Source organism: Motacilla alba, chromosome 2 (genome assembly GCF_015832195.1).
Source record: "Motacilla alba alba isolate MOTALB_02 chromosome 2, Motacilla_alba_V1.0_pri, whole genome shotgun sequence".
Classification (NCBI taxonomy): Eukaryota; Metazoa; Chordata; class Aves; order Passeriformes; family Motacillidae; genus Motacilla; species Motacilla alba.
Genome location: NC_052017.1, coordinates 120,371,657 through 120,515,835, shown reverse-complemented (window position 1 = coordinate 120,515,835; position 144,179 = coordinate 120,371,657). Strand labels below are relative to the sequence as shown.

The 144,179-nt window shown below is 39.0% G+C and overlaps 2 protein-coding genes and 2 long non-coding RNA genes across 7 annotated transcripts in view; 2 read left to right on the top strand and 2 right to left on the bottom strand.

The window, feature by feature from the left end:
- The window catches only part of GDAP1 (ganglioside induced differentiation associated protein 1), an 11,659-nt gene extending 1,136 nt beyond the window's left edge, over nt 1-10,523 (bottom strand). The window contains exons 1-6 of the mRNA XM_038129496.1: nt 10,182-10,523; nt 9,715-9,907; nt 8,339-8,512; nt 5,895-5,989; nt 5,321-5,435; nt 1-1,212 (exon numbers count right to left, since the gene is read on the bottom strand). The exon at nt 1-1,212 is cut by the window's left edge and continues 1,136 nt beyond it. Of these exons, the coding sequence (XP_037985424.1) occupies nt 830-1,212; nt 5,321-5,435; nt 5,895-5,989; nt 8,339-8,512; nt 9,715-9,907; nt 10,182-10,232 (1,011 nt within the window). The 5' untranslated portion in view covers nt 10,233-10,523 and the 3' untranslated portion in view covers nt 1-829. The remainder of the gene's footprint in view (nt 1,213-5,320; nt 5,436-5,894; nt 5,990-8,338; nt 8,513-9,714; nt 9,908-10,181) is intronic.
- Nucleotides 10,524-16,830: 6,307 nt separating this feature from the next.
- LOC119698041 lies at nt 16,831-19,318 on the bottom strand. The gene is made up of 3 exons (XR_005256042.1): nt 19,201-19,318; nt 17,960-18,020; nt 16,831-17,833 (listed from the first exon to the last, which is right to left on the bottom strand). It is a non-coding gene; the product is annotated as an uncharacterized LOC119698041 (long non-coding RNA).
- Nucleotides 19,319-28,819: 9,501 nt separating this feature from the next.
- Nucleotides 28,820-111,441, top strand: JPH1 (junctophilin 1). 4 transcript variants are annotated; one of them, XM_038123904.1, is made up of 6 exons: nt 28,820-29,376; nt 35,662-36,418; nt 83,644-83,762; nt 100,526-101,187; nt 108,607-108,702; nt 110,553-111,441. In XM_038123904.1, exons 1-5 carry the CDS (start codon nt 28,998-29,000, stop codon nt 108,685-108,687), a joined length of 1,998 nt encoding a protein of 665 aa, XP_037979832.1. In that variant the 5' UTR covers nt 28,820-28,997; the 3' UTR covers nt 108,688-108,702; nt 110,553-111,441. The 4 variants fall into 4 exon arrangements, with proteins under 4 accessions (XP_037979832.1, XP_037979823.1, XP_037979805.1 ...); XM_038123895.1 differs by having other exon boundaries at nt 109,257-111,441; XM_038123877.1 differs by having other exon boundaries at nt 108,868-111,441.
- A 4,754-nt stretch (nt 111,442-116,195) lies between these two features.
- Nucleotides 116,196-121,794, top strand: LOC119695434. The gene is made up of 3 exons (XR_005255207.1): nt 116,196-120,224; nt 121,283-121,384; nt 121,666-121,794. It is a non-coding gene; the product is annotated as an uncharacterized LOC119695434 (long non-coding RNA).
- The last annotated feature ends 22,385 nt before the right edge of the window (nt 121,795-144,179 follow it).

The following is a 144,179-nucleotide window of genomic DNA, read 5'->3' as shown; positions in this document are numbered from 1 at the left end:
CACAGTACACAGGACACTCATATGGAGGCAACTGTACAAAGCCACCCCAAAGAAAGCAGCAAATGTGCACCTTTGATTTGGTTCTGCCAGAGTTTGAGGCTGAGCAAGAAAGGCTTTCAAAAGACAAGTGTCAGGTGTTTTGCTTCCATTTGTATTTCAGCAAAATTGTAGTATCTGCTGTCCAGTGATGCCTCTGGAGAATTTCACTTGCGTGGTACAGAAATCACTGATGTTCTTACCTGTTTCAGGTCTTTTCCTGTACTGCTGCATGAACATACACTGACAGAAGTGGCTTTACAAGATTAATTTTTAACACATTCCTAAAGGTCCAACTGCAAATCAACAGACAATAATCAGTACAGAGAAACTTGCTCCTGTTCACAACAGGCACAATGTTCCAATTATATCTCACTCTGAGCATTTAAAGTAAGAGCTATTTTCAGTATTTTGACAATGCTGGTTTCTGCACAATAATGCATTTCATCTGCAGTGAAAAGCTGTCACATTGCTGCATATCTATTAAAATAAAAGCATTTTAATTAGGTCAGCTACTGGGTAAAGGAGACAATAACCACTTTAACGAAGCACTGTCACAGTTATAGGCCCTTGGCTGAAAAGTACATCTCTTCTTTCCTTTGTCATCCCCCCAACAAATATTTTTGAAAAATATCTCAGTATTGCCAACCCAATTAAACAGCAGCAGGAGATGATTACTCTGTGGCAATGTTCTAATTCACAGACATAATCGTTCTTCTACATTTATATTTTATTGAAGATATTTTCCTGGGGGCAGAGATGCCCTCCACTCACCACCAGGGACAGACAAGGTCTAAAAATAATTTTGCCTGGTTCTAATCGATAGCACCATGTTGGCAAATCTCTTCCGAAGACAGAGGAAAGCAAGATAACCCACCCCTGCCAGCATGCTGACCAGCAGGGTGGTGCCAAGAACCCTGGGAGCCCTTTTCTTGGCCACACGGAATGCTGTTGGCAGGACAGCCGAGATTAATATATTGTTGACGTGTCCCAAAACTTTGTAAAATGCTTTTCTCTTCACGACACGCTCATAATAAGCTTCCAAGTTAGGCCGCTTTCCATTTCCCCAGTTTCTTCTTGCTAATCCCAGAAACTTCAGGCGATGTAATGTGACAGCAAGTGACACATCTGCCAGACTGAAGAAATCACCACAGAGCCAAGGCTGATTTCCATCTTCTAAGCAGAGATAAAACATAAAGCATTAGGAACTAATGGAATATAAGCACATTTAGTTTAGTGCTACTTCAAAGTACCATCTAATAAAGAGCAACAACACGTCAGCTAAAACATAAATCAATAAACATTTTACTAATCCCTGTCCACTCTTTGCACAATCTTGTAAATTCTTAGGCTCAGAATCCTGACCTACATTTGTTAAGGAAAAAAAGATCCACATTCCAGGTTCATAAATTAAAACCCACAGTAAACACTTATTTTCCTCAAGTAGATTTCTCAAATCTGGATTAAATTAAACAGGATTGGAAAGCAGGAAGGCAGTTTAGCTTTTACTGAAAAGCTACCACTTGTCTGAAGAATTTATCATCTTGCCTGTGTCACTCAGCTCTACGGCATTCACTCAAGAACTAACTCCAGCTAACTTGTTGGAGGCTTTCAAGCCAAAAAGAAATTGATCAGATGACTGACTTGCACCAAACATATCAGCCCATTGAGATGACAGAATTTGTCAACCTGTCTCTCTTTTGTGTCTCTTAGACCCCAAATTATGGGGGGTTTACACTGAGATGTTGCAGAAATGACAAATATTCACACTGCTCACCACTAGCCAGGAGCACAGATGGAGACCCCAGATACCCTCTCCAGTCAAAGGAAAGAGGTGGATCTTCCTGGGATGGCTCAGAGCAGGCTCTGCCAGGCAGTGTCACACTTCATTGTCAGTGATCTGAACTACCACCACCTGAAAGGACTGACATGTACTGACTATACCAAGAGCTTTTGAAACCCAGGATATGAAACTTGATAGCCAGCACAGCTATCATAGCTGCCAGCATAAGCACTCTGCTCTAGCCTAGATCTCGAACAGGGAGGACTGTGCTGTTCCTGTCTCATTTGTAACTTTTGCAGTTCGTCCCACACAGCAGGCATGGAAAAATGCTGGCACTAACACTCAACAGCACCTCCCTGGAAACAGAGAAATTTTGCAATCTCCTTTCTAACACATTTTCCACCAGGGAAAAGCAACAGCTTGGCACAAAGCTGGTACCAGTCCATTTTGACTGGTTACACGGGTCTGGAAGAAAGGCCTCTGTAGAGAAGGAGTGTATCGTAGGTTGCTGAAAGGATACCTGGGAATACATCTAGTGCATTAAATAAGATGATGGAAAAGACCAAAGAATCTATCCTGTGTGAAAGAATGATGCCTACAGTGGCAGCAGTAGCAGTTGAGGTATTCAAGCAATTGCAAGAGAAGCAGGAGCTCTGAGTTTTACCAGGACCTGGTGAAGTACAGATCACAAACTTCCAAAGTAGGAATACCTCAGACAAAATTCCAAGAGGCAATAGTCCCATGTTTCACAAATTCCTGCAATCCCAGAATTTGATCCCAGCTTTCATAAGCTCATCAATACTGCATCAGTTGACTCCTTGGAAAGGCTACTTAGCAGAGAAAGGAAAGGGGTTGCTGGAAATGGTGGCAGACATCGTTTGCTGAAAAAAATCCTTCCATCCTTTATGAGTTAAAATATTTTCTGTGACTCTTTCACTGTTGAGTCAGTAGAAAATTTAATCTGGATTTTCAACTGCTGGTTCAAACTTACAGTTGTGATAGTAACCAGTAATTATTACAACAGCTATTTATAGAGCTAAATGCAAAAAGTTATTGATTTGAGCAGATGCAGTTGATATTGACTGATGCTTCATGCAGTTTCCAGTGAAGTCAGGGGAAGGACTCCTATTAGCACCACTGGGAGCTGAACCACACTGTGAATAAGCAGAAGGCTAATCCCATTTAAACAGAATTTAGGATGCTGACATGTTTACGTGCCTGTGGGTATAGATCGGGGGAAGGTCAGCATTGCAGATGTCCTTGTAGGAGCATGTTACAGACCTGCTAGCTACCACGAAGAGGCAGATGATGCACTCTACAGGAGGCTGGCAGAAGTCTCTCAATTTCCAGCCCTTGTACTTGTGGGGGACTTCAGCCTGCCAGATGCCTGCTGAAAATATAACACAACACAGTGGAGAGGAGCAGTCCAGGAGATTCCTGGAGTGTGTGGAAGAAAACTTTCTCTCAACTGGAGAAGAACTCATGGGTGATGTGGTGGTCAGTGGCCATCTTGGGCACAAGAGTTGGAGTTTTCAGTTCTGGGTGAAGTAAGGAAAGGCACCAGCAGAACTGTCACCTTGGATCTCTGCCAGGCAGATTTTGGACTGCTTAGGAGTTTGATTGACAGAGTACCTTGGGAGTCAGTCCTGAAAGGCAAAGTAGTACAGGAAGGACAGGCAAGATTTAAGGAGGAATTCTTAAAGGTACTGCAACAGGTTGTTCCCGTATGCTGTCAGGGACAAAGACCAGCCTGGTTAAAGAGGGAACTTAGGCTGGAACTCATGGTAAAGAGGACTGTGTCTCACCTCTGGAAGGAGAGGGGTAACTACAAGGATGTCATGAGGTTATGCAGGAGAAAATCAGAAAGAAAGCCAAACAAACTTAATTTGGCACTGCAGTTAAAGACAACAAAAACATTTTCAGTAAATACATTGGCAGCAAAAGGAGGGCTAAGGAGTCTCATCCCTTTGCTGGATGAAAGGGAAATAGTGGGGAATAAGGAAAAGGCTGAAGTACTTAATGCCTTCTTTACCAAAGTCTTTAACATCAAAACCCGTGGTCCTCAGGCTATCCAGCTCCCAGAGCTGGAATGTGATGATGGGGAGCTGAGTGAAGCCCCTACAACCCAGGAGAAAATGGTTAGTGACCTGTCATGCCAGTTAGACACTCAGAAGTCTATGGGTCAAGATGAGATGTGCCCAAGAGTAAGAAGGGATCTGCCAAAAACTTGCCAATTATTTCAACCATTTACCAGCAATCCTGGTTAACCACAGAAGCCTCTGTTGCCTGGAAATTAGCAAATGTAATACCCATCTACAAGAAGGATCAGACGGAGGACCCAGGAAACTACCGACCTGTCATCCTCATCTTGGTACTGGGAAATATCATAGAGCAGATTGTCCTGAATGTCACTACATGGTATGTGCAGGACAACCAGGGGAACAGGCCCAGCCTCATGAGTTTACAAAGACAGGCCTTGTTTGGCCAACCTGACCTCCTTCCATGACCAGTGACAAGCTTACTGCATGAGGGAAAGGCTGTGCATATTATCTAGATACCTGTAAAGATTTTGACCTGTCTCCCAGAGCATTCTGCTGGATAAACTGGCTTGGGTGGATACACTCCTCATTGATTGAAAAACTGGCTGCATGTCCAGGCCCAGGGAGTGGTGGTGAATGGAGTTACATCCAGTTGGTGGCTGGTCAATAGTGGGGGGGTCCCCAGGGCTCAGTATTTGGACCAGTCCTTTCTAACAGGATGAGAGGAAATGGCCCTAAGGGTAGCCAGACAAGGTTCAGATTAGATATTAGAAATGTTTTTCACTGAAAGAGTGGTCAGGCATTGGAATATGTTGCCCAGGGCAGCAGACAGCAGGATATGGGTAGGTGTGGTTATGATGGTGGTGGGTTGACATTCAGACTATATCACCTTGAAAGTCTCTTTCAACATTGATGATTCTGTGATTCTGTGAAAAATTTGACTTTCATTTGGGTGGAAGCAGGTAAACAGGAATGCTTTCCAAGAGGGTGAGAGAAGAGGGTTGCCTAATGATTAGAGAAACTATTCAGATTGCTTATTCCACATATACCATAAATACCAGCAGTGTATCTGTACAAGATTATAATAAACCTGTGTTAGACACTAAGGTTGTGATCATTATTGTGAATTGAAGACTACACCTATAACATCAACATTTTGTAGTGGGGTTTTTTTTCTGATTTTGTTGATAAAAATACTAAAAAACTGTGCAACTAATTATACTCTTTTTCCTGAAAATGTGATCAAGCACTCTCATGAAACAGTGATAACTCACTGACTGAAACAGTAAAGTAAGCTAGTATTTAAAACAGTATTGATCCCTTCTGTGATGTAGAGATCAATATATACTAAAAGTATCAAATCTGATACATTAAAAATTGTTTTATAATGGTGCTGTCAACAAGTTTACTCAGTATCCTCAAACAGAAATATTAAAAGGATTTAGCAAGAAAAATTTCTTACCTGGTGTTTCCTCATTTCGCCGCTGCAATTCAGTCTCAACCTGATCCAAAACTTTTTCCAGTTCATCCAGTATTTTCTTTAGGTATTTTATATTATCATGATCCAGCAGTTTAGACTAAATAGACATACAGGTTAGTGTTTTAATCATCATGCAGAGTTTATACTTTTATCATAGAAGCTTATACTTAGGTCCTACAGTGTTTATTCATAAATGTGATTATTTTCTCCACATAGTCAGATGGATATTACATGGATACCGGTGACAATTCAAAAAACAGAAGAAAACTTTAGAGATGCCAGATATTAAGGTTTGTCTATGCCTGCAGGGTGCTCAACAGCCCAACACCAGCACTGATGTGTACTTACCTTTGAAGTCAGTGGGACCAGTCCAGTACTTCAGCACACACTTGAAGTGTGTAGCTGATCTGAGGACAGACTGTTTCATGCCTTGAAGGGTTAAACCACTGCATGACATTACTGGTAATGACAAGTGAAACAAATGTTTATATTGTGACCAAAAAATCTAACACTAACAAGCTCATAATAAAGGGGCCCATACAAAGGGGTTTCCTACCTTAAGGCGCTTCTGTTTTGCTATATAGGCATCTTGAAGGTCTGGATTTTCTTCTGCAAGTTTCTTCAATTCTGATTCTGTGTTACTTATTTGGCCTAATTTTAAAATATTTTTTAAAAAAAGATAAAAAAACACAAAGGCAGACAAAAAAAAGGAATGACAAATATTAGATATCCAAACATACTCATGATGCAATCCACAGGAACTGATCAATCGCCTGTGTCCAAATATCATACCAAGGAAATTGGAAGAGCTGCCTGAATACAGCATCTGCACTAAGTTAGGATTTAAATACATAGTGTTTTGGAAAACTTGAATGCTTTTTAAATTGATCCACCACACCTTCAGCTCATCAGTTTGCAATGTGACAGTGCTGGTAGGCCCACACTGAGATTTCTTGTCACTGTAGGCCATAGGCATAATTTCACAGCAAAAGCCTAAATGCCACTGAATATGGAGCCAAGGTGTTTTCATTTAGCTAAAATCTGAGGCTAGACTCTGTGATCCTTTTGGAAATGTTCTTTAAGAACTGCGTGCATGTCCTAGAAGAACATTCATTACATGATTTATAGAAGGAATGATGTAAAAAGTTTAAGTTAATTTTACTGATTTCTACTATATGTGTATAGCCTTTTCCTTAAAATGGGGCTTTGCTCGAAAATGCTACACTTAAAAATCTAAAATACCAAAATACAGTGATTTATAAATCTTCTAAAAATAAGTATTTCTAATCACAAACCAAGAACAAGAGAATAATTATAGAGCATGAATCACCTCTCACTTGTACTTGATAATAAAGTTTAGTTACAATTAAGTCTGATAAATTAAACTGATAAAAATTCTTTCTAGAGAATAACAAACTCACTTTTTATATATTCATTTCAACATGACTGTGAAAGCCATCCTTAAATATAGTGTATGAAGAAATTGAAGGATGTACTCATGCAACTAAAATTTTACATATGCAATTAATTACATACTTGGATTTGGTATGCATAAACATAATACACAACTGGCTCATGCCTTATTATATCTAGCAGTCTGAAATAAAAATGTGTTTCAAGCTGAAAATGAAACCATCTCCAACCAGGAGAAGTTTGAACATGCAAAGGAATTGTTAAGAAACATTCACAGGCTTTTCAAAAAAATGCTTCAAATCAAAAAATGTAGGCTATGCTATAAGCATGAAAAGATAAGAAAACATCCCAATTTAGATGAGCAATAATGTTAGCTCTGCCAGTATGAACATGTGCAAACTGAGAATAATTTATATCAACTAGAAGTTAGAGCGGAAGAATACATACAGCAAGAAAAGCAGAGAACAATGTTGTAAAGTGAACTGTAATAAAAGCACTGATTATTACCATGTGAAAACAGAAAAACTACCCATAATGCCTATGAGTAAAGCACAATTGTTCAATAAACAGTTACAATCCATGTGTGGGAAAAAAAAAAAATCAAAACCACCAAACCAGACAATGCACTGATTAAGAGAATAATTTGTGTTCTTGGACAAGGGGGAGTGACTTTAAACTGAAGGAAGTAGATTTAGATTAGATATGAAGAAGAAATTCTTTCCTGTGAGGGTGGTGAGGTACTGGAACAGATTGCCCAGAGAAGCTGTGGACCCTGTATCCCTGGAAGTGTCCAAGGCCAGGTTGGATGGGGCTTGGAACAGCCTGATCTAGTGGAAGATGTTGGAACTGGATGATCTTTAAGGTTCCTTCCAACCTAGGCCATTCTATGATTCTATGATTTCATGATCCTATGATTCTATGTTACTTCAGTAACAACAACCATGCAACAATATGGAAAATTACCTGCCTGCCTTCACTTCTGACAACATAATAGCATGTTACCAGAAATTTTAAGGAAGATAAGACATTTTGCTGGAAATATGATTTCTCAAGCTAACACACTATCACTGTTTATGATATCATGGACTTACTAATAGTATAGATGTATTACATTTTAAAGACTCTGCAGTATTTGACTTTGTTCTACAGAACATTCTAAAACATCATAAAAAAAAACCCCCAACACTATATAAACCACTGACATTGACAAAAAAGAATCAGAGATCTCAGAATGCAACAGTAAATAGGGAATCATCATCCAGCCGTGTTGTCAGGAGTTGATACTTGTCCTAGAACTACTTAGTTATTTTGTAATACATTGAAGGAAACATAAAGGCATCAATTAAAATGTAGCCTTGGTACAAAAAAATTATCTCCACAGACGCCTCAAAAATAACATTTTCTCTTTCCCATTTCCAAATCCCAACAATACACAATGAATAAAAAGTATATGGACAAATCCTCAAGGCCTGCAACTAAAATTCGTAAACTGTGCTCAGTATTTTATGTTTAAGGTGGACTTAAGAAAGAAGATGAATGTAATGCAGCAACCTACTAAGAGACATTCAGAGCTATACCAGTACATACTACGGATTCTGCTGGTAGCATAGGCTGGAATCATGGAGTCCACTGTTAACTCGGGGTGCAGGATGCAGCCATGCGTGTAGGCATCCATAGGCAAGGAGTCTAAAAGCTCCCTGTAGTGTTGCACCCTTGGATAATACATGCTCCCCTCTTCTGGCATTAATCTTGGTACTTCCTCTGCAAAACAAAGTTAAAAATAAAGTTGAGAAAAGAAGAATCATCTAATTGACCAAAGTTCATTCAGTCATGTCCAGCTGGGACAGGTGACACAGCCACACATAAGAAAGCTTCACTTGCTCCCCAGCATAACTCAATGATGTGATTGCAGTTCAGAGAAATGTATATTTGTAGCTCATTTTAAAATGTTTTATAATTCCAATTCCTATGCAGCAACCCACATGAACATGTATTTAAGAGGCTTTCAAATCAGAAAACCACTCTCAGCTCTGTTACATACATCTAGGAATGAGTGACTATGACATACAACCCTATAATGCTCTCACAGCTGGCAACAGCTGCGATTCCAGGAAATTGTTACGGCTGAAACGTTACTGCTCTTGCAATGGTGTAAAAATTACAGTACAGGAATCCCACACAAAGCGTGGCTGAACTATTCCTGCACATCAATGAGTTTTACCCTATCCTTGATCTACCTGGGCCCCAACTCCTTTTTTGACTAAAAGTCAGCACAAATTATGTTCAGTCAACAATGAAGTTTTCTTCATGCCTAAGAAATCGCAGTGCTAAATCCCTGAAATACAAAATGCGGCCATCTTCACACCTATACAAAATACTGCTCTGCATTTCCTTCAAAAATTGGGGCAGGTTTTTTAACAGTAGAAACTGTTACACAAAGAACTTCAATACCCTGCACATGATCCCAAGGTTTCCCTTCCTGCTCTTTTACCTCTTCATTCCATTTTGGCTCCAAAAAAAATTTGCTCATTCTACTTCCATTGTTCTACCAAAGATTATTCTGAAACTAACCATGTTTCTTCTTATCTCACAGAGAATCTGGACCTGCTCCACAAAGGCAGTCATGCCGCTCTGTTCAGTATGTTACTTTTCATGGCAGTGTCACACCAGGGTTAGGGCAGCGTGGTGCTGCTGCCATTCCTGGCCTCTCCATACTTCCTGAAGGGCTAAGAAGCACAGTGGCAGGTTTTACTCATGAAGGTGCTGGAAAGCCTTCAGCTCATTTTACAGGAACATGTTTTCAACCCAAACTGCTAGCTGTTAAGAGAGCTTGTTTACTTGTGAGACTATAAACATATTCTGCCCTGAACGAAGAGTCCTGCAGTGACACAGAGCTGCCCCAGCATTGCTGCAGCCTACAGGGTGAGGGGAAGAACCACGTACTGAAATGCCTGTGGGATTACCATCTACAAACGTCGCTTCGAGGTAATCAATAATCTGCGTTGCCTCACAAATGATGTTTTCCCCATGGATCAGAACGGGTACTTCTCCAGAGGAGCTCAACCGCATGAACCACGGCTCGTTGTGCTCGCTCAGCGGCAGGTTCACATCGCGCTCCTCGCACTTCAGAGCCTTCTCGGCTATTGCCAATCGCACCTGGAACGGCACCGCCGGGGTCACCCGGCCAGCATCCCCGCCCGGCCAGCATCCCCGCCCGGCCGCTCTCCCGGCCCCGCCTCGGCGCACCCACGGCCGCCCCCTCCATCCTCCATCCCCCATCCCTCCATCCCTCCATCCTCCATCCCCCATCCCTCCATCCTCCCCCGCCATCCCTCCATCCTCCCGCCCCGATGGCGCCGCGGGCGCGCAGGGACTGTGGGCACAGCGGGAGGCGGCGATCCAGGGCCCCGCTCTCCCGCCCACCCCTCACCTTCTGCGAGGAGAAGGACTGCGTCCAGTGGTACAGCACCAGCGGCGCCATGCCCGGCTCGGCTCGGCTCGGGCCGGCCGGGCCCGGCTCGGCCCACGGCGCCGGGCGGGGCAGGAGGCAGCGCGGAGCGGCGGCCGTGCCCGCCCTGCGCAGACCCGCTCTTGGAAATTCCCCGAAGGGGATGCCCGGGGGATGCGGGGGACAGCCCTCACTGCTCGGAGGACAGCCCTTCCGAAGGGGAAACCGCCTGCAAAGCCGTCTGCAGCATCCCCTAAGGAAGTGCAGGAAGATGGATGCGCAAGTAGGGAAGGTCACATGGCAGGATTTAGCTTTTTATATTTATTTAGGTTTTGTTTGGGATTTTTTTTTGTTTGTTTGTTTTTTAACCAGTGCTTCCAGTATGAATTTCAGCATTTCAACATCGCCAACACACGCCTGGGAAAAAAAAAAAAAATTACCATAAGTCATCCTGAATTGGACGCTGCGGGCAAAATAAGTCTATTGCAAAATGAGTCACAGCAAGAAGGAACAAAGCTTTTGAATAACTTCTTTTGCCTCCAGATGTGTTCTTTCAATCTCAAGAGAGAAAGTTTCTTAATTATTTTTTTTTCTAGACAAAATTAGAAAATCTAACAGTTTTGCAGGGCTTTTTTCATTTTCCCTGTGTGAAGCAAGGTCCTTTCTGAAAAGCATTTGATAACGAACAATGGCTTACATCATCAGGAAATGCCTCCTCTGTATCTTACACTGGTGATAGTTTAGAAATGCAATTGCTGAGAGTTAGACACTATCAGCAACAGCAGGCAGATTTTAGCAAAGTAAAAAAAGCACAGTGAGATTACAGAGTGCAGAGTATTGCTCCCTTCATTCTGACTGCTCAATTCCCAGTAAAGGCTTACTTCAGGTAAGCCTGATAACTCAGTCCCACATGCCATTTCTAGATGATGAACCTCATGATCAGTATCTTAGAGACCTGAACCTAGTATGTTGAGAGCTGTATCCCAATAACAAGAACATTAAGGGAAATCTTTACTAATGTTAAGCAAGGTAATGGACAAATCTTATAAATAAAAAAGAAAGAAAAAAAAAAAAAAAAGCCAGCTTCCAGCCCTGTACTGATCATGGGAGCAGGCACAAGGGCAGGCCCATGCCCTCCTCAGAGACCACTCCCTACTACCTGCTCACAAGCCAAAATAATCTCTTCAGAAGGTCATGGATGGTGAGAGGCTTCTCACAAATCCCAGCTGATAGCAATCAGTGTTACTGATGGTAAATCCCACATTTGGGAGAATTTAATTTAATTGTTATTCTTCAAAAAGTTGGGGAATGTGCTTAGAACTGACCACAAGAATGCAGCTGATGGCCTTATTGCTGGATTTACTTCACTTTAAGATACATGTCTAAGGTAAGAGTGCTGGAACATCCTCTCATGCACAAGGGCTTTAACCTGTGACTCACCAATACATGGATATTCTCACAGATCCCTGCCTAGGCTACTTTTTCTCACAGCTAGATTTTACAGTAACTCAAGGGAAAGAACTGGGAACTGTTTTTTGGGTTTTTTTTTTTAATTTACATGAACTAAGCACTCTTTCAGGCGTCTGCTTTGCTTTTTTTTTCCTTCATTTTGCCTTTAAATAAAAACTTTCTGTTGTCATTTCGTCAATTACCATATAGACCACTACCCTGCTTCTCTTGGTACAGCAAATTAATTTAATATCACACATGGACTACGTGTTTGAGTTATATTTTGTTACCTGGTTTAAATGTCTAGAAAGGCAAGGAAATGTATCTATCTTATAACACAATGAAGAAAGGACCGAACAGCTGCAATCATATGCAGGTGATCCTTTTTCCTAACCTAGTCATCCATATTGCTATGAAATACAGGAAAGATACTGACCAACTGGAGCGGGTCCAGAGGACCAGATGATTATGGGGATGGAGCACCTCTCCTATGAGGAAACGCTAGGAGGATTAGGATTGTTCACCTTGGAAAAAAGAAGGCTTACAGGTTGCCAAATTGTAGCCTTCAGTACCTGAAGGGAGCCTACAGGAAAGACTAAGAGGGAATTTTTACAAGAGTGACAGGACAAGGGGGAATGGTTCAAATAGAAAGAGTGTAGGTTTAGATTAGGTATTAGGATGAGACTCTTTACTGTGAGGGTGGTGAGGCACTGGAACGGGTTGCCCAGAGAAGCTGTGAACTCTCCATCCCCAGAAATGTTCAAGGCCAGATTGGAAGTGGCTCTGAAAAACGTGGTCTAGTGGAAGGTGCCCCTGCCCATGGCAGGGGTGTTGGAAGTGGATGATCTTTAAGGTCCCTTCCACCCTAATCCATTCTATGATTCCATGATAAATACTACCCCGATGTCCATGTTTATAGTCCTAGTTCCGCTGAAGGAGGGGGTGCCTGCGGCTGGGATCCCTCCAGCCCGACAGGGCTGTTCCCACGCCTGACCACACGAGGCCTCCCTTTTCCAAAATACGCACAGGACCTTCCTTCTTCCAGAGATGAAGAAAAAGGGACGAATGATTCCTTTCTCTTCAGAACCAGCACCTATCCATCCACCTATGTTTGCCTCTCTACCTTCTCATACCCACAGAAAAGCAAGCAAAAGGGCCAGATCATGAAAAAGCTCAGCACAACCTGGAACATCTTGTTCCACAAGCATTTACACAAGGCTTTGCACAACTAAAATAAAAGTCTCCTTAAGGCATATTTAATTTGTGCCATAAATACACAAGCAGAAAAAATGCAAATCTGACTGGTATCTTGGCAGCTTGTGGCTTCAAGCAGACCCCTAGCTCTGTGTTATCAATCATTTTTCCTACCACACTGATGTTCTTGCCCTGTTTCTCTGCATGGCCTCTCTTGGGCCTTTTTTAGCATCCTATATATGTTTACAAAAATATATGTATTTATGCACACCCCTCCACAAGTTTTTTTAATGCACATATTTTTACATCATGGAAAGAAAATAACATTTACAGCTAATGCTAAAAATAAAAAAAACCATTTTGATAAACAGTTATATAAAATGGGTGAAAGATCTGGAAATCAGAATTCTGGTAATCAGTTTACTTCTTTACTTCCTCTTTCGCTCCATGTCATTAACAAGAAAACACATAGGTCAGATGTGTCATTAAAGTAATTGATGCAAGTTTAAAAAACAATTTTTTTTTTCTTACCAGATCAATTCATTGTGCATATTGAAACCCAAATGTATTAGACTACAGGGAGGAAAAAAAATCTGTTTTTTTTTTTTTTTCCTCTATGCAGCCAGAGCCATTATAGCTGAAAATTAGCTGGATTCTGTTTATGAATCATTAACAGATGCACTGGTTCAGCTCCAAGTGCAGAACCAGCCTAATTGACAGTGCTGCAGGAGTTAATACTCGTTGGGAAAGTAAGGCAGGTTCTGTTCTGGGCCTTCTGTCATCAATGGTTATTGACTAAGTTCCACTGGCAGATGCTGCTTTGCTGGTGATGATATGAGTCAAAACAACAGAACACTGAACTCAGGTACACAGCTGAGACTTAATGCTGACACAAGAATGCACAAGAACATTCTTTAACTTGACTGAAAAATTAGATATGCAACTACATAGAAAGAGTGAGAGCAGCATTATGCCTTGATAGTCACAGCTGAGACTATCTGTGCCCTAATTTAACTGCATATAAAACCATGGAGTGATGGCAATTGTAGATAGCTGATTCATGTTCTCAGGAAATATAACTTATCAGTTACCATTCTACATTCGAAAAAATAAACTTATAATAGAATTTATTTAGTCACTTTCAGAGTTACTTAACATATAATACTAGGGTTTTTTAGGGAATTTCACCACAAAATTCTGCCAAATTTTCCCTAAATACTACAGTATTCCTGTTCCATGCAGGAGTTTCATATATAAATGCTTCAGAAATACTGTTTAATAATTAATTTTTATATAACTTTTTTTTAGAATTTTATTTAGCATTTATAGTAAGCCTATTTCAAAATAGTTACTAGTAATTTTGATGTAACAAAAATATTAATTGTTCTAATTATATGTAAATCTCAAGAGTTTTGATGATTGGAATGAATTTTCCTGAAATATTAGGCTTTTAACGCACACACAGAAAGAGTTTTAATATATTTTCATAAGGTGAAAAAAATGCAGTTTCTTAGCCATAAATATAGGTATTAACATTAAAGCTGTATCGAGTCTATCCCTCCTCAAAGTTTTATGTAAACAGCATCTTTACTATAAAATCTACCATATCAGCCAAATTCAAACAATTTAAAACCTTTTTATACTTGCCCATGTTTGTTGTCTCCGTGCACATGTGTAATATGCTAGCTCACAAACCTGGATCATTACCAAGCTTTTAGGAACCATTCTGTGTCATCACTTCACATGTTTCTTCTTCCCTCACACTAATTTAGACGAGTAACCCACAAAACAGTGAAAACTTTGTATCCCCGTGCATACCATCCAGGTGTTGATTTTTATTCTGGTTTTAATCTAACAGTGATGACATTTTGTTTGCACAGCACTGTCTGGCAGACTGGCTTTTGGTTGCCCATTAAAATTCACATATTACCACAACACAAACAATGAATGTAAGAAATACTCCAGCTTCCAGCTATTATTATTGCCTGTGGCCAAAACCAGAGTGCACAACTTTGACCTTGTAAAATAGATTGGACAGATGCCAAAGCAAAGTCCACCAAAGTTGGAGTGGTGATTTTTACTGGCTTCAGTAGATCCTGTACCAGCTCTTAGACCAGTTCAAATTCTATTACAATCACACTGTAAAATATAAATATCCAGTAACTAGATGACACCAAAACACAGAAAGCCTTAAGGAGTTAAATACAATTTTGTTAAATATCATTTGAAGTCTCGTGGTACTTTCTAATTTTTTGACTGGAAAACATTTTTTAAAATCTTTCCTGAAAAATTATAGAAATCAGATTCTTTCCATGCCTGAAAGAAACCCAAACTTTAATAATTTTCAAAAATTTCTAAAAAAACTTGTTACACTTTCTATTGGAAATGTGAACACTTTGATAAATTAATTAGTAAGTAAGTTTAAACATTTAATATTTTCCCAGCAAACTGCTCAGAAAAATAGCTTTAAGATGCTTTAAAGCATAATCATGTACTTCCACACCTTGTGATTGACAAGTAAAAAAATTAGGCCACTAAGGAAGATCCACTTCTTTTAACAACATTAATTACAGTGACAACATAGAAATATAGCTCTTATTTAAATAAGGAAATTCTTGTTTCTTCAGCCTTAGTTCTTGCTGTTTGCTCACTACATTTGTGCAAGCTGGACTAAAACTTAAACAGTAACATGCAAAATATTTCAATTGGACTCCTTGAAATCTCACTTCATGTCAGACATCTGTGTTTGACAGAAGAAAAAAAAGGTGTTTTGAAAAGCTTAGATCATCATCTGTCCCAAAGGACCCTGCACCAGCACAGCAGCAAGGATGGAGTTTAGGTAGAGTATTTTCTTTTGCTAAGACTTTTTTCCCCCTCAATCTAAATCACATAATTTATGCATCACTATTGCATTGTGTTTTCAAATTACAGTACAGCAGAAACAACAAGGAAATCATAGTGGTCAATTATGATACATCAATTTACTGTACATTTACTGAATTTTGAAAACTAATTAATTCTTATTGCTTGAAATAAAAGAACAGCAGACTATAAAACAGCTGATTAAAATCACTATCAAATAGCATGAAAACATAACATTCACCTAACCTCTCTCAATAAGCAAGACCCTCATTTGTGAAAGTAAAAATAGGACAAGATACAGTTTTGGGCAGCAAAAGATCTGGGCATTGAATCACTGTCTATGTTCTCTTGGCACTGACTGAAACATGCTGGCGTGATTTTTTCTCAACTGCATAACGTCACTCACAAATAGAGAACAAATACCAGAGCTACTGCTCTGAAATCACACTTCCCCTGTCACATTTAAAGAAATCCCAATGAGATTTTCTTAAGAAAAACAGAGGTAGGATATTAGTGCCAGCTGAAAGCAGGAATACTTGCAATTTAGCATTTATTGAGTTATCTGGAAAGAGAGAAAAAAAAAAAAAAGCTCTATACAGAGAGAGGGATGAATTTAAATCCCATGTGTGTAACTGATACAAATGAAAGTATGAAGTTGTCCCTGTGCCCTGTGCGAGCTCAGGGGAGAAGTGAGGGCAGCAGGCGATGGTATGTGTCTGAAATAACAAACCCTCTGCACTAACACCCGAGCTAATGCACCGGTGCGGGGGCAAAGCCAGAGGAGAGAAGCTGCAGAAGCTGAAACGAGCTTTTCAAATTTTACAGAGACGTGCAAACTGGTGGGGGGTGGAGGAAGACATGGTGCCTTGGCTTAATTCCTGTAGTGTCCCGTCAAGTGCATGGGGCAGAACACAAAGGCAGAAGTTGACAGGGATGTTACAGTCCTCAGAGCAAAATACAAATATTATAAAAGCACAGCAGCTATATTAACTTGAGTCAATATGAACAGAGCTTTGGGACAAGGCAGTAAGAATATTCTTTTGGCCCAGTGGGATAATCTATCTTTTCAAGATGAAGAAATTGACAGGGTTTAATTCTTGCCCTTGAATAATTAAAATTTCGCCTCCAACGTGCTAAATAGGCCACTGCCATAGACCTCCAGGGCTATCTAACTTCATTTCAATATATTGCACAAAGTGAGAAATTACTGAAACTGGAAAAAAATTTTTAATCTCAGCTTCTCTCTGATTTCACTTTAAAATACATTTTAATTCCAGTTTTGACACTCTATGTGACCCAAGACAGTTGAACAAAGAGCTATTTTTCAGTTCACCTTTCCTCCTCTACAAAAGCTTCATGCTTTAGCAGTTCTAAGTCACTGGGAAACAAGCTAACACGAAACGGGAGTTTTAACAAGTACAGGGTTCATATCTTGGACAGCGTTTTCATACTGTGATTAAATTTGTATTCCCCCTAAACTGCGTTTTGTTTGAACTCCATGCCTTGTGATCCCGTTTCCTCCCATTTTCTTGATGTCAGCTACTTCAATGCTGGCAGAAGATCCCTCTGAACTGCAGCTGCATTTGTAAATGTTTCATCAAAGGCCTGAAGGTCTGGTAAGCAGCAGACCCGGTGGGTGCTACGAATGTGATCTGGGTCTATCTCGGGGAGGAACAGCATGACCGTATTTACTGCCGATGCTATTCTGGGGGCTGGATGACGTGCTTCTCCCCTCTGCCTGAGCAACACTTGCCTGTTCGTCTTTCAACACTCACTCCCAGCATGACAGGATGAAATAAAACAAAATTTACTGGTAGCAAGCGTACTTGCATATTGAAGACTTCCATTCTAACAACCTCATGCACACACACACACACACACACATAGTCTTATTGAAATAATCATGTTAAAGATTTTGTACTCTAGGTCGATATGACTTTAGGTTCCATTTTAAAAAATATAACCATAAGAAGATAAAGAAAAGTATTACCTCATAAAATAATTCAAATTATTATGGGGGCACAAGCTTATTTGTCCCCATAAATGAACTCTTAACTCAGGATGTGGCAACACAGTAGCTCCAGCTCTGCACCCTTCCAAATGTGGACAGCAGCTGTGTCTCCCAAAAACTGTGAAAGTAGGGGGGAAAATACTGTATTTGTTAAAGGAATTGTGCACGTAGCAATTGTGCAATTGTTAAAGCAATTGTGCACCTCTTCCAAAATCAGGCAAATAGCTTACAAACTGAAACTCACTCAATAGCCAGCAGAATGAGCCAGGCACTTCCAGTCATTGATTAAACCCAGCCTATCTGTGCTAGATTTTGTGAGAGAAAGGAGGAAAAATTTTAAAAACCCAAACAAGTGAAAAACACAACAAAATTTCTGGTTAAAATAACATGCACATTTTTCCCACTTAAAGGGTTATCATTTTGCCAATATTATTTTTTTTTAATCTAGAAAGATGCCATTGACACCAAATAGCACAGAAAAGATCACATTTTATTTTTCTTTTTTTTTTTTTTTCTATTAAACCTACACAAATAATTTTCAGCAATAGATCTGGAGAATCACAAAGTTGCATGATGCCAGATTCATTCCCTTTCTGGTTACTGAAATTTAAGGTAAGAACATCCTGACATCGTAAATTCTCAAAATTGGCTGATATTTTTAAAATACTTCATTTGGCTCAATTTTGCAAATATGCAACCAGCTGGTAAAAATAAAATCTGATTTAAAGTTTCGTTAGACAGAAACTGCAGTCTCAAACTTACATAAAAACAAAACTATATCCCTTTACAAGTGAAGACAAAACTGCAATCCCCAGCTTCTAACTTTAGCATGTTGTATCACAGAAATAGTCCTCCAGCTCTAGTAAATTTTTGTTTTCAGGACGGAACTTCTTAAAAGTAAAAATAGCAGATAACTGTGGGTGAATTAACATAATTTTTGCAATATTATCACATGAAATAAGGGAATTTCAAAATCAATTTTACCTCTCAAATCGGCTGAAAAAAACTTTGTACCTAACATAGCCAAATACTTTGTACCTAACATAACGAAATACCATGCAGGTTAATGACAAATGTTTAAACTAACAACCTAAACCAGAAACTAAGGTGATCTCCACAATGGTGATTTTAGGAATACCTACAAATGAACAAATTGGTGATGAATACATGCCTAACTAAACACAAATTATTATTCTGTAAGTCAATTACATTTATTATGCATTCAGACATAAGAGAACATCATATAACTGTTTTTCAAATACACTGTATTATTAGGAAGACATACATTCCATGATTAGAGCAGACTCTGTCACAGATATTTTTATATTCTATATTTTATATTCTGCAGAAATCTTAGACTAAATTCCACCATTACATACTTAATGCAAAGCATAGGTGATTTACAAAAACTCAAATAATGGATAATTTTCATAAAGGACCTTTTGTACAAGATCATAGACTTCTACATAAAAGGATTTTACTTACTATGACAACTGCAGTTTCTAAAGCATGATACTTTGATAAAAATCAAAGTACATACAAAAGTGCATACAAAAAAATCAAAGTACATACAAAGATACAAAACCTGGATTAGACTCCACCTAGAGAAAAAAAGAAGAAAATATTACCTTTAAACAGAACTTAAAGCTTAAAATTCTCCAAAACATACAATTTGTTTTCAGGAAAAAAATACTGCAAACACTAATTTATCCAATGTCTATCTTGTACCTGCCAGAAACACACAGCACAGATATATATAACTTATTCACATTCAGAGCTGCAAACACAAATTCATGTGAATTCACCCAGAGCATAAAAACTGTTCTGCACCTGCACAACACAGAGGCACTGAAAATTCTGCATTGTTGGTTGTGTCTTCCATAATGCAGAATCTAATCTTTAAGTGAAATTTCACTGGACAAATAGAAAACCATTTTGCAGCAATGTGGTATTACAGTAAGTGCACTTGCTAAGAAAGCCAGTTTCCAAGATGCAGGGGGGCTGATAGTGTAATTCACACAGGGAAAGGGTTTCTTCATCATATTAAAAACATTATGACATTATGTTACAAACACTGAAATGGCCAACAGAAGAGAAGCAAATGAAGAGTAAACGAAATCTCATACCAGCTGGGAGGTTTAATTCATTGGTTAGGCTGATTATGATGCACTAACCCTTGCTATATTCTTTTATATAAACTTAAATATCAAAATTAAGGTATTTGACTTGCATGTTAGCTGTGGTGAGAAAAATTTTCTTCCCTGGGACAAATACTCCTGAAGAAGCAGAAGAAATTTATCAATAGGGTGCACTTCTCAACTCATGCATATCAAGCATCTGTTTGTCTTTTACAGTTTTATCAAAAATCAGTTAGAATAAGCCGCATTATCCTCACCAAAGTTTAAGCAGATTGAGGGAGTGGCTTTCTATTAATGGTCTTTGCAGCACAGCCTGCTTAGCCCTATGGTAATGTCCTCTAAAGCTCAATTCCTCTGTTGCAGACTTTGTTAATGGAAACATATCTCAAAAATGACTATACTGTGCCCAAAATATCCACATTGCATGCAGTATCAAACAGAAAATCCCTCAGCTTTTGCACCTCTGGTAGCATTTGTCTTGTTTTCTCCAACATAAATTGAAAAAAAAAAACCAAAAAACCAAAAACAAAAGCAAAACAACAACCAACAAACCCAAAACACTGTCACATTTAGAATGACAGTGATTTTTAATTAATTTCACAAATGGATTCACTCAGAAGAACCAATTATCTGAGGTATATGAAGCACCAACACGGATTCATTGGTGAAATACAACAGTTGTTTGTTTTGATCCAGTACAGCAAAACAGGAGTGTGACATCAGCCAAAACCTTCAAAAGGTCTTTTAAAATTAGAAATATCATATCTAATTGCTATTTTAACATTAATTTATCACCATTCAATTAAAAAAATTTATAAGAAAAAAAGCAAAGAAATTCACAAGACATCCCATGTTAAGACAAAATTATGAGTGCAGACAGCTATATGGCCTCATCCCCATGTCTGATAAAATCTGCCTGATAAAATTAAGGCAGATCATAAGGAACTGCAAGCTCCAGGGAGTAGCTGAAGAACTGTCCTCCCTATGGAAGCTGGGATGGGTACCTTCTTTGAGGTGCACTCACCATTACAAAGGTCTCCTGGTGTGACCTGCAGAGCTCTGGTCTCCTTCACTAAAGTCACATGGGACAGAAACACTGCAGAGCTGTCTGTATGGTGAAGGAATTCTCTTTACCAGAGCTCTGTGAAGGTCTGTAATAACTGGTGATGAAAATGCTAACTAATAACGGAGGATTTTCAATTAATAAGTGGCTTAAAACATGGCAAAAAGCCCAGATTTCTGGGAAGATATAAGTGATATATAACTCTCAATAGAGGTATTCAGGGTGAGCATGAAGGCCACTGAACTTTTTTTCCTATAGTATTAAAGCAGCATGTATGACAATTATTTAATTCACTAGCTAATTTACAGGAAAATTACCGGAGAAATTAAGATCTCAAAAGAACCCCTACAACTCCTACAACTCTCCTACAACTTAAAAATAGCAAAGCCACAAACTACACATCCAGGCAAAAGAGAGCTGCTTTTCACATCATTAACAAATAAATGTTAAACAGCCCCAATTCTTACTTGATGTGAAAGTTAATACAAATCCTCCAAACAATCAAAAAGCTTCAATCAGGTTTTGGTCCTCCTCAGGCACCTTGAAAATCTGTAGGACATGGCAATGCAGGACTCAAGAGCTTTGAGTGGTGCTGCTAGATCATCAAAACACAGAACAGCGTGAACATGGGGGTCTTCAACAACCAAGGGACCTGTTGGGAAGGCCCTGCAGGATCATTACAGTACAGAATCATAGAATGGCTTGGGTTGGAAGGGTCCTAAAAAGGCCACCCAGTTCCAATGGCCCTGCCATAGGCAGGGACACCTTCCACTAGACGAGGTTGCTCAACGCCACTTCCAACCTGCCCTTGAACATTTCTCAGGATGGGGAGTCCACAGCTCCTCTGGGCAACCTGTTCCAGTGCCTCACCAACCTTACAGCAAAGAATTTCTTCCTATATCTAACTTAAAACCACTTTCTTTCAGTTTGAAGCCATTCCCCCTTGTCCTGTCACTACATACTCTTTTAGATAGTCTCCATGTTTCTTGCAGCCTTCCCTCAGGTACTGGAAGGCCGCTGAACATGGAAAAGTTTTGTTATTGAGCAGATAAGTGACAACATCAAATCTGAAATATCTCTTCTTTTTTAATCAACAGCAGGGAAATGAACTGGAAGTGCAAGACTGAGGGCAACTTGGGTGAAAGATTATGGGGAAAATGTTATTTGTAATTCCTAGAAAAAGAGAATGGAATTACAAACAAACAAGGTGAACAGTAAAGCTGCCAGCTTTTCTGCATGCTTTCAATTGCATTAGGGCAATTGTTTGCATAGATGTTCTGCAAACAGAGCAAAGGATTCAGCTTTAAGAGCAAAATAAAAATAAATCTTTTTGCTGGATTATTTTTAAGCTGGATTGGTTTCCTGATCCAAATCACAGCTCACTGAAGAAACAGTTGTGCTGGCAGCACAGAGGGTTGGGGGCATGAGAATATCTCAAGCCAATGTCTGCCAAGACTGGCCTGTAAAAAAGACAAACTTAAGATTTGCTCTCTACTAGGTTTTATTATATAGTCCAAAGAGAGAAATCTGTAAATATAATATGAATATAATTTGAAAATAGTGTGAAGGGCATAAACAGAAACTACCTTGATGAAAAGGGAAAATAAGATGAGTATCACGAGATAAACTTGACTAAATTGAGAGCTCTTCGAGGATCCTGAAACACTAGAAGGAAGTATACACAAGTAAAAAGTAGGTCAGATTACTAGGGGATGAATTTTAGGGAAGAGTTCAAGTATGTAGGGGCAAAATCAGAAAGACCAAATTACAGAATGAGTCTCAGTTAGATACAGAAAAGGAAATTGAGACAGCCCTAGAGGAGGAGGAGGACGGCATAGGGAAGGGCTGCACCGCTGCTCAGTGGGAAGAAAAAGCTTTCAGCCACACCAGTGAGATAAACTAAAGTGCTAAAAGCTTTTCTGTTTTAGCCTTCACTAAAAAAGATATTATGTATTTTGACTTCAGCAAAGCTGCTGCTGTTTGCTAAACATGATCTAAGTAAAGCTGTAAGAGATTACAACTGTTTATAGTTATTAAGTAATGGTTATCAATTATTAAGTCCCAAGCCTGAAGGATGTATGAAATGCTAAATTTGTACCAAATGCTTTAATATTCAATACCTTCATGAATAACTGTGATCTTGGAAGAGTTCAGTTATTGCACATGCAAATGTGCAAACTGTTAAAAACCTGTGAGGAACTGCAATGTGGAATTAAAACTGAAAATTAACTTAACTTGGGAACAAAATCTCAAAGGGGAAAAAAAGAGTGTGCTGGTGAAAGCCCGCTAAGTGAAACTCAACTTCACTAATAGAAAGTGGGAAGCAACTAGTTAAACAGCATTCTACGGGAAAGGATTAGGAGAACAGTAAATCACAAACTGAAGATGCATTTTTACACATCATCTTGTGGTATGGAGGAGAACAGGATCACCATACTGCTGATCCCTGGCACCAGTGTAAAAAAGAATAATGTCTTTTGGGAATCACACAGAATTATGCTATTTCAATATGACACAATATTAGCCAAATAGTGTGGTTGGTACTTGAAATCAGACTTCAGCAACTAAGAACATAACATAACAAAACATAACAAAACATAACATAATTAGATAAAGTCCAGACAACAGCAACTGTGACATGAGGTCTACAAGAAAATAATACATCACAGAGCCTCCTTAGGCTAAAGAAGAATACACAAACAGGACTAGACAAGCCATCTTCAGAACTGGGAATTTGCTCCAAAGGAGAAATCCATAAACCTTTCTCATCTTCCTCAAGGAAGCTGCACAATTCCTATCACCATTTAGGAAAAATTTGCTTGGGATAAATCTGATTTTCCAGGTATCTTCCTGTAATAACAACCTATATAATCTGAATGCTAATTTAGGGTAATCACTGATATGACACTTTTCCTTATATCAAGTTTTATAAAATAAAACACTTTTGGAGTTAGATTTTTTGTTGTTGTTGGTTTTTTTGTTTGTTTGTTTTTTTGTAAATGAATTCAGGTCTAGTGATCCACTCATTTTTGTTCTATAGATATATATAAAAAAAGACCCCAAACCAACCAACAACACGACTCCAAATGTTGACAAGACCTAGGAACAATATATCATATTTTCCCATTAAAATAAAATATTGAAAGATTTTTATACTTAAAAAAAAAATTTCAACACATTGTACCTTATTTTCATAGAGAGTTCCGTTACTGTTAAAATCGCTTCAGAGACAAAGGTGTTCAACCAATAAATACTGCATTTCCTTAAAAGATAAACAGCATATTTATTTCAAATCTAATTCAGTTGCTTGGAACAATGCTGAAAATAGAAGTCTGGGTACAGAACATACTCATCCTGTTTTCAATTTAGAAGAGGATCTGTATTTTTGTTTTTTATAAGCTTTATCAGCACTTTTGCAGTGAAAATAATAACTGTATTCACTGAGTAAGCACAATATCTCTGGAATTAAATATACTGTCTTACTGGCTAGGTCCCACCTTCAACTGAGAGGTAGAACTGACACTGATACACCTAGGAGAGCAGATTCATAACACAGCGTTGCTCAAACATTATAGAAGATTTTTTGAAAAAAAAATTCTCTAGAATTACTGCTTCAGTATTTACACTAACTTACAAGGATTTACAGTATATAAGGAAAAAGTGTTATGTTCCTGTTCTAGAAGTCAGACAAAATTATTTGTGTTCAAGTTATACAGAACTATGTACAAAAACTTTAATATAGACTCCAAACACAAAACTTGTCAAAAAAGTTGTGGCTGTTCCTATGGAGCCAGAAAAGACCTATTTGACTTTGAAATTTCTACACTGTGAGTTTTGTACTACCTTTACTTCTGTATTTCTGTCTCCCACACAGCATTTTGGTGTGTGAACTCCTCCAATACAACGTGTGAGGCGTGGAGCTCATCAGTGAAATATCCTGCCTCCGTTCTGCAAAACACTTGAGAACAGACTTCAGAGCTTTGCTTTATTTGAGCACAGATATCTTGCAGATGTTTAATTTAAAGCTCATGTGTAGTCCCACTGAAGTAAATGGGATTACTAAAGTACTTAAAGTAATTCCCTGCTGAATCAGGCTTTTAAGAGTAAGAATAAATGTGCCTAATTTTTATTCATGCATCAGATATCTATAGACTAATAGTTTAAACTCAGCAGTTTTGTATCCAGTTAATATTAAGTGTCTGGAGTTAGTGTGTCTTCACCTGCTGCACCTACCATCCCTACAGCAAGGACCTTTTTAAATATAACCCTGCAGCACAGTTTTTGCATACATACTATGTCATCAGGCACTCGTGTTTTGCATATATATAGTGTCATCAGACCGAGTGCTGTGATGACTTTTTTGCAAATAAGAAATAAACTGCACCTGGCCCTTGTAATTTTTGAGTGTTACAGGCATGTAAGATTTCAGAAAAGAACTCTTGTAATGTAGATCAAAAAAAGGAGCGGACAAAAGAGAAACTCATTCATATACCTGTAACTGCTTACTTCCTTCATCTATGGAATTGTAGAATAATTTTTAATTTAATTCTGGGAAGAAGGAAAGGAAACAAAATCTTCAGATCTAAGGTATTTAACATATACATGCTAAAGATTGAATATGAGTTTTACTCACACTGTGGCCAGAAGCAAATATGATGTGGCTTGAACTGAAGTTGAGGCTTGTCAATGCAAAATCTGTCAGCAAAAAAAGAAATCCCAACCAAAAAACCAAATAATAAATCTACAACCTCATCAGCAATGTGAACCTGTGGCTTCTTACATCATCAGACCTGGCTAAGTGATGCTGGGAGTTCTCTGCAAAGCACTTCTATTCTCACATCTATTAAAATTTATCCCTTGCTGAAAGTATAATAAGAGAAGGCTGGCAGTGATAAATTCATCTTGTCATCAAGCATCAAATTCATTTAAACGGATCACCTCATTTAAATAAGTACACCTGGAAATATCAACCACATGCAAAATTACCACAGATTTCAGCATCATTTGCAGGTCACTAAAGAAAGGACCCACTGACACACATGTGATAACAAAAGAAAAATAATATGATTCCTCCCTGAAATATTCACTGTTCATCTCTGACCCACCTGATCTTGTTGGTTCAGCTAATCTAGTATTAAAACCTGGAAAATCTAAATCAAGTGGGTTAAACAAAAGACTAATAGGCAGACGCCTATTTAATTTTTGCAACGGTACAACATCTTCTACTGTACACATGTAAGAACTTAAGGCAGCCCCAATTAGCTACGGGTTTGGGATACCCTAAGAGACAGAACATGAAAAGCTTTAGGGATAAACAATTCATCACTAAGTAACAGTACAGTAACACATCAGGGGTGCAATTACCCAAGTCTTTACAACAGCAAATCCAGTTATTCACCAATACCGAGCCAAAAGTGACACCCAGCTTGGCAGAGGACTTGCACAACTGTGACTATCATCTAGGCCACCGGGAAAAGGGACACAGCTGGTTCTTCAAAGAGACAGCTCAGATCCACGGAGCACCCAGGCCAATGTCCCATTCCCTCACCAGACCCACCTCTTCCACTGCTGAAGTGCAGCAGCACTGTCTGGATATGCTAATCCATTTTCACGCCCTACCTCTGCTCCACTCTGTGCTGCACAGGGCACAGATTTGTTGTCCAAGGCAATTCTGGCTTTACACCTCATTTCTGCCCACTGCAGCCAGAAACACCGTGAAAAGCAACAGTAGCCCCATAACAGACATACCCAGTGCTCAGCAGCTCCAGTTCAATCATGACAACTTCAAAAAAGTCTGCTCATATAATAACACGCATTTATGAACAGGCAACATCAATGCCTAGAAAATTTTACACCAGTATCACCTATTATGCATGCTGACTTCCAACAGGGGGTTCTCCAAACCATATAAAGTGTTTCAATCTTCCGTAATTCTGTTCAAACATTACAGGGCTTTACCTTCTGTCGGAAGAAAAAAAACAGGAAATAAATTAATAGAATGAAAATAGTAAACTCCTCAAAGGACATGTGTTGTCATCACTATTGTTTCGAATCATTTTCTTGAGGAAGAAATGCAAGACATGTAGGGCATAAAACCCAGTAAGCTCAAGCAATACTCAGAGAATACTGCACTGTATCTTCTTCGGCAATCCCACCCACCGCAACATTTTCAGACTTCCCCTCCATTCTCAATAACAGCTTTCCAAAAATACCGTATTGCAGTGAAGGTCTCAGTCCTTAACTCCAGCACACTTCTTAGCCTTGTCCAATGATACACAAAAGACTGCATGCCTGTGTTACAGAAACAACATTTTTGTCTGGTTTTCTACAGTCCAAAACTACAGAAAAAAATGCCCTCAAAGGGGCATTGAAAGCTTCTCCATCTTCTTGTGAAAAGGCACAAGTCTTTGACTGTGTCTTTTTCTCTATGTATGTGTCCAAATGTGTGCACTGTCTTGCACCTCCACATGTTCAAGCAGAACTAGAAATCCTCTTACAGCACAGAAAGAAGGCTTTGAAGCTCACACTTCTTATTATGACAGAAGAAAACAGTATCAGTTAATGATGCCCAACTCTCCCCTAGAAAGAGCACAAATACTTTGGCACTAAACTGTGTAAACGTGGCATAAAAATGTACACAGAAGAGAGTGTTGTGAACCACAAAGTTTAAAAATTTATTCAAGTATGTTTAGTATGTGCAATACTTTAACTTCATTTAGGTTTAAGCCAAAACTGCTTACATTTGGGCTGAATTTTGTAGATTTCTGAAGCTTAACTGCTTCAATTTCTAATGTCTTGAATTCAAATCTTCCACTTGCAATTATATTTCTGCTTTTATTCATCACTACTAACATAACCATTGTTATTTCTCTGCTTTTCCAAATAATCTGTGTCCAGATAGTACCATGACCCATGATTAACAAATATGATTCATGCTTCTAACAAAATCCCCATTGAAGAGGAACTTTTTCTTTCATATTTCAGTCCTGGTCTGTAACTGTGAAAGAACAAAAAGCTAGGACACCGTGACAGCAACTTTCAATCCCTTCCCTGCTACTCTCTCTGCAGTCTCTATGCTTATGTGTTTCCCCTGTCATTTGCCCTTACAATTTTTTATCTGATTATCAAATATCTGGCAAAGAAGTACTTGGCAGGATTTAGAGCTCTTCAGTCGCCTGATGACCGGGGAGCTGATGGCATAATGAGAGGCACCTAATGAAGTTCCCAGCCGTGCTATCCCTGAAAAGCCTCGATACCACTCACGTTCTTTTTGCCCCATATTTCTGCACCCGTGGAACTTGGTAGGGTCCACACATGATTTGGAAAAGGGACAAAACACAACTCGGTTGTGCTCTTGATGCACAATTTCGGCTTAAACCTAGTCTTCAAGCTCAGGGCAAGTAAGAAATAGAAAAAACCACAACCAAAACAAAGAATCACAAGTAGAACTCGGAAGTCCTCTCTTTCTGCCCACTTGTTGCAGGTGCTAGCAGGTGTAGCAGCAACCTGCTCGGGAACCCGAGGGGCGGGCAGCGCCGAGGCGGGGCAGGGCAGGGCACGGAACCACCTCCGTCCCCCGGGCAGCGCGGGGGCTCCGGCCCGGCCTGCGCGCTCCCGGCTCGCCCCGCCCCGGGCCGCGCGCGCCCCCGACCAGCGGGGGGCACCTTTTCCCGGGAGCAGAAGGCACGAGGAGACCTCCCCGGGAGCACCGCGGACGAAGGCGGCTGCTCCCGGGGGACGAGCCCGCCCAGGCGCGGCGGCCGCGGGCGCGGCCCCAGCCCGCCCCAGGGGCGCGCACCTGCCCCGCGGCAGCGGCGCGGCCACACCGGGGGCGGACCCGGGCGGGAGCGGAGGGGCGGGCGGGGAGGAGCGGGGGGCGGGCGCCGCTCGCCGCCGCGGGGCTGCGGCTGGGCTGGGCGCGGGCGGCCGGCCGGCGGAGCGCTCGCAGTCGCGGGGAACGCCGGGGCTGTCGGTCGGGCGGCGGGCGGGAAGGGAAGGCAAGGCAAGGCAGGCGGAGCGGGGAAGGGAGCGGAAGGCGGGCGGGAGGCGGCGGCGGCGCCGCGCTCGCCCCGCTGCCCTGGATGACGGGCGGCCGGTTCGACTTCGACGATGGCGGCACCTACTGCGGCGGCTGGGAGGACGGGAAAGCCCACGGGCACGGCATTTGCACCGGGCCCAAGGGGCAGGGCGAGTATGCCGGCTCCTGGTCCCACGGCTTCGAGGTGGCGGGCGGCTACACCTGGCCCAGCGGCAACACCTACCTGGGCTACTGGGCGCAGGGCAAGCGCCACGGGCTGGGCGTGGAGACGAAGGGCAGGTGGATGTACCGCGGCGAGTGGTCTCACGGTTTCAAGGGGCGCTACGGGGTGCGGCAGAGCCTCAGCACGCCGGCTCGCTACGAGGGCACCTGGAGCAACGGGCTGCAGGACGGATACGGCGTGGAAACCTACGGGGACGGAGGTGGGCGCCGGCGGGGGGCGCCCCGCGCGCGGCGGCGCCGGGGGGCGGGCGGGAATGGGGGTGGGGGGGGGCGCGCGCCTGCGTGGGCGCGCCGCGGGAAGGGCCCCTCCTTCCAGCCCCGCGCTCCCATCGCCGCCCTCGCTCCGGGGTCGCTTCTCCTGCCGCTGCCCGCGGCCGTGCCGCTTTCCCGGCGCCCTTCGCTCGGCGCCCCCGAGGCCCCGCTGGCGGCCGCGGAGCGCCACAGGTGCCTGGCGCCCGCCCCGCCCCGCCCCACTCTGTGAGGAGCAGCCTGGCCCCGGCTGCGCTCCGAGCGCGCTGAGCTGTCCGCGCTCAGCGCTTTCTCCCGGCCAGCTGGTAGAAATCCGCATTACGGCCGCCTGCAGACGGCTTTCCTTTCTCCCCGCCGAGGCGGCTCACGGGCTCCCTGCCCGAGGTGGCGATGGCCGGGTGGCCGCGCCTGGCTCGGGGAGCGGGCGCACCGCGTTCGTGCGGGAAGGGCAGGAACTTGCTATAACAGAGCCCTTGTGTCGCGCTGATGTGCGGGCTTTGTGCGCTCGATGCCCTCGGCTTGTAAACAGGCGGCTGGAGCTAATGGAGTGGGGAGGCAGCTTGCGTAAAATCAATGAAACTTGGGTCCAACCCTCATGTAATAACTCGTGTTTTTACCAAAATACGGAATAGTTCCAAGCATCCTGCTCAAAGCAGGAGGTGGGCAGTGCAGTTGCACAGACCTGCCTCTCACACCCTTCCCCGCGACAAAGCCAGTGTCCCAGGGCTGAGCCGCGGTGGGCATGCGGAGCGGCCGCGGCGATCCGCCCTCTGCTGAAGTCGGGAGCGGTGAAGTCAGGGTTCAGTGAGGTTAACGAGGGCTGGAGCTTACTTCAGTGCTCACTTAGAGTTCTTGTACCTCTGTCACTTCATGCACGATAAATAAGCTTGATACTCCTTAATTCAGCCTTCGCTGGTGTAATGTCATTGGCCTCGGTGGAAGTGCCACCTGCAACTTCTGTGGAGTTGCTCTTCAGCTAGGAACAAGGGAGCGGGTTTGGTCTATTGTAATAGGAGGAAAAACGGGTCTCAGTTTTGGGATTAGAGAGTTACTGGGATTTTTTTACAGAAATGCTGCTTGCTTCAGCGTTCAGAAACGTGTTCAGTTAACAGGCAAGTAATAAAATTTACCGAAATCAGAGGTACTGTTCACGTGATGTGACTAAAGGACTAACCTATGTATCAGCTCTCAACTGATGCTTTTGCTGGTTTCTTAAAGGAATTTTGTCACATCATGTCTGGTCAAACTTTCAGGAGAATGGGTATTTTTGTATTAAACTGAAAATTAGATATTTGCAGTTGGGCTCCTAGTTTTTCTTTTCCAAAATAGAAAATGTAGCAAGTTGGTAAGGTTCAGTTCTTGCAGACAAGGAAATACGCAGTGGGTTTTGTACCTTTCTATCCCCTTTTTTAGAGATATTTGTAGCTGTCCAGAAATTGTTTCCTGCTGTGGAAAGTTCTGATAGTCAAAGGCTGCTATGTTTGTGGATTAATTAAAAAAAAAAAGTCTACACCACCAAAATCAAAGTATGGAAGAGATCAGAATTTCAGTATCAATTTTGTCACACAATGCAGTTTTCAATTTTTATTATATTTGTTTTGGCTAATTTCAAGCAGAGGCTTTTTTTCTTCCCTTCCCTTCTGGAAAAGTAAATTTCCATTCCAGTAAATCTTCTAGAAATTATTTTCTCAAAGTTTTTATCCTTTTTTCTTTAGGCTTCTTGTGACTTTTAAAAAAAGCTTAATATAGTACTGGTTATTTGAGATAAATTCTCTCAATATTTAGATTTGGAACAACATATGAAGAATCCAGTTCACACTGTTAGCTGAAATCTGTTGTCATGACTCCAGTCTTTTGCATGTTGCAGCTCATACGAACAGAGCATGTGAAGTCCCATTGATTTTAATGAAAGTACTCATGAATGAAGCAGAGCAGTACGTCATGGATGTTTGCAGATGTGCTTTTGTTTTCGTGCTCTGGGAACAATAGATGTATTTGCACACCAGAACAACATCTGAAGTGGGTTTATAAGGAAACCAGATTTACACATGTATCTTTAAGATAATTTAAAACAGTTGCAGGAAAGCTGTCTCTTCATGAATACCAGAGAATACCAGTGTAGAGAAGTAACTCATTAGACTATGCCAACTGCCACTTTCTTTTCAAACTCACTATAATCCCTACAAAGGCTCTTTGCTGCTAGCTTTTTGTTTGGCTTTTTTAGCATATTCCCAGTATGTTGCTTTAAAGTGTATTGGTGATATTATGAGATATCATTGAAGGAGGGAAAAGGAAAATAAGCATTGACAGTGTTCCTCAGTTTTTGCACCCAACACTTTTCATGACACGAGTAATATAGTCATGCTGTGTTTAGATGCCTAAAATTGTCACTCAGTAAAATCTCAGAGGAAAACACTGAATTATAAACCATGATACTTCATTCATTGCATGTGGTTACATTGGGCTTTCAAGTGGCCCATCTATCTGTTCCCTGCAGCAGTCTGGATTTTTTTGCCTCCTTTAAACTCCCTAGGTTTTGTTAATCTGTGTGAAGATGCCAAACCTACGAGAGGAGTGACTGTGGCCTTAGTTGAAACTTCAGTATGTCTAAATTGGTTATTTATGGTCACTCCAACAACAGCAAAAACCAATTGCATGTTGTCATTACACAAAGGGAGATCAGGGAAAAAGCACCCTGAAGCAAAGGTCGCATATGTTCATTGATTTCTGAGAGGTCTTCTTTCTAGATCTACACTTATTTAACATTTGAGTGAGAAAAGCATGCAAAACTCTTAAAGTAACAACAACGTTTTTAAACCAAAGAGTATCTAAGTAAAGGATAAGAGCAAGTAGAGTAGTTAAACTCTCAGGTTTTTTTCTCAGTGTAGTTTTAAATTTTAGCTGCAAGTAGGCAATGACATTTACAGGTGTAAGATGCACCAAGGGTGTTTTAGAAGGAATGGGATGCTGTAACTAAGGAAACAGATTATGAATTATATCTTAGAACAACTTGCCAACAAAAAGAAAAGTAAAAAAAATCCACTTTCTAATAGCTCTCAGGCTTAAAATATGAACACTTTTTCAAGAGAACCAATTAAACACCAGGTGGATGGTCAGCAGTTGTGGCCGAATGTCTCTTCAGTTACAAAGGATAGCAAGCCTAGCTTTTGAAAAATTAGTGCTAAACAATGTTACAATTTTACGGTCAAATACAGTTTTAAATTATATTGGTAATTACATTGTTAATAAAAATTTTAATAATTGACCTTTAGAGGAACTGCTTTGAATAGTCAACTATCATGTAAGGTGAAACGGAATGTGGTGTGTTTCTTGGTATATCATTCCTGTTTATCTAGAGAGATAGGTAAATACTGCATATGTTTCCATCTTCATATATGGGAAAAGCTTTTTCATCATGTCTTATATTATGCATTGTTTTATTTAGTTATATTGCAGTATTGACATGTCTTGCTTGTTTAAAGATTTCAAAAATTTATTGAATAAGGTGATTATAAGGATAATAAGATGATTTATTGAATAAGTTAAAGTCTGATATAGTCAGTCAAATTACTGTACAAGGTTCTTGTATCTACATTCTGGACACTGCTCTCCATATTTTATTAAAATATTTTTCCTTTAAAATGTGAGTTGAAAACCCAAGGAAAATGAGTTGGCTTTTTAGCATTAGTATCAGAAGCATTTCCATTGACAGATCTGTAATGATAGAAATTATAAGAGTTACTTGCATAAGAGTTACACTGCATAAAATTCAGCCTAAATATATCATCCTTTTTAAGGATGAAATGAGTACGAATCTTCCATTTTTTTTTACTATTTTCTCTTTAGAAGAAGCTGGCATGGATTTTACTTCCCCAATAGAAAGGAAAATTGGACTAGTGGATAGCAGCACATTAATTGTTCTTATTTTAATGCCCTTAAGGGCAGCAGCAAACACTTCCCTTCTTTCTTGAGTAGTGAAAAATACAAGTCCTAAATTAATTAAGTATTTTTGAGCTTTCCATTAAACACATGTTTATTAATTAAAATATTAGTAAGAAAAAGAGGCTGACCTTTTATTCTTCTTTAAAATTCTGTACTGTAATAGTTGATTGTGCTTGAAGTCTGTTGTTGTAAGCAGCATGGAGAGCCATAATTATGAGATGCTGCTCTAATTTAATATTGTAGTATAATCAAAATTAGACTTGGATTTATTATTTCAAAATTAAATTAACTAGTGCAGAACAATAAAGAGGTTATAATATGTAGCAATAAGTGTATGTAGCCAGATTCTTAGTTCCAGCATATCATTACAGATCCCAGAAATAATTAGGGACAAAATGAAGTAATTTTTGCTCATAAAATATTAATGTATTTCCAGGAAATTTCTATTTAATAAAACAAACAAAAAAAAATAGATTGTAGCTGTATATTTGCAGTATTTACAGAACATGTCATACCAGTGCTTTGTGCTCATGTTTCTATTTGTTCTTCCCCATATGCTGAGTTTTTTAAAATAATCATGTTCCTAGATTCAGCACCCTTACAACCAGTGCAGTAGTAGGTATCCAGGATACAGAGAATGAGAAAGAAACTAAGAAAGTTATTTGTTTGTGTCAGCAGCCATCTGTTAAAAACCTTCCACTTGGTAGAATTTTCTACCAACACGAAACAGTTACGTTTTGGGACCTATCTAGTATTACATAATAGTGAAAACAGACTTAACAAATTTAATTGTGTGTTAACACTGAAATACAAGTTAGCAGAAGAGGTAAAGAGTAAGGCAGTACTTGATACATGGTGGACACGTACACAACTAAACTAGTATGTGTATATGGAAGAGATTGAATCTCGAAGCAAATGAATCTTGAATCTACATCTTTAACTGCAGGTACTTCACAAATACTTTCACAAAAATTTTATCAGTCACTGAATTTGACATTTGATATTTAGTTCTCTGAATAGTTAATTTGTGCTCCAATTGAAGTAGATCAAGATTTTTAAAAAAATAAAGATTGCTTATTCCTCTGTAAAAATATTCAAAGTAGTTTTTTAAAATAAAACCCCCAAAACCCAGCACTAAATGGGTGAGCAACTTCATTTTGAGGAGCTTAAATAGTTTAATGGGAATTAGAGTGAAATTTCATCACAAAATAAGTTATCTTCTACTTGCTAGTTAACGGTATCCGTGCAGCCTTCCTTTGGAGCCTCTGGTAGAAATGGCCTTCAGAGAGCAGGCACTGCAACTGTCAAAATGAAAATGCCTTTCCAGAATACAAGAAGAAAGATTGCTGTAGTAATCCGATAAAAGTGGGGTTTGGCTCCAGTGCAACTTTGCATGGCCATCCATGACTTTTCATATCGTGTACCATCTTCCCTCCTTATATTGCTGTTCAAAACTTTTTACAAGAGTAGTTATGATTAAATGTTTGCTAGAATGTTGTGCAGTATTGTGTTACTGTCTTGCCATTCTTACATACTGCAAAACAAATGAAAGGCCAAAAAAGGCTGAAGAATTCATGCTTTTGATCCCTCTGTCAGAACATAATGCAGAATGCAGTGCATATTTATGTGCTGGGGATACCAGAAAGTGTTGGTATGAAGAGTTCATAAAGAGAAAGGGGTCCTGAGGTTTTGTTCTTTCATTCAAATCTGCACAAAAATGTTAAAATATTTAATTTTACAATGGAGGTTTATGGCAGTGGATCCAAAAGCCCATCTGCAGACAATCTGTCAAATAGCTCCTGACAAGGAGAGGTCTGTAGTCACCTTAAACTCACAATAACAGAATGGTTACTTCTCCTGCTTGCTCTTTCTGTGGGCAGCTGGGCACAAGAGCTGTAAGTGTCCTGCTCTCTCCCTTCTCAGCTGACTACATATAATGTGTCTCTGTTTCTGCTGGCCACTTTCCTATCAGTCCACCTTAAAAAAATGTTGAGGGAGTCCTGCTTTAGAAATTTCTCTCATTTTTTTTCCCTGAACAAATCCATTTTAAAAAAATGATTATGATTATAGTTACTGTGTCTTAGTTGCCAAATAAATCAGCTGTGAAATGAAGGATTTGCTTCAAAATAATTTATGAGAAAAACAAGTAACAAAAGTAGTTTATCTGTCTATGTCATGTGCATTTCTTCTTACCAAAATCAGAGCTGACAATATAGTGTTGCCTGTAGCATATTGGATGGAGAGGGCTAGGTCTTCTACAGCTTCCTAAATTTAACTTCTTATTACTTTAAAAGGTACCTACCAGGGGCAGTGGACAGGAGGGATGAGACATGGATATGGTGTACGTCAGAGTGTACCCTATGGCATGGCCACTGTGATCCGTTCACCTCTCCGAACATCTCTGGCGTCACTTCGAAGTGAGCAGAGCAATGGCACTGTTCTGCATGATGTCACTTCAGACAGTCCGGCTGGAACAAGAGGAGGATTTGTGCTCAATTTTCACAGTGATCCAGAAGCCATGGGCATTAAGAAAAAAGGAGGCTTATTCAGAAGAGGATCCCTTCTTGGTAGTATAAAACTTAGAAAATCGGAATCTAGGTCATCAATATCTAGCAAACGGAGCTCTGTAAGGAGCGATGCTGCTATGAGCAGGATTAGTTCTAGTGACGCCAACTCTACAATTAGTTTTGGAGATGGTGACTGTGATTATAGCCCTCTGGAAGACCATGTTGATGCTACCACTACAGAAGCCTATATGGGTGAATGGAAGAATGACAAGCGCAGCGGTTTTGGTATCAGTGAGCGATCAAATGGTATGAAATACGAAGGAGAGTGGCTGAATAACAGGAGGCATGGATATGGATGTACCATGTTTCCAGATGGCACCAAAGAAGAGGGAAAGTACAAAAATAACATTTTGGTCCGTGGAATAAGAAAGCAGCTTATACCAATACGAAACACAAAAACTAGAGAAAAGGTGGATAGAGCAATAGAGGGTGCACAGCGAGCAGCTGCCATGGCAAGAACCAAAGTGGAAATTGCAACCTCAAGGTAAGTTATCAAAGGGAAGGTTGTAAGCCTTTGTGATAGTGAGCACTTGCTCACATCTCAGTTTCATGTGTGTAGCTCTGTTGGCTTTAGTGGCATTAAGCATATGAAACTTAAAACTTCAACTAGTTTGAGTAAAGAGTTCATGTTTTTTCCATAGTACACTGTAAAAGTAAATTTCCATTCTTGATATATTTCTGCTTTCTCTCAAGAGCTGCTGCATTGTGCCTTTAAACCTGTTTGGAAAATAAAGCTGGTGAGGAATGTAGTGAATTTGGGGGATATGAGGTAAAGTTTTAATATTTTTCCACAACCATGCTCGCTTATTGTATTGCGGATTTTTTTGGTGGCATCTGAAACTCAACTGAAGTTGCCCATTTGACAATAGGCATCTTCAGATGCATCTCTTTTTCTGTGAAACTGTGGGAGGAACAGCATTAAGAATAATGGTCGAGGATGTTGTGCTTAGAGGCTGTTGATTTGGTTGCCAGGGCAATATCTGCCAAAAGAGTTCTTTATGAGGACTCTTCCATTTTGGAGCATGCTTCTCCTCAACTCATCTGATCATACGACTCCTACCTGAAATAGTGGTGGTCGGCTTCTCCCTGTGCCTCTGCCAAATGTTTGAGATGGTAGAAGTGTAGGGGTTTTGGTAGTGGAGGAAAGTGTCATTTTCACTTTCAACTGCTAACCAGCACCCAAGCAAAGTTTCTTGAAATGGAATTGTTACAAATTAAATCAGTACAGATGATTTTAGTTGGTTTTATTGTTAAGTTTAAGAGCTCTTTAAAAAGCTATTTCATTTTTATTGCCTTCCAATAAGTTTCTGTGGTAGTTTCTCTATTGATGGCTTTAGTTTGTTTCCTCAGGCAGGCTTTTCTTGAAATATGCTTTGAATAAAAAAAGGAGCCCATAATGTGCATGAAAGAAAATCTTCATACTATTTTAGAAAGAGGATGTCACATTACTCTTTGAGCTGAACAACTGATTCCTAATTTAGTGTGGTCACTAGTGCGTCCCCAGTGACTGCCCTTTTCCTGACAGTCATAAGAAATACAGAAAGTACAAAAAAACTGCATAAGTGGGAGAGCTTGAATATATAAAATGCTCATAGCAAGAAGTAGTTGAGACACTAAGATAAAGAAAGTAGCATACCATGAAAGGACTTTTCTGAGAACTGGTCATGTAAGTAACTAACGGGTAGCATATATTTGGTTACTTCTATAAATATATGTAAGGCATTATATGACAGCATCCCGTATTAGTAAAGCAGATCAGTAATACCTAACTTTAAGAAAGTACTGGGTCCCATTCATACTCTGTCAGTACATAATAAGCCCTAGTTTTTAAAAAAATACTAGGTGAGATGTATGGAAAGGGGGAGTCACCCCTTTGAGTCTCTATAAAGCTATTAAAAAGCTGTCATCTGAGACCATTACATTCCGAGGCACAGTGTATGCACTTCCTCTTCAAGAAGTGTCTCTGAAGTGTTTTGTTTGCTTTTCCTTCCCTTTGATTTTTAGGTGGAGGACAGAGTTCAAATTGCTTCTTTTGGAACAATTCATCAAAACAATGTTGATTTCTTGAAAATACATTTTTGAAAGTGCAGCAGAAGTTGTAGTGCAGCTGTGACCAGGGGTAATCTCTCCCTTTGGTTTCTCAGCTAAAAGTCTCTCTGAAACACTCCCATGACTACCAAGATAGACAGCAAGATCGCAGATTCAGGTGTTCTGTCTTTTTAGTAGCCACTGCACCAACTGTACTGGCACTGATTCAAAGGCAAAAAGACCTGACACCAAGCTAGGCGACATCAGTCATGAAGATAATAGTAACTTCACTTCTGAGGGCATGTTGGACTCCCCTAATAAGAATGGCAAGACCTTTCCTATCTTGCAAATTTTCAGAGTTGTTTTGACTATCTACCAGTAGGAGCAAGGCCATGGACACTGGTGAACTAAAGAACTGTCTAACCAAACTGTCTTTACCAATTTGTTACCAAACTGATATAATAATAATGTCATAATTCTTTGGACCGTAGCATTCTTGGAATGTCTTCCTAGATGAATATGAGGATGGTGGTCTTGTCTGTTTCTCGACAATTACTACTGCGCAAAAAAAGTCTAGGAGAAGTGCCTCCTATAATTTCTCTAATGTGTAATAAATATAAAGGTGGGTCTGCCCATATGGCATCACCTCACTGCACAGTGGCCTTCTGTGTTTTCAGAATGGGCAGATGTCACCAGCACTGTGTACTTGCTGTAGATTTCCATTCCATTAGTTGAAGAGCTCACTAGATCTTTTCTCACCCCAAAACCCATCCATCAAACCAAAGAGCTAGAAATCCTTACTCTCATCCAGATACCTTCCTTTTCAGTGCAGCTTGGAGTTGTATGCAATTCTTGCTGCATTGTTTATTCCCAAAATGTTTGTTCAGCCAAATGAAAACAGACTATACTCCTCTTCATAGCTCCCTGCTGGTCATGACAGGCTTGGCTGGTAGTTTGACCTGTGACAGATGTCCACACAGTCTTCAATGAGACCAACCACTGTTTTGCTTTATATTCCCAATGTCTTTTCATGTCTAAAAGTCATCTTTAGTAATCTGTGTAATCTTCCTTTGTCTAAAGTGGCAGTTTTGTACACACAGAAAAATATAGACGTTGGGATAAGTAGTGCTTCCCTGAACCTGAATTTACATTGGCTCTCCTGACTGAGCTTTTGGGTTTTCGAGGTATTTGTACTGAGGTGTTTTGAAAACTACAGCAGCATTTCTCAGAAGATAGCAGATTGCAACATTGTGTGATGAATAAAAAGCTGGTGTATCAGGGAAATAATTACTAGCTTCTACTACACAGATGTGTATTCAAAACAGATTAGAAATTAGCAATCAATAAAAATTCTTCTAAAATTACAGTGCAGGTTAATAGATTAGATTGTGTATTTGTTTTACCAGCTGTATTTAAGGAAAAATGTTTTGGCATAAGTATAAAAAACCCAGAATTTGAGAAACTTAAAAAATATGCTCATTATGTTCCCTTTTCAAAACTTTTAAGATGCCTTTTTAAAAATATCATTATTATGGGGAGTAATTAATTCAAATTCATCTTTAATGCATTGTGCTAAAAGCAGTCAGGTTTATATCCCTTATTTGGGGTCCTCCTGTCTAAGAGGAGAAGCTGCTTTCCAGAAATGTTTTGATTCTTCTCTATACATGTAAAGTTCTTTAAATGCTGGGAGATGTACGTTTGGAAGAGCCTTTTGGAAGATATTACAAAGCCCCATGTGTTGACTCAACAAGAGTCAAGTTGAAACTCATTTTGAGGATATCATGTAATTCTCACTGTAGGGATTTTGAACTTCTTTTTCATCACTGTCATGTGTCTCGTTCAAAGGAGATATCCCTCTGCAGTTCAATACACACTGGAATTACATTAGAGCAATTCTTTCATAGTAGGAAAATTACTGAAGTTCTAATTATACTGTATTATTAACTTTGCTGTCATTAATACCTATGTGCAGTATACAACAGTACTGTTTCTGGAATTCATTTTCAGAGTTTGAACATAAACTTACCTTATAATACTCAGTGTCACTGGGTGTTTTTAAAATACATCAGTCCTGTAAGTAAACATGAAGTGGTGGAAGCAGAAGGAATGATGTTTGTTTACTAACAACCCTTCATGTTCCATATTCTTTCAGAAAAGTCAACTTTATGCATTATGAATTTAGAATTCAGAGCCAGGCTTTTTTCTTTCTTCTTTTTTTTTTCCTTTAAAATATTTTCTAGGTAATTTTCCCCTTAAAAGGTCTTTTCCTTTAGGTGTCAACTCTCTGAGGAAAAATAAACTTTTCAAGGACACAGAGGGACATGATAAAAATACAGTAAGGGTAAGAAATATGAACCAGGAGATCGTGTATGAAGGAAGAGGGAGAAAGAAATTAAAAGGGAAAAATATTTTCTTGTTGATACTTTCTTTACATTTCATTGATCTTTCGGGTCATAAAACAAACAGATTCAAGAATTTAAACTTCTTGCTTATTCTTCTTTTCACAGACAGAAAATACTTTTATTACTTTAAAGTTTTCAGTGAGTTTTAAACGATGTGTATGTATTGTCATAATAATGCCATGAAAACTTGTGACCACCTTAAAAACAATATTGTAATGGGCTCTCATTACAGGAGCACCTGCGATTTGGTGAAGCATAATGGTTCCTTTGTGTTAGGCACTGCACAAACAAATTATGCTGTCAGGAGACCTTGCAGTCTGGGAAAATGGCAGTGCCCAACAGATGAAAAGAAGCTGGCAAAAGACTGGATTGGAGAACAAGATAACAGTAAAATCAATATCTTGCTACTAATAATATGGAGCAGTTCCTCCTTGTTAATTAGCTGTCTGTGCTCAGACAGCAGTGACTAGCAAGCCTCTAGTCACTCTAGTGCTCCTTATAAGTGGAGCACTGAAGGGGGATTAACTGGCATCTTCTGCAGTGATTTCTTTTTCAGAGCAGCTTTTTTAGACAGCTCACTTTTATTTTTAACATGTTTGTGTCCAAGTCCACAGATGCTAGAGCTAAATTTCAGCTTTTATTTTTTTTAATAGAAACTGCTGAAACTCTGGTCATGATCCTGTCTCACAAGCAGACTGCTTTGTTCTGCATGGCTCCGAAGGAGTCTTGAGTTATTAGAAGTGGATGCAGGAGGAAGGTGCAGCAGGATTGACTTGGTAGTGGAGACCCAGAATAACTATTTTGTTTGGGAGTGAACACACCTTCATAACATGGACTTTCTTAGATCCCTTGCAGTCATTGTGGCCTGGAGCCAGTAGCTGACTTGTGTAATGTCCAGTGCTGAGGATGAGTCTGAGAACTCCAGTTTACCCTGAGTCCTGGCCTGGTTCTGCCCCAGCCTGGGCTTGGGCACTTAGCATTGACTTCAAGTTGCTGGGCAGCACCTCTGGCTCAGCTGTCCGCCCCAGAGCACCCATGTCCACAATACAGCAGTTACTTAAGGACCCACTGCTTATATTTTTCATAACCTTGATTCAGAGTAAGCTTCAGTATGCTGTGCTGCATGGTGGGGTCATATGGAGCATGTGGCAGTCTCAGGAAGCAGTACTAGGTGGTTTATTAGGCAGCTCCTTTGTTGTGTTCATTGCCTTGTGTGACCAGTGTACTCAGCTTGACCTGAACAAACTCTGATTTCTAGGGAGAGCTGAAATTACGCGCATGTGATAGTACAGTTTGTGTCCACACTGGAAGGCAGCTGCCCATCATTCGACACAACATTGAAATATTTGTGCCACACACAGCTCTCCATGATGGATTTAGCTGACTCTACCACTCTCACTTTACTCAAGAAACTAAACTGGACGCTTGCAAGCCTGGTGCCTCACACGCCTTGGAGATGCTTTACTTATTATAGCTGAAATATGAACATTGTGTTTAGGAATAGGATCCAGCAAATACCAGAGGTATTTATATAAGACTGCTTGCTTCAGTAAAAAAGCTCCCTGAGGTTAATTTTAATCATTTTGTTACATAGTTCATTTGAAGATAACAAATGAAATGCTGTGGTCAAACTTAAAATAGGTCTTGATCTACTATAGATAGTAATTTTAAAGTTAATTCTGCATTCTTTATAGAAAACCATATGTTCTTTGAATCCTGTGGGAGTTACACCACTAACTTCATTGGGGCACATATTCCCACATTCCCTCAGATTTCACAAATGTTGGTAAAAGAATATAATCTTGGACTGTTCCTCAGTTATTTGCTGGGGAGTGAATAATACAGCTGTTTGAAGTACACAAATCCTATAAACATCACCACACAGATTTTTTTTTTTACTTTCTTAGTATTTAATGCACTGAGATTACATGGCTGAAAATATGCAAAATTAGTCCTGTACCATCTCTCAGCTTGAAATTTTAAAAAGCCTCTAGTATTTAGATTTTTATCAAATTACCTATATAAAAACATACTTACCTACAGCCATAAGCTTAATAGGGATTTAAGTTTTTTTAAAGCAGTTCTGGTGTGTATCCAGTCTTGCCTTGTGTTTGTATTAGACACAGAATTGTTACTTGAGAGTTGCTTTTCTAAATTGTTTAAAATCAGGAGATTGCTAGTACAAGATTGGAAATATTCAGTGCTTTCAGAACATTAATGAAATAATGCTGCACCACTGCTTTTAAAATAACCTTCTAAGAAAGCCTTTTACTGCTGTACGAAAATTCTTGAAATATTTATTTATTCAGATGATAAGGGTTTTTTTCCCCAATTTCCAGAACATTTAATTTAGAAGCAGAGAGGATTTTTGCAGTAGTAGCCCAGCAGATGTACGTGACAACATTAAGGCTTTTTTTTTTTTTAATGATACTGGGATAGACAAAGAGACTAGTATTTTTTTGTAGATACAGAAGATGAGTTGTTAGGCAGATTCTCCCCTTAGTTTTTATACAGCATGTCAGTTTTGATCTGTATTATAACAATTGTTCAAAAGCTGAGCTGCAAATAGCATCTGTCTTTACTGACTTGTGGGAGAATTTCTGTGATAGAAATAAATACCCATTTAAAAAACAAAATCAGGATTGTTTGTACTGGTTAGTCATGTATGAACTGTAGAGTTAAGTCATTAGATTTATGTTATTGATTGCTATAAAAATACTCTCAAAAACAAAAAGATATTTTGTATTTCCGCTATATGTATCTAGTACAACTGCATACGTATGTCTAGTGGTACTAGTTGGAGCTTGAGTAATTGACTTGATGTTTTGCTCAAAGACTAAATCAATTAATATAGAACATTCCCAGCTTATTTCTTCAAAGAGATAAGAAAATTTGCTATCATCTAACTGTAACATTGTCAAACAGTATTCTGTAGAGTAGCATGTTTCTCACGGAACAACTACAGCAGAAAAATACTCATTGAAATTATTAATTCATGCCCCCTCTATTGATCTAATTCTATATTTCCCAAATAACAATTGATTCATTTTCTCATAACTGGTGTAGTTCAATGAGTAGTACTGTTTGTTTGAATACTAATGGATCAGTGATACATATTATGACTTTTCTTCATGTTTCTGGTGATTAATACATTTTTCTGCTTTATGTATGAAACAGATTTCGGTATGTACTTGCGTACACTGACCTGCATTCTTTTACTTGTCTCACTGTGATCTTCCTCTTTCAGTACTCCTCTATTTGCACTTTGTTTTTCTGCTTTTTTTGTTCTTCTGCAGTTCTTTGCTCTCATTGTCTGTGGAGATAGAGGCACAATCTCTCTGTGGCTAGGGTCCAGGAATAAATTTCTCCAATAAAGTTTGCCTCCCTCAAACCCACGTGCGTGTTTAACATCTGACACAACCTATTGATTATTCCTGTTGTCCTCTCAAGATTTAGTATTCCCAGATCTGCTGAATAGCAGTAGTCTCCCAAGAGCTTATTCCCAAGGTCACCTTAAAGCCACTTTTAAATTAAGTTAGGGTTGTTCTGCTTTGCACATCACTCTTACACTTAAATTGAACTTCATTTGCCATTAAGAGTGATCAGTGAGTTTTGTACAGCCCTTCGTTGCAGTTGTGCCTCAGTCTTCTCTGATACTCCATTCACAAATTCAGTCACTTGGCTGTTCAAGCTTTTCCTTGGCGTTTAAGAAGACTGTGGGTTCTCAGCCCAGAGCCCTCTGGGTATCCAGCATTAAACCACAGCTGGGAGAACCAGTTATTTAGTCTGTCCCATTATAGTCTGTTTCTGAATTAATTTTTTTATTCACTTCTTCTTTCTCTTTATTTTTTTGATCTTTATTTCCAGACTTTTTGGTGAGGAATGCTGTACTTTGCTCCTACTACATTAAAAGTAGGGATTGATGAGAAATGATGTTATTGCTGTTTTGCATTTAAAAGCCAGAAATTGCCTTCTAGTATCTGACTAAAATGAAATCAGTTAAATGGGAATTTTCAGCTCTTTTTTTCTAGGAGGTTAAGAACAATTATCTACATCTCTTTTCTCCTACCACTCTGAATCAGGTGGGTAAGGCTTGTTTAGTTGCCTTACTGCTGTAGTGCAGCAGCTCTTTGTGCTTGCCTCAGATGTTACTGGCATAGTTAAGAAGAGGCAGAGGTCATTTTGCTGCTGCTTTAGCTTTCCTTTCTGGCTTTGGGGGTGAAGAATTTCAAAGATATTTCTTCTCTGAATTTTTAGATTACTTCATTAATAAAGGCATTGGATCGTGACACTCTTAGTTTTGCAAAAGAACTTAAAATCCAAATGTGGAAACAAGCAAGACCCAAAAGATTGTCGCTGTTGAGGTGGCCTGTGGGCAGATACAAGTGTGCATCACAGCCCTAGTGTGTTCTTACCTGGAGCCAGGATTTCATACCTGGTGCTGGTTAAAAACTTGGTTTCCAAAGGGAAAAGAAAGAAGACCAAGAAATCTGGATGATCACTTAACGGAAGTGACTTCCTAGGATCTGGCTCTGTGTGTGTGCACGCATGTGTGCCTGTGTTCTGCCCAAGTTCACTTTCTAGGCTCCTTCGCTTGCAGGACTATGTGATGTCAGTTGTATAAGCATCTTGGGAATATCCTAAAAACAAAGAATATAATGTCAAGTGGTAAGATACAAAATGTATTTCAGGAAGAATAAGAGAACCATCCCTGCAGATGCTTAAAAGATGTGTAGATGTGGTACTTAGGGACTTGGCTTAGTGGTGGACTTGGCAGTGGCGGATTAACCTTTGGAGTTGATGATCCTAAAGAGTTTTGCCACCTAAACAATTCTGTGGTTCTGTAAGCAAAAGTTAAGACTGTAACCAGACAGGTGCCAGTTGTCAGAATGCTTTGCGAAGATGCAGTGGTGAACCACATTAAGCATATGGGTGTTTTTTCCATATGTCTGTGTCTGGAGTCCCACCTCTATCTTTATGTGTCTTGATGAAGGGCTTATTTTCAGTTTTACTGAAAATCTAATTATTTTTCATGTTTTAAATGTTTCTAAATTTATTACCATTCACAACATCGTTTTCTGCTTCAGTTTTGGAAATCCCAGATTAGCAATAAAGGTGGGAATGGCATCACTTCCATAAAAAATCAACAGAACAGCTAAGTTGGTGACTTACTGTAATATTCAGAAATTTTTGATTTGTACAGATCTATTGAAGTATTAGTCAGTGGTTTCTGGTGAAGAGGCTTTCTCTATTCCAGTGGTGACTAGATTCCTTGTGCAAAACTTAATTCATCTTGAGAGGTCTAATGTTGCCCAGCATTCACAGTTTCTTAAAAGTGCACTGTACAGGTGTAAATATTGTTTTATATTCTCAGTGGATAATGAAGTATGAGAAAAAAAATCATAGTGATGTGTTACAATCCCGAGAACTGTTTGATACTATATGCCATATCAGTGAAAGAGTGTCATTTTATCTCCTAATTCAGAGTTTATACCTATTCCAGAAATTGATTTTAAGACAGAAATGGGACAGGTAAAAATTAGTGAATATTTTGTATGCTTAAATTTTAGACCACCTGCAAGACATGTAGTTATATTACTTGCTGATAATTGAGCTTTATACAGCTACATGTTATGAGGAAAAGGCACTACACATTTTCACCTCAAAGTCTGTGTCTGTGACATGCACAGATATGATGCATTTCTGATGAAAAAATTGTTGATGAAGCTCTGAGGGTGAACCTTTTTTAGCAGAGGAATTAAAGTACATATCATTTAGCTTTTAGCTTTGCTGGGTTGGTGAGCAATAAATTCAGAGAGCAGTTAATGCAAATTATAGTTCTGAATAAATTTACCAAGGAGTTTGGGCTAAATCTTATTTGATATTTTCTTCAAATTTTAGTTCATCAGTATATGCTTTGAATGGCTTTTAACAGTTCACCTGTTAGTTCCATCTTTGTAATCTAAAAAATACTTGATTTGAATTCACTTGCTCCTTACACTTGTGGTTAGATCATTATGAAAGGGATCATGAAGTCTGTATAGCAGTTAAGTTGTGAGTTACCTGCTGAGAGATGATGTGCTGCGTAACATGATGAGCTTTGGCTGCAGACCTCCATGGTGAGTGAGCAACATGAAGGAGCTGGTGTCTCGTTCAGGAAGGTCTCCCTCCAGTACAAATAGGACATCAGAGGTCTCACACACTTGTCTGCACACCTAGATTTTTGCTGTTTCTAACAAGGATGAAGCCAGACTGGCATCCTTTCAGTATAGAATACTATTACATTTTGGACTATTATTAAAAGTCCTCAGAAATGTTGAATTGTGCCCTGGTATTTGAGTAGGGGTTGCACAAGACTCAGGTCTGTGAAATGCATGAGCTCATTTCCTCATAACGAAAGTTCTCCCATTTATTTGCTATTTCACAACATATTTAATCAGCTCTTTGTAATAATGAAGGCATTTTTGGTTGATGGTTCAAAGAACATACTGACTGGGTCTTCATAGGTCAGTCAGAGAAAACTCAGCTTAAACTATCTTCAGAAGCCCTGCCTGCTTGTTCAAGGTCCCTGAAAATTTAAGAAACACTGTTCTGCTTTTAGTGTATCTAATGTGATACTTAAAAAGATACTTTTATTTGAAAAATATAACTAATTTTCCTGGAATTTGCTGGTACATGAAAATGTGGTTTTGGGCAGTGTATAATCTAGCACTGCTTAATCCATTCAAGAAAATAGTTCTGGTTTTGCAGAAGAAATTCACTTTGCAGAATTAGGGTGATGGTTTCCTCTTGGATTTTCTGCTTTTATATGCTCACTCTTGAACTTAAATCCGTTTCCTATCTCTCTGACTCTGACACCATTTATTGTCTTTTCATTAGTGAAACTAATTCACACATTTTCATCTTTTTCTCTGTTCTTTGACGCTGAGTTTTCTCATTTTGCAAGGAGAAGTTTCGAGGGAGGCAGAAATTGAGCCTGCTGAGGTGCAGATCAGCTGAGGAAACATTTTGTGCACAACTTTGACTTGTCCATCTATTAATAAATGCAACTTTAAAGTAGATTGGGACCTTTTAACATTAAGTCCACTGTAGTTTGTTTCAGATTACTCTTAAGGAGTGGTTTAACTCATCTTTTTTTGAGAATATTTGCTGTTTATAAAAATACTTTTGTTGCCCTTGGTGGTCCTATTCCCATATTTTCAGATTAAATATGCTTTGTCCCTCTCAAGATTAATATGAAATAGAATGTAAGGGGAAATGGTTTCTTTTCTGTCGTTTTTGGAAAAATTCTGTTCTAGAAAAGGCAGAAGTTTCATCAGGTTTCCCAGACAGCATAAACTCTGTGCCACCCAGAAATTGCCTACACACTTAATTTTCTATTTGTTTGACTCTCTCGAGGTGTCACCAGCTGATTTTGCATTATGAGATTCCTAATTGAAGTGTTTCTGTGAAAGTTTTCCTTCTGTTTTGGTGTTCTCTTTAATTACTTATGTGTGAGTGTCACCCATTCCCAATCCTTCCTTAGGAATGGATGCTGTTAAAAAAAATTTTAGATATTTTTTTATTTTCTAGAAGATGTAAATTACTTGTCAATATCCTCATGTTTTGACCCTGTTATTGCTATCAGTGTAATGCATTTTCTTCTCTTGGAAAGAAATGCATTAGATGGATTAGCAAAGCACTAAAAATATCTTTGCTTAACCACCAAATTATATAACCATCCGATTTCTGTTGTCTGCTGGTCTCATGCTGTGGTATGGCTTAGAAATCTACATTTTACAATCTACATCAAGTGAAAAAAGTTTTTGATTAACATCAGATCTTCTTTCAGAGTAACAAATATATCTTTTTTTAATACTTCAATCTTTATTCAAAGAGTAGGGTTTACTGAAAGCTTTTGATAACTCTGCTCACTTCAAAATTTGACATTAATGCTACTTTTTTACCATATATCTCTTTTATTTTTTGATCACTGTAGGGGTGGTATGTCTGATATTTGCTTTGGGTCTGTTGCTTGTTTTGGCAGAGAGGTAATTTTAGATGAATAGTAATTTAGATCAGATGCCCTGCTTGGGGCCATGGTACTCTGAAGTAGGATGAGTAGCTTTTCTAGAAAGTTCTTTATGTACGCAAGAGAAGATTTGATCACCATGACGTGGTTTAAAACTAAATGTCACGTTTTTCTGCACTTGCTGTATCATGTGTAATAAAGGGTTTTCCAGAGCTAATCTATTCCAGAGACCCGTGTAAGGAGAGAACAAGAAATTATTAATCTTCCCTTACATGAATTAAATGTTTGTAATACTTGCAGTATTTTTCCCTAAATTTACTGTGAAGATCTAAAGTGATTTATCTTTTAGTTTGCTATTGCAGTATTTGACTGTACGAGTAGGACTAGTAGTAAGTTGATGCTGAAACTCAGTTTGCAGCAGTGAGTGAAGAAAAAAGAGGCTCAATTTAAACATGGAGATAACTGATTGAAATGCTCATCATAAATGTTTGTGATGAGATTATTTTGTTTGATGGCAGTATTTTATTTGTCTGTGTCCAGAAGATCATGTTGTATTGCACTGGAGCTGTTGCCTGTGGTCGGGTTCCCTGCAAAAGGGCTGAAAGGGTTTGTTCCTTGTGAATGTGACAAGACAAGTCCACTTGTATTGTAAGGTCAACCAAGTGTCACCTCAGTCTGCAGTTACATCCTTTCCTGCTGTTTGTTTTTCTATTGTGTTGCTTTAATTGAAAAGAAAAAAACTTGAATGCATGAAAAAAGGAAATGATGCCATCAGAGCAATCATTTTGCATCTAAGGGAAAAGACTCCACATATAATCAGCTGGCTAAAGGGCATGAGAACATCCTGAGAGGTAATTAGGCACCTTTTTTTGAAGTACTCTGATATATCCCATTAACTTGTTCAGTGTTGCTCAGAAACAATTTCTATAGACAGAGGCACATTACTGCATTACTGGGCCTTTGTTCAGAGCCTAAAGCTGCAGTTATCACAGTGTACAGCATCATCTTAAAGCTGGTACAGCATCATCTTAAAGCTGGTTCATGTACTGCTTCTGGAACAGTATGTACACAGTGGGTTCAGATGGTACACAAATGGTTCCCATGACCTGTTTTTTGTGCTCTCACCCATGATGTTCTTTACAACTGAGTGGGAGAAATGTATGGCTTTTTCAGATCCTTCTCTGAATGACTTCATACCTGCAGTAATTTTTCTTGCAGAGTTTGAGTAGAGACCTGAAGATGGTACTGGTTGTTTGTGATGAGACAACTTAATATTGCACTTCTGCTTGTTTTTACTCTGTTTGGTCTGGAATATTTGTCTCCACATGTTCCATCTCATCTTTTTAAGTTGCATAGACTCTAGGGCCTTTTCATCATCCATGTTTTAAATCACTGAAATGATGGAACTTAGTCTACTTGTGATCATGCAATTATTAGCAAAATCTATTCACTAATAATAAGAGGAGCAATGAAAAGATGATTTCCTGTAGAGGTTTTTTGGAATGCTGTTGTTCTGTTTTACTTCAGCAATACCATCTTTATAAGCACTCTGCTGGCAAGAATAAACATGTTTGTTTGGGATTTTTTTCACCCACTTTTACCCATGACTTACCAGGAAAGAAATTACAGATTTCTAGTCTTCAAATGTCTAGTTTCTTCTAAAAAGGAAGTAATTAGCCATGGCCCATGGATGTTGTGATGTCTGCAATTGCTTCTAGCCACTAGAGAGGATGGTATGGAGGCATTGTTCTGGTGTCTTCTGTCTCTCTGCTGCTGAAATATAGCTTAATATTTATGCCAAAAAACGGGCACAGATTTTATAACAAAAACCCCCAAACACAGATAAAAGCATATTGAATCTAGTAAAGAAAGCAGGGACTTCAAGAGTGAGCATATTACAGGGAGAGCCTTACATTCTTCAGTAGCAAGAACAAGGAAGGATTGGCATTATTCAGATTATGGTATTTCAGAGTGAAAGCAAGAGGGTTTTACCAGGGGAGATCCTTGCATACATAGTAGTGTATTCGTAACATTACTATGAGAAAATTACTTTCTTATTAAATTGAATATTTGAAATAGACAACCAGAAGGGCAATAATATTGTGGGATTTTAATATGACAACTGGCAAATGCTTTCATATTATAATTTGAAATAGCCTACCCTTTCATGACCCTGAAGGATACTTTACCGTGTACTTTATTAATCCTAGAGGGTAATTGTGAAACAAAATTCTAGTGAGACTATAGTAGTAATGTAAAGTGTTTGGTTTTTATTGCACCTGTCATTCTGAAGGAATGAGGTGAAGTATGAAGTTTCATACCCTGGTCAGCAACCCTCATAGCTGTTTCTTGGCAAATTCTGCAGTGAAGAGAAGCTTAAAAGGAGTATGTGGCTTGCTGCTCAGTAGATAGAGGGAGAAAATTGGTCAAGACTTGAAAACATTCACCTTACTACTAAAATAATTCCTGTGATGTTACTTTCTTTAGGAGCAGAGAAAACATCCCTTTCTAATCAAAGAGTAGATGAACAGCTTATAGTCCATTTGCTTTGGACTTCACTTACTCCTGTTGTTTTGGAGGATAAAAGTGTGAGCTGGTCATGGCTTTTTATTTATCTTTTACATAGGCCACTGGTGAAATACAAAATGTTGACCATGCTGACATCAACAGCAGAACTCCCGCTGGTTCCAGTGATAGCAGGATATCACTGATGGAACAGTGCTCTTTGTGAGCTGCGTGTTTTGTGGGAGTCACAGGCAGTTGCAAGGCAAAAGTCAAGATACTGGAAGTTCACAGCTGGATCAAGAAGGGATAATCAGATACAGAGACAGTTCAGTTACCACTGAAGGAAACTTCTGGGTTCTCAGTATGCTGTCCACTTCTCCGAATTTCCAGAAAAACTAAAATTCAATTCTTTTATGAATTCCAGAGGAACTAATAGTACCTTCTGAGATTTAGTCTTTTCCCTTTGCCAATAATGAAGCTTCTGGAATGAATCCATATGTCACACACATTCTGTCTGCTGCTACTCATGCTGAATGCTATGCTGTTTTGCGTACTGTCCTCAAAACCTGAGATTTGAGTATGGTACAGCTCAATATGAATAGGGGTGACAGAATTTATTCTAGAAAGACATGTCAGCTCACTTGCTGTGGAAATCCATATTTCTGGAAATCAGGTGAGGGTTTGCTCTGAAAAGTAACTGGGTATATAGCTTTGTGCTTTATTGCTCGACTAGTGAATCTGACTTCTGAATTTACATACATGTAAGAAATACTGCTAACAGATTACATGGTTTGCAGTGGAAATAGCTGATTATAGAGGTTCCTGCTTCTTTATTCTTTTTGCAGTATAGCTTCTTCTGTGTTGCAAATACCCTCAGTGTACTAGCTAACCAGGTAAAAGCATTTCTTACGTGAGTGAGTTTTAATCATGATTTGTTTCCCTGCGCTTTACTCGTTCAGCCCCTGTTCTGGAAGGTCATCTAGGCAGTCAGTGGTGCCAAACTTGCCTGGCTAGATGCATGTGTCATTTACCTAGTGGAAGGGAAAGCTAGGTGGGTTATTGCAGGTGCTGTGCATCAGAGGCTTCCAAGGAGAAGAGGGTGTTGAAGCCATTCCGACAGCTGGCTCCCGGCTGTGCTTTTCCCCAAAGGATCTTCAGAAGCGGGTGTGGAATGTGCTGTGAAATTCTGGTAGAGTCAGCCAGACAGCCTTATGGTAGAGGCAGCAGCTCTGAGAAGGATAATGATCAGGAGTGGGCTGCTCTTACTTCCAGAGTAATCTAGTTGGTGATCCACCTGTGCTGCTCCTCCCCCGGTATTTGTCCTGTCAAAAGCCAGCCCTGGGTGAGTTGAATTAGCCTAGTGAGGTGCATGTGCTCCCAGGCCACAGGCAGGGCATTCATCCAATGGATCTGAACAACAGAACTTGGTTTTATGGGTTTGCTTTCCATGCATGACATAAACTTCAGTGTGACCTTTCAGCACGAGTTAGTTACAGTGGGGTGCCACGTTAGAAATACCTGACCTGGGAACAAGTGCTCCTTTAGGTTTGTATGAAAGAGAGCCAGAGGGATGTGGTGAGTGGATAAGCACAGGTTTTTGCTGTATGTCAAACTTGTGCTCCAACTCTCTGGGCGTATCAAGAAAAGTGCAACCTAGTCTAGATGACCTGCTCTAAGGATAAAATCTGATGAAGACTGGCGTTGATCTGCAGCATTGAAAGCCATATTGCCTTCTCTAAAAAAAAAAAAAGCAGGATATTAACGGAGTGTTTTAGCTAACATAATTAATGTCACTGTACAATGCAGAGTGAGTTTTAATAGAATGTATTGTGGTTGTTCCAAAGGAAGTTAAATCCACATTGAGTGGATCTGCTGTATTCAAGAGCTGACCTTTTGGCAGTAGCAGTGAAATAATATACATCAGAATCCTGTTAATTCATGCTAATGACTTAAAAGACCCATCACAGATTACTTGATTTTACAACTTAGCAAGTAAGTGAAACATGATGACCAAACTTTGGGGATGTACACTTTAACAGTATGTGCTCTGCTAATTTACCTCTATAGTAGCAGTTATGTTGTAAATATATTTGTAATAGATGAGTTAATGGACAGTAGTACTATTAATTAAAGCAGTGATGATTTCCTAAAATGACACTGTAGTACAGCAGCCTATTATTAAGTAGTTTCAGTGACACAGGACTAATCTACTAGTTCTGTGAGTGAGAGGCTACTGAAGTGGTTCTGAAAGTAACACATGTTGGCTTTTAATATCAGTAAAAATGTTGTCTCCTCATATGTGTCATGTCATTTAGAATAAAAGTAGCTAGAGTTATTTGGTAAAAGAGTTATCCTATCACAGTAGTAGTACACAGGTGTATATGTAAATAAAAAGTTAATAATAAAAATTATCTGCAGGTTGAATTACTTCTAGAGCCCTAAGCCTATTCTAGCCTATGCTCATTCTTAAAATAGTAATTCCCAAACAATGGGCTCATGAAACATCACATATATTCCAGTAAATTTCTTAGTCTTCAAAATACAGGGTAAATATCTCCATTATGAAAAAGTCAGCAATTTTTTCTGACCATTGTTTTTCAGTCTATATTCTGTTCCCCATTAAGTACTACAAAGAATGCAGTTTTGTTACTGGCAGTGTATTCTTAAATGAGAAAAGAAGACTTTTTCAGCTGGCCTTAGAAAATAACACAAAGCCATTTAATATTTGTTATGCTCTGGGTGAAAGAAGGAGCTGAAGTCTGTATTAGAATCATCATATGCACTTGTTACTGTGCATTGGTGTGTCAGCAGAGAAGTCTGACTAAATAAGGCAATGCATGAGTAGAGCTTATCAGCATTTGACAGGAATACAGTCCACTAACAGCTGATACAGTAGCCCATCTTTTCTGTGCTATCATCGTCTCTCTACATGGCACACAGATGTACATTTATCATCTGCTCGGTTGCTGATAGCACTCAAAACAGCTCTCCACCTTTTCTTTTTAGTTAGTGTATGCTCAAAGTAATACAAGTGAGCTGAAACCCTTAGAAAGCCAAATATTTTTTTTATTTCTATAAAAACATATGTGAAGTTGTCAGCTTTCAAACTTTAGAGAAGTACGCTGTGCCTTCTGCTTCTTCTCCCACCAGACAGTGTAGAGTATTGTGAATATTGTTTGTTAATATAAATAAACATGCATTTTTGTGCCCCTGTGGTACTAATGTCCTCTAAGCAATGCTTGTATAAATTATACATAACTTCATGAAAGCAAGTTCTAACTGATGGTGCCTTCTTCACTCGGAGGGTCTGGTACTGCTCAAATGAGTGTCTAAGCTCCCAGTGATATTTCCGGGATAATATTGCACCTTGAATGATCGTAGGTGCTTTTAAAAAAATATCCAGAGTAAAATACCCTTAACACTGTTTCAGTATCATTTTTTCTGTTATGCTGAGCTTAGTTGTCAGACTTTGTCCTGTGTCTTGCGACAGTTTGGGATCTGACAATTTTATCCATAAATTTACTGGGGCAATAAATGCATTTTAAGATTTGTTAGTACCTCGCCTCCTACAGAATGTCCCAAAACAATCAAACTGGTGATGTGCAAATGTGCTTTGTTACTGGGAGGGAATGTAAATGTGCTCTCCTGTGTGGCCTTTTTCTAAGGGATTTCTGAAAAATATCGGACATTAAATTCTTATTCCTTACTATGAAGACAGGTCAGTGATTTGAGAATTCCTCCTTTTCTTACAAATCCACATCATTAAACTGCAAGGCCAAGGCTGTTGAATTTCTGGCAAAAGTTTCTGTTAAAAAGGTGATCAATACCTTTTTTATCAAGCATGAATTTAAGACAATAGTGAAAAACTCTCTTCATTTCTCTATAGCACACTTTTAATTTTGTGTTCCAACTGACTGTCATTCTGTGCTGTCTTCTCAAGTCAAGCAAAAAGGCAGAAAGGGATGGATGGATGGATGGATGGACGACTTTCATCTTTATTTGTGGCACTGATTTGAGTCTTTTCACATTAATCCTTTTACACCTGCCTATCAAATGTGTGCCCAAATTACTTTTTGCACATTCAGCTAAAAGTAGTCTTGATAAATTAGTTACTCGGATTTTACTGTAAATGGAAAAGAGGATTTATTAACTTCTGCATATAAAATCAGATCCAGTGTACTTCTACCTTTTTACCACATATTTGTATGTACTTTCTGCTGCCCAGTACTCAACTTTGGCAGCTCAATATCTTCCTTATTTTTCTTCAATATTCCTCCATTCTGTTTTGAGAGCAGTATCATCAGTATTCACCCTCCCCCCTTGTCCTCCTCTGTACAGGAAGCTTGCTTGAGGAATGGAGAGTGCTTGGCATGACCTTGAGAGCATTCTGAAAGTTCCAGGTTTGTTTTGTGGGAACCTCACATTCCGTTTAAGTGTTTGACATACTGTATGCAAAATGATCAGAGAAAGAATAAAATTCCCATGACAGTTTAGGGAAGAGTTTTCTGGTAACAGTCCTGGGAAAGAGTAGCAGATAAATCTGAAAAGATAGTGAGGCTTTTTGTTCTGCTTTGTTCTTCCTGCTGTCTCTTCCCTAAGCTTGGAATGAAGAATCAGGTTTCTTTCCTTCAAGATTTACTTTTCAGTCAGGACAAAGAAGGGACTTGCAATTCTACCATGTGGAGAATGCTTACCTTTTGTACTCTCTAGCAGGATATGTGATTGAAGTATTAGTTTCTTGCACGTGACTTAGTATCACAAAAATACAATGTGCCATTTCCTAATCAGGAGCTTGCAAATCCTATTGGCACAGCAAGCACTCTTCCAAAGTTGGTTGTTTTCAAAATGTCTTCTTACCCTATGCAATGTTCTAAAAACCCAAACCCTGCAATTTTAGCTGAGATCCATCTTCTTCAGTTCAGTAAGCTGGCTTAAATGTCCTAATGTGAGTTCACACATCAGTAGCATTGCTGTATGCAATATGTGTAACAGAGATGTGATTCTGTGCTCTGAGTCCATCTCTGATAATGGTCCTGGGAGAATAAGCAGTTCATTGGGATGTTTGCCAGTCGAGCACGTTGGGAGGGTTCACAGGAGATGCACAGTGTAGTGGACTGTTTGCCATGTGTGTAATAGCTCCCCTCCAAAATAAGAGACTTCTACAGTGCAAGTAAGGACACTTTCAGGCTGCCTTTCTGGCACTTTCCTGCTGTGCCCAAAATACTCCATTAGTTTTCTGGAGTGTGTCTATCATACACCTGTGTGATCTGCATGGAAAGAAGTATGATGTGTCCAGAGAAATGGAGAAGCTGTATAGCCCTGAATTTAAGTGCTGTGACTATGCAGACAAGCATAACAAAGCTATTAAAATACTCTAGTCATTGAGGGCTACTTTATTTTGAGGAGTTTTATTAATTACTTTCATTTTTTTAATTTTAGAAAGTTCATTTTGAAAATAATTGTTGTAGTCATACTAATTGTGCAGACTTACAGTTTTATGTTTTCTGGTTCTTTTAAACATACTTTTTATTAATATTTTATTATGTTTTCATAGCACACAAATGTAATGAAGTATATGTATCAGTTAAAAAAGGCTTAAAGCAGTCCAGGGCTCTACAAAACAGGCCTCGTAGCACCTGAATATACTTCTATATCACAGCAAGTGTTTGGCAAGCTGTACTACTATATTATATATTATTAATTATACATTATCGTGGAAATTAAATGTTGATAAATAATAAACTTGAACTTCTAAGGAATAACTCATTCAATAGCAGTCTTTTAAGGTGCTAAATGAGGCAACATGATCAGCCTTCGTAGAAGTTCAGTTAATGTCTACACTAGTTAAGAAATGCATCAGCTTGGGCTCTGGGCTCATTACAAATTTTAGCCAGTGTGTGTCAGCTTCCAGTGCGTTTCATGGTAGGTGTGTTTGGCAAACATCAAGAACTCATAAAGAGCTTAAATGTAGTGTATTTTAGAGATGTATTCTCTCTAGTTTTATGCTGAACAGTAACTCAAAAAACAAGTGCCTCTGAGAAGGGAGTTTAGTTATCAGAGATGGTCAACCAGACCCCACTCACACTATCATATTTTCTTTGTAATAATTACTTCAGGTTTAAATTTAAATATTTTCACTAAAAAGCCAAATGCATATATTGGAAAATATCCATTAATTATTTAATCTTTAAAAAGGCCCTTCAGGCCTTCTGCTGGGAAGTTTAGAATTTGAAAGTTAGCAGCAGAGAAGGATGCCCATAAAATTAAAGTTTTTAACTGTGGAAAGACATTTTTATATTGTGAAGAAACACTTAACTTTGCTATGACTAATCTATATTTTTTAACATCTTATTCTGTACTTTTATACAGTTACTGTATAACAGTGTAACTTCCAGTAAGCTGTAAATTTCAGCTTTTCTTAGGAGATTCTAACCTTATTGTTCATTAACTATGATTTAGCCTTTGGATCACATTATACGTTAACTAAATGAAGTCCCAGATGTGTAATAGATAATCCATTCAGAATTTCCTTCCATCAGATTGCAGTGTTACTGCTCATCCTGCAGCTCCAGAAGCAGAGTCTATTATATACAGATGTGACTTCATGTTCTTAAAATGAGTATTTTGAAGGCTTTCATTCTGAAATTTATTTTTTAAAATTGATATACACTTCTGAAACATTAGTTCACATCCCTTTATAGTTTTGGTTAGAACAAATGAAGTTTTACGGGAAATAATTCTTTTTCAATACATTTTAATAGCTGCTCATGGACAATATTAGAATAATAGGATGGTTTGGTTTGGAATGAACCTTAAAGATCATGTAGTTCCAACCCACCTGCAGGGAGGTCTTCCACTAGACCAGGTTGCTCAGAGCTCCCTTTAGCCTGGCCTTGAATGCTTTCAGGAATGGGACATCCACAGACCTTCCCTGTTCCACTGTTCTTCCTGATAGTTAATCTAAATCTGCCCTCTTTCAGTTTAAAGCCATTCCCCCTTATTCTATCGCTATCTGCCAGTATAAAAAGTCCCTCTTTCTCCTTTTTATAAGCCTCCTTAAAGGTACTGGGGGGCCACAATGGGGTTTCCTTAAAAAGTTCTCTTTTCCAGGTTGAACAGCCACAGCTCTCTCAGTCTGTCTTTGTGGGAAAGGTGCTCCAGCCCTCTGATGGTTTTCGTGATCCATTTCTCTAATGAAACTTCTACGCTTTTGATGGATGCAGTTTTCAGGTTTTAAGTCCAAACTCTGGCTTGAGGCACCAAAGGGTTTCTTCTAGTGACCAAGTGCTACTTTGTCTAACTAGACCCAGGACCTGACATGTCCTGCTGCGTGTATTGAAAGCTGTAGTAAAGGAGAGGGACAAGTCCTGAGGGTGTAGTCTATGTAATAAAGAGGCTGGGATCTGTTTTGTGTATGTAAATCTGTACTTTTCTGAACATGAAATTGCTCCAAATGTATGGTGACTTGTTATTATTTTCTCCTACAAACTGCAGTAATTTGAAATATTTTGTCTGTTTCTGCCAAAGCTGAAATTACCAGAAGAAATCCCACTGTTTTTGTGGTAAAAATATCAAACTTTTATAATTATTTGTCTTACTTGGTATAGTTGATACTGAGGGGTGAACATTCCAGTATTTTCTGTAAGGACTTTAAAGGAAGATCATCAAGAAACTTGGATAGTTCTTTGAAATGTATGTGGGAGAGATAATCTCTGGGAAGAACCTATTCCTCCTAAGAGAAAGAGCAGTCTTCTCCTTCGCTATGAAAAGTATGCGAGGTTTGTAAGGGTTGTCTGTAGTGTGCTAATATGAAGGGGTACTTTTTCTCTCCTATGCTCAAGTTACAGTATGCTAAGCAAATATTTATTAACAGACCTTTAGGAGGCTGTGCAATGTCAGCAACTGCACTCGACACATCCTGGGTAACTAGGAAGCTTAGTTGCTTCCTGCCTCTCTCACAAATACCACCTTAGTTGCCTCATTGTATCCCAGCACCATACATTAGCTCTTTGCTTCCACTCCCAACAAATAAACTGTAATTATAGGTACTGATATTTATAATCTGCTCCTTATCGCTAATTCTTTCCCTGTGTCTCTGAGATTTTTTTTTAGCACTTTAACTACCACAGCACCATCTCATAGTTAGGCTTCACAGAACACACTGGGTTGAAGGGGACCAGAAACATCATCGAGTCCAGCTCCTGGCCCTGCACAGGACAGCCACAAGTGTTCTGGCAGCATTGCCCAAACACTTCTTGAACTCTTGTTGAGCTTAGTGCTTGACCACTTCCCTGGGGAGCCTGTTCCAGTGCCCAGCCTTTTTCTAACATCCAACATAAACCTCTCCTTACACTACTGCAGGCCATTCCCTTGGGTCCTGTCACTGATCACCAAAGAAAAGAGATCAGTGACTGTCCCTCCTCTTCCCCTCACGAGGAAGCTGTAGACTGCAGTGAGGTCTTCTCTCAGTGTCCTCTTTGCCAGGCTGAACAGACCGGGTGACTTGTGGCTGTGTTACTTGCTGCTGGGTTTTGGCTAATCATGTAACAAATTATTGTAGGGTTTTTGGCTTCTCTGCCCTGGCATTTCACACAAGTGCAACAGTTTATTTATAATTATTTCTTTAACATGGTTTAGTCCAGTGCTTTATCTATATAGCATGTATGAGAATGATCTTTCCTTTATGGAGCCTTACTGCCTTACCTGTCTTTTGTAGTCCCTTTCGGTCTTGGTGTGTGGTGACCGGCTATTTTGCAGGCTGTCTCAGTTGTTGAGGTTTTAAATAACCAGGATAACTGAGGAGATACTTGCTTGTGTTTTCCTGGGATTTTTAATTTTCAGGGATTCATTGCATTGTCATTCTATGTTTCTGTCACTATTTCTGTTGGCTTATTTGTAGACCCTGCTAAGATGGGTACTGCAATGTGCACCTGTTCCTCTAAATCTTTCTCCTCTTTTGCATCTTGTCCTTTCTTGAAAATGCAGGGTGAGAAGGGGTGAGGGAAAGAAGATCTGCCAAAGGAATTTCTCTTTCAGTGTTGTATTTCACTTTCAAGTTTTTACCTTTGTCGCTGTAAGATCATGTGCCGAAGTCTTGGCGATGCAAAAGCTAGAAGTTGTTAAGAATATACTTGAGAGTGGGGGTGACCATTCAGCCTGTCTGCAGCTGCCTCCTCAGTGTCCTTGAACAACAGGGCTTAGGAGTAGGCTGAAGGGATTGTCTTGCTGATAGCAGCTCACCCCTGACTCCCGAGGGTTCTCAAACACAGCTGGGAGTGGGTAGGGATTTACTGGGTGGAAATAATGCAGATGGGAAACACCAGACTGGACAATATATACATTCTGCAGTGACAGTCTCTGTCTATCTAGCAGTGGAGTGGAGTGAGGAGCCACTACTGCCAGGTGCCTCGGTGGCATGGTCCCTGCCCTGCCACGGTGGGGCATTTAGCCGCCATTACTCCGTGGCAGACACATTTATTTAGCAGCGATAGGAGAGCAGGGAAAGCATTTTTCTCTGCTTTTCCATTCTCTGATTTCCTGAGTATCAAGTGGTGGGCAGCAGGTTGTTGCCAAGCAGGAAGGAGCTTGCATCTGCATGCACAGAAGAGGCCCTGTTGTGTCCTTAGGCCAAGTGCCATGCCATGCCTCAACTGTGCCTGTGCTGATCTGCCCAAAACCAAGAATGAGCTTCAGGCATAAGTAATGCAGTGTGTTTATTCTGGAAGATCTCAGCTATTATGCTGCAGCCATATCTATATCTACGGTTCAGGATATTTGAGTGCTGTGGCAGATAATGACTTATTTGCATGCGGTTTTTGTGTGACAGCGTGAGCACTGTTGATCCCTTTTCCCTGGAGGTGCTTTTATTCAGCCCTGCTACTGACACTCATGAGTGCTTTATGTTGGCTCTTTTATGTAGTGTTTTTTGTAGTGTTTTCTTCAGCTTTTGGAAGTGATTAAACCCTTTGTACATTAATATCTCCTTTATGTTTCTGACATAGTACTGCTAGCTAGCTTTTTTTTTCTGCTTTCTGTTAAGGCACTTTGATCATCAGGACTAGTCTGGCACCTCCTTCTTGTAGGGAGAGTGCTTTAAGAAATCCTTTACCATTTTTGCTGTTCTTGGCTGCATCATCATTCCTGACTCTTCTGAGATGTCTTCAGAGTAATAACCAGCTCTGCACAGATTTGCATTCTCCTGTAACTGAATTTAGACTTTTACATCCTGTGTGTTGGAGGTAAAGTTTAAAGACTTGTTTTTCCACTTTTGGATCATTTTTAGGTAAAGCTTTTTCTGTCGTAAGCTTTACTGTTCTGCACACACCCTCTGGTATGTAGATAGTACAAATTCAAACTGGAAGCAGGCACCCACAATTCATGTTTCACACTTCCTGAGTTGGTGTCCTAATTATCAGCAGAGACACAAAGGATGTGTGGGACTACAAGCTCTGCCTTTGGCAGTGTTTTCTGAATACTGACCATAAGCCACTCATCTGTATTTAAATGCGTGAATTTAGAGCTTAAATTCTTGAACATTTTTATGGCCTGAAACTCATTATCACAGAGCTGCATAAGTACAGATGAGAGAATGTATTTTGAAGATGTCTCTAAGAATTTCCTTTAGGCAAGTTGAATTTTCCTGGCGTTTAAAGTGCTGCCCAGTGCCTAATCGGTACATCGGATTCTCCTCCATTCACTGTGAGAGGATGTAAGTATTATTTCTAAGTATCAGGATTTTTACTCCTCATATCTGAACACAGCAGTGTTGAGCTTCATAATGCTTTGCTTCTGATCCCTGTGAAGTGTAGAATGAGAGCAGTTTAAATATCTGTTTCACCACGGCACTTTGAGAATAAAGTGTGCGTGCTGCAGAGATGGGGTAAAAGTAGGAAGTAAAATAATGGGTGGGTGAATGAACTTCGTGGCTGCCTCAAAGGCTGAGTACCCAACACAGCTAATGAAGACTTTGGTGTCATTCAGTTTGTCTTCAGTGGCTGCTGAACAATTCATTGCTCGCTGTGCTGTTTTCATCCTAATATGTCTGAACAGTGTGGACAATCCTGAAGATGACTGAGGTGAACTTCAAGGTGATGCAAGTTACAGGTGTTGAGGGGTTCTTGTGTGAATGGAGAGGAGTGGTGGAGCAGACAGAGGAAAACAGTTAAAGTGTATTTCATTTATACACATTCTTTCTATATCACATGACACATAACTCCAAAGAAGGGTAGGAAAGCACATTTAAATCATATTTTTTAAATTATCCAGAGCAGTAATAGGTAATGTTATGTTGGTACATTTGCAGTCTGTATTTCTTTTAACCAAAATATTTATTTTAAAATAAGTTGATAATATAATTCAGGTTTTCTTTTAATATGTGAATAACATTGCTAAAATCAAGCAATTTATATTTTTGATTTGCTACTTTGCTGGAATGTTTTATTCCTCATTGAGACAAGCTTTTCCATGACAGCTTATGTTACTAAGGAGAATTTTAAATTAAAACCATCATTATATTTTTTCTGGTACTGAATTTCTTGTCTTTGCCAATAGGACTGACATATGATGCTGAATATAATGCTGAGGTACTACATAATACAATTTTCACTGCATTTTTTACTGAAAGAACAGAATAAGTCACTGAACTTGAGAATTTTGAACAAATCCTGTTTACATGTGCAAGTAGGAAGAAATGATGCACCCTTCCCCCTTCATTGTTAAGTGGTAAATTGTTGCTATGGTGATCATTCTTTCCATCTCATCAGCTATAACCTGGTTTTCCACATCAACTGAATAGCTTCAAGCAAGGCATGATCTTTATTTTTTATATATATCAGTTAATATTGTTTTGCTACATAGTTGTTGTCTTGGGACTTAATGTCAGCAAGATGCAGTGAATGTAAGCAAGATAGTTCCAATTTTGTTGTGTATAAATCTGTGTGTACTCATTAAAACAATCTTCGTGTAGCTGCCAAGAACTTTTAAGTAGATTTATGAGAGGAAGCTTATTTTTGGTGTGTACAGCTGATTATTTTAATTTCATTATTTCAGAGTCTATAGGCTTCTGTAGTAAATATGTGGAAAATCTGGTAAATCTCTGAATAATGTCTCAGTTAAGCAATATGTTGTTTGTTACCTAAGGTGATAGAAACAGGATAGTTGTAGAAAAATTTCACATGGCAGTTTTACTTTGTTTCAGTGAGAATTGGTACATATAGGTTAAATGCAGAGAGATGCCTACACTGTAGTGAGAGTAAGCCAGGTGGCCTGTTGCAGTCACCAGAGGTAAAAATGGATGAATGTGGTCTGTATGGGGTCCTATGCATATACACAACAGATTTGTGTCAAGAGAAAGGGCAGAATGAGCATGAGGCCCGTCACAATATTGCCTTGAAGCCAGATGTGCCTTCCCTTATCACCAGCACCAGGTTTTTCAGGAAATGGACAAGCTTTATGTTATGGCAAGCTTTGGAGCCATAAGTAGGACACTGGTGTATGGAATGATAAACATGGATCTTAGAATAACCTCTTTGAACTTAAGTTAATGCTTTTAAAAGACTGTCTAAACTTACCCATGTATTGTTCATTACAGTCAGTCTTCCCTTTTCTTCTAAGATGTCAAGCTCTTAAAAATGTAACCATACTGTGTCCTGCATTGCTGGACAGCATATGAAAAATTCTTGTGTTTCTGATTTTTCCCATGTTCCAGATTTTGGTGGAGATTTTTTCATTTTAGGGTTTTTTTTGGTGCAGACTTTTTCCTCTACTTTTCATCTGCATCACTTGTGCCTGTTTTAAGTTGTGTGTCAATAAAGCAGCAAGATCATATCTTATCTCAAATGAAATTTTACATTTTTTACTGGGTTTAAGGTTCACAAGAGGACCTGAACAACAGAGAAGTATTTGAGTGTGAAATATCATGTAAAATGAGTCTTAATTATCTTCTATGAAATTGCAAGTAGAATCTTGGTTTCTCTCCTAGTGGTCTTTTTGGGTTCTCTATAGGAAAGAGTGTTTTTCATGTCTCAAAATACTGTGCTGCCATAGGCAAATTTCTATTAGATGTTTCTGACCTATATTTGCAGTAAGGGATGTTTTGCTAAAGAATGTCGAAGACCATCTTTCAGTCGATCAGTCTCTTAAAGGATATGGTGAGAGTTATAGTATAAACATAAATGCACGACCTATGGAGGCAAGCTAGGAACTGGATTGACATTTCAAGTAAGCAGAATATCTGTGCACTCTGTAAGTCTAGAGGACAGTGTCTTGAATTACTGAGTTGCTTCAATCTTTTGGAAGTATTTACTGCATGACTCCCAAAGTATTAATCCTTTTGGCCAAAACACAGTTCACTAAGTAGCCTGAGAGAAAGTGTGCCATGGAAGTGAGGAAGGCTGTATTTCCTTCCAGCTGCAGAGGATGAGAAGTTACTGAGAAAGCATATTGTACAGTTGCCTGAGCCAAAACAGCCATTACAGGCTTCTTGCAGTTATTGTTTTACTTTGCCTGATTTTATTAAGTAGTATCATATTTTAGTTTGTGAATCTGCTTATCTTGGTTTCATGAGCTACCTCATTCTTTAATTCCCCCTCACCATTATAATAGTGCAAACTGAGCACCTGTAGAAGAATATACCCTGTGAGGGACAAAGTCCTTTCACATATTTACATATTTCACAATCACACAGACCAGAGAAAGACTTTGTTGTCATATACTGATCTTTTTTTTTTTTTTTTAGTTGACAGAGAGATACAAACAAATCCAGCATTTGGAGCAAAAACTGGGGAAAGAGAAGCAGCTGCTTCATGTTTTGTTGTTGCATTTTCTGGGGTAGTGTTTCCTACAAAACCAGAAATAAATATTTTCTGAACAGGAGCTGAATGACCCAAGACTCAGTAGCCCCCAGAGCTGAAGAAATTGCTGAGTATTCTTTATACCAAGCCCTTTTATTTGCTTAAGCTTCTCACTTCCTTGTTTCTTTCTTGAAGCCTGTGGTTTCAAGTATGTTTTATCCTGCAGTACCAGGAACCAGTACCAGGAATCAGCTGCAAACATGAGACACAGACTGATCAGAGTTCAGGAATGGCTGTCTGAGACTGGAGGAAGAAAAGATGGTTCCTTTTAGCTGTTCTTTTCCTTAGATTTAAGCATATATGCAACTATAGCCTTGGTTTACCTGATTTTTTTTCCTACACCATCCCTTAAAGGGATCTAGTGTGTTCCTTTGTTGTATGAGTGTAATCTGGAATTTGATGACCTGGAAAAAATGTGTTCAGGCAAAATGCCAGCCAGAGAAGAGAATCCTCTGAACAGTAGGACTGTGCACATGGGACCTAGTATTTCTTTCTATATTATTTCCCTTTAAAGCAATAGCAGGGGGTGTTTTAATGCTTCAGTTGCTATTGTTTCTGAAACCATGTACATGTTTTTTATAATATAAGATTAGTTCACTAAAAGACAAATATAATTTAAAATCAAAACAAACACATATTTGCCACATCAGAGACTGTAAGATAACTGTATCTCATTCCACTCAAATTGTGAAAGTGAGCACAGGTTGCCCTGTTTGTTCTTGGTAAATTTTATTTGTTTTCTGTAGGCAATATGCTGTTCATTTTGCCATTCAATAATTCAAATTCAAATTCTCATGGATATAGTGATAAATAGACTTTGGGGCTGTGATATGTAAAGATTATTTCTAACCTATTTCTTGACAGTATTGAAATAGATTAGAAAATACAGCTACAGTAGTAAAAAAGTTCCATATATTAATTTATTATCCATATAATTGTTTAATATATAAAGTTCATATGTTAATTTAATATCTGTGTTAAAAAGTACAAATTTTTTAAATTACCAATTTGAACATTTTAAGGATAAATGTGCTCACAAGGAGACTGTTCTCTCATTGCCACCTGTGTAAGTAAAGATAAAGAAGCTGTTGGTGCTTGACAGAGAAGTCTGTTTCTATAGGTTGAAATGTATAGCTTCAAACAGCTTGAGATTTTGGTGTTTGAAAAAAAAGGTTAACATCAACACAAGATAACACCACCATCACCACCTAAAAATCCCCAGTCATACACAAAAACCTCTTTTGAACAAGGGTCCCACTGGACCCTTGTCAAGAATTGTATTGTTTCCTGTACCGTAAGTGTCAAGGATGCAGTGTTCTGTCTGAGTGGATGTAGCAGAACTCCAGAATTCAGAAACTGTCCTTAATGCTTTTCTTGCCTCCATAATTCACAAAGATAAAGACAAAAATGGCCCATAACAAAGATCATATGGGTACTAAAGAATTTTCTAAGGTCTATCATTTATTTTTTAGACTTATTGGTAAAATTTATCTAAAGGCTACATTTTTCTGATTTGCAGTTTTTATTTGCTTCATATTCACTTGGTTTCTCTCTCAGATACTTTCATTTCTGCTGTTTGTCCCCATGTGTAGCAGTTAGCTGCTTTCACAGTATAATTGTTGCTGAGCATGTTTTGTTTCCTTAACTAACCTGTTTGTCTCCTTTCCTTTTAACATTTCTGATCTCTGACACAAGCCTGACACTGTTAAGAGGCAAATACCATTGTTCAGGGAACTTGCTTAAACAACATATGCTTTGTTCCTTTTAAGCACTGTAAAAAAATGTCCTCTGAAGGATAACAGAGAGAAAAATTGTCAGATCTTTCAGAAATATTTTTTATCTGAAATGAGTGGTACTGCTTCTGTGTTCCACAGCCTTTCATCACAGCAAATTGTGAACAGAAACATGATTTTTTTCATACAAAAAGCATTATAATAAGGGAAAGGAAAAAACGTGTCTTAATTTTTTTTAAAAAGTGATTTGGAGTAGGTAAATCAACAGACTACACCAATGCAGAAATTGTTTTCCTTACTAAATTATTTTTTAGTTGTGTAAAATTTCCTATATATAAAATACTCTGGAATAACTATGTATAGTTCATTCATGCACTTTCACAATAACAGTGCCTTTTCCTAGTGTGTTTTGAAAATGCTTGATACAGAGAAGGCAGCTGGCTTCATGATTTACTCAAACTAATTGATACATTTTAAATGAGAAGAAAAAACATATTCTGAAATAATTTTCAGATGTAGGAAAGAAAACCACTTAAGAGAATAGAAGGGTAGCATTAATATTGATTATTAGGTGCTATGCCATGTTAATTGATCCAAATAACATGGTTTTTTTACTTCAGTTTAATTCAAGGACAGGTGAATTCCAAATATCTCTTTAAAAATTTTTAAAGTAAGGGTATTTAAGTTTCTGGATTCCAAAGTTTGCTTTGTCAAAGTTTCTAAAGCTTGTGCTAGATGTAATTCATACTCTTTAATTCAGATATATTGTAGGAGGAAAAGTAATTAGCTGGAGGTGGACTCTTCTTTGCTTAATTATCCCTTCTCCAACAGGGCTAAATTCAGCTCTGACATACGCTGGCAAAAATCTCATTCACACAGCAGCATCAGTGCAGTACATCCTGCTCCAGTCTGACCAGATGGCACTTCTCCTTCAGGTGTGTGTCATTGTAGGCACATACACACCTCAGCCAGGTTAGACAGTGGGAGCTGGTCAGTTTGCTTTTAATAACAGCATATTTTCTGGACCTACATCCAGCTTAGCCCTTTTATACTTCCATGTAGAATAGCAAAGTACAAGATCTGTAAAGCTTCCAAGTAGAAGGATAGCATAGAAGGGGCCTTACTTCCCTCTCACTGTGAGAGAATGTGATGGATATTGAAAATACTTGTTATCAACCCAAATGTTCCCAAAACCTTCCAGAATATACAGAATCATGACTCTGCCCTGATCTATTATTCCCTGGTACAAATGCCCCCAGTTAGATAATCATAAACTTTAAATTTAGTCCACCTTTCAATTAATACACTTCCTGCACAATATAAAGTCAACAGTTCTTCTGCTAAGGAAACTGCATGTTCCGATGTTCTGTTATGTCTGCCTGTATGCCTGCCCTTATCTGCTGTAATTCACAGAATGTGAGGGTGATGGCTGAAACTGTCTTCTGCAGCAGCTCATGGCCTCATCAAACCCTAAGCAAGCTCCAGCATTTCGATTGCAAGCAATTACTGTCCTTTAAGTACACCACTGAGAGGACTAACACCCAACTGCCAGAGCAAAATGTCACAGAATAATAAAGAGTTAGCAACATACTGATGTCCTTACACCCTGCTGAGGTATAAAAATTTCAGAATGACAGTACCACTGATGCTTCCAACATGGACATCAGTAGCCATAGTTACTGCAGCATGGGTAACTCATCATTGATCCCAGTTACAGGGAGGTAGATCCACTTAATCTGGTCCATCACTGAATTCGAGAGACAGCAGCTAGCCCAAATAAAAATTGTAGCACCAAGTGCACTTTATATTTATACAGTGTTCCTGGAAGAGTTTTGGTTCTCTGGTATTTGCCCTCCCCACTGAACAGGGAACTCTTCCCCTGTGCTGAGTTTTTTACCCAACCCCAGCTTATTTGGCATCTTATGAGAGTTTCTTGTGAGTGTTCCTCAGGATTGATTGAAAGTGGGCAAGTCAGTTGTCAACTGCGCTTTCACTTTTTCCACCATTTTTCAAGAATTGGTCTGCACCAATGAGAGACAGCAGTCTTACCCTGTCATCCTCAGAGGGCTTTACCATTGAGGAATGTGTGTGTAGAGGAATTGGGTCTCGTGACACATCATTAATGAGTGTGGAGATTCAGAAGATTGAGGCATACATGGATGGTTAGCATCAGGGAAGTCGTATCAGCTTCTTATTCATGCAGGGTTATCTTCCATATTAATGGGGGACTGCTAGATTCAGTGAAAACACTGTAGTAAGCACAAGCCAAAGAGATGAAATTTGTAGAGCAAAACAATAAAAAAGAGCTTGAATATTTTTAGAGTGACTCCAGTTGAGCCTCCTAAGTGATGTTAGAGGCATTCTGACAAGCAGAAGCCTCTAAGAACAAGGACCCCAAATAACTTGACCTTTCTGTGCGGAAACTGTGCTTCAGCTTTGCTATAGCTCTTTGGCTGACTGCTAAGTCTGCAGGCAAGAAATCATCATTTCATGTAGGGTGGGAAGACACCTTGTTCATGTGACAGCAAAGAGCTCAGTTTTGGTGAAACAAAAGGGTCTAGCTTTAACCAAGTAGCCTTGCAGGAAGAAATGGACACATTGAATATCCTGACCATTTTTCATAGAACTGTGTAGCTTCAGGTACTCTGGAGGAAGTGGGACCTTTTTAGAGCATGGAGATTTGGTACTGTAGACTCACTACAAGAACTGGGATCTCTCACCCTGGGCAGTGAGGGAGCAACACACGTTCCCTATCCTAGTCTGTATAGTTACCAAAACAATTGTCCCAGCATTGCAAACATTATTACAAATGTTTCTGCATTGCTGCTGTGGGAGTCAGCTTCCCTTGTTCTTTGGCACTATTCTTGTTTCTGGGGTAATCTGATAAATTGAATAAAAAAGCAGGTAACTCTTTTTAACCAACACTAGAAAATACAGGCTCTCAGACCCCATCTTTCCCTGTTCCCTCAAGACTAATTGCTCGGATGTCAGATGGCTCGGTCTTTAACTGCCATTTTTCCTGACTAGTCCATTCACTTTCAATTTTCTGTGCCAGAGACAGTTTTATTTCTTTTCCTTCTCTGAAGACTTTTTTTTTCTCTGTGAAGTCTTTTTCAAACAAAATTTACCCTCTTGTTTCTCATAAGATCTTTAGGTGGGGGTCCTGCTTTCTTGGCACTGGAATCAGTATTTTCTCAAGCTAGATAAAAAAGGCAATTTCTTTCCTCTCAAAAAAAAAAAAAATTCTCCCCATGCTGTCTCACTTGTAGGCTGGTAATACTTAATTTTATCATACCATGTTTAAAGTGTAAGATTAATGCATTTTTTCTGACATTTTTACAGAGGTAGTGCAGGATATATCTGATATTACCAATAAAGGATGCTGTGTCCAGAACTTTGCCATGATGCTCACACTCTCTATAAAACATATCATGTGTTTAAAATAAGGAACTCACTTCTGGTTTTGCCCAGTCAGCTGGATAAGAGAGAAATACAGTGCAGTGATACAGGACGCAGTGTGACCTGTATGCTTTCTGTCCAGATATTAGAGTGTTGAACAGCACTGCCATTTGAGTTATTCAAAATGCAGTTATTCAAATCTATTAAAAGTGAATAAAAGGTACTGTTTTTCTCTGCAGTGAGGGCTTTCCTAACAAACTTAGAGAAAGGTTGAGTTTCTGCACGTATAAACTCTGACCAAAGTACACAAAGACCCTACACCTGACACCTCCTAAAAGCTTTCTTTCTATGTCTCCCCATTCTGTGGAATGCCAGGCTTAATTGTCAAGTAGAAATTTAGCTCCCATACTGACCCTTTAAAAAAGGTAATTTTTATCTTCTTTTCTTAGTATTTGAATACTGAAAACAGGGCTTTGCTGCTAGAAATGTCGATCATTAAAGCAAAAGTAGTTTGCAAGATTTTGGACTTAATTGCATACGAGGTAGAAAAAGAAACTGCCAAAAGCAAATTTCAGCCTCTGCTGAAGGATCTCTTCATAACTGCTGGCAAACTAACGCGTTGCAGTAGTTCAGCAAGCCTTCCAAGCACTGGAGTTTGTGGCTAAAGTTTGGTTCATTTCAGGAGGACTTCCACTATGCATCTATCTCACCGAGGGTGAAAATGTTATTTATTTATTTATTTATTTAATAAGATTGCAGAGTAAGTCTCTCCTTGTTACAAAATTATTTCACATTTCCAATGAGAAATCATATTCCATGTGCATCCACTTGCTGCTGGAGCATGCTCATGCCAGAGCAGCAAGATTGCTACGTGGAACACACCCTCAAATTTTGTTTGATAGTGTCAGCTAAGCATACATGAGGTCATATTCCATGTTCAGTAGGCATGCATTACATCAGTAGATCTAGCTGGAATTCTGACATTTGTTGAGGGAGAGATTTTTGTTACTGTTATTACTTCGCTAATTACATAAAATGGGTTAATCTTAGAATTACCTTGCACTGATCATAGTGAATTATCAAATTCTCCAAGAAAGCATGTGTTCATTTTCCCTGCCCTTCCAGTAGCTCTTAAAGTATGTCCTCCATTCCTCCTTTAAGCCCCCAGCAATGCAGGCTTCAGCAGAAGAGCTGAGGCATGACTGAAGCCTTCCCAGTTGATGACCTTCATATTTCCCCCCTGGGATTCATAAAATAAGATACATATTCAGGTGAAGGTGGATCAGTACAGACTCTAGGAAGGGCCATTTTGATATACAACCTGACAAAATAAGTTGTTGTTTCGGTGATTTAACCCAGGGAAAACAAGGGTCCAGGAAAATCTTAAAGCAGCTTTCCAGTACCCAGAAGAAGCCTACAGCAAAGGTGGGGTGGAACTCTTTTATCAGTGAGTGCAGTGATAAGAGAGAGGGTTTCAAACAGAGGGTTTATGTAGGGTATTTTTGGGATAGATTTAGATTATGTATTAAAAAGAAATGTTTTACTGTGAGGGTGGTCAGATGATGGAACAGGTGGCTCAGAGAAGTTATGGATGCCCCATCCCTGGAAGTGTCCAAGGCGAAACTGGATGGGGCTTTGAGCAACTTGGTCTAGTGGAAGGTGACCCTGGACACGGCAGGGGGTGGAAACTGGATGATTTTTAAGGTCTCTTCCAACCCAAACCACTCTATGATTCTGTGATTCTAGGATAATTCCTCCAGCCCACAGGGTTATTCCAGGACACTGCTTTCCCAGGATTTATCAGCCCTTTCCCTGCCAAGATACATGCCCTTGACATGGTGAGGCTCCTTTAATGTCCTCAAGAAAAGTAGCAGGTGCAAATATTTTCCTGTCACTCCCTGGTGTTCAGACCCTTGCAGTTACCCCTGGCTGTCAGCAGCATGAATTGCTGTAGTAGCAGCACTTATTGCTGTAGTGTTATTTATTGAAGACACAACAAGTGCAAGACTTAGATGGGTGTGTATTTAGTCACGGCCAGAAATTTTGGGAAACGCTGCCATGTGCGTGCAGCACCTTTATTCAGTGCAGATAGAGCAGGTCCGGTGCTTCTGGCAAGCCTTGGTAGCCCTGCTGTGCAAAAGGCAGCAACGTATGGCCCTTCTCTGATACTCTTAAAAGCTCAAATACCTGCAGTTTAGAAAGGTGGCTTTACTAGGAGACTTGTTTTTGAGGCTTAAGAATTGCTTACCAATCCTGATCTCCGGCACCAGATCTCAAGATTGGGCCTCAGTAGGAAGCGCTTTTTGGTGGGACAGGGAGCACATGGTATTGCCTGATAGAAGATTCTTGTCTTACCAGCTGCTCCAGTGTCTCAGTTGTGTCAGTCAAAGCCATCAAGCTTTAGATAGTCTTGGAAAGTCTGATAAATCTGTGTTTGTGTGAAGAGAGGTCAAAGAGACATTTGGACTGATTATTTTGGGATTTGCTTTCTTTTTCATGGCATGCAGTAGTGTTTACACTAAAATCCTGCTATTAGTGACTCAGAAAAGAAAGAGCTTACTTTTTAGAGGAGACGGGGAGAAAATGTCAGGGCTCTAGACAAGGCCTGTGATAAGAAGGAAAAAAAAAAATAAAAGAAGCAAATAGACCATGACCAGCTCTGTTCAGAGGGTCTAAAACAGTAGACTTTCGTAAGTCTGCAGTAAGTTGTTGCTCTCATGAATGGTTACTGCTAAATATGTAATACAATAACAAATCCTCAACTTTACTCTGCAGATCTGCATGACTTCAGCTGAACAAAGCAGTCAAGGACTGCTCTAAGCAGGAACAAATAGGCTGCTGTGAACTCTCAGCAGTCTCTGGATGCCACAAAAGCCTTCTGGGCATCTAGGCATCATCGGCCCTATGTGAACCAGAACAGAGCAACATTCCCGGGTTTTCAATTTTTCTGGTAGCTGATAGGATGTGTTGGTTGTTTATTCAAAGCTATATTGGCATCATTATGGATGACTACAGAGTGTAAACATATGCATAGATGTTTGTTGGAGGGGGGTATGTATATGAGAGAGGATTATTTTAAAGCTGTTAACTGCATTTGTCATAAACTCAGGTTTTGCATTTCCTTCATGCTGGAGATAGCAAAACCTGTGAAATAGCTGTCAGCTGCCCTATGTCTGAAATTATCTGGTGTTATTTTCAATCTGCAGTGCTCTTTAGTTAAGAGGAATTACATGTTTACAGATGGAAGGATCATCAAAGTCTTTCCTCTGCTTGTTTAACCTGTTTGGTTTCTTGATATTTAATGTATAATATGAGCAGCCTGATTGGTATCTGTCAGCCTGGAGAAAAGGCAAATTACTTACAGCCATCCCTACACTTGAGCACTTGTCTTTCATGGAGAGTTTAGGCCCTTTTTAATTAAGCTGCTCAATTGTAATATATGTGTATTTTCTGTTATTCACATATTCCTGTGAACTTTGTTACAGTTATCTTTAAATAACTGAAAAAGGAAGAACTTAATCCAGAATGGTTTGCTAGACATTTTTCTATCAATGCTTTTCTTCTGGACATCTGGCACCTAATCAGGGAATAGGAATGAGCCATGCAAAGAAAGATAAGCCCAATTTAGTTTTGGGTCTTAGATTGCTAAGGACACAAAAAAGTAAATTTAAACACAGTTAATGCCTTTAAAAGGCTGAGAGTATTGCACTAGATTTTAACGCCCGAAGATTTTTAAAAGCTGTTAAAAAAAAAACCTATCACATTGCCACAGATTATTTGAATTCATGGCAATATGATTGTCATTTAAATAGTTTCGTTACACCACATTTTTTTTAGTTACAAGTGCATAAATGCCACTGTTATTTCTCATAAAAATGTATTTTGTTTGTAACTATGTTCTAGGCAGTATTCTCATTTTGTATTATTTTCTAGACAATTTTGTGCAATGCACGAACCTCTTCTATGTTTATTCTATGGTCGGTGTATCCTTTCTGTTCTCATTTGTTATGAAGATTTTAATTTCATAATATTACTTTATTTTGAGAAAATGTAAGCTAATGTGTGTGCTGAAGCTTTTGAAATGGAGAAAAGCAAATAAACACCAAGACACTAAGCGTGTACTAAAGCTGCAATGTAGTAAGTACAGACTGCCAGAGTCACTTAGAAAAAGCATGAAGCATGCTCCTAGAAGTACTCATAACTGGGGAGTTTATCTTGCACTTTTTTAAGCCAGTAAAACCCCACAGAACTTCAACTAATTTTTCACGTTTTCCCTCTCGTTTCTGGGAATGTAGTTTTCCTGCAACAAGTTTGTTGCGAGTTACATGTATTTTGATTTTCAGAGAGATCAGATGTTGGTATTCTATTACACGTATTACTCTCCAAAAGCTTTGGTATTAAAATATCTCTAACACTGTGGACTTCTTTTTTCTTGAAATTTTAAAAAATGTTTTAAAAAACCACATCAACTCTGTATAAGGGAGAGATAAAGGAATACAGACATTGTCATGGATGACATTTGACACAGTTTTTTTTTTAAAGTTTACTGATTAATAGAGCTTCGAAAAGTTTTCTAACTAGAACTATTCAACAAAAAAAATTCTAAATAATACATTTGATGTCATATTTTCTGATTCTTTGAAAGTAATTTAAAGTGGTAACAATCAGTAGAATACTGAAAAACAAAATGTTTTGAAAGGAAAAAACAGTCCATTTGTATTTTTAAAAAATCCCAATCTCTTCTTGTAAGCTTTTCTTATTTTTCATCTAGTTGTATCACTGGAACAATGTTTCTGTTTTCTTATACTTTACAGTGTAGAACAGCTTCCAGATATTGGTACTCATGATAGCAGTCATCATACTTAACATTTTATTTTATTTGTCCCAGATGGAGAACAATTTAAAAAAAAATATCTGTGGTGGGAGGAAGTGCAATGCACTAAACATACCTTAAAAATTATCTAAGCAAATGATCACAGTGGTCCATGCATTCCTATTTCCTTGAGTATGATTGCCTTCACTGCGCACTTCATTATTACATTAAGTTTTTCTTTCATGAAGCTATGATGAAGGGAGGAGAAACATATTTATCTCCTTTTTGTTTTTCTTTACTTAACCATGTCATCAGGAGCAGCTGAAACTAAAGTGGTTATCTTTTTTCGTGCTTCCAGCTAGATTCAGAAGCTCTCTTCAGCCAAACAATATAATTTGCTTTAGTGATTGGAAACAGCAAATTGTTTACTGCTATTCCCTTATCCCTTTCAAAAAATAGTCCCTTCTTGTCTGCAGGAATTAATATTATGGTGTCAGGGAACTGGAAGAAAATACCGCTCACTGAGGAGGCTTGGTAGTAAAATAGAATATAATGCAATCTGTCCTATAATGTAAGATAGAGAAATAAACATCAAGATCTATGTGACAAAAAAAAAAAAAAATGCTGTCAATGACTCACCATTGGCAAAAACAGGGGAAAACCCCCAATGACCATAGTATACAAAAGTGTATTTTGTCCAAAGTGTAAATTTTCCTACAGGAAAACTTGCATTCTGCTTGAAGTGATGGTGCTGATCTTGATGAAATTGAAGATTGTGCCATCTTTAACATATAGCGAGGTGGGTGTCAACCTTTTCTCACACATAACAAGCAGTAAGACAAGAGGAAACAACCTCAGGCTGTCACAGGGAGGTATAGATTGGATATTAGGAAAAATTCCTTCACCTAAAGGTTGCCAACCATTGGAATAAATTGTTCAGGGACATTGTTGAGTCACCATCCCTGGTGGTATTTAAAAGACTTCTGGATGTGGAGCACTCAGAGATGTGGTTTAGTGGCAGACTTGCAAGCCTTGGTTAATGGTTGGAGTTGATGGTCTTAAATGTCTTTTCCAGCCTAAATGATTCTGTGATTTCTGTGCCAGTGCTATAGGCAAGTAAATCAATATGAAAGCAAAACACATTCATTCAAACTACTGACAGAGTAGTTTGATTACCATGACATGAAGACCCAGCTCCTTTTTACAGCAGCAGAGTATCTGCTGTGCATATAAATAATGCTAGGCTGGTAGGACACCTGAAGTTAAGGAGAGTGCCATGTAAAGCAGCCTCTCTAGTGATGCTAACAGCAATTCAAAAAAACTTTGTAAATTCAGACATCTGCATGATGTGAGTCTTTTTCCAAACGTGTGACCAAGAGTGAGGGCCTGAAAGACAGACTGGGGAGATTGAATTAATTTATGTCAATTGTCGAAAGTGGATTTTCAGAAATATGTTATTTCAAGGATGCTGTCCTTCATTCACCTAAAATCTTTCTGAACTGCTGTGTATATGTGATTGGTATTACAGAAATTAGTACCTTGGCACTCCTAGGTTGCTGAGCTGTTCTGGGTTTATTGATATGGACCCTAGACATCTGAAGGAGAATACAAACATGTTCTAAATCTGGCATAAGAAGGCAGCTGATTCCTCAACAAGCACATAGATTGATGTTTGCCATATTTGTAGGCACAGCAGGGCACGTGTAAATATGCCTACAAACATGCTGACCACTGCAGGAGTCTGACTTTTGTATGGTTCAGAGGTCCAAACTGAAAAAGTTTCTTATTTTAATGGAGTAAGATGGGTGTCTCCAATGAGCTCATTAGAGCCCTTATGTCAGCTGTCTGAATTACCTAATGTAAACAGTCCCCAAATCAACTAATCTTGCTTCCTGTAAACAAAAGACTATGTAATTCTTTTCTCAGAAAATGGATTAAAGCACACTTTGATTACAGTGCCTAATATCATTGCAAAGGCTTGGAAATATCCATCGTTTTCTCTCTAAAATATACCCATAAGGTTTCAAGGTTGACTTGTGCCCAAATTCAGCTTCTAACCATGGGAGCAGTTATGTCTTTATCTGAAACACTTTTCTTCCCCATTATGTCTTCCCTGTATTCCACTGTCAGATACCTGCGTGTACACCTTGGTAAGTGGCTTTTCAGTGTTTTTTTTCAATGACAAGTAGATAGAAGGCTCAAGAAGTGTAAGTCAAAAAGCTTGTTTTTTTAGATCCACAGTTATTCTGTGGTCCTGACATTACTTTTGCCTTCTTGGGATGTGGATGAGCTGGGCATTGTTCTGTTGGTGGTTTTATGGATGCTGGATTATGTAGTACAGCAGAAACAAATTCCTTGGTTTATACTTTTGTCTCTAAATGTGTCAAGTGCACATTAACACTTCCTTTTGCAGCAGTGTGTGGGACCAGCCAGCAGGGTATCATCTGTTTCTGTGCTGCTTTCCATGGCCATCTCCAATACTGGCTAGATTTTTGCTTCCCAGTGTTTTGTTTTGGTACACTTAAACACAGTGGGGTTTGGAGTTGCTATGATTGGACTTCATGTTGCAGTAAGCTGTAGATTACAGTAGCTTTAGGTTACAGTAAATTGTCTTTGGGTTTTTTTAGAATTCAGAAGTTGTTTAACTTGCCAGCTCTACCACAGTATGTTTTAGCTTGTATTGAGACATTCTAAAAGTGAAATACTAAAAAATTCTGGAACAAGAAACTGACTCCTAAGGTAAAATGCACATGGTCAACCATTTTCTTTGATGTCTTCTGCATTAAGCTTTGAAATGTGTCACAGTTAGCTTTTAATCCATTCTGATGTGCTTCATTAATTGCATGTCATTTATGCTATTGTTTGAATACATTGCCATAAGGTACAAAATCAAAAACCTAAAAAAAAAATAGTCCAAGTATGTTAAATCAAGGCAAACAAGATAAGGTATAGGACCCATAATCTTTACATGTGTATGAAGTGTTTGGCAAAATACTTTGTTAAAGTATGATGTCTGGCACAATACCCTGCTAGCCTATAAATCTCTGTGGACGTAGATCCAATTTATTTATGCTGTTACTTATGCCTAAAACTGGCATCTGGCTTACCAGTCATTAGCCCCAGGTTATGTTTTCAAGTACTGAAACCAGGTTGGCTGTTTGCCAAGTGTGAGTTATTTCCTCAGTTTTTCAGGCATTACTAACTAAAGGTTAGTATTTTTGAATTTCCTCTGAGTAAGGACTGAAAACTATGAGAAATTAATTTAGGCTGGGAAGGAGGAGTTTTCAGAGGCAAAATCCATTAGGTAAGGTGATACAGATTGATGTGCCAGCAGTGTTTGCATAATAGACCTGCTCATGCTTTACTACATCAGACTTCACTGGTAGCACCAAGCTAGTCCAGTTAGTGAGTGAAGTCAGTTCATAAAGAAGCAGTGGCTGGTTGAGATTAAAAATCAGTAAAGTTCAAAGGAGTTTGATAAAGTAAAGTTAGCTGAGGGCATATGTCTCATTTTGTTAATTCAATCTGGAGTTTAGGATCGCTTTAAATTACTTACTGACGTGAAGCCCTTGTATTGCATTATCTATTAATCAGTCTTTTTCCTCTTTCAGTTTCTCTCAGACACCCCCATTTCTTGCTGGTAATTCAGCAAGTGACCTACCCTCACTTCTAAGCTATAACATCAATGAGTTGCTGAGAGTTATGAAGCCAAGAGCTCTTAGGTAGCTCTACACGGTCATGCAATTATGTATTTTTAATGCTACCATAGCAGAATATTGGTTTTCACCCAGTATTACCACTGAAAGAAGCTGAGAAGAATGATTACAACACTTGATAAATGCCAGTCTCTGACTTGCAATGTTAAAAAATGCATAGATGTTCTATATATATTAAGCATTCATTACTGATATATAATATCAGGAGAATATAGAAATAAAATGGGGACAAGGAAAAAAATAATCTACCAAAGAACTTCCTTAAAGACTTTCTCTCCAGTTCATTTTACCTGGAAATGCTATGGATCTCTGTACCAGTTTTACCAGCACCTGGTTTTGCAGATTGCAAAGTTTTTCTCTGACAGATAGAAACAAATGTGAAAATGGAAAGTTTTATACTTGGGAGAAAAACCTTAACCTCCTAGAGCAATCACTGCATTTTAGATTTAGGAAGGTCGGATTGTTTTTAGAGAATTTCATTTTCAAGAAGGATGGTAATTGGTAACATTACATACACAATATATAATGTTACACAGATAAACCTGATACCTGTCATTAATGAAAAATATCTCTTAAGAACTTCATGTAGGTTTGGCCATTACTGATATTTTTATTCTTGCAATACAGAAATCTGTTAATTTAACATTGTAAATATTATTTGTTTAGGGTAATGTGATAGGAGCATAATTGTGTGTCATATACTTGGCAAATGGAAAGCAGAATTATTTTTATAATTTTAAGAAATAGAAAGCAAGCTCCTGGAAAGCTTTATGCTGGATTCACTGTGTTTAATAAAATCTGAAGAATGAAACAAAGTAAACATGTGCTGCTTACATTTTTAGTTGACTCTGAATGAGGCAGCATTACAAGTGCGTTGAAGGATACCATGGAAATACAAAATAATCTGGAGGGTAATGGACAGTTCTAAATGGGTTTTAAATTTAGATAAACATTACATAATGCATTCCAGGCACATGGCATTCTATATAAGCATTGTTGCTGCAGAAAGGGAGATAATATTGTTTAAGCTCTTCAAACCTCAGCACTCCTCCTTCAAGTTATTTTTCATACATAAATAGATAGAAATCTGACCATAATATTGCTGAAAGAAGGAGCTGCTTGTAAGAAGCCTCTGTGTTTATAATTTTTGAGTGTAGTTAATATGATGTGTTCCTCTTTACCTACCCAGTGAAACACAAAAAAGAAAGATATCAGTGGTGATACCAGTTGTCCCACAGTCTAGAAAACTTAGGCTGCTCTAAAAATCAGACCCTGGTGTGCAGTTTCTCAGGTTTTCAGTCAGGCCTTGGTTCCCCAGCCCTCACTCACTGATCACAGAGACTGGTATCTACCAGGTGTCCACAGGGACTCCACATGCTGCCATGTGGTACCAGGACTCCCCATGAGCTATAGCTACAAATGCCTTTTTAATGTAAGTGCAGTTTGATTCCTGCCACAGATACAACTTAATTTGAAGCCCCTGTCTTCATTAAATTTACCATCTCTGTGCATTCATTACTGAAGTGGTAGTTTTCCCTCTAAATATGAATTGCTTTTGGTAAATACTTTAATTTTTGTATTCATTTGAAAGCTTTCAAATGTGTGTTTGTCACATCACGTTGAATATTAATGATAGTCCTGATACTTTCCAGGAGAAATACACATGTAACCACACAGTAATTCAGAAGTTACTAGTGTGTATTAGGTATTACAGTTGCTGAGAAATAATTTTTTACAAAGAGCCACCTATTCACTTAAAATGAAAAAAATCGTTAAAGGTTCTTTGCTATGAATTAGAATGCAGCATTGCAAAGCAAGTTACTTATCTTTCTGTACTGTTTTGCAGTCTGTGGATTGCTGCCTTCTTCCCTGCATAATTTCTATTTTGCTGCTCAAACATGAGATCAATCCTGGAAAAAAACAACCACAGTCTTTTTCTTGGCTGGGGATAGGAAAGGAGACCTTTTTTTTTTTTTTGAGTTTTGCTTTCAAGAGTTCTCATAAAGATCTCTTGTCATAGCAAAGGACATAGAGTTCCCTGGAGGAAAAAAAACAGCTCTCAAGTAGATGGTGGTCATACAGTTGTTGGTCATTTTGATGTGATATATCATAGACTTAAATTTCTATGAATAATTGCTGATAGCAAACAAAACTTGTCTACCCCCAAAATGAAAGGTAAAGAAACTTTTCCAAAACTGTAGGAAGCATAAATGGAGCAAATGTATTCTATTTCTGCTTGGATAGTTCTCCTTTACAAATGTTGTCATTCAAAACTAAAATATTTCTCCACAGTTTTTGATAATGCTAGGCTGATAGTGTGTGGGTCAGTTCGAGGCAGAATAAAACAAGTACAGGAAAAATGTAGTATCAAGCAGTAGTAATTGTAAGCAAGTCGTCTGGAAAACATACAGGCAGATCAAATGTGGAAGTCGGAATAAAAAAAAACCAGGGAAATAAATAGCAGCAGAAAAATTATTTGAGTCTGACACTTAGAATTAAATGTGCAAGAAGTTAAATTTTATCTAAGTATGCAGTTGCAAACGGAGATGATAAAACACACGTTGCTGAAGTTAGCCAGGGAAGCAGCCAAATGCCGAGGTGATAAATAGCAAACAATTGCACGGAGCGGAGAGCCTGCGTTCCTGGGCAGGGCACGGAGCCGCTGCTCTGCGCAGGAGGATCAGCTCTGCCGCTTTCCCCGCTCTTGTCACTTGTGTCGCCGCTCATCAGCGGTGAAGAGGCTGTCAGGGAAGTGCCTTAGCACGGGCATGTGCACACTCTTCAGTCTGGCTGTCGAAGGCCTGCTCAGGAGAATGAAGATGTTCTTGTGCCTTGCCCTGCAGTGCTGGTCTCAGCGCTGAGCTCTGCTCCCGTGTCACTGCTGGGACATGCCTTGGCAGTGCTGGCTCCTGTTCTGCTCTGCTGGAGCTCCTCACTGAGAGTACAAAAGAGGCAGAATAGCAGGAAGTGTGAGTTGAAAAAAGAGGTGTGAGATAAGGCAGCCAAGGAAAGCTGTGCTCATTTACCTTCTGTTCCTTTGGCTTCTTCCTGTTGTGACCTGCTCTGCCCAGCTTCACGTGACAAAGTTACACTGGCTTCTTACTCATGTCACCACTTAATTCCTTAACTAATTGATACTGTACTTTTCAACAGAATGCCTGTTTTGCTTCTTGTATATAATAATATAGAAAATTCATGGGCATCAAAAAACAAATGTATTATCCTGGCAGTATCTTTTACTGGTGCTGGTTGTTTAGTATATTAGCATTTAAAATGTCTGGTTTAGCAGTAGCAATAGTATTAGGCTGTTTTTGTATGGGAGTAGTCTGATTGTTATTTCATCACAAAATGACCAATGTCTGGTTTATCTATGAGCAGACTACATTATTGTTTCACAAAACAATGTCCCAGTACTAGGACTGCTTCATTAGGTTTATGCTACATAGACATAATTATGCAGGAGCTAAGAATAGCTCATCTAATTGAAAATAATGATTATAGAGACAGAACGGGTTTGATTACTGTTACTAAGCAGGCACATACCGTACACCCATTCATGAACTGCACACAGAACACATATGGGATTATACAGTGTATTTGTTTTTATTAACAGTTTCTTTCCCCCATCCTGAGTACAAAGCAAAGATGTTACAATTCATTTGCTCATTATCTTTTTTCTCACAGACCTAGGGGGACCTTCAAGAAGGCAGCATAAGCTAATATTTATCCAGTAAATTATGACAAGCTAAACTTTGAAAGAACATTCAACATTTATCCCCACACACATTTTAGGGAGGATGTAACTTAAATATATCTTCTCCAGGCACCACAGATGAAACTGTCTATGTGGTTTTTTTATGTCTGTGTTTATACTAGTACCCTACGGGATTAAACATCCTTTCAGAAATGCAAAGTCTGCCATACTGTTAATCTCTCAATGCTCATTCTGGTTAATGCTAACGTTTAATTCTTCTTTTATCTAAAACACATAGAACCCTTCATTATGTCTTGAAAATAAAACTGAATTTTTACAGTGAAGTTGTTGGAAATTTTAATTTATTTAATTGCTGTTCATTGCTATTACCAGGCACATGGGATAAAATTTGATGCTATTGTTGTCCTGTTAACTAATTCTTTTTTTACTTCTGTGTCAGTTTTCTACTAGAATGTTATGAGAAAAGTGATGAGATTTAATGCATTTGATTTAGAAATGTTAGTAATATCTTTAGAATCTCAAAATATTCTGCTGGTTTGCCATGTTCAGCTTCCCCTCTGTTCCAGCCAGCCATTTCATAGCTCTAGGCTATGTGCTAATGCTGTAGAGGCACAGAGAGATCACTACCATCAGGATTTTTTAAACAGATGACTGGAAAATGAAGTGGATAGGGAAGATGGGACATGCAGTGATGCAAGCCTGCAGTAACACAACTATCAGTTTGAAGTCTGGAATCAGAGGCCTTTGCAGAAGCTGTTCTTGAGGGGTTTTGAGAAATAGCAAGAAGAAAAAAGTGGAAGCAGAGTGCAGATTACTTTACCAAAGTATTCCATATTTTTGTCTTGACTTCAGAAAACTTGCCTTTTCAGATTGTTTTTTGATTTGAAATTCAGTGACTCACAAGAATTTAGGACAGTTAAGTTCCCATTTCTACAAAAGCTTATTGAAGAGTTAAACACATTTTCCATGCCATTCCTTACCAGCAGGATCTGATTGTAGAAGACATTTCCTATTTTTTGGGCCAATATACTTGAATTTTGCCCTTCAGAAATTCTCACATGGCACCCAGCACTGACAAATTTCAAACTTTGAAATTTGCTGAAGGTAGTAGCATTCCTCGGTCCCCCTTGAACACCATGTGTCTTGAACTCCCAGAACCTTGTTTAGGAGTCAGTGTGGTGGTCCAGTCTGACCTTCTGTGCACTTCTGTATACATTCTGGTAACAAGTAAATAAATCCTAATCCTGTGTTTCTGTCAGATACTATTCTTTCCCTCTCTTTAGAAGTTTTAATTGCAAGCTTGGCCTGTAAATTGTGTTCCTGCAACTAAATATCATTCAAGGATGAACAGGACTGAAGAGCTGAGAGGAATAGTGATTCGATCCTGAAATACTTCACTGATTTGCAGTTCCTCACAGCACTCTTAAGAGTGCACTGTACAGGATAGTGTATGATAGCTGAGGTCCTTTGCTCTCACATGCTTGATGCACCTGATAAAAGACTCCTGTGCATATAAACTGTTTTCTGCTTTGTACAGAACCGCACATGCAAGAGCTAAAGCTGATGCTGCGGATCAGGCTGCTCAGGCTGCTCGCCAGGAATGTGATATTGCAAGAGCAGTTGCCAGAGAACTTTCACCAAATTTCTACCAACCAGGTAATTGTAGATTGGGGTTTTATGGGGCTATTTGTTTTATTGCAGTAAAAAGATTCTGTGTTAAGTTAAAGTGTTGATTCCATCTTGAATGTTGTCTTTTGTACAGAAGTAAGTCATGAAGAGTGCACATTGTTCAAAGAGATTTTGTTCTCAGTTTTTAATAATTTAGTGACTATTTCTTTGTATGAAAACAGTTGAGTGTTGAAAAGTCAGTATCGAGCATATAACTTTGCCTCAGATTAGTAATTTATTCAGGACAGTATCAAAGACTTCAGCAATCATAAATCAACAGAAATTTGGATTAATTCTATAATGTGTTTATTAGTGGGAAGATCTATAGGTTTTTTACTGTCCAGTGGAATTCCTGACAGTCTTGGTTCGCTAAGGTCTGAATTTTGGAGAACGTTTTACCATTAGACATACATAACCTGCAAGGGAATCTTCCTCTGTTATGCCTGGGGTTCTGTGTAGAACATTAGTTCTGTATTCACAATGGCGTGAGACAATTCATCTGTCTCACTTACATCAGTATTGCAGCCCTTTTTCATCTGTCACAGGGTTTGGAAAGTTGCTACAGGAGAAAGCAAAGTTGGTTTTGCATTTTTGCTGTCTTTCCATGAGGTTCATGTTTCTGTGTACTGCTCTTTAGCTTAAAATTGGATAGGTAAAATGGAACACCATTTGCTAGTTTAATGTCTTTTCATGTTTGCCCTTTCTTTCACCTGTCAAATTGAGTTGAGTCATATCTTGTTATTACTTCTCAAGGATCTGCCTGTACTCACATGCTAATAGAGATTATAGCTCCGAGATCCATTTTCACTTACTGTCATTTTCTGCTCATCCTTGTTTCAGACACAAACTTACTTATCTTAAATGCACCCATATAGTGAATGCAGGCTATAATGACCCACAAAAGCAAAGAACAACATTCTGCAACATTTTCTAGTAATACATCTATTTACTTCAATTTTTAGTTCAAGTGGTCACTATATATAACTTGTTACTAAATCTTTACTGTCAGTTATCTTATAGAATACTTGATTTCTTCTTTATTCCTAAGTATTTGGTTGTAGACAAAATGTGTTTTGGGGTTGAGGGGATTGAGGACCTTTTTTTTGTATTAATTTAGTGCCCAAGTCAAGGATTGTTCACCTGATTGGAATTTTCATTCCCTTTACCAGTCTTGCAGACTTTCTTTGTACACATCTTGATAAAAATTCATCTTTTTGTAACATGGCAGTCCAGAACTGTTCGCAAAACTCAACAGAACTATTTCCAGTAGTAAGACTTCACTAGCTTTAAATCAGAATAAATATGTACTTTTCACTGTTGGGAATTACCTCAGTACTACCTTTTCTGTGGATTTATATTATTGGCCCATACTTACTGCTATCATAGTCAAGTCTTTTTCATTTTTCAATATTTCATTCTCCACCAGCTGAAGAAATTCCAGTTTACAATAGCAGGCCATCTTGCCATTCATAAGTTAAGAAGTTATAACCTTAGCCATGCAAATACTTGAAGCATTTGGAAAGAAACTACTACAAAGCTGCCAAACCCTTCAAATAAAGCAGTTACTAGAGTACTTGAGTGAAAATGCCAACATCTAACAGTGTGAAATTTGACACCAAGAAATCACCCAGATCAAGAATTTTCAGGTGTCCTTTTACTCCTGCCACAGGAATTGAAGTAGCATTGCTGATAGATCAGCTGAGATATGGGAGAGAAGGTGTGGGATCTTATTTTCCTCTCATTTGAAACTTCTATTGTATTTACAGAAGAGGAGAGCTTGTATCTCTTCCCCAAATGAAGCTGAATATGTGTAGAATGACAGAGCAAAGCATTTCTCAAAGTTTACTTATTCTGTTCTCTGTGTGGAAACATCTCTTGGTTAGCTAGCTCCTAGCAAAAGATAAATACATTTTCTGGACTCCCAATTTTGAATTCTCTAATTGTTTCCAAGATAATCAAATACATCGTATTTGTATATATTTGGGGAAAAAAAATCTATTCCCATTACATAAACAACTTTTAAATACCAAGGTATTAACTAAATCTCAGTTATCCCAAATAAGCTCCTGCAAACCACCAGGTTCACACATCATTGTGATGATTTCAAGTACTGCCATGTCTGAGATGTTTTCCAGGCTTGGTGTATGTGATACCTTTTACAAATGCACTTTTTCAGTGTGGTACCAGTTAACCCACTCAATTGTACACATACTTGTTTGTTTAAGCATTTCTCAAGAGTCATGCCAAGAGTAACTGGACAGTGTTACTGTTAGCTTTTGTCATTTATGGTAATAAAATAGATAAATATTTCCAAGTATTTACATTCACTCACACAAACAGAAGTAAATATCTGCTTTTGAAATAGCATTTTTCATGTATTTGAATGAAAATAAGGTAACTGTTATTGCTTTCTAATAGCAACTTCTTGGTTTTCTTTTGCTGCTTGAGCTTTTTATTTTTACAGTATCTGTAAATGCTGCTGAAAGGTATCAGTAAGTGTTCTGTCTCATTCTCTGAAACTATAGTTAAGTGAAAGCTTTCCATTGTACCAAATTGTCTGGAAAATAGTTTATGATGAGGAAGTGTAATTTTTCTCTTATTTCTCTAACTGCTTAGTGTGGTAGGCAAGCATGCTGTCAGCAGTAAATGTATGTAGCATATCAACAAGCCTCTTGAAACAGAGACAAAAAGAAGTGAAATACAAATACCTCTTTCTAAATAACAGAAGCATTCTTTTCTGTCTTAATGAGTGATCTCTGAATTACTTGTAGCCTAAAACCATTTCAATATTTGAAAACCTTTTGATAAAGCTCTTAAATTTCAGGTTCTTAAAAAGCAGTCTTCTGGGGCATATAGCCTAGTATTACACACAAATTATAATTACAGTGAATATTCATCATTCATTGTACCATGGCAATTCATACTTCCCAAATCCTTTCTCTCATGTTTCACCTTTATGTTCATTAAGGCATTCATCAGAAGCAGCCAAGAGGCTCTACCTTTGTAGAGTATTTTAAAAGGAGACAAAAAGGAGAGTAAAGCAGTAAGAAGTAAAGTAGCATCCAGCAGGTAAGAATAATAATGAGGTACAGTAGAAATCTTGAGATTCAGGTCTCCCAGTGATTGATTGCCATAGTATTTGCATTTAAAGAAAGCCAAGTATGATTGAAAAGGTCAGAGCCATAGTGTAAGGACTTACAGAGAGCTGTTTTCCCTGATTTATGCTCTTCTCAGCCAAGACTCTGCTTCTACTTTTGCTGCAGCAGATATTTGGCTAATGATTAATAATTAGGAGGATGTGTGTCTTTGCAGAGCCCTACCCACAAGGCTCTACATTTTGTAGATTTAACAAATGTTGTACTTTTCATGGAGACCATACTTTACTGGCCTTTTTATCAAGAAATAAAACAAATTCTGAGAAATCCCAGCTCTGACCTGTTTATTTCCTCCAGGCATCACTAAACTTGTGGATGTGTCAAAAGAGAGCACACCAGGACAGGAAACAAATGAAACCTGAGTCACAGCCTCATTCAAGGGAGTCATCCAGGGACAGTTTGATGTTTGCCTTTGCTTAGAGAAAAAAAAAGCAAAGTGTGTTTTAGTGTCTCTTGTTAAAACCTAGAGAAGAACAAATGACTGATGGGAATACTGTATCAAAGGTGTTACAGAAAAGAAAGGGTTTTGACACTCAGTGAAAAGGGGGAATATTGTTCTACTCTTGCACAAGGTTAGTGGATTCATTCTAAATTCCCAGACTGTCTTTAGGATGTGGTCTTGTAAACACACTATCAGGAGGTAAACTGAAGTATGGACTTGCACAGACTGGACAGCTAAGCCATAATTGTCTGTGTGCACATATATCCTGCAGCAAATGGATACTGCTCTTTCATTCAGTTTGAATGAATAACATTTGATTAAATGAAAGAAGGGTACAACTACTTTGCTGCAGGGTAGGAGCAGTCTGGGCACTTTACCACAGAGCAGTTAAGGTCTGGAAATTCAGATCTGCATTGTTTTCTGTCAGATTATTTGTCAGGCCAACCAGCTGCCAGATGAACATACATGGATTGCCAAAACAATTCATCCAGCCTTTGACCTCCTTAACAAGGCATGAGAGAAATCAAGAAGCAGTTCAGAAATTAAAGCTGTCCAATTTTAGAGATGAACAGAATTTCTTTAGGTGAAATATATGAGGAAAGACTTCTTAATGATAAGAGTAAGAATTTGGCAAGGTTTAGTAGTATTTTTTACTAAAAGATTTGTTTAATACTGGTAAATCTTCAGTATTAACATGCTGAAAATTACTAGTTTCAGAAATAAGCATTTTAAGTTTATTACAATGCAATTTGTAATGGCCACTAATGCCTTAAAGAGGAACTGTGGTTTACATTCTCTATTGACCAGTGGTAGATATCTGTAGTGTAAGGAAAAAAGCCTTCCTTCCCATCTTCCTCTTCTCTGCCATCACCACCTCCTCGAGTTCTCAAAATGCAAACTCCATATGGACAGGAAAGAGAGATTTCTGGCTGATGCTAATTAACTGGAATGTCCTGGCTAAATGCATGTGTGCCAGACCAGATAGTTTTATTTTAAAAGCCAATTATGATGAGCATTTTGCCTGATTAAAGTTACCAGCCGTGCCATCAGTTTGTGCCTTAAAGCATACGGAAGCTCTCTCGTTATTCTTAGTCATACAAGAGCCTGTTCATTTTCTGAATTTATTCTACATATGACATCATCATCCTCACAGATCTGTTACTGGGTTTCTTGCTGTGCCATTTTTTCTCTACAGTTTATTGCTTCTATCCTCTTTCTACAGAACTCTGGAGAAGGCAGAGCCTATAGATGTATCCTAATGCACTTCCGTTGTATCCAGAAATCAAAGAAAGAAGGTGCATTAAAAGAAAAAGTGCCAATTTCAATCTTTATTCTTGTTCTCCCCTTTCTTTTTATAAGTCATGTCATACCAGTCTTCACAACATGACTTCCAGATTTATCACCTGTCTCACCAAGCTCTGGGTACAGATGCCCCCACCCGTCCTTCCACATTTTTGCTCTTGCCCAGGGTGAGAGCCATCCAGCTTGCTGGGAGTCTCCATCCATCCTGCTGCACTGCCTGACACACCTGCTGGCTCAACCCACTCCTCAGTGTTCCTGCAATGCATCTGGGGCAGGAGAACCTGCTTGGGAGAAGGCAAAGAAAGTTTGCAGAGGCATAGACTTAATTCTTCAGTATGCTTTCTCAGTCTCTCCAAGATACTTTTGAGTCACATAATCAAATTATTTGCTTAGGAAAAAGTATGCCTTATTAGTTTTGAGCAAATTAACTTTTAAAACTAATAACAGAGAACCAGTTTCCTGTAGAGAGATAAAGCTGTTACAATCACTGTAATTTTCGCAGACTTGCATAAGTAGTGAGCTACTTAATTTGCATCCAGATGAAATTCGTTGTTGCTTAGTAAAGGCTGCAGGATCTGACTATGAAACTAGTTGAAGCCTGGACTAACTTCAGTGCTATGTTGCTATCTCGAAGTAACTTTTCAAATTCTAGCCAAGGTGTACATATCTAATCTGGCACTATGGGAGTGTTAATTACAGGTGTAGTCTGAGAAAAAGAGGTCAGTGCTTCCTTTCTCCTGTTAAAATTTGTTCATTTGCTCTGAAAAAGATCCATTTCTTCCAGGACACTGTTGGCCTGCTCCGGTGAATTTCTATATTGGTCTGTCATGGTGTCCAGCCAAGGACAAGATGAAGTAGGGTCTATCACATGGGAGTATTATCACAGTGTCAAAATTTCCATTATAAATCCTATTTATAACCGCATCCTAAATATTTGTTCCATGTTGAAATTCAGCTAACAAAGAACTGAGAACTGTCCTTACAGTGCTAATTTTCAGTGGAGCATGGTGATCTATTTTGAAAGGATTTTATTATACTAGTGAAGATTTAAATTATGTTTAAAAGGTTATGTTTCTCCTGTTACACTTTTAACATGTGATGTGGACCATTAGAGAAAAATAATCTTTGCAGCTGCATTCTGTGTTTGTCAAGGCCACAGAAATAGATGGGTAATGTAGATGCCCTTTTATTCCAAGAAAGTGTGCAAAATTTAAGACTTACTTAAATTAGACTGTAGGGAGATACCCAAAAATGAAAAATCTAATTCATATTATAGACCTGAATAATGTAGAGTAATGTTCAGTATGATGTGGAAGACCGTGTTGAGAGTTTGGAGGAGATGAAGATTTCTGCCTGTTAGTTCAGTAACAGTGATTCATTCAGATTATTGTCTGAGCAGGAGTAAAACCTGGAACTGAAACACAGCCAGTATGGAATTGGTATTTTTTGTATGGTGAAATTAAACAGGATGAAAATTGTAAAAGAAAGGTGAAGAGTCCCAAGAACAGAATAATCTGAGGTTATTTTCCTTGAAAGTATGGTTTAAAAATGAAAGAAAAATATGGGTGAATTAAAAGGATAAATCACAGATGTTAGTTAACAGATGGGACTTGTTCCAGAAGAGGAGAATGGTCGCCTGTGTCAAAGGAGGGTGAGAGGGGAGTACTGATACTGAAGTGTGGCTCAGAAAATTGCAGAGGTTCCTCAAAAACTATCAGATGAAGAGCAGAAAGTATTTTGTCAGAGGCAGTTGCCAAACTGGAGAGTATGGGATAGATTTGGAGGAGTGGAGCAGTAAATGGATATTGCAAACTTAGACTTGAGAAATGAAAACTTAAAACACTAAAGGGAAGGGGAAGAAATGACACTTGTGTGAGGTCAGAATGGTAAGTGGCATGGTGAGTGGGATTTCTCTTAAAATACAAAAGAATAAGAACATATTGGAAAGAAACCAGATTTGGATGCAAGACTAAGCAGCACACATACCCTAGTTTTAACAGAATTAAGTTGATTGCTGTATTTCTCCAGTTCTGGCATTTGCAGTGCAGCAATCACTCCAGGCTCTTACCCTTTGTAATTAATTTCAATGCTAGATACAAAAAATTAATTTTGCTGGAAGTGTGGTACAGCTTAATGAATACTGGTTTTGAAAAATACTGGATTAACCCTCAACCCTCTGAGAAAATTCATAAAGCCATATATTTCAAAAGCAGTAAATTTCAAGTCTCTTTATTTTATTCCTGTTCATGATTTCCAGTGTACTTTCTATAAACACAAGATGATAAAGGAGACTTCTAAAAAAATTAAGTTTGACATCATATCATATAATCACGAATCCCTTAGAAATATCTGGAATGTTAATTAAAGGTAGTAATGCATCTCCAGATATGTAGAATCAGTGGAGTCTGAAACTATCTAGTTTTTCCATGTTATTTTGCTTATCTTATATTCAAAAGTAATGTTGGTTGTTTGCTGACATACATGTATTTACTGTCTTCCCGGTTTTGAGCCTTTTTGGAAGATACTCCACGGGCATAAGAAGTGCTGACATCTACAACCCAAGCCTGAGTGCATATCCTAGGCTCTACTTTTTTCTGTAGTGGCAGAACAGAAGAGTGTTCTCAGAAAAACAGGCACTGTCTCTTTATGAAATAAGGATTTTAAAAGAGGCAAAGGTTAGAAGGGCTTTGGCAAAAAAAATCACTTGTTTATTGAATTTACTGAAAAACAGTTCTTAAGACAGGCTGACAGACTTGGCCAATTGGACAGCAGACATGAACCTGCTTCTGTTAAGGTCAGTTGCCAAAGTCCCAAGGAGCAGGATGATAGCCATGCACTTGAAATGTGATAAGAGAAGTAGCTAATACCCTTCCAGGCTGTATATACAGAAGCACGTCATGGGGAATGGTCCCTTCTCTGCATGATCCCACTGAGTCTGAAATACTGTGCAGAACCTTGGGGATCATCATGTCAAAAAGATCTGGACACGCCGGGAGAAATGTAAAGAAGTGTGAATTCTACTGAGTAAAGACAGTTATTATGCCACATTAACAGTCTCTCTCTATATTTAAAATTCATCTTCTCAGAGAATATGCAGTTGCAATGAGAATAGGATTACAGTCTTTTACTTCTGCCCATCCTTTAGGAGCTTAAAAAAACCTACTTTTGCAGTTAACAGCTGCCCCAGTGCAGTTCAGATGAAGTAAAGTAGTCTCAAGGTTTTCTGTGAAAAATCTAAAAATTTGCCTTCTCAGTTATCACCTGTTAAACAGCCTGCAGGCTTAGAAGCATTCAGGTAGATTATAGTACATGTGTTATTTGGCTGGGATCATTCACATTAAATACAACATCTGCATATTATCTACCCTGGAAAAATGAAGTCTGTCCTCGATACAGGAGTCATATGCATCACCATGTAATCTTGACGGATATTTTTTGAAGTTCTGTCAGTATTCATTAACAGAAAGGCAGGGTAAGTAAAGCAAGCCATAATTAAGATTGCCGGTCACAGACAGTTTCTGTGTCCATAAGCTGATGTGCCAGTGAGGTGTTAGAGATAGTTGTGCAGCTCTCACAGTGCCCTCTACCAGGTAAGATGAATTTGTTACATTTTTCTGATGGTATTGAATCCAGAAGTATAAAGGCTTACACACTGCTATGTAGATGCAGTTAGGAAATGTTGCCCTGTTTTGGAAATACCACAGCTACTTCAGTCACCTGCTAAAGCAGTTACAGGAATGGAGCACAGATTGGGTACATAGAATGAATTCATTGTTCTTGGTGCTGACTCCAGGCAGTTTTTGAAATTCATTAGTGTGTATATGTCTGCACTTTAATGATGCATTTATAAACCTTTAGAGGGAGAAAATCTTATTTTTATGGATTCTTCTATCCTTAATGATTCTTTAGTTATTGGATAATACAAAAATGCAAATTACAAAAACACTGTTTAGGTTCTGTATGCGAGTTTTTTAATTGTAGGGTAACTCAAATTAATTTCAGATTTGGGGGAACTGACATGGAGAGAAGAGGCAGTCTGATTTTTGCACCAGTAGAAATTTCATTAATATCTTTTTCATCATCCTACTGCTAGACTCACAAGTTTGTGATGTTACCTATGATGTGGATTATTTGGCTGAAGTCCATTTCCTTTTCTGTTGCCATTGCTGTTGCTGGCAGCTCGAGTGTACTTGAGTAGACATTTTGATACTTTCCAAAAGCATTGTGAGATAAAGTGGTGTCATATGCTTTTCAACAAATACCTGTGCGAAATGCAGACACACTAGCAGTAAAGCATTCAGGTCACACCAATAGCTGTACTGTGTAAATATCACAGCAGAGTAAACACAGAGGCATAAAAACTTGGGTTTGGCCAAAGTGTGTGTGCGTGTCTCTGTACATGGGGCTAGTAAATAAGTAACTCAAGGCTTTTGATCTCAGTCTAGTCCATGTCAGGAAGCATTTGGTGGGGGTTTTGAGAAGGCTGTGTCATTTTCATTGATGTCAAGGTCAGAAAAATAAAGCATTGGCAGATATTTAAAATGTGGTAGATACATATTCGAGCAAAACTATGCAGAAGTTGTTCGGGGTACTGCACAAAGCTGTTCCCTGAGCAGATATAAAGTAGCAACCTTGATGTGCAAGAATTTTGTGTTTGAGGTTCTTCTTAACAAGATACTTAATAAGCAATTTCTACCAGTGAATACTTTCTGTAGGTCCGTATCTTTACTTAGCAAGAAGGGAAGGTTGCATTTCCATTTGGTTTGAAGCCTGCTTGTATTCAGTGATGCTACTTTTTAAAGTTAGTCCTAGGTGGACTGGTACTCCTCAGGGAGATATTTGTATTCTGACTTTTACATCGCTGAATGATGATGTGACTTTGTCAGGTTGTGGCAACAGTAAAATATCACCTTATATTCTATCTCTTTGTCATACATTTCGGTCATTTTGATAGTACATGGTTTCAAAGACAGAGGGCTGCCAGATCAAATCAGAATGGTTCCATAAACTAAACACGTGTAGGCATCAATCTCCATGATGCTCATGAATTTAGTGAGTAGCTGTTGGCACATCCAACATCTTGCCTTCAGTCCAGCAGGAGAAGGACCACCAGGAATACTGCTTAAGGAAGCAGCAATGCTAACAACAGATTGAGAAGCCCTGAAAGTGTAAGCTGGAGAAAACTTGGCAAAGAGAAAATATCTTCAAAGAGGGAGGAGTAGGAAATGAGGATTTGGAATTAAGAGTGAATTAAGAAAGATTCTAAATAATAAACATTATCTTTTGGAGTATTTTTTGGATTGTGAAAAAAAAAAAAAATTGACTCCTCTCCCTCTTGTTTGCATTGTAATTTGCTTTCCTAGGCTGCCATGATACTTCCATGCTGGTATATTAAGTCCAGGGAAAAAAAAGGATTTTAAGGCAGCCAAATGGAATTTTAAAATTGATCCAGGAAAGATTTTTTATTTGCCCTTAGCTAAGGAAGCTGCTTAATAGCATTTAAAATGCTGCTCATACCTCACCAAAATGCAGTTGCCATCAGAGGCTAAAAGTTAAATCAGCCATTCAGACTTGGGTTTCTTCTGCATTTCACAAGACAGTGTCAACAATCCCTTCCATTTCAATTTTTCTTTTCTCTTTTGTGACATGCTTTATTTTTAAGCCTTAGCTAATGTGGTTTTTTATTCTCTAAAGCATTCTCAAGTACAGTTAAAGAAAGCCATTTTTCCAGGTGGCATAACCAACTTCAGATGCAGCTGAAACAGGGCAGCCAGGCCTGCCTATGTGTTTTTGAAATAAGGAATTCTAAAATAACTTGTCTATGCATCACTAGGAGTAAGACATTTCTTATGTTGCCGCATGTTGACCCAGCCATGATGGAGCTGCACTATTCCATGCCCTACTGCTGGATCACTGCATCCATCAGAAGGGTACTGCACACACCTGGAGTGAGAACCTCTTAAAATACCGTTTGGAAGTCTGTTTCTGTGAGGAGGGTGGTCCAACACTAGAACAGGATTTTCTGGAGAGGTGATTGATGCCTCAGGATTGTCAGTGTTCCAGAGGTATTTGGACAATGGCCTTAGTAACAGGCTTTAACTTTCGCTCAGCTCTGTATTAGTCAGTGACTTGGACAAGATGATTGTTCTAAGTCTCTTTTGACTGAAATTTCCTGTTCTATTCTACTCATACCTAAGTCAAGCAGAAGTGTTCTCTTGGAGCCCTATTGCTTTTTAAGCACCTTGCCTTATATCCTTTCATTTCTCTGGCAATAATCTTTAATTTCCAGACCTTTTCAGTCCCAGTTCAGTCTACCAAACATTACTAAAACCATAACCATATCTCTGCTCCAGTGAGTTCATCAACACATTTTTCACATGGCATTGCACAGCCCCTCCATTCAGTTGGGCTGAATTCAAGCCAGCAGCCTAGCACTTAAGAGGTTTTTTTTGTTCCCTGTTACCAATATAACCGTCAGAAAATTAAGAACAAAACAGAGGAAGTACTAATGATATTAATTATAGTTCTTCTCCCTCCTTTCATATCTCCCCAATGAAGAAATAATAATAAACTCTATCTGTCTAAAATTTACTGAATATAGTTATTTGCACTTCCATAATGACTCACTGAATCATTTATTCTTAGAGATTGATAATTGATTATTTATATTTCTTCACCTACATTTACCATCCTGAGGAATTTTTTATACTGGATGTCCTATCCTGATGAAGCCTAACATAAGGAAGAAAGATCCTCTATTAATTGATCCTCTGATTGATCACTTGGCTTTTCAAAGTTTTATTAATTTCATCAGGATAGCAAAGATATCTTATTGTGAGAGCGTGCATATTGTTGCTGACAGTGAGACATTAGAAAACCATCAAAAACATCAGAAGATAAAGAAAATTGTTTTCACTGCCTTATTTCATGAACAGTATATATCAACCTGTAGTACCAACACTAAAGTATACACTTTCTTTTTTTAGTACAGTTCCTTTAAATGCAAGAGTCTTAAGCTTTTGCTTCAACCATCTCATGCTCTGCATTTGTATTGGGGTATAATCTGCAGTAAGAAACTTCTTCCTTGTTTATTATTTCCTTCTCTCTTTGAATATAGATTTGGTAGATCAGCTCTCAGCTTTTTCAGCAAGACATTTATGGTAGGCAGCAAACTTATGGCCAAAATGCTGTGTGGAGTTTTGATTACTCGGGAGACTTATACTCCATTCCTAGTGAAAAAGGCTTTCTCCACACCTTTAGGTTTGTCAAAGATTTAGCAAAGCTTTGAGCACTTTATTCACAGCTGAGCACTAAATTCAGAAAGGTTATTCAGATGACACATGTGCTTTGGGTCATTATTTCCTTTTGGGTTAGCTTCTCCATCAATAAAATGGGCTATTGGTTTAAGTTTTAGTTTTGTACTTCTAGACTGTGAACTTTTCAGATCAGTAATTCTCTCCTTTTTTTGTAGAAGTGTTGAGTAGTTCAGTAAAAAGAGGCCTGTAATCTTGGAAGGTTTGCATATAGACATCTGCAGTGTTCTGGTTGAGCAAATAATTTTGATTGTGTCACCATTACCCCACAGACAGGTGTTAAACACTACAGTGAAAATGCAGCATCTTTCCACTAACAGTTCATACATGTGAACAAAATTAGGAGGTGAGGTATGTGCTTCACATTTGTAATTCATCTATAAGCACAAGATGAATTTTCTCATAATGATGAAATTATAGTACTGTTTCTTACTTGGATTATTCTTTATAGCCCTGTCTATTTGTTAATTCTCTATGTAGCACTAAAGATAGGCTACATCACATACCATGTACTTCAGTTTAAAAAGCAGAAATAAGCATATGTTTATTTAATAAGTATTTCTAACATACCTTGAAATTGAATCACATCACTCAGCATCAATAGTACTTTAAATATTATATTCTTAAAAGATTATGTTCTGGAGCCTGCATTAGTGGCATTACAGTCTTTTTTTGCTTTCAGTAGACAAAAAAAAACCTGTAATATGAAATGCTTATTTTTCCTGAATTGTAAGAATGGTGAGATGTTTATAAAATCACTGATGCAATGGCATGTATGTCTTTACCCTCACTATCCTAGATGTATTCTGCCATCCCTCTCAAGCTTCGGATTTCATTCTGATCTGATGAGGCACGAGGTCTCTTCTTAGCCTTCTTGGGAAACAGTGGCTGCATTTACAGTGTCCTGCAAGATGACATTTTCAGATGCTCTTTGAGCCACAATCCTGCAACAGCCCTGTGCTGCCAATACGTGTGCCTCACTAGGCCATGGGGGAAAGCATGTGGCTGTCACCTCCTTAAAAATGCTGTGGCAGAACCAGGGCATCCTTCTCTTCTCATTTACAGGGCTGGTCGTGCTGTCACATCCCTTACTGGAGCCCTTCCAGGAGGAAGGACATATTACATAAGAAATTCACAAGAAATTCTAGGTTTAGAGCAACTATGAGTGCATCTTCAAACAAAGCAAAGCTTCCCTCACCCCACAGCCATCACTGAAACGCTGTTCAAACTGATCATCAGGCTGTGAGACTCTATGCACACCTTGCACACATCCACACAGTTATTTGTTTTTCAGAGGCTATTCACCCCAAATATTGGCTAACTCACACTTCAGTGGTGCATCACAACAGGTGTACGAGCCAAAACCACCCTGTGACTGACCTTGATCGAGTAAAGATTCATCAGTTTTGATCCAATGCTAGCACAGCCAGCATGTCACCAGAAGAAAACACGCAGGTTCATGTTACCTTTACTTGGTTAGATAACATTTCTTGGTTCTGCTTTCCAGACCAGGTTCTCCTTAGGCATTCAGAAGCATCATGTCTAGATCTACTGCTTGCTTGAACTGCAAACTGAAGAACCAGAGTGCCATGTTTATTTCCTGGTCAGATAATCCCACTTTACCTCAAATTCTATTCTCTTCCTCATTAAGATCAGCCAGCTAAGAAATGTTGCAGGAAAGGATGTTAATGACTCTCTTTACAAATTCCATTGGCCCTTGTTTCTTTAAACTTGAGCTGTAGATTGCTCTTATGATGAAGGACTCCCTTACCATGTCTGTAGAGTCATGTCTTTAACAAAGGGGAAAAGGTAAATCCTGACAACTCTTAGTCCTTGGAAGGGAGTGGCAGTTGAGTTCTTGCTGCTTGGAGTCAGTGGTTTAGACAGGTGCACAATCCAATTGTAAGGGATACAGTGAACAGATGTTTAAAAAGCCTTTGGACAATCTCCAAAGTGAACTTCAGCAAAGGGCCAAGAATTTCAGAGTTGGAAAGACTTGCCTGACAAGATTGGAGGCAAAGGATGTATCTCTAATATCCATATGTGGTGTTCTGGGGGTGGGAGGGAGGGCTGCTCTGCTGTGTTAAGGCAATGGCTGAACATCTGGTCAGACACCCTCAGATGTTACTTGGATGCAGTATTCTCTGGAGCTTAGTGTCACATAGCATCAAATATTTCCAAATACTCAGTGAACGTGTGGCATTGTTAGCCCATTGAAACTTAACTTCTTTGGGAAGCTCCAGATTATATTTTTGTTTTGCTTTTAAGTTTTTTACTCTTCACTCCACCGGTCTCTTGGTGAGACATGGGCAGCTGACACCATCGGTTCCCTTCTATTTTCAAAAATTCCAGCAGCTTGGAGGTCTCTTGATGAGAAGGATTTTCTCTGGCCAACTTTGGGAGGCTTTTAGTTGATTGCAGGAAAGGGTAAAGAGGGGTGTCATTTCTGAATTAATTTCTGATGTCATTTTCTGATGTTTTCCTTATGAAAGTTTCTTCAGTTTGTCAAGTGCTGTCAGATATTAGTAAAAGTAAAATCTTTACATAAATGAGGCAGTGCAGAGCTGTCACAGTATGTGAATTTTCAGAATTTAGGCAGCGTTGTAAGACTGAAGAGATAGCGTTCTGATGGAGTGCTTTAGCCACAGCAGTCATAAAGAGCAAAGCTAATGTGAAAATGGGTCTGTCCATAATGAATAATCATTGCAATTTGACAGCTCCGTGGCTTGGGCTTAAAGATTAGTCAGAGCTCTTTTAGGTATCCTTTTCTCTTTACACCCCTAATTATATCTAATGTGAAAAGATATGAAAAATAAAGTTTGTGCATGTTAAACCCCTCAGCATTACCTTATATATCTCAGCAAAGATGGAAGGAAATCCCCAACACATTGGAGAATTTTTTGAATGGCGATCATACCTGTAACTTTATATATGGAAACTCTTAATTTGTGTTGCGCTGCCTTTCCCTTTTACCAGGAAGATTATAAGAAGCTGTGAATCAAGCCTCTAGTTCTCTCCCTCTGTGCAGGCTTAACTCCTCAAAACTTCCTCCTCAAATGTCATTTGAGAACAAATCCTGGCTTGTCTGTGTCTAGCCTTCTTTCTTAACAGCTCCCTATTCCCACCCCTGGTTTTCAGATATGCCAAAAATGTTTCCTGCTCAAAAGACCTTGCATGCCGAGTAATTCTTCTTCTCAGCAATGCTTACTTACCAGATGACTCAGTAACTTCCAAAAGCTTCATGCTGCTCTTCCTTCCTCTCATCTTCGCACTGCGTAGATATGCATATGCTTCTGGCATCTGTAAAAACACTGTATCTGCCTCGCACAGTTAGAGCCTCCTCTAAACTCAAAAGCAGAAAAATGTGGGCAGACGTTCTTCTTTGGGCACAGAATTTCTCTATGACTTAAAGCGCAGATAAGGCTCACTTAGAGAAGGGTGAAGAAATCAAAGGAAAGTTGTGGTGCTAGCAAGGATAGAAGTGAAGACACAAGTTGCAATGTGTTTTTTCAGAGGCCATTTTTGAAAATAGAGGAAGCTTGTTGGCAGTTCTTGGATCACAGAGCTCCCCAACTTCTGACTTTTTAGGGAAACTGATCCTGAAATCTGAAATGTGATCTGTAGGAAGTAAAGCAGAAAACGTTGCCTACAATGCATACAGATTTTCCAGCAGTTTTGTTTCTTCAGCAGTGTTTGCTTAGGTCTTACTATTAAACAAGTAAATCTGAGAACCAAAACTTAGAGCAGAGCTTATCAGCCAGTTTCTGTTTATGTTAACAACTGTACAGACATGCACTTTGATGAGTCCTAGCAGTGAACGTGCATGTGGGTTTAACTTAGCTAGAATTTGGGGAGAGGATTTTCTTCACACTTGCTGCTCTAAGTATTTTCCTAGTGAATGTAAAATGTAAAAATGGAAAAGAATTTGTATTCCTGCCTTCTAAGCAGGAATTATATTAGTTAACCTGGGTGTTAATATGGGAGTGATTGGTTCTGGAAGACAAAGCCAGCATGTGGCAGTTGAAGGCACTTACATACATTAGACAAGCTGACATTCACCCAAAGGGGGAAAAAAGCGATTGAAGCCCTTTTTCCTGTAGCTTATAAGAACAAAAGAGATATTTCATTCTCATGGCCAACTATCTACATATCAAACAGGTGCTCTGATCATGAGAAGTTAAATCAGTGAGTGTAATCAATCAAAACATTCCTCAAAACTTGCCTTTCAGAAAAGGAGTGGTAGGTGATGTAAGGTTAGACAATCTTCAGTCACTCAGACTTCACTCAGGAGCAGTTCACATGCCATGGCCCTTTGAAAAGCTGAAGAATTAGAGTGACTGAACCAAGTTAGTAAGTGGTTCCAACAACTACCAAAAAACTGCAGTAACTCCTGTGCCTGAGCAGTTTGGAGTAAATCACTGTGGATGTCAATGAAATGTTGCCTGCATTTTAACAAGGCAGTGCAGTCTGACACCCCAGTGCAATAGTTTTACTGTGAGATTTGTTTTGATTTAATATTTCTGTTACACTATTTTTCAGGCCCTGATTATATCAAACAAAAATTTCAAGAAGGAATAGATGCAAAAGAAAAATCTGAAGAAAAAGGTCAGGAGAAACCACCCACCCCAAAAGAGTCGCCTCACTTTTATCGAAAAGGTACTACACCCCCTCGAACCCCAGAAGCAAGCCCAAGAAATAGTCCTACTCTCTCTTCTGAGACTTCTCCTTCAAAACAACTGAAAAGGCAAAGCTCCACTTCTGGGGCAAGACTCAATCAAGAAAAAAAGCTTTTAGCAACTGAGAATATAACACCCACAACTAATAAGCCTTTATATTCAAAAGCACCAGTGAAGGAGGAAGCAGCTGGGAAACACCAGCCAAAGTTCTCAGCCCAGCACAATGCCAGCAGCACAGAGAATGGGGAGCTGCATGGTCACTACCATGGCTATTATGTAAAAATGAATCCAACAGCGCTTCCACAGGAGCTCAGGGAAGAAGATGAATATGCCAACCCTTCACCATCAACGCTTGCACGGATACCACCCTCTCAGAAGCCAAGTCCTGCTAGATCTGGGGGTAAGCCAGATGCCAAAGAAAACAAGCCTGACATAAAAATTAAGAAACCAGAATTCGCTGCACCAAAGAACCCAGCTAATAATGAGTCACATTCAGCAATGGAGAAAGAAGTAGGAAACAGCTCGGTAAGTACTACAAGAAATAGTTTTGCTTTCACTGCCTTTGTGCCTTCAAGTACTGAGCTTTGCAATCTAAGCACTGTCAGATTTCATCTGGATACAGTCTGCTAGCTCAAACCCACTTCACCTGGAGTGAGGAAGAAATATTTCAGCCTGGAATGAGCAAGGGAGTTTTAAAACTACCCTTTTAGATCAGTGTGAATCTTAATTTCATTATTATTTAAAAATAATAAAATTACCAATAGCTATGCAGAAAAAGAGCAATGACTAGTTGCATTTCTGTTTCATGTTAGAGGAAAAAGCTAGGTATGAAATTCAGAATCTCTGATGATGTTTCTGTGATTTTCAGGCCAAGAGAAGCTCAGGAAAGCATTAGTTTTGCATACTAAAGTTTAGCCTTTAGTGAATGAAGAGTTTTAGATAATAGTCATAATGTTTCTCTTTTATAAGCATTGTTTCTTTGAGTCATTTTTGGTGGTACTCTACAAAACAAAAAGTGTGTCATTATTGATGGGATAAACCAAATGACCCATTTAAAGAGATCTGGATAGCCTGGTACTGATTGCATGCAAAACACTTGAATAATTGACATCAGACTTCATTAATAATAAATCTAGATATAAAGAGGGGGAGTAATTTCCCACCAACATGAATTGTAAGTGATCTTGTCAAACAGGTTTGACATCTTCAGGTGTGGCAGAAAAATCATATCTCAATCATGAAGGTCACTTGATTTACTTTTACATGGTCATGTTTCCTTTCTGACAAGGAAACCAGAGTAATGCAAAGGCTAAATGTCACATTAAAAAAAATTTTAAAAACTGACTGATGTTTCTCAAAAAGTAATTAGAAAACCATCAGTTATTTGATATTATTCTGGTGAGGCCATTCTTACATTAATTCTGTTACTCTGATCACATTCTTCTTAATGACATACAAGAGGGAATGAGAATATTGTCCATGAAGTTTATAGAAAACACAAAGACCAGGAGAGTGATCTGTAATGAAGACAAGTACAAACTCATGCAAATCAACTGTTGAGAAGGCTGAAAGTATAATTATCCATGGCAGTACAGCAAAATATAATATTGTATATGAAAGACAATTTATAGAGCCTGACAGTGCAGGATCAAAACTGGAAAAGGTTGGTGGATCAGGAGCAAGAGAGGCAACTGAACATGAGCTCCCAGTCTGCTGCTGTTGTTCAGAGATGCTAATATAATCCTTAGATTTATCAACAGAAAAGATTAGGCAAGAGTACATGGGAGTCTGTTCTATCTGCTTTTGGCACAGGTGCAACCACTTCTGGGATAAAATAGCGTCTGTAAATCGGGGATTTAAAATGAAAAAAGCCTTGAGGGGAAGTCACACAAAGAGCTGCAAGAATGATTAAAACATACCTTGCAATGAAAGATTCAAGGTGCAAAACCCCTGATGTACTAAATCACTTTCTGTGATTTATAAAACAGTTTCACAGGCTAACACACAAATGTGTCAGAAGATCCAACAGCTAGAAAGATTCAGATAAAAGTCTTGTTTTAAGTTGATTTTAAGGATCTTGATTAAATGTGCCATCAGTTTTCAGACGCCAGGGTTTTGGAGCCATCACTGAGTAGTTTGATAATGAGCATTTTGCCAAGATAATACTCCCTGGTTCTGCTGGAAGCTTTTATTCTGTTTTGTGCGGATCAAAGTAGATGTTCACAGAGGTTTTGTAATCTGCAAATCTGTATTACAGCTGATATCAGCCCTTTAACCTTTCAAATCTCACAGATATTACTCCTATGTAGGGTAACACAAAGCTGACAGGCTTGTAAATGTTGAGTGAGCATGTACAAATTTTAGGCTGAATTGGAACTGTTTTTTAGCTCTGGTGAAATTAAGTCAGTAGAAATAGTCCTTATTTTTCCTTCATTCCAAATAATATTTTGGAGCTGAGGGAGGCTTCATCTTAACAAGTAAGCTATCTGAACAGCAGTTAATTGAGCGTCTAGAATAATCAGGATAAGGACCATGAACCTACAGCCTGTTACCACAAAAGGTGTAAAAATGATGAGATATTGTGCATTAGCTACTGTTTGTTCACTGATACTGCAGTGGTATCTGGGAACTCTAGGTCACTCTACTTCATTTGTAGCATCCTAATTGCATTATTCTCATTACCAGCATTCCAGTATGGAAGGAAGGTAGATTTTAGGAATTCATTTTTGCTGTAACAGTATCTTAAGATGTATGTAGATGTCTGTGGGTGTTTTTCAAAGATTCTAGAGTTCTGTATGTGTTTGTTAATTTGCCATTACAGACTAAATTTCCTACATGTTTATTTCTTAAAAATGCTGAGAGTAAAAATTCTAAAGTGATTAAAGCAAAAAAGAGTGGCCTACTGGCCTAGCAGTTTGAGGGAGAAGCAGTACAGAATGACTGTTAACTTTGTTGGAGACTTCTAATTTTCAGCATCACCTTTCAGCCTCAGAAAAACAGAAGCCTGTTCTGCAGTGCTCCTGAAATGAGCTCGACAGTATGTTGGAATTAAGCAGTGACTAAGTTAAGAGAGCCCGGTTACTGAGGAGAAGCCAGATTCATGGAATCGTAGAATAGTTTGGGTTGGAAGGGACCTTAAAAGATCATCTAGTTTCAACTCTTCTGCCATGGGTGAGGACACCTACTAGACCCGGTTGTTCAGAGCCCCATCCAGCCTGGTCTTGAACATTTTCAGGGATGAGACATCCACAGCTTCTCTGGGCAACTTGAGCCAGTGCCTCACCACCCTCACAGTAAAGAATTTCCTCTTAACATTTAATCTAAGCTCTTCTAGTTTAAATCCATTCTCCCTTTTCTAATTATTGTACTTTTCCTTATCCCAGATGCTTCTGAATGTTGACAGACTTCAGAATTCTAAAATTGCATTGGGGAATGATTTTATTTCAGTAAGAAACTGCAATTGCCTTTAGTCATTCTGGCAAATAATTTTGTTATGCTTTGAAAGTAAGTCTGCCTTAGATTCTCCATAAAAGTTCTCAAATATATTTGTAGGGGAATATAAAGAGAAAAGAACTCTTAACTCTCATGAAAAGAGAATGATAAAACATGGTTTTGGAATGCAAAAAAAAATTAATCTATTACCATTTATCGAGTATTTTTGTTAGATTATCTGAAAGTGCTGTATAAAACTGTGCTGTGCTTTTTCCAGGTTTCCAATGGTAATGCATTAAGAGCACAGATACAGAAGGGAAGATTTTCAATTCTTCCTTCTATGTGTCTAAATCAAAGCCATTTCTCCTACCTGAATGAAACATCAGCTTTCACTTGGATTAAGAACTTTAAACTATTTTATTTGCATCCAAGCTTGTAGCAGCTTGTTTTAGTTTTCAAATTCATGTTTCATATTTTCTGTGAATGTTATATCCTTAAGAATGTCTTTGAGTATCATGTGTGCAATAAATTAGTTGTAGGAACAGTCTTGATTCTGTAGATATCCCCTTTTCTGACATTATACTTGAAAAATATCAGCACATACTTCTTATGCCACATATATAAGTGTGCTTCTCTGCTTACTTACTCCCTGATGTTCAAAAATCAAAGTTTGAAAATATTCCAGAACTCATAAGAGTCACAGTTTTATCAAGGGGAAATCTTGCATAAAGCACAATGACAAAGTCACCTGTCATTTCTGAGAGATAAATCACCCCTCTTTCACTGGGAATGAGGCTCCTTCACATTACCTTAAATTTAGCACAGTGTGAAGTGTTCACAGAAACCCTTGACCACAAACCAGTACTGTTGTTTCTAACTGGTCATTAGCAGCTTCTAGCCCCAGTTTCAGCTTACACACTTCTGTCCCATCTTGAATATGAGCTGATGGGAAATTCTCTTGGATTTGAGTGAAAAATAGGATTGAATTTCACGAAACACTATTGTAGTGTACATTCATTAATACACTTTTTATTTTGTACGTGTCCATGTGCTGCCCTAGGACAAATAACAAGCCTGGGCTCAAGCGTTTTACTAAATTTTAATTTTTGTTTTCATTTGGCAGGGAAAGATTTTTAAACACACAGTGTTTAGCCTGGTTTTTACCTGAATGTTATCCAGTGATTCTACTCCCATCTTTTTGTTCAATTCTCATCTTTTTGTTCACCTTACATCCATTTAGTAAGGGATGTAAATACAATGATGTTTGAAAAATAGATCAGTGTTTGCCTGATCCTAAAAAAAACTCTGAGCAAGAACTTTGTGTTGAATTTAATGAACATTCCTAATGCAATGGAATTACAGGACTAGTGTTTTATTTCCTGTCACTACATTTTAAGAAAATAATTTTCTTTCTTCCCCAAATGGAAACTAATCAAATGGTTGTATTTTGAACTACATAAACATCTAACTTACAAGAAGCGGAAAGGCAAATTCAAGCAGGACTGAAGGTTTTCTACTACAGCTTTTTTAGTGCACCTGTTCTAGTCACTCTAAGACTTCAAACTAATTTTGGCTTTCGCTATTTTAAGCCTTGCGGGACACTAAAGTCTTACTTGTGGTATTTGTGTTAAAGCATTAAATGCTTATTTCATAGGTGTCTCCAAAACAGGTGGTAGTTCATTGCATAATAACTGAGTGCTTCATAAATGTTGTTTGATCATTTTTTAGCGTATCAGGAAATCCTGCTTTGGGCTGAAAGGTATAGTTATCAGAAGGTGAAACATAATGCACATAGCAGGCCAAGGAATATGAGCTTTACTTCTTTGTATAAAGAGATATCGTTATGATATTTCATTATCATAAAGAGATAACATATTTTTCTATGATCTTCATGTGAACTCAACAGCCCAGTTCTTAAGGTGTCACTTGCTTCTGTTTTGTAGATGATTCTTGATTCAGAGCACAGCCCCTGGGGTTTTTAGCTTAATCTATCTAATTTTATTGTGGTGAGATTGAACCTGACTGACAGATGCATCAAAAGAGAAGTCACCTTCCCCTCCAACTAGCTTAATTACCTGAGACTGTGCAGTAACGATACTGAGCTGCCATTAGAGCTGCAGTCCCAATTCGGCAATCTGCAAAAATCTGTCTTGCAGCTACCAGGATGCTGTTTCATGATGTATTTCGGGTAATTAACAAGTTCTTGGCTCCTCTGAAGACACCATAGGTTACAATTTTTTTTTCAGTTGCAATAAGTAAATTTGATTTTCATAGATGTTATTTTCAAATATGCAAAGTTCTAGATGGCCAAATCCTGAAAAATTTTAATGGTACTTGGCAACAATCTTCACAGCTCCTTGCAATTCCTGGTGCAGTATAACTGTAAAATCTTCAGGTGGGATTCCAGCCTATAAAGGAGCCATTGACCTGATTTGAATCACATGCGCAATCCCTGTAAGAATCATAGGATTATGGAGCCATAGAGTGTTTGGCTTAGAAGGGACATCTAAAGACCGTCTGGTTCCAACCCTGTGCCATGGGCAGAGACACCTTCCACTAGACCAGGTTGCTCAAAACCCCATCCAACACTTCCAATCATGGGGCAACCACAGCTTCTCTGGGCAACCTGTTCCGATGCCTAACACCAGAAAGAAAGATGTTGAACCCACATCTTAGTGAAATTAATAGTGTAATCAAACCACACTTCTGTAGAGAGCAAGGCTGCTCACAGTGCTGTGGTAACCATATCTGGAGCTGTGCTTTATTTTATGCCTGGTCTCTGCCCCTGAGTGTCTTTTATGCTTTGGCACATGGTGAGTCACTTCCACTAAAGAGGAAGGAACACGGTTCTACTTCTGTTCGGTGACCTGATGGTTGAAACATACCACTAGTAAGTGGGAGCTTGTTATTCAAAATCACTTTGACTTAGGTGTCATTAAACCTGGTCTTCAATTTCCTGGAGAATATTTTATACATTCCACCATTAAGCAAAATGTGGGTGCTACTGCCAATACCATTACCCCTATGGCATAATTTAATTGGCATTCTGGTAATCTCAGTCACTGTTTGAACTTGAACACATGCTTTTCAGCATGTGAACAGACACCTCTGAGTTGGTGCAAAGGGAACTTGATGGCTGTTATGTATAGAGGTGCTGATGAGGTTTAGGCTTCCCAGAGATTTAAGCAGTGCCTGACATAATGTGTTTTGTGACTTACTCAACATCTGGCCTGCCATCTGAATTGCTGTGTAAAGGCATGTTCTGACTGCAGGTGTTCAATGAGACTGTTTCAGGAGACCGTGTGATATAATAATGACACAAGTACTTTTCCACAGCTTCCCAGTTACACTGTTGCAGCAAATTACTAATAGCAGGTTCTTACACCTTAGCATTCTAGAAATTATATAGCTGATGTTAGCATTATGTAGTCATGAAGCATAATGAACTTCGCCAAGGCATGCCTCATGTGAAAAGTGAAAACACTGTATCATTTCTCATTCAATATATACCTTCTTATGCTAGCCAGTGATTCTTGTGTAGCTCAGAAGATAGTTTTAAGCACAGATATTCTAGTGGGCTTTGTGATTTGTGATTGAGGACAGTATTGTCTAAATGAAAAGTTTCTGCCCACAGTGCAAATGTAAAATAAAAGAGTATTAAAATCTTTGTAAAATCATGTTGTAATAAATATGTTAAGGGCAGAAGAGAATTGAGTATTTTCATCTGTTGGGACATATTTTCAAGTTGATCATTAGAAAGCATCCATTTAAAAAAATAAAAATTGCTAAAAATAACTAAAAACCATTCTCTGGCTTCAGAGAAATACTAAATTGTGTAATGATTTAAACTTTCTAACCAAGTTTAGCTCTAGCTAGGAATGGAAGGAGTTTTTTGACTTTTCGGTTTTTCAGTGCATAGGTCTTTAAGATAAGTGTCTGAGTAAATCAAAACAAGTTTAATTTTGCAGCTGCAAAATGCATTTATGCATTTTAATCTGTAATGGAAACAGGTTTGTTAGTGCAATGGTAAGTAAATTTTCTTTTCCATTTGGGTTATCAAAGAAGTGTATTCTTTTTATAAAGCATCTTTGGTATGTCTGTTTTGAAATGGGTTGGAACAGAAAAAGGAACACTCTGTAAGGATGAAGAGCAGCACTCTGGCTTTCCTAAAGTAGTTCACATTCTTTGTTTTACTTTATTTTAAGTTGACATTGTTTTTGTGTTGATGGGTTTGTTTTCATTTGTTGATGCAGATGTATTTGTCAGGTGGCTTAATCTGAGTGTGATTAGGAGCAGAGAAGTAATGTACTCTCACCTGTATTTATCCAGCTCGTTTTCACACAGGTGATATTTATCTTACCTAATATCAAGGGTAGTGGCTGTGTTTCAGCAGCAGGGTCTGTTTCCTTCAGAGCAAGGAAAAACCTATAGAGATTGTGAAGTCGGGTCTTGTTCATTGCTGTGCCTGTGTGGGAGGTTGCATTAATTCTAATATCTTTATTTTATTTTCAGGGCCCTAACTCAGTCATGATCGCCCTGGTAATGCTGTTGAATATTGGTTTAGCCATTCTTTTTGTCCATTTTCTAACTTGATTGGAATTAGGAAAGGTAAGAAAGGTCTCGCTTTCATATAAAATCACCGTATCCACCCCACCTTAAATAATAAAGATTTAATTTCTTCACTTACTTTTAATGTTCCCCACTTTAATTTTAGCTATGCCTGAATGTGATTCAACATAGTTATTTAATATTGTAACTGTTTTGACCCTTCAGTGAAGTCATGACAACTAGTGGTGTTAGCCCACAGTTCTCTGCAGTTGTGTCATCAGCCTTTTAAATGGCACCTGTCATACTCAGACACAGGGAAGGAGGCTTGGAATTAGGATGGGACGCAAGAGAGATGAAACTTGGAAAATTCAGCCAGGGGCCCAGATCAGTTTCTCTGCTGATGGCTCGTGGCTTTGGGGTCCTCTGAAAGCTGAAGCAAGCAGCCATGTTGGAAAACAAACAAAATAATCTGCTGAAGCAGCCCCGCCAGTGAAGCGCGTTGGCTTGTCCATCTGTTCCAGCAGAGTGTGACTAAAGTGGAAATGTACGGAGCTGCACTTTTTGTTGATGGAAGTTAACAGCTGCCTTACTATTTTACCGTCTGATGTTTTTAGTGGGGAGATGGGAAAACGACTGCCAGAGGAATGTGGTCAGAGGATTCTGTTGCTGTGGAAGTGATTCCAGCGTTCACTCCTATCTCATTAGAAGAAATAGTTAGCAACATCAGTCACCAGTCTTACTCCATTACCTGCTGCTTTTAACATCTCCTGCAGTGTTCTGGGAGATCGAATTTCATTTGCCTGTGCATGATTCTGTTCATTTGTTGTTTATGAAATTTGATGTATAGCCATAAGTAGTGTTTAGTCCAACCTGGAGAAGGCAACCAGTTCTGCCTAGCAGCCGAAGATGAAAATCAAATACATTTTCCTAGTCCAGAGATAAAATTCTCAAATTCATTCTCTTAAACCTGAAGAGTCATTGTGCATGAACGTTCAGTAAATAATACAACATTACTGAAAAAATTAAAGATAGTGCTAACTTCCTTAAAATGCTCAAATACTTATGCAAATACCAAGCAAAATTTTTCATAATAAAAAAAGAAATCTTACATTGGTAGAAGTACATTCTAAACAGGATATAGAATATCAAAATAACCCAAGAAAGGTGAGATAGAGGGTTTGCATGTTGACTTTTTCTTTCTTTTTTTTCTTAATTTTGGTGCTGTGGTAATTGGTGATTTGAATTATTATGTTGCAACACTGAGGTATTTTGACAGCAGTTAAAATAAAGTCTTGTCTGGGTGCACAATAATGCCAATGACAGTTAGCTAATGCTCATAATAAGTAATAACTTTAAAATGCTAGATGTGTGTTGAATACATTCAGGTAGAGCATTTTAAAATGTTAAGTGATTGTTTATCCATTTGATGCCTTCAGTGTCTTTAAAGTCCATTTACAGTTTTACCTCAGCATTAAAAAAGCCTCAAAATTTTTCATTTGGAAAGTTTGTCTTAAGTAGTTTCATAGCCCTTTGTTCAAACAACGTGATCACGTTTCTTTATATGTGCCATTACTGTAATTATTGTACCCTATATTAATGAAATGCATGCTTATTTATTGAAGATATATGGTGTGATCATTTGGCAAGCGAACATTTTAATTTAAAGCTGCGAAAAGCAAAGGGCTTGTATTACAGTTTATTTTATCTCTATTAGAGAATCTTTCATACAGTATAGTTTTTGAACCTGTTTGTAAACTTTCTAAGTTTTTGCATGGTTTAATGGGCAGCATTCTTACAAAAAACATTAGCTATTTTTTGCTGCAGCGTAGTAAAGTACCGTAGGTATGGACTGAATGTTGTGCAGCGAAGCAGCTCCGAGCAGGGCAGTAACACCGTGGTGTTTTTTACAGAAGTATGTTGAGAATCCTGTGTTTTGGCCAGTGTGGATAAAGAAGAAAGCAGAAAGAGAGCAAATGAAAATAAAACTTGTATATTTATTTTTAAAGAAAATAAAACAACAAAGTTTAAATTGTGTTTTAAATTTAGGAAAGTAATTTTTAAATAAGAACAAAATTTTAAAAGTGTGTAAGCATTGAATTAATGGAAGAAATGTTCCATCCCACTGTTAAATCACCCCCTGTCTCCTTATGTGGAGAGGTAATTTTGTAACTGACATATTTAATTCCTATTAAATGTTTATTTAAAATACTTTATGCTCTGGAAATAATGGGTAACAAAGCTTATGAAAAATGTTTATAAATTTAAGTAAGCATGTTAGTACCATTTATAAATATGTATGATTTATAAGCTTTTTTAAAACAAAGCTCAAACAAATTGTTGGTATTTTTCTAAAACGTGCACAGTTGTATTTTACATGAAAGGCTATTTATAATTGGTTGTTATACTGTACACTACATTTTGGACAGCACAATGAAGCCTGCCAATGTACTTAAAAACGTCATTTTGTCTATTTAAAGTTTCTTGCTGTCAAAGAATGAACTCTTTATCTATGAGTTTCTCTATTTATAATTCTTGACCCAAAATGTACAATGTACAGTTTTCACAACTGTATTTGCTCTAATAAAAATAAGTTGGTTATTAATAGAGTTTCAGACTACTTTTTCCTGTTTATGAATTACTTTGTTCACTCTTTGGAAGCAATTTTTTCTAACAAATCAAATAAACAGGAGTGAAGCAGGAAAATGGGTGAAATTCTAGTCCCTTTGATATAATTGTGAGTTACTGTTTTCAACAAAAGTGATTCTGGGAAACAATTAAAAATAAATTTTAAAAAGTCAAGCTTCCCTTTGTGTCTTCTTTTATCTTCCAATACAGGATTTTGTGTCTTTATAAATGTAGTATCTCAAATACACTCCCACTACAAGATGGTTGATCAAATTTGTTTTGATTTGTGAGTGACTTAACAGCTGCTCTTGTAGGGGAATTAATTTTTTTGGGCCTCACTGCTCCTCAGGATCTGCATAGGCTCAAAATTAACATGAAGTTTGTGAGCCAATATTTACACAGAGAAAATTTGCCCTTTGTCTTAAAACCACAAAATTTGCTGAATCAGCTGCAAATTTTATTTTCCATGATTCCAGTTCATACTAGTAGCCAGCTGTACTGAAATCCTAATGTTTAGTTGAAGAGGAGAGCAATTTTTATTAGTAGTTCCTATTTAATGGAAATATATTTTTAGGAATTAAACATTACTGTCTCGTTTTATTTAAAGTAATTCTACAAGCATGAAGCTTACCTTTAAGAAATTTTATTTTCTGCAGAATACCTGTTCCCTAAAGAAAATATTTGGCTCTTTAAGGACCATAGAGAAAAATGCATTCTCAAGAAAAATGAACAGAAATAACTTTAATGCCAAAAAATTTTCAAGTCAACTTCAGTGAGATGATTCTTCTCTGGCATTTGTGATCCACAGTATATATGTTCAGAAATGAAAGTAAAGTGTCCATGAACTATTTCTTAAGGTGTATAAACGTAATACTATACTCAGGCATATAAAAATCTGAACAGCAACAAGCAAAAGATGTGCACAGAAATAGAAGAAGAAAGTTCTCATAATTTTTAAGTCATTTCCCATCTGAGATGTTTATACCAGTGGTTTATATTACAAATGCTGTTACATGGTCACGCGTCTGCTGTACCTAAAGAAAACAAACTCATGGGCACACAGCAGAACTTAATGCTTCAGCATTTGCTCCAGCATGAAAAATTTCACCCCACTTCCAGCAAGGAAAGCTTTTCTCAGGCAAAGTAGTTTCTCCTCGCACAGGTGTGTGTTTGCCCACAGGTGCCAGTAAGTAGTGAGCTCTGTCACCCTCGAATCTGAGGCCTGGCTTCTTGGACAGCTCCATTTATCCGGTTAAACCATATGTACAGTGTACACAGACAGCAAGTGAGCAAGGGTGAGGTGCTGTAGGCTGAAGAAAAAAAGAGAATCTGTCATAGCTTTTGAGGCCTTTCTTAGTGTGTGTGTGTGTGTGTGTGTGTGTGTGTGTGTGTGTATATGTATTAGTTTGCCTTTCCATCAGAAAAGCAATAAGGAGCATGAAGAGTTCCAGAGGAATTGGAGGAATTGCTGACATTTTCTTTCCGAAAGGAGGGGTTCCCTTTGAAAGTAAAAATTTTGAGACATGGTTACAATTTGCCTTTCAGCTACAGACGTACGTTTTAAAAATCATAAATACAGCCTAGGGCTGACTTTAAAGAAGTCAACACCTCTTTATGAAAGTCAAATTAAAAACCTTGAAATATTTATTTACATAACTTTTAATGATGTTCTGTGATTACATATTTATTAAAAACTCTGTTAAGATACACAATATGAAAAGATTCTGACAATAACATAGATGCAAGGATAAAAGCCTGGAGAATTCAGCACATGCTGAGCCTTACTAACAGTCTTAGTTGTTATTAATAAAACATGGTTGTGAATTGTATCTGAATGGTTTTACTCATAGCTCATTTGAACTGTTTAGTCAGGGTAGACAGTTCTACAGGCCATTCTCCTATGGAAATGTAATTCAGTAAACAAAGTAAATTAAGAGAAGGGAGATTAAATAAGCCTTTCAAATTAAGTAGTCTTCTCTTTCTCTCATTTAATATTCACAGAAACAGGCAAAAATAGAAATTATGTTAAGTCTGAGCAAGAAGCTGTGTATGCTAGCATGCTGTAGCTGAGCCGTCTACAGTATATCTGTCTCCGGTTTTTCCTACTCCACACAGAAACTGCAAACTAAGAAACATTACACCTCCCATCATTGTAGGAGGTAAATACAATTTCCATACTCAACATTTTTAAGAAAAACAGTCTATAATGTCTGTGGCTATAAACTAGAAGGAAAAAGCCACTTCCTGTATCTGAACAGTTTGTGTTGTGACCGTGACTGTAACAGCAGAAGAAATTCCTCACCCCCTAAAACCAATAGCAAAAATAAAGCTGGTAGCAGAATTTGATAACAATCTTTCATGTTTCTTCCTTTTATTTGCTACAAAGAGGGGATGGGGGGAGAACAGGGAACAGACAGATTTTTTAACCTGATAATCTAAATTTCATCATGCCAGTATGTGCTTACTTCAGCTAATGCTTTTCACAATCTGTTGGGACTGGTTATCTCGGAGATTTTAGGTACAAACTGGCATGATATATAGAATGTCATTTTTTCAAGATGGTTTTGAGTTTTTCTCAGTAATGAAAAAAAAAAACATTATTTCCCTTACCACCAGAAAAAATGGGTTTGGTGGTACTTTCACTGTGCCATTACTGTTTTTCTAATTATCTTCTGTCCTTAGTTCTGACAAATTCAACTTAATCTGCATGTGGACATTGCCCCAAGACTTCAGCCCCTCGCTCCAGAAACTTGTGTTTTCTGTGGGCCACTTGTTCAGTGTTTTTAGCTCTCTGTGGCTGTGGAGCCCATCTCTCCTGCAGTTTGCCCCACAGCAAACTGCACGTGTCATATCACAGTTTCCATTGGGTCCATTCTCTGCGTACTGTCGGCACTGCTTTATGCAACTGTATTATAATTTAAAATCTGCTTTCATTGTCTCCAATGTCAGGACAGTGATTTAAATACAGTGTGTGGGAACTGAAATGAAAAATACTGAAAGTGATGTCATACATAGAGATTTCTGATGGCTCTTCGGAATTTGCAGAAACCAGGGTAATGCTGACATTATTAGGAAAAAAAAATCTGGTATCAGCTGGGTTAGGAACTCCTCTACAAATTCCCACAGTAAGATTGGGAAAAAGATTGGCCATGCAGCTGAAGCTGATTCTTAAATCAGAAGAGCAAGGAGTCTGTAATTTCCTGGGATGGTGCAGTAGGATGATTTCTGGACCTGATACAGATATATGTGGATTGCTAGACAGAATAAAACACATCCTGTGTTGGAAATCTGGGGTTGTTCTCCTGCCTGAGCTTACATATGTCTTCCTCCATGTCTTATACTGATTAATCAAGCAGCTCTGCAGAAGTTGGATCACATATATTTAGACAAGGACTAGATTGTACGTTCATAAGTGCCTTCAATACTAATTAAGTAAAGAGCAATAAATGATAGGTGAATCATAGACTTTAAGGCATGAGCTTTGAGCTCTGCGTTTTTTAATGTTGATTTCTTCAAACTGGAAGAAAATACAGAATACAGTCAAAGTGTAGAATTTCAGATGTTGTCTTTTACAATAATAGGTATGTTAATCCACAACAGTACCTGAATTCCTTTAGATAATACCTTAATTTGAGAAAGAAATGTGTCTTTCTCAACTTTACTGAACAGTCTGGTTCATTTAATAGCAGCTTGACGGAGACATTGTATTAGACTACAAAACACAGATACTGACCAAGAGTTTTGAGAAAGGCTGCCTATATTTGATGCTTTAAGTTCTAACTTTCATATTTCTCAGATTCTGTGCTGCCTAGGTGTGTAGCTCTGAGCTTCATATTAAGTGTCAGTAAGCTCTCTTGCCAGGGTAGTTAGACAAAATAATCCTTTTCCAGCTTGAGACCAAGGACAGCCCTTATGAGCTTCAGGTACAAAAGTATAAACCACAAAGAATTAAGGGGAGCCAACAAGGATGGGACTTCATAACCTGGAGCTGTAATTGGACAAGTAACCCCAATATGTAAATGGACCAGAATTTATAAAAGTGTGAGACCTTTAGACTGGTTGTCCATTTTGTGACTGGTTTGGGTCCATCTTGGGTGTAGCCCTGGCTGGGCTCTTGTACTGCCCAAGGTGGATCCATTGAGGCCTCCTAATAAATACCTACTTTATTCTTTAAGTCCGTCTAGACTCTGTTCTAGGTCAGCCTTCTCAAGGTATCATATTTACATTTCTTCATCTACACCTGATGATCTAAATTTAAACATTTCCCAACTTCTGAACACCCCATGGTTAGTATTCAGAGATATTTTGAGAAGAGGAAAAGGGGGAAGTCAGATATTAGACTGAAAACTGCAGTCTATGAAAATGTTAAATCTGGCCTACAAAATGTGCCAAAAGTTGATTTAGATTTGGATTTTGAATCAGTCATTGGAGCTACAGGCTCTGATTTTGGTATTTCAGTCAGAATCCAAATCTGGATCTGATTCCAAAGGCATACAAGTGAAATACTTGAACCAGGAGTGCTATTAAGGAAGGGGCTGGAGGGAGAGGGAGTTACTTAAAATCAAGCTGCTGTAACTTTGGGTTAATTAAACCATTACATTCTGTACTTTTGGAACAGTGTCATTAACTTTATTTAACATAGCAATTTTACTATATTCAGGACATGTTCCACAGAATACCTCAGAAGCATCATCATTCACGGTAATGGTGCTTAATTACTTACCCAGTTTTAGTGCAGAGTACTTTTATCATGTAATACCACCAAGTCTTCAAAAATATCGTAAACTGCCTTCCATTTGGTTATGACAGCTCAGTTCTAGATTTTGTTTAGGCCGCTGACGAGAAAGTCACTGAAGGATGGGATCGGCTACCATGGAAACAGTGAAGACAGAAGAGTACCAGCAGCATTTCACAGGGGCTAGGACTAAAAAAGACATTCTGCAAAGGGAAAGTAATTGAAAGACATTTACATCACAGCGGATGGCTTCCGTGCATTCCTGCCATTCCAAGACAACACATTCCTGGCATAGGCTGCAACAAGCCTCCACATGCACTAATGATGTACAGCAGAACAGGCATTGTCAGAAAGATTGGAAATTTATCTTTAGGGACAAGGAGGTACAGACATGTTGAAATCTAAAGCAGAAGAAAAGAGGAAAGCATGGGGGAAAGGAAGAAAGGGGAAAGGAGAAGCTATGAGGAACCTATATTTGATAAAAGGAAGGGGAAGAGATTGTTTATAAGGAAAAAATGCTAAGGAAATCGAAAATATTGGACCCAGAAGAAAGTGGCATTTGCTAGATGGGAATATGAATGGGATAGAAGACTGAGAAGTCACCATAGTCACCATCCTCAGCACTCAAACAGCTGCTCTAGAAAGCTGCTTTCCAAGCCCACGGGGATTAAGAAAAAAACAGATGGACTTAAATTGCATGAAAATTGTGATCCAAGTTAGCCATTAAGAAAAATTCTCTAATTATAATATCTTTGAATTACATTACCACAGGAATGAGAATATTTATTTAATGTTTACTCTCAACAAGATTACAGATTGAAAGATTGCTGAATGTCCATTAATGGCCTGTTTTCTGTGATTCTATGATCATTATTATGGAATGTGAAAATTAGACAGAGGTGTGGTGGGAAGGAACTGGGGGACAAGAGAATGAGTTGTTCTTTGCTTACAGAAGAAACTTAAATGATAGTGTACTGCAGGAATAATGTAGGAGGATGTTTGGACAAGGCAGATGGGAGGAACAAGAAAACGTGAGCCATGGAAAGTGAAGAAAAGTGTCAGGGTTGACAGAAGGCACGTGAGAGCAAAGGGAATAAATGAGCAAAGCCCACAAATGCAGGGTTGAAATGCAGGAAGGAATACAGGTGGGAAGTGGGCTGGAAAGCCTTAGGCAGTCCTGCAAGAACAGCACACTGAAGCAACAGCAAAAACACCTTAGGAGACAAAGGCATAAAGCAACATCAAGGAAGCATCAGGTGTTCAGCAACACCACAGGTGTCCATCTTTGTCATTTGCTCAGCTGAAGATACTCAGTGGACTTTGATACAATTTTTAAATTGTGGGAATAATTGAAGTTATCAGGAAGCCTCCTTTTAATAATTAAATATTCAGGGAAACATCTGTGTCCAAAATCTGCAAAAAAACAGCAGCTTGCTGTTACAGCAGGCTGGCTTGAGTTCCACTGAAAAGAGATAGTTATGCAGACATGGTAGCAGTGCATTTTATTAACTCCTTGTGTAAAATTTCTCCAAGAAGAGTGCTTTATACAATGGGAGTTTCCTGCTCTTCATAAAGATGTGATAAAGCAAACAAACAAGAGATTTAACTGCTGCATAATCATACTAGCTATTTGAAAAGAACCTTAATGCAAATCTGCAGGTTTATGTCTCCGAACATCTCAGACTTCAGTGATCTCAGACCACAGAAATGTTGTTGGTATTTACAGTGATTCGCTGCTGTACCAAATGTTGCATATGCTCCATAGACTATGGTGTTGTGAGTCACACAAATTACGTAACATTTGGAAATACATTCAGTCATCTGCTTGCTACAGAAATATTGCTAACAGATTCTTCACTCTCTTTTATCTCTACAGTCTTTATCACCCTTGTTAAATGTTATTTTCATGCAGCTTCCTCAAGGGGAGATGACTCAGTGAGAGAGTAAACTATAATGCTCCATTGACACCAATGGCCATATGTGCTGGTAATCAGGTGCTGCCCTCCCCTCCTCCTTGGGTAGTTGCATTGCTAGCAGTTGCATTGGGGTTTAATTGTATCCGGAATGCTGTTCCTTACTACATGCTAGTGCAAATGTCACCAGGAACAGGGTGAGAACTGATTGTGCCAGTGAAAGGCACAATCAGTAATGCAGCCCTCCTTCCAAACAAATAACAGTTCTCCAAAGCATCAGCATTGCCTCCTGACCACACACCTTTTGGCCTGCCTCCTGCCTGACCATGCTGAGAGGAAAAATGGGCTTTTCCCTAAAGGTGAACAAATGTAGAGTCAAGGACAAATTTTAGCCACAGACCCCTTCCAGTAAACCAGACTTCACTCAGTCTCTTCTGATTACCTGAGTGCTAATTAGTTTATGCCAGGTCCTCAAAAGTCTGTGTGGGCACTTGCACACCTTTGAGGATTCATGGCTTCATCCAAGTCCCACCTCCTCCATGCAAGGTGGGGGTGGAATGGCAGGGCGTTGGAGTTTGTTGGGGTTTTTGCATACACACACATGCATGCACTTGTTGTCTGGTGTCCATCCTTCTCAGGCAACAAAAAACAGCAGTTCTACTGTTTTCTGACAGTAATTGGTCATTTCTCCCCATGAAGCAGCCTGAAGGCAGCAGAGACATTTCAGAGATTCAGCGTAGACATGTGAACTTCATCCTTTGCCCTGGAGACTGAGCACTTCTGTAGTCCATTGCTGCCAAATAGGCATAAAAATACAGGATGCATAGAGCATATGGACAGCTGTAAAGTTTACCGTTAATGCTTCTGGCCACTTGTACAAACATTTTTTAAATTATTTTAAGCATCAGGGCAGGTTTTTTGGTTGCATAAATTTCAGGTCTTCAGTGATTGGCATAAAAAATGTCAATCACAGGCTTTGGCTGCCAGAAATAGGGACTGCTAAGTGTTCAGATAGGTGAGATGTCATCTTGTGAAGAAAAAAAAGCAGAAAGAAAAATATTTTCAATTCACCTCATGACTAGTAGCTAATTGGCTGACATTTCAAAACCCTGTGTTCACACATCTCACATTCTTCACACTAAATGAGAGAGACTGGAAACACTGAAGAAAATGTATTTTCAGGCATAGGAAGAAGCATCACTTGAATTCATTTTGGATGGAAATGAAAAGTGCTTTTTGGTCATATTTATGAGTGCAAGAACCTCAAAGCCCATTTGTGTACAGCAGTATTATGTACACAGGGGCCAAACCTGCGTCTCAAGGCCGGCGAGACGGGCTGCACACAAACACCCTACTGAGGACACCCTCTGTGTGGGCACAAGGCTTCTTTCAGTTCACTCTGTGGACAGCATTCCAGCTGCCAGCCAGCTGTAAGTGCAAGCTTTAGGGCAGGGGACTGGTGATGTGACCTACAGCTGGGAAGCTGGAGCACCCTGGGCTGCGGCAGGGTGCCTCCACTTGCCCCAGCAGCCCTGGGTCTGGAGCACTGCCTGTGTCCTGGAGAGGGCAGTGGTGAATGATGATGCCGACAGGAGACCTGCACACGTGCCTGGCTCCTACAGCCCCCCTGAGCTCGGTGTTTGCAGCGTGCCATTAGTGGCTTGAATGTCACAGTCAGAACCAGTTGTTGCATCTAGGCACCTACAGGGTATTTTCAGTATTCCAGATATGCCTCTGTCAAAGCCCTCTTGAACTATTGTGAAAAGACTGGTGGCAGAGTAAAATAAATTGGAAAGAGAGCATAAAAAGTTGCCACTTGGAAGACAAAAACAGAAACAAGAGGCGCTTCCGTCCTTACAGTTCGTGCACGTGACTCAGGAATAAGGCTGGCAGCCAAAACTGCCTGATTGTGCCTATCAAATGTCCCTGTGTTGGGAGGGAATGTCCTGAGGAGCTGGCTGGCCACTGACATTTGGAAAATGAATGAATTGTGCTTGCCAGGTGCTTGAGAACAACATTTGGCATGAAATAGCTGGCATGACATGACTTTGCAGGCAGTGTTTTATTTCCTATTCTTCTAGACCTTCCCTTTTGTATCAAGGGACTAAGCAGGAACCCATTTCAGAGGGCATCACATATTCCAAGGGGATGGTTACAGATATATTTGCAATATAATAATTTTGTTAAGATATTTAACTAGAGTAGGATTGCATTTGGGATAATATCCCAAATAATAACAGCAGTGGAGACCTGAAATGGATCTGGAGTGCATGCTGTGGAGACACTGGGAAAATCTGGGAAAAGTCAAGGTAAGAAAATGTGAAAATAAATCTGTTATTTCCAGAATTTATGAAAAAGGAGAACGAATTTTGCAGACCTGAGATACCACTGTTGTTTATAGACATGCTTTAACTAGGAACAGGTAAGCCCTGCTCTCTGCCATCCTTACCTTTTCCCTTCTGTGTTTTCTTCATTTGTTTTTTTTTTTTAATGCCACTCCAACTAAGTTTAATACTTACCATAGCAAAGGTAATCGTCATCAAGCATAGATGAGACTCCAGAACAACCCTTGAATCCTTATTGGTCTGTGTGTCTTATAGAAGACACTTTGTTCCTGGAAGCCACAGGTGCTGCTCATGGCACATCTACAGTAGACAGACCATTTTAACCTACCTTTGTTGCATTACTCAAGCCACATAAGGTAGAAAGTTTATATACTAATTCAGTGGTAATGGTGATTAATCTGTGTCTTTTATAAACTGTAGGAAATCCAATGGCAATTAACAAAGTTGCTTTATAGCTGGAGAGGAGCTCTTATAAATTGATTTGCTTTCTTACAAGCAAAACTACTTGGTTTGAAAGAATCTTGACTGGCAACTTTAGATGAATGATGCAGGTAGAAAAGCCAGGACAGAAACATGAGCTACCTATTTCCTCCTGACATGCTAAGGTCTGCCTGTCTCACCTGAGTTTTTCCATATTCTTCAGAGATTCACACAATTTGGCCCTTTGGTCTTTAAAACAAAGGAGAATCAGCAATCCAAATCGTAGCATTTCATTAATGGACATGTAAGAGTTTACACTGATTTTCCTTTTTAATGCTGAGAAGCAATTTTAAGTCAGGACATGGGTACAAAATGTGCTGCACTGTCACAGCTCCAAAGAGAGGCAGCAGAAGGATTCGATAGTGAACATTCACATAATTCAGTCCAGGAGACTTCAAAGGTCTAAATTGTCATCCTGCTTTCAAATTAGTGATTTAAAATTTACAAATGGTAGTCTTAACCTTAGCCTTTCCTTCTTCTCCCTCTGGCTAACCGGTAAATCTCTGATATTTACTAAAATATCTGTTTACTGTTTGTTCAAGGACAGAGAGATGCTGCATGTTGTTTCTCTTTGGCTTCACGTACACAGTTCTTGCAAGGATTGTATGACTTCAAAATGAGTACCACCCACTGGAAAAGTTCAGGTATACCAACACATTAGCTGATTTACCTTCTCCCACTGACAACTTTACTGTTTTCACCAGGAAGAATAGGAAATGTAGGAAGCTTTTCTACCATGTAAACAAAATCAGAATACCATGAGCACATAAATAATTACTTGGAATCTAATAAAAAAGATGGGTGATGATTTATTACGTTAATTTAATTGCATTAAGGATGTAATTAACATGTGCCTAATTATAGAGTTACTGTTACGAGTTAATAAATAAACATTCATCCAAATGCAGGAATGCTGTCTTTTCAGGAGGAAGGAACATTTCCAGGACAATCTTCAGCTTCTTCTCAATCAAGATGAAACAATGAAGTAAAATTAATCTTTCTTTTTTTTCTTTTTTTTACCACCGTTGTAAAATAAATCCTTAATAAATCTGCATGTAAATATTCAGCAAAATTCAATTAAAGCGTTGCAGAACCCAAGACTCTGGGCATATCACTGAATTTTTAGGGTTGGAGAGAATCTATAGAGGTCAACTAGTCCAACCCCCCTGCCAAGGCAGGGTTACCTAAAACAGGTGATACAGAAACGGGTCCAGATGGGTTTTGAATGTTTCCAGACAGGGAGATTCCACAACTTCCCTGAGCAGCCTGTTCTGGTGCTCTGCCACACTCAGTGTAAAGAAGTTCTCCCTCATTGAGGTGAAATTCTTGCATTTTAGTTTATGCCCATTGCTCCTCATCCTGTCTCTGGGCACCACTGACAAGAGTCTGACACTATCCTCTTCTCACCCACCTTTCAGGTATTTATATGTACTGATGAGATCCCCTCTCAGGCTTCTCTTCTCCAGACTAAGCAGGCCCAGCTCCTGCAGGCTCTCCTCATAAGAGAGATGCTCCAGCCTCCTTTTGGCCTCGGCTGAGGAGCTCATACACTGTGGTAAATTTTGGGATGTTCATCCTTGGCATAGAAACTGAAGCCATTCTGCTAACAAATTTGAGACAGCAGTTGCAAAGGGACCTGCACTTCACTGGAAGGAGAGAGATGTGAGCTTTTATGTCACCTGTGCCAGACCTGCAGTAATTGGTAGTCAAGGTGCAATGCCGCGCCAGCACCTCAAAGCACCGGAGTTTGTGCAGCATATTCCACACTCAGGAGCACTCTGTGCTTGCAGCTTCCATCCTTGGCACTTTGAATCACTCTGTGAGCCGCACCACCTGCTCTGAAGCTGAGCCAAGAGGCTCCTGCTTCCAGCACTCAGAGGACAGTAACAGAACAAGCCCATCCAAGCAATGGAACCAAAGGGATCCATAACCTCCATGGAGAGAAGGGGGCACAAAGGGCAGCTTTGTCAGCAGCTAGGATCAGCAGCTGTGACAGCAACTAAAACTGCATTAAATCTTTGCCCAAAAGGTCTCACACAAGAACTACTCTGCCTCCATCCTACGAGGTGTTGATCCTGCCATCCATGGCAGTAGAAGGGGAGATCCCATCACACACACAGCTGTGCTTCAGCCTTTAAATGGAGACTTCATGCTGAAGCTCCCTCCAGCTGCGACCTGCTGAAGCTATCAAAACCGAAGTTCAGACCTTTTGCTTTAGTCCCTCATAGGACCTCCTGACGAGAGCTCCCTGCCAGCATGGCCAGAGGGCACTGGGCGTGTCTGCTCCGTGGGTACATTCACTGATAGTTGTGTGCTTCCATGGTCATGTTGGTGAGACTTTCAAGTTTATTGCATCTAGCCAGTGCTCATCTATTTTCCACAGTATTTTGAAACTGCCTGGCATCAAAATTCTTGCTATTTATAGTTTTACGTGCAACCTAATATTTACTTCAACCTCCAATAGGGGTTCTTATTGTAAATGTCAGCGGATTATGTACTATGGCAAATTAATTAGTTATGTAATTATTCTCTTTTTAGGGAGAAGAGCCTGTTAATACTCGTTGGATTACTTGAGCATTACGAACCCTTTGAAGTTCTTCAGCATTTTTGAATCTTTAGTTCAGGACATGCAACTTTAAAGCAACAGTGCGAATAATATCCCAGAGCTCAGGCATAAAGAGAATTATTTTGTTTAACTCAGGTATTAACAGTACTTTGTCTCAAATGAACATTTCAGTTGTGCTAAATTACAATGAAATTCCAGTTGAAGCATATAAGACAGGAACATTTAATTTATTGATGAATGTTATTATGGTGACTATCTGCTGTGTTAATAATGATAAGACTGAAACAAAGTATCACCAGCTGTTACCAACCAGTTAAACAACAGTAATTTTTTCCACTTGTGCCCTAAAAAAATGTTAAAAAGAGAAGGATGAATACTAAAATATAGAAATCCACATTGTTTTGTACTTTAAGTCCCTTTGATGTTTTTGGAGTATAGTTACTTTTATTTATTTGAACAGGACAAATACATATGCAGACTAATGATTGCTGAAAAATGCAGAACTTTTAAAAGGGTGCAGTTCCCTTGAAATGTGACAGGCTACATTCTCACAGCCAATGCCACAATTTAAAAAAATCATTAAAAACTAGCAACAAAACCTGGATGCTTGCTAAATTGGCACACACACAATGGATTTTCAGGTACAAAGTGCTGAAGGGGTTTTATATTTGTCAACAGACAGGCCTCACTGACAATTTTGTCACTATTGAAGGCCCTACTAATCAGCCATATGTGCAGAGCAGTAGTAGAGGCAAGTTCTCTAGGATGGGTCAAGATGGGACTGACTCAATGCTTTTATTTTGTGCAGTGTATACTTCACTTGTATAGCTCACAAGCAAACAATGTGTGTTTCTTTGTTGTCATCACTTAGCATTTATCTGGAGATGAAGATTTTTTTTCTGTCCGGTGTAATTTTACTTCAGACCTTTCCAGTTGACAAACAAAGGATTCATGGTTTTGTTACCAGACTGCCAGTCCACCCTACTTGTAAAAAAGCCTCAAGATCAAGAAGGATGGGAAGCTGTCAGGAAACAGCCCAAAACTGCAAAGCGAGGCTGAGCTGGAGAAAACACATCTGAAGGAGCTGTCCCCAGTGGGGATGGCTGGGGCAGGCCTAAGGCCCAGCCCAGAAGAGCACGCAAGCAGGAAATCAGGGAAACAGATGGAGCTGTGAGACAGGGAGAGGGCAGGGTGTAAATCTGGTGAGCTAAGCAATCGGGCACCATTGTTCCCAAACCCAAAAAGTTCTTCTACCGGAAAGATTACAGATGGAAATTAGCATCCAAGCTCTTTGGTGTCCTGAAATCACTGCACTCAGGGGTCCCATTGAGGGATCTGGAAGCACAGCTTCCCTTCTTAAAAATAATGGAGTCAGGAGGGTATTTTTGTCATTAAATTTATCTGTCTGAGAAAATATATACTTAGCATACACAGAACAGCCTAGAGGAGCTCCTGGCTGGGGCCAGACGCGGCTCCTGGTGGATCCCCTGTCTGCAGCTTCTCAGGTTCCCTGTGAGGGTGCTGTACATCCAGACTCTGCTCCCATTTGAGGACTTGTTTGATTTGAATTCAGTTCTTCTGCAGACATAGAAGGAACATGAAGATTATCTTCTAGCTGAGGCCCTACGAGATGACAAACTTTCAATTCCGGAGCTGGAAGTTCACTGCTTATTGGTTCTGCTTGTTCAGTCATCATTGCAGAGTTACATCAGCATCAAGACAGCTATAGTAGGAAGGGAAAAAAAATTGGCACTGTCTGGTTGCATTCTGGTTTGCATATATTCAGCAAAATAGCTGTCTAGTACTGGGAATAATTAGTGAATTTAAATCGCTATTTCAATTATCATTACTTCATTGATACTCTTTGTTAACTTCAAGGCATCCTGAGGGTCAGGCACAGCGTAGCTCTGTTCAGGAAAATGAGCAAACCACAGGCAGCCCTGTTAAGCCAATTTTTCATCTCAAGGCTGTTAAAGACTTCAGAGAAGCAGCATCCCCATTACTGAGATGAGAAATTGGATCATCAGCTGATCTGGATGATGTGATTGGACATGGTCTCTTTTTCTCATAGCACGTCTGCATTTAGCTATAAAAAGCGAATGCTAAGAGATCTTCAAATTAACAATAAAAGCTTCAGAGTCTATAATAGCACTGTAAGTACTTGGACTGAGTTTATCACGCAAAAAAAAAAAAAAAGACCAGGTTTATCATTTTAAGACCAAATTGTATGTTCTACATTCTGGATTTTTAAGTATACCTGAATAGATTTGAGTAAGTTTGAGGTTTTGCCAAGGACAATACTAGTGTTAAAGTACCGACTCTTTTCTGCTGTCTCTGAGTTATATGGTTCTAACACAATTTAAAATGAGATATGCAAAAACCATGTCACATATGTATTCAGCAGGAAGGAAGCACATAGCTCATGCTGCTAGCAAAAGAGAGAAAGGATATCAGCCCATTTGAAATATAGTATTTAGCAAATTGTTTACCATGAAAGCAAAAATTGCAAATAACCAGTTTCCAACATCTACATACATTTTCAGTCCCTTTAAGACTTACAAAATCATTCCTCTTGATTGTATGGATAGTAATTGACATCCTGAGACCAGAGGAATATAAAAATGCTTCTAATTTTGACCATTTCATCAAGCATATATTTACATTTAAGTGACCATCTATTTGATCTCCTCCTAAATGAGTGTCAGCTAATCAATCTGAAAATAATTTAGAAAGTTCTTCAGTATAATCTCAAAAACTAGAATCTCTCTACACATTTTATTATTTTAGGAGCTCTGTGTATTGGCCTGAAATAAATAAAAGAACTGCTATATGAATAAAATAGAAAATTTTAATTCTAGTCACAGAAATAACTGGGTCCTAAGTGAACTCTCCCTGATTATATAGTTGACCCATGGCAGATGGTATTGTCACGAAGAATTAGGAGTTTTGTTGTTTGAACTCTCCTGCAAATCACTCTAGGATGGAACATAATTAGACTTCCAGCCAGCACAGGTGCCTTTACCCTCAGCTCCCACTTACAAACACGGCGATTAGTGCTGGGAGCCCAGGAGAGGTTCAGCTGAAAGCTACTATCTCTAAGCTCATCAAAGTGATGCCATCAGGGTGCCTCACAGAAAATCAGTTTGCAAAGCATCTCTGGGAGTAAGCTCAGGAGGTTCATGCCCATTTCTTGCAGCTACAACCACACTGCACCAGCAGCACCTACACTGCTTCTAGGGTGTCTGCTCAGCCTGGTCCCAAACCTCCCCAGGGACACAAATTCCTTTACTTCATTTGGCAGGCTGTGCAGAAAGTCCACATGGGAAAAAAATGTTTGTAATGTCTAAAGTCATTAATGTTCACACATTTCAGATGAGATTGCTTTAAATGGAATGAGCACTCAAGCAGAGTAAGTTTCAGAAAACTCATGACCAGTCCAAGATGAAAGATTGTTTAAATAGATAACCTTCAGCAGGCCTGTGATAAAGATGGGTTAAAAAAGCTCTGTCTTGTGATGATGCTTTTCAGCAGGTCCAGTGAGCTGGGGGTTCTTGTTGAAAGATTACCTGTCCTACCTTTTCTGTGCCTTGTGACAGAGCCTCTAACAAAGAAATCTTGCAAATAATTGATCAAGATTTATTCTGGGCTTGTGATTTGAGAATTTTACTTTCCTCTAAGGTGTTCAACTTCTGAACATTTTCTTTCTATATTCCTCCTATATAATGCAAAAATCAAGCTACTTAATAAAATATTTCAGATCTGCATGTCTTACTTTGAATGAAAGTACTGCTTAGGAAGAAAGGGGAACAGATGCTGAAGATAAAATATCTCAATCACTCCGAGCTGAAGTCTGGCAGTTGTCATCAATATGGATCTTATGACACTGCTTCCAAAAATGGAGAATACACGTTAGCCAATTTTTTTCTGTACGTAACAGTAGTGTTATTCTTGCAGTAGTTTTGACTAAATGTGATATTTGGTACTTTCTGACAAAGATGGTTACGTAGGATGCTGTGAGCTTTCAATCTGTTGATTGAAGTGGGCGTATTTTAGTGGTAAGTGTAAGGGATAGACAAACAGAGGCAGAAATCTGAATAAATCCATCTCATAACTGGGCACTGCTGCTTGCCCAGAGGGGAGTCTTTTTGTATCCCTGATTCACAGTCATGCTCTTCCCACAAAATGTGGCACGTTGTTTAAAAGTGCTTAAATGTTGTTAAAATGTAGCATTGTTGTTTAACCCCAGCCAGCAACTGAGCCTCACACTGCCACTTATTCACACCCCCACTAGCGGGATCAGGGAGAGGATCAGTAGAGTAAAAGTAGAAAACATCTTGTGGGTTGAGATGGAGACAGTTTAATAGGTAAAGCAAAAGCCTTCCACAGAAGCAAAGGAAAACAAGGAATTAATTTGTATCTTCCCACAGGCAGGCAGGTGTTCAACCACCTCCAGGAGCAGAGCTCCATCTCATATAATGGTGCCTTGGGAAGACAAATGCCATCACTCCCAATATCTCTCTTTCCTTCCTTCTCCCCCATCTCTATATGCTGAGCATGATGCCATATGGTCTGGAATATCCCTGTGGTCCATTGGGATCAGTTGTTCTGTCTGTGCCCACTCTCAGCTCCTTGTGCACCCCCTGTCTCCTTGCTGGTGGGATGGGATGAGGTGCAGAAAGGGCCTTGGCTTTGTGTAAGCCCTGCTCAGCAATAACAAAAGCATCCTTGTGTTATCAGCACTGTTTCCAGCACAAATCTAAAACAGCCCCATACCAGCTACGGTGAAGAAAATTAACCCTATCTCAGCCAACACCAGCTGAATCCCTTTATAACTGTCCTGGAATAAAATGTGCAGTCCTTGTTCACCAACAGGCTAGGGGACACAAGAGGTTAATCACCAAACATCCACAAGGAATCAAAATGCTGGTATTGCCAGGCTTTGAAGATTGTGTTGCTGAGCCAAATCAACAATCTGAGTTGTGCAGCACATAAACATGCTCTTGCTTTAGAGCCCTGTGACCAGAGCTGCAGGTCACTTCAGTGCTCAGGGACACTGGCTGGCTCATGTGGGGCCTTGCAGCATCATATAATGGGATTTTCACAGCCCCCAAAGGTGATACCTACCAAACAAAAAGGAATAGAGAATGAATGGTATTTGGGAAAGTAAATCGATGTCAGATTGATTTCCCAGTGCACACTGCTGACTTCTTAGGGAAATCTACATTACTGGCTTTCTGGAAGCTAACAGGAATAATTTAACAGGAATGGGAGCTTTTTCTCAAACTAATTCCACAAGGCACAATCTCCCAGAGATAGCACAATGTGCTGATCTTTGAATCCCAAAAACTAGAGAAGGGACCAGTTTTATTTTAGGCTTGGGGGAAAGTATGAGGAATCAGAGGGAAATGCAGTACCTACCTTCTAAAGGTCTGGTCAGCTGCCTGCAACGCTACACCCCAAGCAGTTGAGGCCAAGTGAGGTGTCAGTTGTCCTTCCACAGGCACAAAGAAGAAGAGAGAGGATTCTCCATCAGGTATTTCATTCTAAGAATTCAAAGCACATTTTTCTGCTCGTAGTGAAACATTCTTTGGATGCATGTTTGTACTTAAATGCACCTAATCTCTCTAAAAAATGTCCATCCACAATGGAACATAAACCATGGCTTTCTCCTGACTGCAGAGGTTGAAAAAAACCACAGCATTTAGAATCATAGAATCACAGAATCACAAAATATGCTAAGCTGGAAGGGACCCATCAGGATACATTGAGTCCAATTCCTGGTCCCACACAGGACACCTCCAGAGTCACACCATGTGCCTGAGAGCATTGTCCAAACACTTCTTGAACTCTGCCGGGTTTACTGCTTGACCACATTCCTGAGGAGCCTGTTCCAAGGCCCAGACACCCTCTGGTGTAGAAGCTTTTCCTGATATCTAATCCAATCCTCCCCAGCTCAGCTTCATGCCCTTTCCTCAAGCCCTGTCACTGGTAATAGTGAAGAGATTGGTACTTTAGGATACAAATCCTCATCTTTAATTACTATTGTAGGCACATTTTTCTGGAGTTAAATATGAACTTCAAGGAGAAGTTTGTAGCAGAATGGCTTGTCATTGGGAGCTACCTGAGCCTTGCCTAGAGATGGCTGGAGAAGTCCAGCTGTCAAACCCCACATCAGCCTCTCAGGCTCTGGTCTCCTGCTTTCTTTTTACACTACCTATATGTCAACCATCCAGCTGTCAGATCTCATTTTCCCATTGCAAGTCATGGGGTATTTCATAGCAATTTCATTCGTATCTGCTAGGACCAGATAGTGAGACTTAACTCCTGAAGCCTCTCAATTGCATTTTATTTAAAAGAAAAAGAAAAGAAAAAAAAATAAAAAAAGAAAGAAAGAAAAAGAGAGAAAGAGAGAAAGAAAGAAAGAAAGAAAGAAAGAAAGAAAGAAAGAAAGAAAGAAAGAAAGAAAGAAAGAAAGAAAGAAAGAAAAAGAAAGAAAGAAAGAAAGAAAGAAAGAAAGAAGAAAGAAAGAAAGAAAGAAAGAAAGAAAGAAAGAAAGAAAGAAAGAAAGAAAGAAAGAAAGAAAGAAAGAAAGAAAGAAAGAAAGAAAGAAAGAAAGAAAGAAAGAAAGAAAGTGGTTACAAAGGTATTATGGTATTTTTTAAGCTCAAAATCCAGAAAGAAAAAGAAAAGCAGAACTGCAGTCTATTTCAAAATATCATAATTTAAGTGTTCTGATTAATGCATTTTGAATGTCTAGGGCTGGCAACTCTATAATGTAACTACAGACTTTTAGCTCACAACCTGTATATTTAAAATAAAACTAGTTTAATCAGCTTAAGAAACACTTAGCATGTTTCTTTAAATAATGTGGAAACAGTGTCTCAGTTCATATTTTGCTGTCAGACCAACTCTGACATAAACAACAAGGAGGATACCCTGAGTTCAGCTTTTGCTTCTTTATGCATTATGTTCATATTTCATAACTTCTTCCCAATAATTAAAATGCCAAATACTGTATTTATTTCTCTATCCCACTGGTTTATTGATTGTTAGGCTGAAGTGGAACTCCCAGTAAGTTACTGGATGTCAGTAAGACCAGCAAAACCAAAATGGTTTTACAACTGAGCTTAAGTGTTGAAATTGTTAAATTGTTAAAATTCCCCCTTTTCTTCTTTTTTTTTAAGAGGGCTGCAATCTGTCTTTAGAAAGATTATGATCCAGTTCACACTCTAAAACCCCTACTTCTTTATCCCAAAAAGAGACTTTTTTTTTCTGTAACACAATTTCCCAAGCATTGAAATAAATTTATATTTAATCTGGAGATTTCAGAGTCAATATGCTTACAAAATCAGATTCCTAATAACATTTCAAAGGACTTTATTTTGATTTTCTCTCTTCGGGGCTTGTGAGCTTCTGAATGCACAAATGTCCTGCACTTTATTTGCATTCCCAGCACTATAAAACAGAGTTCTGCAGCTTAGCAATAACAGTAATGAAAACAAGCCTGTCTCTCGACAGTGCTTCCAAGACCCTTGACAATCTGTGTATCTTTTGCATCACCACTGAGTCCTGAGCTGACACTCTGCAATATCACAGCAGCTTCCTGAAAATCTCTTTCTAGTTGAGTATGGAAGTTTGATTCATGGATATAATTGAACTTCCTTTTCCCCATGTGCATGTTTTGCCCTTGTCAGCACTGAATATCATCTGCCTTTCTTGACATGTTGCTGTGAGGTCTGGAGATCTCACCGTGGCTCTGCACAATCAATTCTTTTAGAATATTCTGGATAGTTTTGAATCTTTTGCAAAAATGTTCTGTTATTCTCTTGATTTTCCTGTAAATGTAAGAGTATATAAAGATCCTAGTGATGTTCCACTGGTTAGTAGCCTTCACTGTTTAAACTGGTCGTGTACCTAATCTCTGCATCCCAATTCTCACAAAGTCCTTAAAAATAAACTGCTAAAGCATTGGTGCTCTCTTTGCTCTGCCTGTCAATTTCCCAAATCCATGGTAACTGGTATATTGGGTTTCCATGGCAAGGTTTTGGTAGCGGGGGGGAGCCACAGGGATGGCTTCTGTGAAAAGCTGCCAGAAGCTTTCCCAATATCTGACAGAGCCAAGGCCAGCTGGCTCCAGGACAGATCTGCTGCCAGCCAAGCCTGAGCCCACCAGCAACTGTGTTAGCACCACTGGGGTACAGATAGAAGGTGAGGAAAAAGCTCCTTCACAGAAGCAGAAGCAGCAAGAGAGGAGAGGAGTGAGAACGTGTGAGAGGAGCAGCAGCTCTGCGGACCAAGGTCAGTGCAGGAGGGGCCGGAGGTGCTCCAGGCACCAGAGCTGAGATTCCTCTGCAGCCCATGGTACAGCCCATGGTGAAGCAGCTGTGCCCCTGCAGTACATGGAGGACCACAGAGATCCTCCTGCAGCTCATGAAAGATTCCTCAGTGGAGCAGATGGACGCCTGAGAGGAGGCTGTGACCCTGTGGGAAGCCCACTCTGGAGCAGGCTCCTGGCAGGACCTGTGGCCCCAAGAAGAGAGCAGCCCCCTCTGAAATAGTTTTGCTAATGGGACTTGTCACTGTATGGGAAGGACTCATGCTGCAGGAATTGGTGGAGGACTGTCTCCTTTGGGAGGAACCCCACACTGAGGCAGAGGGAGAATATGAGGAGTCTTTAAGGAGAGGCAGAGACAATGTGGGATGAGCTGTGTCTGTAACCTCCATTCCCTATCCCCCTGCAGCACTGGGGGAGAGATTGTGGAGGTTTTGTAAGAAAAGTGAAGCCTGTGAAGAAGGGGTCAAGGTGTTTTAAGATTTGGTTTTACTTCTCAGTTTCCTACTCAGTTTCCTACCTATTTCATTGGTAATAAACTAAATTAATTTCCACATGTTGAGTGTTTTGCCAGTTTCAGTGGTTGGTGAATGATCTCTCCCTGTCCTGATTTTGACATTTTCGTTTTCTCTCCCCTGCCCAGCTGAGGAGGGGTGTGAAACAGTGGCTGTGGTGGGCACATGCTGTTTGGCCATGGTCATCCCACTACTACTGGTGAAATTCTGAAACTGAGAAGAGCATAAGGCCAGGAAGCAGATGGGGATGTTGCTCAAAATTTCACAATTTCTCCTGCTCACAGAAAAATGCTTTTGTAATCTGTCTCACTTATGTGCATGAACTAGCAAATGCTTCTGTTTAGATATTATCACCAGTATACAGAGTTTGCAAAGAGACGTGACACAGCTTTCCCTGTATTTATGGCAAGATTTAAAGAGAAAAATGTTGGAATTTCCTTTACCACTGGGCTCATAACATTACCAAGCCCAAGATCTCACTGAGCATATGTGGGTTTTTTAACTTGCCGTCTACAGAGAGCTCAAAGACTGCTGCCAAGGGGTCTGAAAGGTTTCTTTTCAGTAGTGTTTGCTCTATGGAGCCTGAAGTCAACAATGGGAAATTTCAAGGGGTTACAAACCTAAATACTATAGATCTATGTGCAGGCCCTTGTACAGAATAAATCAGAAGACAGATAATATAAAGGCCTAGGGTTTCTCTTCACCCTTAAAAATAATTAAAGGTAACACTGAGCAGGTAGGTTTAATGTAGATAAGGAGAAACCTGTGGACTTCATTTTGCTGAAGACCCAGCTCTGGTGTTGCACTGCTTGAGCTGTCAGAAGCAGCACTAGAGATAAGTGAACCTACATGAGGGACAGAGCTCTGCAGGAACTGGCAGAAGTTCAGAAGGTCAGTGACAGAACTCAGAGGAGACATCGCTCTTCCAATCTCCCTCTCACTGCTTTCCCAGTCCCTCATTTCCTGGGTTTTCTTGCAGTCTGGGAGTCTCATTTCTCAGGGCAGCACATAGGAACCCAGCATACAGGAACTCAGGAGGCATCACTCTTGGAATAACCCATTGCTGATCTTCAGCTGTTGCCTGATACCTTTGGTGGGAACTTACCTGGTCCGTTCACCAGTGTCCTGTCTGTCAACCACAGAGAAAACCAAGCAATGAAAAAAACCAGCTCTAAGGAAGAAAGTGGAGAGGTAGAGGAAGACTAAGACATTTAATTTTTTTTTTGCTTTGTCTGAGGTAAGACAGCTATTCTTTGCCAGCTGTTCTTTACAACCTATGAAAAATATAAAGTGACATGTAAGATGCAAAGGATTTCTAAAGTTACATTATGAGAAAGTACACATCATTTATGCTGTGTCAGTTGGAATTGGAATCCAGTCCTTCTCTTGAGCTGTGAAAGCAAAAAAACCCAACCCCTAATTACTACATGCTGTCTCTGCCGCAAGAAATACCATATGTTTTTAAAAAAAATAATTGATGGTTTTGTCGTTCGTGTAACTTAAGACTTCATCCAGTCGATGAATCAATTGTCCAATTAAGTTGTCTCTTGACTTTCCAAGCTTGTCAGTTGAGCAAAAACATGCTTGGCTTCTCCCCTGTTCACAGTAGGGGCTTACATGTATTTTTGTTTCAGTGTGAGGACATTTCTAATGCCTGGAGGTACATGTTGTAGGAAGAAGGCTACGCTTTGCAGTTCACTTACTCCATTGCAATTTGATTCCATCATATGAATCAGAGAACTAGAAATCATTGATGAACTGAGTGTATTAAATTAACATTCTAATAAGCACATTTCTGTGTGAAAAAATAAGCCAATTCTCTCTAGTTAGGTTTAGAATATTGGAGAAAATGTATCTCTGAGAATTTAACACTATAGATTTGAGAGAAAAAAACTAGATTTAAACAAAAATGCTTTAAAAGAAAAATTGCCCTTTCAGTCACTTCTAAATGTTACCACTGTTTTACAAAGCAAACACTGTAATTTAACAGTTATCTGAAGGTTTGCCTCATGGCCCACTAAAAACAACCCAGCCTTGAGCCTGACCCCTGTGACACGGGGCAGGCACAGAGCAGGCAGGAAAGCTGTGACCAGGGAATGCGAGGCCAGAGCAGGTTCCAGGCACTGCTGTTCGGAGGAGTCCCACCCTCCTTCCTTTCTCCTCCAGCCCTGGCAGGACAAGTGCCCCGCATCTGTGTCCATCAGGCCACTGGCTTGACCTCCCCAAAAGAGCTGGGTGACCAGTGAGTCCCCAAAATTTGGTGTCCCTCGTTCACATGGGCTGACACCAAGCTGAGTAGGTGCACAGAGAACACCTGGGGGGTCAAGACCCTTTTCTCCTTCACGCTGTTCTCTCAGCAGAGAATCAAACACCCGTTTGTCTTTATGGTAGGATATTTCCACAGAAAGAGCTAATTGATGAGGACAAGAAGGAAGAGCTCAGCTGATGTACACGTGCCTACTAATACCAGCCCAGGATCTGGCTTGGGGCATGTTGTCCTAATATTTTCTATCAGTCAGGAAAGAGGAGCTTTTTGTACTCATCACTTCCCAGCACGAGAGAAGTAATATTTAAACCAGTGCTGATGTGCTGCTGGGCACTGGAAATGCCAAGGGCAGGAGGCACACTCCTCAGGGAATTACAGCTTGGAAAAAGTCCTGCTCACCCTACTGCCAGAGTGGCAGAGATTCTTAACTATCTTTTTGGAATTGCTGTTTGCAAACAATTCGAGGGAGATCCAAAACTATTTCATAAGGGTACAAGGTACAACAGAAGCCAATGCCTTATATAGAATAAACAAAGCACTGCACATTTTCTCTCCTCCTTCTGCATGCATAGATCACACTCCATGCAAATTAGAAATAAAGAGAGAACAAAGAATACATTCAATACCAAGTTTTGTGCATCAAAGTTACTCTATTTTAAGTTTTTTTCCAAATATCAAAAGATGCCCATATGGCACAAAAACAACCTAAAAATGGTACAGAAAAAAAAAAAAAGAATCATATTCACTGCAGCAAAATAATGATAGCAGTTGAGAAACTAACAGATGTCTATGGCTCAGAATTTTGAAATTTGTTGCTCTGTCACAGTGACATTTACAGTATGGTAACAATAATTCTATAATTTGATCATATTGAATTGCTTTTATTTTTAGCGTTTGAATTGTATAGAATCTTGCCAAAACAGTTTTGAGACATACCTGCTAAGTACTTTTTTAACAAGGTCCAAATTTTGTATCTTAAAAAAAAAGCACAAAAGAACCCAGTATATGTGATTCAAAAACACACAGTGAAAGTTTTCTAGAAAGAAAATATAGGAAGCCAGTGATTCATCATGGAGATGATGAGTCTGCCATAACAGCAGTACCATGGCAGTGTTGCCAGATCTTCTCTGTATCTGAAGATATCTGAATTTTGGGCTCTCTCTCTTTTTTTTCTCCTAAGACACCAACTTTTCCACTGAAAATTTCAGATACACATTTCTGAATAGCACTGCTTGTCTCTGCAGCCATTTACCAGAGAAAGGTTTTGAAAACACTTACATAAAATAGATATTGCTAATAGATACTGCTATTCTTGTGTTTTAAGCAATGAACTAATCAGCTATACATACCTTTCTCTAGCCAAAACCCTTTAATCTACAATCTTTTTTTCAATTATTTATATAGTCCCACTTTCAGTGCGGTCACTAACATAGTAAGTAATTTTAAAACAAAGCCAAGAATTTGCTAGACCAGTTCAGTAATTGTAATTGATGAATTGTTTTTCTAAGATATCTAAAAATTCATCTTTTTACATGCACAAATCATTCTAACCTAGGCTATTCTATCTGTACATTTGTCTCCTAGACTAGCCATCCTCGAATCACTTATTATTCCGTTTTTCAGTCACTTCAGGCTTTTCAAATCATCAACTCATCTTCTCTTGCAGAGATTAAGGCCTGTGGGGTTTGGGGTTGCTCACTTCATGCAAAAGTGAGCAAAGTGAGCATTCTGAACAGCAAAGGTAGTCAGAACACGACAAACGATGTAAATCATCATTAGGCCCTGAACTTCCATTTTGTTATTTCGATGCAGATCTGTTTCCAAAAGCACTGAGTATCTCTCTCTTTCACCAGTTTTACTGACACTTGTGAAAAAGCTCTTTTTAAAATTAGACTATTTTTGAAGGAATTGTGGATGTGAAGAGATGCTAGTTTGAAGAATTGGAGAGTTGATGTTGGTTTTGTATAACATTTTTGAAACAGCCACTATTTTGGCTGCATATTTAATTTATATTGTCTTCTTATTTGCATTCAAATAAATGCCTTTAGATTACTAAATTCAAACTCCCTGATGTAGGAGCCATTTCAGCATAGCCTGAACTCCCAGACCCCTTCATTCACAGGTGTATTCTTGAATAGAAGTAGTGGCAAATGCAAAAGCAGCAGCAACCCAAGTTCCCTGGCAGAGCAGTGGCACAAGGACATGGGGTTTCACATCTCACTCTTCTCCACTGTTCCTTTTCACAGGCTGTACCAATTGCTGCCAAGCCCTAGGCAGTGTCAAACATCCCAGCTACAGCTAGGACATTGGATTTTCCATCTAGCCACTAAATCTGACCTGGCAATAACCTGGTGTACCCACTTACCTTTCCCCATCCACCTGCTTTCTGCACAATGGGAAAGTATTTGAACTCCAATTCCGCTTTTTGCACAAGGACTTGATGTCCATCATGCTGGGACTTTAATTGGTGGTGGGTTTTGTCAGGCTTCATAAACGTTTTCTCTAGGTACCTGCATGTTTATTACCACTTTGTTATAGAAACACAAAAGAGACCTTTCAGTACCCTATAGTTTTCCCACTCTGATGAAAAAACCCATGCTGTGTACCATGTTTTTCTTGATTGTTCTTATTCATATCTATTCCTGCAAAGCTTTATTAAAAGGAGGATAAAACATTCTCTGGCTCTTCCTCCTCTTCTTCCTTAAGCTCACACATCCTTTTTTTCTCTAAGTTATGCTGGCAGGCTCACGAAAGGTCAGCTTTGCACTGCCATCAAAGCATCCTGATGCAGAAGGGAACCTGAGGTCACTCCCGCCTCCGAGAAGTGCCGGCAGCTTCCTGACCACTCGCAGCAGGAATGGCATCACCCACAGTGACATATTATTGTTATTATCATCCTCTTACCACCAGCATTTGCAGATTAAACTGTGAGCCTGGCCAGGGCTCTCAGCGTGTAAAACCTGACTGCTTTATTGCTCGTGCTCAAGTCCAGCTGATCCTGCTTCTCACCACCTCCACCCCACTGCCAGTTCTGTGGGTTCTCACAGTGCCAGAGCAAGGCTCGCCCTCTCTGGGACAGGGTAATCACATCTGACATCTGACAACAGGAGAAGAAGGAGTGGGCAGGGGAGGAAGCAAAGGGAAAGCTCTATCTTCTCTTCCCAGCTGGCAATCTCAGGCATTCAAAACAAAGCAGGACAAAGAGCCTGAAAAGTGTGGGCAGCATCTGATGAAGAGGTTGTTAATTCTTCACAAGATTATACAATTGGTAATGGTCCGTTTATGGCATTATAGGTCCTTTCTGAGAAACAGTATAAAGAGGGAGAAAAAATGTGTCAGCCGGGAAATCAAGGGCCAGTCAGAGGAAAAGCTGGGGAAACATGACAGCGGGTGATAAATAAATAACCACCTTTAAAAATACAACGCATGCAACAAGAAGGAAGTTTCCCCTATTTCAGCCCCTTCTAGCAAGCAGTGTCGCTTAAAGCTCCCTGTATGTCCTAATACACATCTCTTCTGCCTGTACATTTCTTATTTAACTTCCTTAATTTCAAAAAGGAAAAAAAAATAGAAAACATTATTTTCAACCCTGATTTGTGCCTTTGAAATATGCAGGGACTCTATCACAGAATTTTTCCATGCTCATTAGTGCCAGCACACATTTTCTCTTCCAGAGAGGGAATACTAAGAGCTCCTCCTAACCCAGGCTGCTTTCCACAGGCTCCCGTGAAACAACAGGAGGCGAAGGGCCCCCAGGCGCTGCCATCCCCTTGCAAGGACTATCAGTTTGCATTAGTCACAACAAACCTCCTCCCATCACCCAGCTTTCTCAGGGTCCTTTGCTTGGGAACAGTTGCTGGGCTGAGGCTGCTCTGCTGTTATCTTTTTAGATTGCCCACAAAGGAAATTACAGGTGACTGACAGGCAGTACCACGCTCAGTAGGGTTTGGGGTTTTTTTTGTAAGAGATTGTTTGTCCTCTGGAACAGCAACCATCCAGCTTTAACCCACAAATCCCAGACACATGGAGGGCAATTTCTAAATCTGACAGGCAGGCATAAAAGCTTCATTATGAGAAGCGGAGTTGTTTTCTTATTTTCTGACCTTGAAAAGTTGTTTCTTAGGAATCTGCAAGGGAGTACAGCTTAAAACTTCATGTCTGATACGTTAAAACTGACATTTGAAAAAACTGTGGGTGTTGGGTTGGCTTGGGCTTTATTTTGGCATTAAATAAAAAGAGAAGGGGAAAGAGTAGTCAGGAAAAGACCCATACATATTTTCTAGGAGGTGCCTCTTCCAAAAGTAAATGTTGCTGCTTATGTGTTCAAAAGCACTCATTTGGACCATTTTGAGATCTTCTGGGAGCACAGAGCTTCTAGAGCTGGTTCCTGAGCACATCATCTTTGTCCACAGTCTCAGGCCTGTGCTTCCTATTTAGTTTATTTCAAAGACTCTTATTTCCAAGAGTAAAATTCTTTTGCTGGGGTGCATGCAGTCGCACTGAGGGCTGGTCATATGTCAGCATGCTACTTAACACCCATTCCTGAAAATTCTTAATCAGACCACATACTAACATCTGTTATTGATTATATTTAAATTTAGGATAAAGAAAACTGTGCTATGTTATAAATCAGGATTTATTATATCACTTATCCTTTCCAGTAAACCCAAAACATATTCCTAACCATGGTTTAAGAAAAGATACACTGACAAGAAAGACAAAATGTGAGGTTTGTTTGAGGTGTGATTTTTTGTTTTTTAACCAAAGAATGAGCTCTAGGAAGATGAAATCTCCTCCAAGAGAGTGGTGGCGTTTCAGTCTATTCTGTGAGATGATCACCTTATCAACTCAAAAGTGTTTATATTTGTGTATATGTGTCAAAGAAAATACCTTAAAATCCATATATAGTCTATTCTTATGTTAGTTCAAAGCACTTACATTTTGACAGGTTTGCATCTTGCCATGGATAGAAGAAGCCTGGACAACTATATTAATGATAGCCAGGAAAACACAAACAGCAGGAAAAAACACTACAGAGACCCCACAAACAGCATGAGGCAAGGAGGAGGGCTAAGAGATGGGAAATAAGGGGTTAAATATGCCAAGTTCATAGTTGAGTAGAATCATAGAACGGTTTGGATTGGAATGGACTTCAAAGTTCGTCCAGTTCCAACCCCCTGCCCCGGGCAGGGACACCTTTCACTAGACTAAGTTTCTCAGAGCCCCATCCAGTGTGGCCTTGAACACTCCCAGAGATGGGGCATCCATAACTTCTCTGAGCAGCCTATTCAAGTGCTTCACCAGCCTCACAGCACAGAATCTGCTGATACAATCTATGCTGTTCTCCTTTTTCCTGTCACTACACTGCCTGATAAAGACTACCTCCACATATTTCCTGTAGGTCCTCTGTAAGTAATGGAAGGCTGCCAAAGGACTGCCCTGGAATATATATTTATGAAGCATATATTTTTACATGTACAAAATATATAAAGTATTTATTTACTTTATAACACACTTTAGAAAATAACTATTTTATAAAATAAGTACCTTCACATAGCTAGCCAAGTCAGGAAAAGGCAGAGGAAAAGGAGGAGGAAACACATTACAAACCAGTCTAGTCTCCATTACACAAAATTTGCAGATTCAAGCAAGTGAAGCCAACCTACAGATAGCAAAAGAGGGCAAAATCTGATCAACAGAGCCTTGGCAGAATTAAATCACCACCAACAGCTGTGGTTAACATTTATTCCTGTGCCTTCCTGAGTGGTTATTTCGATTTGCAGCAGCAGAGATCAAGCTATTTTGATTTTCAAGGTGCTTCTATGTGCCCAGTGGTTTGGTTATGGTTTTCAGTGTCACAGACTTAACCTTCCCACACCAGTCTCACTTCTGACAGTCGCCTTTGGCTGACCTCTTGGAGGGACACCAGCCATGGACCACAGGCTGAGGCCTGGCAAAGTCTCCAGACATGGCGAAGGATAGGATGAGCATCTGTTAAGGAGTAGCAAAACCACATTAATTTCCTCAAAATGTGGCTAAATTGCTCATTACTAGCATGCAAATAGGCATGTTTCCTGCATTGATTTCAGTGGAAGAAGGCCTCAATTCCTACAGCACCAACATTTTAGCTAACTGTGATTTTACCCAGTAATGATATCTGTTCCCAAAACTCCTTGTCCAAACAAAGGGACTGCCAGGACAAGAATGTGTCTGTTGGCCATCTCTCTCCACACAATTAATGAACCATTACTGTCTATATGACTCATGGTGCAGAAGGATCACATGAGCTGGGATTAATGTGATCTATTTTTCCCTATTTCCTACTTCTGTCATGTTAAGTTATGCTTGCTGTATTACCTTTATTTACACTTTAAGGATGATAAATTAAATTAATCAGGGCACTACAGTGACAACTCCTGAGGAAATGTGGTCTGTTTTTATGTGAGTGGATGGTTTAACTGCTGGCTTAAATGTCATCCAAATCCTCCATGTGTTATTCACTGAATAGGGAGTGTAAGAATATGGTGTAAGGAAAATCACTGATACAATGAGACCGCAACGTGTGAAGTTGTCTGCTGCTTCCTTGTCCTCCTCCCCCTGAAGCCACTCATTTTCTCATTGTCCACACTGGGTGGAAACTCCCCTCCCAACAGGTGAAGAGCCCAGCAGAGCCCAGTCCTGCCCCAGAGCTGCAGCTCCTGGTCAATAACAGAAACAATACACTTGCTCCCACAGCCCATCAAGAAATGCAGTCCTATTTGCTTTGTATACAAATAACTTCTTTTGAATATCTGTAAGTGAACAAAGCAGCTGCCTGCAGAGGGACAGCTAGAAGACCTCGAGACACTCATCCAGCACTTGCAGCAGGAGCTTTGTGCTGCCTGTGCTTTGGGGGCACGGTGATATCCAGCCTTGCTTTTGAAATTCCTCACCCGAACCTCCACATGCTCTGGGAGCTGAAATGCTCTAATACTGACAGTGGGAAAAACTGTGAGCTTGCACTTTGGAAGCTCGTCTTACTGACACTTTATTCACTCTGTAAAGCCAAGGGGGATGAATTTGCTGTGCTCCTCATGAGCACTCTCTTCCACCATCTCCTCCAGCTGCAGAGTTCTTACCAGCCTTTCTTTTCTGTTCCATTTCCATTACATTCTTTCTGTTCCAAGAAAACTGGACAAGCTGGCCAAAACTGGGGTTTTTTCCATGCCTTGACTAAGTCTATAATTGTGGAAGTCTAAGACCTCACTGAATCATATTGCTGGGCTCTTCAGCATGAAACTTTCTCTACCTGTAGCTCAGTAACAATGATGGAAATGATCTGCTGTCGGTCTTACAAGTTAATACAAAAGCAATTAGCTGTCTTCTTGCAAAGCCATTTCTCTAAGATCCAGGCCTTCCACATGTTTATCAGGTTCATTTTTAACTATTTCAGCCACCTGAGAGGCTTGGACCTTACAGAAATGGATTTGCATTAAGATACCAGGTACCTAAACAGCTTATTTTCTGTGTGAAAATTTTCACTCAGCTAAGCAGGACAATCTGCAGCAAAGAGGAATTTGGTGACAGAGTCTTTTGTGCACTTTCATCAACTTTCCCTTCAGTGCAGTGCCTGGTTCTGAGACTCCCTGTGACAGAGTCCATGCACCCCAGCAAAGCCAGTCTTCAGGGCACATCAGAGCCCATGGAATACCCAGAGGATCCTCTATTCCAGCTTCTCCACAGATCCTCTGAAAGGGGCTCTGGCAGCCTGCCAGCAGTCAGTCCTGCACTGCTGCTCTTTCATTCACAAAGCACCATCACTGCAGTGTGGCTTCTCCTAATCACTGGTAATAATTAATCACTAATAACTATCTTTCAAAAACATGTACACGCAAAATACTGAGAGATTGTGAAGGCTGTTTTACACTGGTTCTGTCTTCAACTGGCCAGATTGAATTTAACCTTAAGGAGAAGGAGACCCAAGTAATCAAGATCTGCTAGACAACGACCACTTCTGTGTAAGTTCTCACCTGAGTCTTGCGTGACTCGCTGTGGCCCAGGTGAGTCTGTGGATGTGTCAGTGTGGAAGGTGTGGACAGGCTGAGATGTCAGTCCTGGGGTAACAGATGGCTTGCTCAGCTAGAGAGGGCATCTCAGTCAGACCATCATTTATTTTAGAAAGGGAAATTAGTTTTGCACACAGTAAAATGACTACAGGAGGTAACACTACAGAGTGTCATATCGAGTAGCAAAAAGCTTGTCAAAATATGCTGACCTCTCTAGCTAAGCCCATTTTGTCAGGGCTGGACAGTGCATTTTCTGTCCTATTGTGGTCCCCACACAACAAACCCTGCCCTTGAGATATCCTATCCCCAAATCAATAACCACTGGCACCAACTTGCTCTGGCTTCTCCAAAGCTGCTTTGCAGGAGTCCATCCCTGATGCAGTAGCACATATTGCTGTCTTCATTTCTTTCTCCCACCACATAAATCTGCAGTGCCTTAATTACCTTCATCTGTGACCTGATATTAAGGGATGCATAAGAGGCCACCAAATTCCCTGGGCTCGGCAGCACCAGAGGGAGCAGGACGTTCACCCTCTCAAGGTATCAGGCTCTCAGGCATCTGATGAAGTCACAGAAATGAATGAGTGAGTTTGCTTTTCAGGAAGCTTTTCAAAAGCATCAAAAACATCGTTTTGTTTTGCATCAAAATCTCTTTTTCATCTTTCTTTTCCTACCAGAGATAAACATTGCACCTCTTTTGGGTCACTTTTTGCTGTTGCTCTGGTTTCCCACTTCCAGCTTATACTACTGGTATTCCTCAAACAAATAGCATGGCAAGCCTTTCCTAATTCACTTGGAACTGTATTTAAGCCCTTATTATTCTAAACAATGGAGATATTTTTCAAGCAAAAATCTAGCACTAAGTACATTGATTCTATGATGCAACTGTTTGATAAATATAAATCTTAAATATACTTATTTTTTCCCCCAGGAAAAAGACAATAATTTATGAGACTATGTTTAGTCCTTTTAAAGTTATTTTTTAATTTGGATGTTTCTCTGAATGTTCTGATCCCTGTGGTTTTTATTCTTATTGAAATAACATTTTCACTTTTGGATTTTTTTCCCGTGCATAACATTTTATTTATATATTTAGTTTTGTATTTATACAGATATATTTATGTCATTGCTCATGTGCTCATTTTATACTCAGCTTAATGTTTTTTGTATATGCTTAAGTTCTTTGTTAACTGGAGATCAAAAAGGAAGAGCTTTTTATGCCTTGTTTGGGTTATAAAGACTAAGAAAAATCTCTTCCTGAATTATTATATTTTTTCTACATCTTTGCAGGAATTTTCCATATTTCAAAGATTTTATTACCTGATTATAATTTTTGTGTGTTTTAAAAGATTCCTAAATATTACTGGAATTTTAGGAATGATAAGACCGATTCTGAAATAGTGAAGAACAGTGATCATTAAACTGCTACTTTAAATTGTTTCCAATACACAGAATCAAATTTAACACCTGTAAATTAAGAAAAAACACTTTTCTAAAGTCGAAGATGTAGTGGTATAATCTTTTCTTGTTCTGAAAATACATCACTTTCTTTATACAGCTAGAATTCACCTATAAACATATTCCTGGAAGAATTTGCCTCTGTCTTTTCTGTGTGATTTCTTCCAGTTTATACACTACAAGATGAACATATACCCAGAGAGTTGTGTTTTAAATTATCTGCAGGCCAGTTACTCTGTGGGCTTACATTCTCAGAG

Excerpts from the sequence above, each read along its gene's own strand:
- JPH1 (XM_038123904.1), top strand. The coding sequence starts at position 28,998 with ATGACGGGCGGCCGGTTCGACTTCGACGATGGCGGCACCTACTGCGGC. Across the intron at positions 29,377-35,661 it reads GGAAACCTACGGGGACGGAG|GTACCTACCAGGGGCAGTGG; the intron begins GTGGGCGCCGGC and ends TTACTTTAAAAG. Across the intron at positions 36,419-83,643 it reads GTGGAAATTGCAACCTCAAG|AACCGCACATGCAAGAGCTA; the intron begins GTAAGTTATCAA and ends TGCTTTGTACAG.